This window comes from Callospermophilus lateralis, chromosome 7 (assembly GCF_048772815.1).
Source record: "Callospermophilus lateralis isolate mCalLat2 chromosome 7, mCalLat2.hap1, whole genome shotgun sequence".
Classification (NCBI taxonomy): domain Eukaryota; kingdom Metazoa; phylum Chordata; class Mammalia; order Rodentia; family Sciuridae; genus Callospermophilus; species Callospermophilus lateralis.
In genome coordinates this window covers 3,715,242-3,824,473 of record NC_135311.1, presented here as the reverse complement: position 1 = coordinate 3,824,473, position 109,232 = coordinate 3,715,242, and the positions used below count along the sequence as shown (strand labels likewise).

At 49.5% G+C, this 109,232-nt stretch overlaps 5 protein-coding genes and 1 non-coding gene across 7 annotated transcripts; 5 read left to right on the top strand and 1 right to left on the bottom strand.

Moving 5' to 3' along the window:
• The first annotated feature begins 12,305 nt into the window (after positions 1 to 12,305).
• On the top strand, positions 12,306 to 34,988 carry Them4 (thioesterase superfamily member 4). Its single transcript, XM_076861911.1, has 6 exons — positions 12,306 to 12,439; positions 15,164 to 15,350; positions 21,711 to 21,864; positions 22,688 to 22,798; positions 29,865 to 29,989; positions 34,399 to 34,988. Exons 1-6 carry the CDS (start codon positions 12,371 to 12,373, stop codon positions 34,446 to 34,448), a joined length of 696 nt encoding a protein of 231 aa, XP_076718026.1. The 5' UTR covers positions 12,306 to 12,370; the 3' UTR covers positions 34,449 to 34,988.
• Positions 34,989 to 45,286: 10,298 nt separating this feature from the next.
• Trnaa-ugc (transfer RNA alanine (anticodon UGC)) lies at positions 45,287 to 45,359 on the bottom strand. Its single transcript has one exon. It is a non-coding gene; the product is annotated as a tRNA-Ala (tRNA).
• Positions 45,360 to 48,627: 3,268 nt separating this feature from the next.
• Them5 (thioesterase superfamily member 5) lies at positions 48,628 to 55,786 on the top strand. The gene is made up of 6 exons (XM_076861540.1): positions 48,628 to 48,750; positions 49,997 to 50,198; positions 51,558 to 51,696; positions 54,552 to 54,662; positions 55,284 to 55,408; positions 55,743 to 55,786. The coding sequence occupies exons 1-6, from the start codon at positions 48,628 to 48,630 to the stop codon at positions 55,784 to 55,786; spliced, it is 744 nt and encodes a 247-aa protein (XP_076717655.1).
• A 9,375-nt stretch (positions 55,787 to 65,161) lies between these two features.
• Positions 65,162 to 66,187, top strand: C2cd4d (C2 calcium dependent domain containing 4D). Its single transcript, XM_076863150.1, has one exon. The coding sequence runs from the start codon at positions 65,162 to 65,164 to the stop codon at positions 66,185 to 66,187; it is 1,026 nt and encodes a 341-aa protein (XP_076719265.1).
• A 5,122-nt stretch (positions 66,188 to 71,309) lies between these two features.
• On the top strand, positions 71,310 to 94,446 carry Rorc (RAR related orphan receptor C). 2 transcript variants are annotated; one of them, XM_076861910.1, is made up of 11 exons: positions 71,310 to 71,405; positions 73,182 to 73,211; positions 84,376 to 84,461; positions 84,755 to 84,896; positions 86,000 to 86,518; positions 86,699 to 86,820; positions 88,105 to 88,237; positions 88,386 to 88,457; positions 88,673 to 88,783; positions 89,896 to 90,005; positions 93,765 to 94,446. In XM_076861910.1, exons 1-11 carry the CDS (start codon positions 71,366 to 71,368, stop codon positions 93,924 to 93,926), a joined length of 1,527 nt encoding a protein of 508 aa, XP_076718025.1. In that variant the 5' UTR covers positions 71,310 to 71,365; the 3' UTR covers positions 93,927 to 94,446. The 2 variants fall into 2 exon arrangements, with proteins under 2 accessions (XP_076718025.1, XP_076718024.1); XM_076861909.1 differs by having other exon boundaries at positions 88,386 to 88,493.
• Positions 94,447 to 96,345: 1,899 nt separating this feature from the next.
• Lingo4 (leucine rich repeat and Ig domain containing 4) lies at positions 96,346 to 100,873 on the top strand. Its single transcript, XM_076863195.1, has 2 exons — positions 96,346 to 96,426; positions 98,953 to 100,873. The coding sequence occupies exons 1-2, from the start codon at positions 96,359 to 96,361 to the stop codon at positions 100,745 to 100,747; spliced, it is 1,863 nt and encodes a 620-aa protein (XP_076719310.1). The 5' UTR covers positions 96,346 to 96,358; the 3' UTR covers positions 100,748 to 100,873.
• The last annotated feature ends 8,359 nt before the right edge of the window (positions 100,874 to 109,232 follow it).

Below are 109,232 nucleotides of genomic sequence, written 5' to 3'. Positions count from 1 at the left end.
AATTAAGACAAATCAGGAACTGACACAAAAGTTAGAAAAACAGCACAAAGAACATTAAAATACTTACTATAATGGAATGTCATAAGTCCAAAAGGTTAAGGAAAGATATAGCAAATATAAAAAGACCCAAATAAAACTTTTAGATAAAAGTTACAACGACTTAGGTTAAAAAAAAAACTGGATAGGATTAACAGCAGATTAAATATTTCAGATTAGTTAACTTGAAGGCATCGTGATATAACTCTTCACAATGAAAGACAGTAAAGAGGATTTTTAAAAATTAAATTTTAAAAAAGAAATCATCACAGACTTCTTCTTTATTTTGAGATGGGGCCTCACTTGTTGCCCAGACTGATCTCCAACTCCTCCAGTAAGGCTCCTGCCTCAGCCTCCTAAGTAGCTCCTAAGTAGTTGGGACTACAGGCATATGTGATCACGCCAAGCTCTATGTTTTGTTGTTGTTTTGTGGGGAGTACCAGGGATTGCACCCAGGGGCACTAGACCACTAAGCCAATATCCCCCAGCCCTATTTCGTACTGTATTTAGAGACAGGGTCTCATTGAGTTGCTTAGCACCTCACTGTTGCTGAGGTTGAGCCGCTGGGATTACAGGTATGCCCTGCCATGCCCAGCTAAACTCCCTCTAAGTTTAAGTGGTCTAATTAAAATGCAAGTATTTGGAGTCCTCAAAAGAAAGGAGATAGAAGAGATAACTAAAAATATAATTAAAGGGGCTGGGATTGTGGCTCAGTGGCTCTACAGCACTCACCTAGCATGTGTGAGGCACTGGGTTCCATTCTCAGCATCACATATAAATAAATAAAAGTCCATCAAGAACTAATAAAATATTTTTAAACAATATAATTAAATGAATTTCAGCTAAAAAAAAAAATTAAAAAAAGAAAAGAAAAGAAAGTTCAGCTAGCTAGGGGTAGCAGCACACACTTATAATCCCAGCAACTCCAGAGGCTGAGGCAGGAAGATTGCAAGTTCAAAGCCAGCCTCAGCAATTTAGGGAGGCCCTACCAACTTAACAAAACCCTATCTCAAAAATTTAAAAATAGGCTGGGGTTGGGGCTCCGTGGTAGAATGCTTGCCTAGCATGTGTGAGGCACTGGGTTCTGCAGGGCATGATGGAACGTGGGGCTTGCTGCATCAGAAAAGAGGAAACTTAACTTGCTGGCTGCTACCTGCTTCCCAGTCCTGGGGCCACCTGTGGCTAAGAGAGCACCTAGAGATTAGCCAGAAGGCATTGCTGTGGGTTGTGGTGAAGAATCGGATCACCTCTAGGATAGGCTCAGAACCCTTCTGCCCTCACGGACAGCTCATGACTCCCATTACTGCCTGTAGGATGGTGTAGATGTAAACTCTCCCCACCCTGCTCACCTTTACCCTGATTGGTTCCTGCACATTATAGTAGCAGTGTGTGTTTTCTCATTAAACCTGCTTTGACTGTTCTCCCTGGCTCCTCTGATTGTCCTGGGGAGGGAGGGCTGGGTGTGGGCGGCCAGTGGACATTTACCTTTCTTGGCCTGTCCTGGTCGGGCGTGCTCCCCCAATCTCTCCCACAGGTCAGGAGGGAATGGGGGGCTAAAAACCCCAACAGGTTAAACTTTAGGACCAGATATAAATAAATTAAATAAAGGTCTTATGTCCATCTACAACTAAAAGTATTTTTTTAAAAAAATTAAAAATAAATAAATAATTTAAAAAAGAAATATCAGCCAAGAATTTTCCAAATTTGGTCAGTTATATATCCATAGTTCCAAGTTTTCCAAAGAACTCCAAACACAAAGAAATATGAAAACTGGTATCAAAGCTGGGATAAGTGATAAAAGCTGGAACTACTGAGTTACTCTGGCAGCTGGCACCATTGTCCTGTGCAAACACCCTGGTCTGATGGCTCAGTCTGGGCCTTACGATAGGTGTTAAGGACTTTAGGCACTAGGCTGTAAAAGCTGCCGCACACAAGAGTACAAAGGTGGGGTAGAAAGAAACTCATATCAGCTCAGTGGGCAACCACCTGTCTACACAGAGAGCCAAGCAGAATCCAACCCAAAAGTTAAGGCTGCAAAGGAGACAAACATAAAGTCAGAGATTAAAAGATTTTTCATCCTATTCTAGTCATCCATGGGACGTTTGCAAACCCAAGAAAAGAGTCAGTGTTTTCAGCAAAAGCTATCAGTGCCTGAAGAGCAGCTTAGACTACTATTATCAACTTAACCCACAGTCAGAGGTGGGAGACGGAGTCTGCTGGTGGGAAACTAGCTGTTCTATCCAGCTCTGTGGGATCTCCAGAATGAGAGATGTTTAAGTCAACTCACAGAAAGTGAAGCTAGAGGGTTAATTTAGGTTTTTCACCCAGTAATAATTTCATCTTGTGCAAACATTCTGCTCTTGTGGTATAATCGGGATCACCTGATAGTTTTTCTGAAGGAACATAAGGACAGGAAGAGAAAAACATGCCATGCCACAAAGGGTAATGGTCACTGCACTGAGGGTTTGACTTGATTGTCCCAACCTTTGTCCCACTGTGGCAACCTCTGAATGTCTCGTTGTATCCACATAGCTTACCTCAATTTCTCCCTTATTGACAACTTTAAAGAGGGCTGGGGATGTGGCTCAAGTGGTAGCGCACTCGCCTGGCATGCGTGCGGCCCGGGTTCGATCCTCAGCACCACATACAAAACAAAGATGTTGTGTCCGCCGAAAACTAAAAAATAAATATTAAAATATTCCCTCTCTCTCTCTCTCTCTTAAAAAAAAAGAAGAAGAAGAAAGAACCAACAGAATGTTAGTTAACGCAATACAACATTACATCTTGTTAGACCAGGACACAAGAAAAGACCACTGACTCCAATTAAAATCAAATTAAAGCAAGCTTATTATTTCGACCGGCCGGGCTGCCTCTCCCACCCAAAACCGAGGGAACAAGACAGCAGCAGCAGCTTTCCTGCAGCCCAGCTTTACAGCCCAGAAAGTTACACAAAGGGGGGTTACAGTGTTATGCTCGAATTCAGGACCCCCAAAGACCACCAGAGACCCAAGATCGATGTAAGCAGCAAAGAGGTGTTTATTGCGAGCTGGCTCGGTCCTCCGCGTGCACACACCAACAGGTGACGCTGAGAGGCCCCGAGCCCAGGGTTTGCAGCATTTTTATACATTCTTTGGAGAGGGCAGGGACTTCACATACATCATAGCCTCTTTTAGCAAATCATCACACACCACGGGAAAATCAAATAACAACTCTAAAACATGATTAGCACATTCACTGGCGGGAACAAGTTGTCTAGGGGTGATTGGTCAGTACAAAGGGGGTATTCGTTTGAACTGATTGGTTTAAGCCAAGAGGGGTGTACATGCTGAACTACATGGTTTCCCAACACCATAAACTACTGGGAGGGTCATCTGGCATCCCAGGTATTTCCCCGTCTCATGCTGATTGTGTAAAGGTAAAATTTCTAAGCTGATTCTAAACTGCAAAGCCTGAGTTAAAGTGTAAAAGACCAGGCATTGTAAAGCTTCGAGGCTTGGGTTAAAGAGTAAAAGACCAAGTATTGTTAAGTTCCCCCTGCTACCCCCAAGACCTATAATCCCTGTAGCTGTTAAGATAATACCCGAACTGCCCAGTAAATATTTCCATTGACTCCCTGGTTGTGTAGTAACTTGGGACTCTGTGTAGTATGGCACATAGGCATTTAGGCCCTAAAACCAATCAGTTTGAATGTGTACCCCGCTTAGAAGTGACCAATCACCCCCATCTAATCTGTTCCCACCAATGGATGTACTAATCATGTCTCAGAGTTGTTGTTCAATTCTCCCGCGCCTCATGATGATTTGTTCCGATGTATGCAAAGCACCCAAAAGGTGTACTTAAACACTGCTTGACCTCTGCTCAGGGCTCTCGGCTGCTCTCCCTTTGTGAGCGAGCCTGCCTGGAGCCTCAGCGCGCTGAAATCGGATCCTCAATAAACTCCCTCCTGCTTATTGCATAAGGTCAGTCTCTTGGTGGTCTCTTCCTCCGAAGCTTCGCTGGACCCTTACAATTGGTGGCTGCTAGGGGGTTGCTATGGGTCCCCACCTAGCCTGACTGAGTCAGGGACACCTGGGCAGCAGATCTCTCCTGTAGATAAACAACTTAGCAGGGTGGGAATGTGCCTAGGAGTGCTCTGTGGGCTTTTCCAAGGACAAAGGTCATGTCCCTTCCTTGGACAGGCTTTGCTCTGAGGTAGAGGCTGGTTTTTCAACAGATAACAGAACTCTGACCAGCATCACACTAATGCTAGTTTACATTTTTTGCTGGCCCCAACTTCAGAATTTATGAAGGTCCTTAGAGCCTCAGAGAGGGGCGTTGTCTGGCCAGGGAAGGCCAATATTTATGAGGTGTCACTAAAGTTTGAGAGAGGGCTGCTCTCTGGTCAGAGAGCCAGGCATGGGTGAGTTCAAGGCACGGCAGGCATTCCAAGCAGGTTCAGAATTTGCAGTAATTTATAGTAAAGCCGAAATTAGCTTTTCATGGCTTTGTGGCGAGATGGCTCCCAATTTTAAGAAAAGATCAGGTTGGGTCTATCAATCTGAAACATGGATCTAACAAAAGCTGAGAGCTTTCAAACCCTTTTTGTGGGAAAGTGGCAAAATGTTTTCCTGTTTCACAATATTAACCTTTAAACAGATCAAAATACATGTAAATTTCCATTCCAGTGTAAAAATACATCTTATGGATAATAGGTCCAGTTACAGAATATTAAATAATATAAATAGATCTCCAATTAAATTTATTTCTATAAGTTTAAAATTATCATTTCAGACAACATTAGTTTGAAGAGCGCCGGCTTGGTAAAGGTGATCTCCTAAGCTTTATATCTTAAAACTTGTATATTAGAATAATATATTTAATATACAAAGAATAACTAATAGTGTCACAATTACACAGATGTCCTTTATATTAATTAGGTTTAACTTTCACGGTAAAATTCAGGATCCGTAATTAATTACAGGTCTGCAGAGTTTAGCAGTACTTTCATAAAAAATCAAAGATAGCCTTAAATTTCTTATACATTTAGGAATAGTGTTAATAATCAGAAGTAGACTTAGTCAAAGAAGATAGATATAAGCCAGTTTTTCCAATGGCAGTGAGGCCCTTTTATGCCAGATGCAATGTAAAAAAGACAGCACTTATCGGTTAAACCTATATGAACTTTTATTTTTACAAACTTTTATAGAACATTTAGATAAGGCTCAGACAAACGTATTTTGTTTCAGATGTATACATATCTCTAGTCACAAATAATTAGGTTATTCATGAAAATCAAGCCTGGTCTGCCGCAGTCTGGCTGGGCACAAAATCACGAGCCACTCACAGCTTTGTAGATTCAAACAGCAATTCTTTATTCCCGATCTCACACCGGCACTCTACACACGTTCTGGGGAAATCCACGTTCTGGGCCAAGTTCCACGTTCTGGATCCCAAAAACTCTCTGAATCCCGGGAGAACTCAAGGGGAACTTCAGGAGCGGGCACACCTGAGGCAGCAGGATACGCCCTATTCCCAGCAGGGTACACCTTAAACCTGGAACCGCCCTAAACCCAAGGAGAGCCCTAAACCCTGATCCGCCCTAAACCCGGATCTGCCCTGGTCCTTGAGCAAGGTCACCTTACATGCAATGTCACTGCAAAATGTCCAAGGCAAGTCCATTTCCACGAGTCCTTCCTCTAAGCAACATGGGGTACGCTGGCAAGGAAATTGTCATACCTACTTGGCTAATGGCTCTCAGCACTGGTCAAGATGTTATGTCATCTGTTTCTCTAACAAAAAAAAAAAAAAAAAACCTAAAAGCACTTTAATATCTCATAGCTCTCCAGTCTTGCACAAATTGGTACTTAAGCTGTGAGGTTTTTTAACAGGCAGAATAGGCAGAGTAGGATCTCTGGCAAAGATGACTCTATTTACATTTTAAACACTGTCCAGAAGAGAATGAATGCTGCCTCCTTCTTAAGGGGTTATTCCGCCCCGCCCCCCAGGGCAAGTTATTTCCTCCTAACCCAAATCTGGTTAAGGTAACACTGATCACCCTTCTCGCCTGTCCCTTTGGCCTAAAAGGCATTCCTTGTGACTAGCAAAGTTCATCTTCCACCCCCGTTAAGATAGGCGAGTTAATCATCAGATAATGAGTCCAATGGGTTCCAAATAAGGTTTTTTCAAATGTACAGACAACCCTGTGAGCAAAAGCATCCCAGTCCATGACTTTGTCCCAAAGTGGCAGGAAAATGGAAACTGGGGTGGACCCAAATGGAGGTTCCAGAAAAACTCAGACTTAAGGACTAAATGCACACAGCCAAATAGAAAGTCACGGGCCAAGCCAACAACCTTAGTACCTTCCCAACATCTGTACAGAATAGATTCCAACAATTAGCCCCAAGACTTTATTTTTTTAACATTTTTTTTAGTTGTTGATGGACCTTTATTTTATTTATTCATATGTGGTGCTGGGAATTGAACCCAGTGCCTCACACATACGAGGCAAGTGCTCTACCACTGAGCCCCAGCCCCAGCCCTAGCCCCAGTCCTTTTTTAATGTCTATTCAGCATGGACTCTGATCAATGTCTTTATCCAGAAGCCTTAAGTCCCCAGACTAGTATGCTCAGGGGAAAACACTGATAATGCCAGTTACCTCCCTGCGGTGTTGAAGTGGGCCATTAGGGTAGCAGACCGAGGCAAGCATATAAAGCAGGGTTTATTTTAAAAGGGGTAACACAGACTTCTCCTGGGAGGGAGAAGGGGGCCATGGCTGGTATCCTGGTATCCCGAGGTAAGGGGCTTATCTTTTTTATATGTCCTAGGCTTCCTTTGTTCTTCCGCTCTCTCCCCCTTCTCTCTCTCCTTCCTGCATAGTGACTAGGCCCAGCAAATGCTTGGTGGGATGGCCAAAAGGTGATGAACAGCTGGGCTAAAGGGGCAGGGGAGGAGTGATAGGGCAGGAAGGGGGTGAAATTAACAACCCCCTGATAGGGAGAGACAATCCCTGGGACAGGTTACCTTAGCAACAGGTTGGAGCAGGGTCAAGTTATCTTTGATTTGTTTTGTTTTGTTTTGGTACTAGGGATTGAACTCAGGGGCACTCAACCACTGAGCCACATCCCCAGCCCTATTTTGTATTTAGAGACAGGGTCTCACTGAGTTGCTTAGCGCCTTTTCATTGTTGGGGCTGGCTTTGAACTTGAGATCCACCTGACTCAGCCTCCAGAGACACTGGGATCACAGGCCTGTGCCACCTACCTCGAAGTTTATCTTGATAGGGTGGAGGAAGGGCCCTGAAAGCATTTCAGTCTCTCGGGGCAGTCTCCAACTTCCCAGAGTCACTCAAAGTGGCCTCCTAGATCAACCTGACTTGATTTACCAGGCTTCAGCATCTGAGGGGAGTTCCATCTTTTTTCCTCTCATTCAAGGCTAATTTTATTTCTTTTATTTTTGTCCTCTGTCATCATCCTTAGATTACATTCTTTGAATCCATAAGACAAGAAAAACCCAGAAAGAAAATCAATGAGGCCTAGAGCCATATAGATTTCATTTTTCTCAAACTCCAGTTTTATTCCCATGAGCAAAGGGTGGCTGGAAAGCAGAGTAGAGGCCAGGTCCTCTTTGCCCATTTCACTATAGACCAGGCAGATTTCCTGAGGTTTTTTTTTTCCTCCTCATCCCAGGACTGGAGTCCCTGACCCACAGCAGGATGATTTGCAGCTGCGTGGAGCCAGGCTGAGAATAGCACTCAGGCTGTAAGCAATGGGTTGAAAGTGTTAGATATGGAAAATGAAAACAAAACAAAACAAGATGGTGTGGCCTGGGGAGAGGGAGTGAAAAAGAAAGCCCTACATTGATAGCTTTTATGTCTTTCAAGATAAATCCTTTTCAGATGCTGGCCACAGGTGGGGTGATAGTGTTCCATCATCAAACCTAGAACGAGAGTCTCTGGGAAGCTTTAATCTCTATCAAGGTAAATCCTCTCCAGGTGCTGGCCACAGACCCCCAACCACAAACCCAAACTCCTGAGTGCCAAACTGACACGCTCACTAAATCACCTCTCAGTATAACCTGTATACGCCCAAACTCCACCTCTGGCCAGTGGCTCACTGTTCACCAGGAAAGTGGGTCCATCAGGGTGAGTCACCCAGTTCCCACATGAAACTTTGTTCCTGAAGAAAAAGCTGAGATGATCCGTGAAGTTAGAGTCTGGCCCAGTCCTTTTGTGCTAACAGAAAAGATTTTTTTTAATTTTATTTTTAAATCCTCTTTTCATGTCCTCCTATGCTCACACATTAGAAGCAGCACCTTTTCGGATCCAACTTAGTTTCTGACTGTTTGGACTCCTTATTGCATAATTGCATATATGCCTGCACATACAGAATCTTTCACTAGTTTTATCTCTGACAGACCAACTCTCAACTGCAAGATTGTGCAATAATTCAGAAAATTATTCAAAGACCAGATTGTTACAGTAAAACATTAGCTTTTTCTTAGATAGGTTTACAACTATAGGTAGCTCATTCAGCCAAGATCTTCCCCCCCCGCAAAAAAAAAAAAAAACAATCTATAGGATCAACACAGTATTGCCCATGTCTAAAGGGCCAGAAACAAACAAAAACGCAGAGACAGACAAACAGAGAGGATCCCCAACCCATGGCTAACAGATGGAAACGTTTTTTGTTTGTTTGTTTGTTTTAAAGAGAGAGTGGGGGGGAGAGAGAGAGAGAGAGAGAGAGAGAGAGAGAATTTTTTAATATTTATTATTTTTTAGTTCTCAGTGGACACAACATCTTTGTTTGTATGTGGTGCTGAGGATCAAACCCGGGTCGCACGCATGCCAGGCGAGCACGCTACCGCTTGAGCCACATCCCCAGCCCAGGAACGTTTAAAATAGAGTAGATAGGGGGAAATCCAACAAGTTCCCAACTCCCACTCAACCAGCAGCACCACAGATGTCCCCACCAAGAGAGACCAGATGTTCCCACAAGGGAGAACCAGATGTGTAGAATCAGGGTCTTGGTGTGTACACCATAGGATCTCACCAAATGGCCAAAATGTCCCAACTTTTTTTTTTTTTTTTGATGGACACAATATCTTTGTTTTATAAATTTATTTTTTATTGGTGCTGAGGATCGAACCCAGTGCTCTACCACTGAGGCCCAGCCGCAGCCCCAGTCCCAGTGCTTTTCCTACATAGTTTCCTTTTTTCTTAAAGCAGAACAAGATGGAGCAATCCATGCAGTTCAGGGAAGGAAGGTGGGAATTCACGAAGCAAAAGGAGTAGCTGCTGGGACAACCCCTCAGTCCCTCCCTTGACTCACAGGAATAGCTCCTCTGGTTCAATCCCAGGCACACTGGCCAGTGTCCTGACTTGTCGTCAGCTCTCAAAAAGTTCGCCTTCCGTCCTCAGCATGGAAGTGTGGTTGGTTGGAGTGCCAGGCCTGCCCAAGAAAGCCAGAGTGAAGGCTGTTCTAGAGTCCCGCCTGGGGTACAAATTTTGCTACCAAAATTTTGGTCCTTGTCTTTGATGCCAATTTATGCCAATTTAATACTGAGGACATGGTTTTGAGAAAAAGGAAAAAAAGGTTTATTGCTTTGATGACAAAAGAGAAACACAGGGGACTTCTGTCCCAGAGGCTGTGATTCTGCCCATCAGGAGGAACAGAGGGATTTTAAGGAAACTTCAAGGGTTGCTTTCCAGGTGCACTCTGGTAGGGGATCTTGGATCCTCAGGCAGATAGCTGCGTCCTGTGGTGGGTTTGTTCAAGGGGAAGAAAAGAGAACCTGTCTCCCTAATCTTGTTAGGGAGGGGGAGAGGGGTAAAGAGAGAGAGAAAAAAACACTTGTCCTTTTACTATCTATAGGTGGCCCATTCAGTCAAAAAAAGACTCCTTCAGCCTTTTAAAAATAAGCCTCGAGCAACAAGGGCTATATTCAAAAAGTGAAGTGGACCACTGCTACAGGACTACATGTGTACCTGGCTACTTGTGTCCTGCACTAGGCTACATAACTGAGATGTTACCAACAGCAGTGTGGCTAGCCAAAATCTTGTAACCTTACTAATCGGATAAGATTCCATGAGGGTGTAGGAGCTCATTCTATTGCACTACTGGCCTGGCAACAGTTTCCTTGAAAGAGAATTATATTGCACTAACACAACCTGGTGCCAGCTCTGCGATGTGTTCTCTGTGCAACCTCACTTTCCATTTCTTCATTAATAGTAGTAAGTGGCACCCTTTCTTTGCTGACAGTCAAGAATACTGTACTCTTTCAAAACTGAGTTTTTTAAAAATTTCATTTCTTTTTAAAAAATTTTTTAGTTGTCAATGAACCTTCATTTTATTTATGACGTTGAGAATCAAACCAGTGCCACACATATGCTAGGCAAGGGCTCTACCACTGAGCCACCGCCGCCCCACCCCATTTCTTCATGGTTTGATGGAAGGACAGAAGTGTTCTGGAGCCCCGGTTACTACTGCTGCAGTTGGGGGCTGGTGCCAGCTTTTATTCTGAGTTTGTCTGGCTGAGATAATAGTACTCATCCTTTTTGAGAGAGAGAGAGAGAGACAGACAGACAGACAGACAGACAGACAGAAGAGGGGAGGGGAGGGGAGGGGAGAGGAGAGAATTTTTTAAATATTTATTTTTCGGTTTTCGGTGGACACAACATCTTTATTTTTATGTGGTGCTGAGGATCAAACCCAGTGCCCCGCGTATGCCAGGCGAGCGCATTATGCTTGAGCCACCTCCCCAGCCCCAGTACTCATCCTTTTTATAGTCAGAACAAACAAGAGTTAATAGAGGCCAGGAGCATGGAAGAGTTTGTATGAGCTGTCATTAGTGGTAGCAGGGGTTGTTCAAAATCAGAGAAGACCGAAAAGCCAATGAGTCTTTGGAAGTCAGTCAACCCACGCATCCTGCAAATCTCCCTGCGATTTCTATTTGAAAAAGTCCGAGTTGGGGACTGGTGTCTCCATCGGTTGCTTAATAGGGTGAGCAAGTGATAGGGCACGGGCAGGGAAGGCCACAGCCCTCCACCGGCCGGTGCCGGGCCTGAACCTGGAATTCCATTCGGTTCCAATCTACCTTCGACCCCAGGGGCGCTCCATTGCTGAGCCCCTCCCCAGGCTTCGTGCGTATTTCATTTACGGGAAGGGTCTCCCTGAGTCGCCAGGGCCTCTGGACTCCCGCCCGAGCCGCCCGAGCCGCTGGGGTCCCGGGCCCGCGTCACCAGCCACAGCGGGAAGCCGCTCTCCAGTCCCCTCAGGCTTCGCACCCAGCAGGCTCCCTGTGAACCCGCTGGCCGGCGTCCTCCGTGCCACCCCTGGTCCGCGCGCCCGACCTTCGGAGGGGCAGTCTGTCGCAGGCTGGAGGACTGACTGCTGGGATTACAGGGACCGCTGCAATCCGACGGCCGGGAGGTCGGCAGCTAAACTGCGAGCGCCGGGGCCAGGCGCGGGGGACGGTCCCGGCCGCCTCCGGGCTTCCGAGGGGCCCCGGCCCCGCTAGGCGGCGGGTCTCAGGGAGCGGTCTCGAGGGGTGGCCCCGGCACCCGCTAGGCGGCGGGTCTCAGGGAGCGGGTCTCGAGGGGTGGCCCCGGCACCCGCTAGGCCGTGGGTCTCAGGGAGCGGGTCTCGAGGGGTGGCCCCGGCACCCGCTAGGCGGCGGGTCTCAGGGAGCGGGTCTCAGGGAGCGGGTCTCGGAGCGGCGCTGAGGGCCGCCCGGGCCCCGCTAGGCGGCGGGTCTTGGGGAGCCAGGTGGGGATTGGCGCGGGGGGCGGCGCCGAAGGCGACGGGTCCCGGGGGGCGGGGCAGGGGAATGGCGAGGGGGATGGCGCGGAGAGCGGCGCTAATGGCTGCAGGGTCCCCGCTGGGCGCCGGGTCTCGGGGGCGGGGCTGGGGGCGGGGCTGAGGACGGTGGGCCTCGGGGGCCGGGCTGGGGGCGGGGCTGAGGGAGGTGGGTCTCGGGGGCCGGGCTGGGGGCGGGGCTGAGGGCGGTGGGCCTCGGGGGCCGGGCTGGGGGCGGGCCTGAGGGAGGTGGGCCTCGGGGGCCGGGCTGGGGGCGGGGCTGAGGGAGGTGGGTCTCGGGGGCCGGGCTGGGGGCGGGCCTGAGGGAGGTGGGTCTCGGGGGCCGGGCTGGGGGCGGGGCTGAGGGAGGTGGGTCTCGGGGGGCGGCGCTGAGGGCGGCCCGGTCCCTGCTAGGCGCCATGTCTCGGGAGGCGGGGCGAGGGCCTCGGGGGGCGGGACGAGGGCCTCGGGGAGGCCCCGCCTTTCCGCCCCCGCGGGGTAGACCCGGGATCCGGCGGGGGAGCGCGCTGTCCTCGTCGGCGGCCCGCGGCTGCTCGGAGCCATGCTGAGGAGCTGCGCTGCGCTCCTGCGCACGCCTGGGGCCCCGCGCGGCTGGCCGGGAGTCCTGCGGGTGAGTCGGCCGGGCGGGGCGGGGCCGGGCAGGGCAGGACGGCGCTGCCTGCCCACTCCGCGCCGGCGCCGAGGCGGCAGCAGCAGGGACGCGGCCTCGGGACGCTCACGGCCTGAGGTTCCCACCATTGAGAAAGCCGAGGGAGGGTGACTCGCTTTTGACGCGGCGCGCGGTGGGCTCGGCTCTGGTACCGACCTAGGAAGGTGGCGCGAGGGGACAGGGGCACGCGGGAGAGCTGGCCTCGGAGAGCGGCTGGCGCCGGCGGCCCGACCCGGACCTGCCGAGCTCGGGGAGCCTAGGCGGGCGCCGCGGTCGGGCTGAGGTCACCCTCCGGGTCAGAGCCTCCGAATGGTCTCCGCGCCCTGGAAGACCGTTGGGTGATTACGTGAGGTTCTGCCGGGACTCGGTGCCCGAACCTGGTGTCCGAGCTGTGTTCACGTTGGTCTGGCCTGGCCAGTTGCTGTCTGTCCGGCTCCGACGAGGCTCCAGGCGCTGTGGGCCCTGGACGGTATCGTCAGATAACCAAGAAAAGGTCCTTTCTCTTAAGGAGCTTGCAGCCTAGTTTGGGAGAATGGGGTCAGATTGCAAAGTTAAAATATCTGCGTGTGGCATCTTCATTAAGTTGTTGAGCTTTCTGCTAAAGAATAATGCATGCACATTGGTCGTTAGTCGTGAACTATCTTGCCCATTGGAAAAGAAAATGTGCTCATCTTACAACAAAGATGAATTGATTCCCTTAATTGTGTGTGAGTGCTTTATAATCTGTGTTGGGAATATTTAAGTCTTAGTATTTACAGGCTTTAAGTTGTGATTCTTCCTACTCAGTAACTTAAAAGGTCATTAAAAAAAATACCTTCTTCTGAGTACCACTTTTATAAATGTGGAACCAAAGATCAAGTAGTCTTTCCTCTACTTAGTACAACAGAAGATAATGATTATCCCTGGCATTTATCCCTCCAAGTCTATGCTATGAAATTTACAAGTGCATTTACCTCTTAAACTGACACTTAACATATTTTTATTTCCCACATTATAGTGTCCATCAAGGGTAACAAACTCAACTGGATTTGGATTGGAAATAATCCAAAAGAGAAAAGACTATATTCATAATGTTCTCTTGAACATTTTCATTTAGAACAGTAAAAGATTGGAAACAATTTAAATGTTCAACTTAAATCGTTGACTTTATAGTAGTACATCAATTTAAAGTACTAAAAGCAGTTATAGTACATCAGGTTAAAGAACTATTTCTCTACTGTTAAAAATGTTGATATGTAGCTGGACACAATGGCATACACCTGTAATCCCAGTGGCTCAGGAGGCTGAGGCAGGAGGATTGCTAGTTCAAAGCCAGCCTCAGCAATAGCAAGGTGCTTAGCAACTCAGTGAGACCCTGTCTCTAAATAAAATATAAAATAGGGTTGGGGATGTGGCTTAGTGGTCAAGCGCTCCTGAGTTCAATCCCCTATACCACCCAAAAAAATGTTTTTCTAAGATTAAGAACATGAGAAAGTGAATGCTAAATAATTTAAACCAATAAAAACACAAAATTATATTTCTTACTGAGATTAAAGCATATTAAAAAAAATACATTTAAAAACTTGGAGGACGCCCAGAAAGACAAATACCTCACTCATATGTGGAAGTCAATTTTATAGAAGTAGAAGGTAGAATAGAGGGTCACTAAAGACTAGAACGAGGAGGAGAAATACAAGCTGGATAACCAGTTCCAAAATACAATTAGGTAGGAGGAATAAGTACTACTGCTTTATAGCACAGTTGGAAGCCTACTTTAGGCTTTAAAGTAAAGTAGGGTGGTAATTAGTGCCTACTTCATACAGTTGTGATAAGTCTCTTCAAAGCTTTCATGCCTCCTGGCTTTTTCACACAGTGTTCCTTTGCCTTCAGTACTCTTTCCAGCTGACTCATTTCTGTTTGACTAATCAATATTCAAGTTAGAGACCCAACCTGAGACAAAGACCATTCCCTTGTGCTTTAGTTTCCTGTGCATACCACACTGGTATACTCCCCCCATCTCCACCCACATTCTGATATACTTTTTATGTGGAAGACAATGTCTGTCCTTCATTTCTGTCACCAGTGCCTGGCTCATCTGGGCTTAATGCTGGCTTTGCCAGTAGCTAGCTGGGTGATGTTAGGGAAATTATTTATCTTCTCAATCTCCTGTTTTCTTTCAAGGAGGTTAGACCAAGTGATATCTGGAACATCCCTTCCATTTTGAAATGACAATCCTCTGGAGGAAGAAAAGCACTAAGATGGTCTTAGAAAGTTGGAGCATAGCCTGGCACAGTGGCGCACACCTGTGATCCCAGTGACTCAGGAGACTGAGGCAGGAGGATTGTGAGTTCAAAGACAGCCTCAGCGCTTAGCAAGGCCCTGTTTCTAAATAAAAAAGGGCTGGGGATATGGCTCAGTGGTCAAGTGTTCCTGGGTTCAATCCCTTGTACAAAAAAAGAAAGCTTGAGAATAGGCCCAGTTCAGTGTCACACACCTATAATCCCAGCAATTCGGGAGGCTGAAGCAGGAAATTCATAAATTCAAGGCTAGACGGCAACTTTGTGAGACCCTGTCTCAAAAAGGAAAAAAAAAAAAAAAACACCCTTGGGTTCAATCCCAAGTATCAAAAACAAAGAAAAAAGTGAAAGAATGTGTTATGAAATAGGATGCACCTTCCATTAATCTTCTTTTTCTTCTGTGTTTTAGAGGTCATTTTCTTCTGAGGAGGTCGTTCAGAAGGACTGTGCTCTCCCTAACCCCAGCTGGAGCAAGGACCTAAGACTCCTCTTTGACCAGTTCATGAAGAAATGTGAAGATGGCTCCTGGAAACGTTTGCCTTCATACAAACACATTTTTTCTAAAAATTTTCAAGAATTCCAAACCCTTTATCTCGGTAGGAGCAACCACTTTCCTATCAATAATATTGGAATATCAAGTATAAAACTAAGAACACTTATTACTTGAAAAGAGGAGTATAGTCCAGGGGTTTCTGTACACCTGTTTTATAGGCCAGAAATCCCAACAGTTATTTTGCAGACTATAGGAGAATCTAAAGCCGATTGTTAAGAATAAGATTATCTCAATCCTGGCATCCTCAGCAGCAGGAGTGAAAGGCCGCCCACACACTCATCAGCCCTCTGTCTTGAGGCTGTCATTACTGGTCTCAGTTTGCCCTTTATCCTGGTATCTGGCTTCATCGCCCTCAGGAGTTCAGAATACTTGGGTAACCCCTTTATCTCCCAGATTCTAAACCCCAAAAGCAACCCACCCTATACCAACACACACACACACAGTACTTCCTATCATTCTGTTTGATTTTTTAATATACATTTTAAGCAATTTTAGGTTTATTTTAAAAAATGAGCAGAAAGTATAGTGTTCCCATATATCCCTTACCTGCTTCTCACCCAATTTCCCCTATTACTAACATCTTGCATTACTGTGGTAAACTTATTATAATTCATGAACTAATGTTAATACATTACTATTAACCAAAGTCTATAGTTTATATTAGGGTTCACTCTTTGTGTAGTATTTGCTATAAGTTTTGGCAAATACATAATGACATATATATGTCATTATAATGTCATACTGAATTGTTTCTCTGCCCTAAAAATCCCATTCTCTACCTGTTCATGTCTCCCTTCTAAACTGGCAACCACAGATCACTGAATTTTGTCTTTTCCAGCATGTCATATAGTTGGAATCATTCAGAGCCTTTTCAGATTGTCTTTTTTCACTTAGTTATATGTGTATAGGGTATATTTATTCTTTCCATTGCACACCATCTGACATGCTTAGTGTTTTATTAATGTAATGGTTTGTATCTCAACATGAGTGCATAAATTTCAGAGAAGCAGAGATTTTTGTATGTTTTATTCCCTACTGTATCTCCAGTGAGAAGAATACCTGGTACATAGTAAGTGTTCATAAATATTTGTAGGAAGAAGGAAGGAGGGGTTGTGGCTCAGTGGTAGAGCACTTGCCTCACATGTGTAAGGCACTGGGTTCAATTCTCAACACCACATAAAAATAAAGAAACAAAAGGTGCTGTGTCCATCTACAACTAAAAAATATGTATTTTTTTAAAAAAAGAAGGAAATATTCCAGGGAATGTATTCAAGTATTCTACTTGATTTTTATCTCTCCCTTCCCTTTTTAGGCTCTGAAATGTGGTGCCAGATCCCTTGTTTAGGAATTAGAATACTGAACCTCTTTGCTTCATACCTCCTTTCTTGGGTCTGGTAGGAGTAAAACCACAGTCAGGACAGCTATTGTGATTTGAAAGGGACATATGAAAACTTCTCTTCATGAGTCTGCTTGGCATATAGGTTTTACAATCACTGAAGATTTAAACTGCTATTGTATTTCTGATACCTGACTTGATCTGAATCCCCTGGACCTTTAGTTGATGCAGAGCCTGAGAATCTATGTTTAACAAACTTGCAGATGATGTTGATTCATTTGACTCAGAACTTGAGAACCAGCTGATTACTGATTATAGCACAGAATGTGGATTCATTGTCTCACAAATTCAAATAATGAAATCCATAGATACAAGGGTAAGAGCAAAGTAACTGAAGTTCTTAGTGTAAGAAAGCAGAGGAGGGATCCATAGAGAGGGATACTAGAAAGTGGCTACTGTCTAGGGTTTATATAGATGTACAAGGTGAAGGGAGCTAGCCCAATCCTGGGAAAGGCATTCATTGAGCTCTTCATGTGCCCTGTGATCCAATCAGGTTACCATACCTTTTTTGTAGATGTCTCACTATCATTCGCCCCCACCGCAACTTACATTGGAGTTGGCCTGACCTTGATGAGGCCTGGCTTGTGTCTGTAGTTTCTCTGCCCTGCTACACAGAGACCTGACCTCAAAGGATCCCAGGTTCCCTGCTTGTCCATTTAACCCCTTCTCCTGCCTCATGATAATGTTAATAACTGACTAGAAACAAAGTTTTTTAAACTGGTTTTATCTTCACACCTGAGAAGCTAGTCTTATTGAATTCGTCTTTGATTTTTATCTCTGTTTAAATGGACATAATAATGCTAACCTTTCCATTTTAGAAGATGCTATAGTACCTAATTAGAATCTTAAATTAGGCTTTTGCACTTAAAAACAAAGCCTTGCAGCACCTCCCCTTATGAGAAAGGAAATTGTTTACCTTTCAGACAAATATTAAAAAATCAGTAATTTGCCCTCCCACAAGGGATATTCATTTTTAAATGGTTAATAATTTTCATAAAATTCTCAAAGGAGTTCATTACCCAAAAATGTTAGGAACCACTGGTTTCAAGAGTTTTATAAGTGTGAGTAGTTATTGAAACAGACTGAGTAGATAAATCAGGATAAATAAACAGCATCTGAGAGTTGGAACCTTGAAAATCATCCACTTAGTCTGGGGCACCAACTTAACAGGGACTGTTAGGATACTTCTTCCTCTTCCCTCTTGAGAGTCACTAGCCTTCTTACTTTTACAAATATCAATTGAGTATCGACTGTGGCAAGCATTGTGCTGGGCACAGGGATATGTCAATGAAGAAAACAGGAGGTGTCCACCCTCATGGAGCTCAGCATCTGGCCCTCTCCTTATCAAGCCACTGCTACCGAAGGGAAGAAAGACAGTAGGCTCCCTCAATTAAAAGAAAAGTTGGAAACTACTTTTTTTTTTTTTTCCTGTCTTTTCTTGCTTTCTGCACCCTCACAACCAGTCATCTGGATTTAACTTGAATCCCTGCAGTCATGGGGTACTTGGAACAAAGGGCTTCTTCCATTTTGGACAACGGTATGAATCAGTGAGTTCTAGTCTCTCCTGTAACTTTGATTCCTCCATTGAGTTCTGCCATGTATGAGGACACAGTATGAGAATTCCTTCACTTGCATCCTTTGGTGTGTAGGACTTAGATACTTCATCCTACTCCGGTTCACCTGCCAGTCCAGTCTTTGTTGTTTTCAGGCGTTTCTCCCAGAAGGTATTTCTCTCTGCTCATATTCCTGGCTGCTTTACCTAGGACATATTGCAGTCTGTCAGAATCCTTAGTGTTTGCTTAGAATAAGAGCCATGTCGCACAGTTCATTTACCATCAGACAGCACCCCGTGTCTTTCATGTGAGCTATTTGTTCCCTTCTGCCTTACTGAATCCAATTGAAGAACCTTATATATAAATATATACCTAATACATTATTATTATTCCTCTTCATCCTCCTCTTCCTCCCCTTCTGCCTCTCACTCCTTTTCCTCCTCCTCCTTTGGGGATTGAACCCAGGGGTACTTTACCTTTGAGCTACATCCCTTCCTATATTTGATTTTGAGGCAGGGTCCAACTAAGTTGCTGAGGCTGGCCTCAAACTTTTTATCCACCTTCCTCAGTTGGGATACAGGCATGTGCCACAGTACCCAGCTACATTCTTCATTTTAAAACCATTGTGAAGACGTTTTTGGTTTCTTATTTGCAGTACACAGCATCTGTTCACTCACCTAATAATTGTTGAGCAACTCAGGAGACTGAGGCAGGAGGGTCCCTGCTCTCTTGGAGCTTTAACAGATATTTCTGAATGACCTTGTATCATCTGATCATCTAAACAGATCTTTCGGTAGTAGTTTTGGGGATTGTGATTTTTTTTTAATGACTTAATGTTTTTTAATGAGCTTAATGTTGCCTAATGACCATATGTGCAAATCTAGTCTGTTCACTCTCCTGGCTCTCCTACCTTACTATTTCCTACCGTTTTCTTTCTTCTCATGCCTCTGATTTTTTCTTTCCCATTCTCACTGTCAGCTGATCTTACTTCCTGTTTCACTAAGAGAAAATAAAAGCCATCAGAAGAGAATCTCCAAGCTCTCGCTGCCTCCTTCCTCCTCCCACCTGCCCTGGTCCCAGTTCTCTGCTTCTCTCTGCATGCATGAACTGTCTGTGCTCTACAGGGCCATTTCTGCACTGCATCACCTCCCCTTTGGCCTGTGGAGGACATATCTCTCTGCTAGATCTTTCTCAACTTGAGACACACCACAATTGCATTTATCTTCCTGGTATCTCTGGAACCCACTCCATTCAAACCCTCACCCCCATCACTCCATCAAACTGCTCTGTCAAGGACGCGAGTGATATTCCTGCTGCTAAATCCAGTGACCTCTCTGCTTTTAGCACTCCTTGTGTCTCCTTTCTCCTTGAACTCGGCTTCCAGGTCACCTCATTCTCCCACTGCACTCACCCCCTTTTTTAGTTTTTTGTGTTAGTTTCTCCCCCTTCCCCATCCTCAAACTTTGAATGTTTGGTTGCCCCCATGTCTCAGTGCTTAGTACCCCCTTCTCAGCTCTCTGATAATCTCATTGTCTCGTGGCTTTACAAGCCATCCAAAATCTGACAGTTTCCTAATTCAGTGATTGAAATTTAGTCCCACAAATTTCTGGGTTGAAATTCTGGTTCCACAATTTAAAGCTATGTGATCTTGGGCAAAGTACTTTACCTTTTGGTGCTTGCATAAATGTTTCAGTGTTTGCTGAAAGAATAAATGAAACAAAAGTAAAACTACTTCAACCAAGAAAGAAACTTAAACTTCTTTTTAGATTCTGCAATACAGAGATAAGAATTATTCTTTTTTATGAATGAAGGTAAATTTTAGCTATTTTTAGGGCTGTGCAGTGGGAGTATGCTGGCCTAGCATGCTGAAGGTATTTGCTTCACCCTGTAGCACCAAAGTTTTTCTTAATTAAGATTAAAAATTTTTCAAATAAGTTAAAATGTAGTTGATTTGTATTACTGATTCCATTCTGGGTATCATTACATCACACAATTAGTTGACTGACCTAGTGCCTTCTGGCTCCTACCTGATGAACTCCACCAAAATGCCTTCACAAAAACCCCTGCTGACTGAGTCCCAAATTCAGTAGGATTGTTGGTTTCCTGGTGTCCTCTAAGCTCTCCTGCCTGCTCAAAGCCCCTCCTGCCCCCCTGTGGTCAGAGTGGTTCAGAGTGCAGAGCTGATCCTGGTAGTCCTCTGCTGCCTTCAGTGCCACCCGCTCTCAGATTCCAACACAGATAGGAAACACCTGGAAACCTTGTTAAAGCAGGTTCCACTTCAGAAGGTCAGAGTCTGATTCTGTGTTTCTTACAACTTGTTCTACCATTCTTATTTTCCTCATTTATCCATAAACTATGGAGAAAAAGGGATAGTTCTAGGCCAGAGCTAGCCCAAGAATGTTAATTTTCCCAATTCCTAGGCCAAGATTCTTTCTGTTGTGCCATAATACTGATCCTTAATTTTAAGTTTGTGTCTGGTCCTCTGAGTACATGTAGTGTGTGCCAATACGTATCTGTGCCAATTGATGGGCATACAAAGTCGAAAGTACAGGGTGACTGTCCAGTAGATGACCTAAGAAAACGGCATCTTCCCCTGTCCTCCTCGCTTCTCCCAGGTTTTCTTATATCTTTTTCCAAGTTTATAAGTATGAATTCAATAGAAATGAAAGAAACTTAGAGAGTTTTATGCATGACAAATCAGATGACCTATAAAGAAAGCTAAGAATAAAAAGATTAAATTTTAAAATAATTATAAAAGGACACCCTTCTCATAAAGCAATAGCTTTCCGTCTTTATTTTTAGTAACCTACATTTTGACTTAACCTAGAACACTTCTTCCACGCAGTTGTGTAAGTGGAAAAAACTAAACAAGCATAGCAGTGTTTGCCCAGAATATATCTGACATATTGTGCTTCTTTTTAAAGGATGTTTATAACCCATTGATTTGATTTCATAAACCCTAATGGTTCTACCCCTAGTTTGGGGGCTGACATAAGAATCTCACTGTGTATTGCTCTGAACTTGCCCTGTTTCTGATCTAGTATAATTAACAGGTTTAACTTATATGTGCCAGGAAAACCTTCTCCTTACTGTTAGATTATTCATTTTAAGTCTCATTTAAAGCCTGTCTACTCCAAGAAGAATTTCTGTCTGTACCTTACCATTTTATTCAGTAGTTAGCATCTGTGTTTCCTGATTACATTTATAGTTAAGTGCTGAGTTTTCTTGAATATTTACTGCATCCCCGTTTAGACTAATAAGTCCACAGTGGCAAAGATCCTATATATTTTTTTCCCTTGGGACCCTCCCATCCCTTTCAATTCTGAACCCAATTGACATTTAAATCAATCATCACATATGATTTTAAGCACCATGAAAGGTGCTTAGCTGGGTCGTAGCCTTCTCTTATACCTGTTTCTCATCCACCTATGACCTCTACCTCGTTTCCCTGTAGACCCAAGTCTCGTAAAAGGAGAAGAACGTGCCCAGCTCTTCACAAGAAGCTTTGAGAATGGCCTGGGCTTTGAATATGTGATGTTCTATAATGATGCTGAGAAAAGGGTACTTTGCTTTCTTCAAGTAGGTCCTCACCTGCAGGGACCACCTGGGTAAGTGGGATAGCCCAGCAAAGTAAACTGAAAGATTTCTATCTGCTAGCACCCTCAAGTGTCCAGGGACTACAAAGAAGACATTACAATGGTAGTGTAGATGTAATTTATTGACAGAAAGATGTTTATAATATATTATAAAAGAAGTGTTACCTATATTGTTAATATTAATTAAAATTTTAATATAATATCAAAGGACTTAGAGAACATATTATTGTAGAGCATAGGGCAATAGAGTATAATTTGGGGGAGTATCATTAACATGTTAGTAATAGCCTGACACTGACTAGATGATAGTATCGTAGGCCTTATGTTTTTCTTTTTTACAGTAATGGGAATTGAACCCAGTGGGGCTCTACCACTGAGCTACATCCCCAGGTTTGTTGTTGTTGTTGTTGTTGTTTTCTTCTTTTCATTTTGATATAGGGTCTTACTATGTTGTCAGGCTCAGCCTCCTTCCTGAGTTGCTGGGTTTACGGGTGTGTACCACTGCACCTGGCAAATTGTTTTTTCTTCTTACTGCAGTTTCTAAAATTTTAAACATTGAATATGTATAGTTTGTTTAATAGAAGCATGATATAAATTTTTAAAGTATATTTTAGTTTTTTGTATGTTTTTGCTATTAAGTTCCTGTTTTATGTAAGTGCTCAAGACTCTACAGTATTATGCTTTGAATTTGGGGGATATTATTTGACATTCAAAACATTGAATATGGACTAAGTGAACCTCTCCAAAGTAATTGTGTGAAGATGCTTAGATAATTTCTCCCTCTCTGATGCCCAAACTTCGGAGACCATTTTTCTCTCTCTGCCATTGTAACTAGATTTGTTCATGGAGGTGCTATTGCAACCATGATGGACTCCACCACCGGTACGTGTGCATGTAGAGCTGGGGGGATTGTCATGACTGCCAATCTCAACATCAATTTTAAAAGGTAAACTCATAATAATTCTTCTCCTTAGGTGTCAGAGTCAGATGCCCCCACTGCAGATCCTGAGGCAAAGACTCATGTGCCAGTGGCTGTTAAGGAAGTGCCCCCAGAGGACACTAGCAAGGGAGAGGCAGAATCGGGACACTGGAGGCAAGGGAGCCAACCAAGGCTCATGTAGCTTCAGCTGATCATACAAAGGAGCTCCACTATGAAGTGTATGCCCCAGAATCAACCCCCCGCCCCAGGCAAGGGCACATCAGTCACAGGATGAGGTCTGCTCTGAGACTATAAACTCCCAGGTCTAAGGCTGTTTTAGGAAAGCAGGTACACAGGTGCATACACACTCCCCCCATATACATTCACACACACACACACACACACACACACACACACACACACACATTTCTTTTTTTTCCCCCAAACACAGGATCTCATGTGGTACCCATGGGAAAACACTTTTTGGCAAAATGAAAAAAAAGGAATCCAAGGGGGTCTGGGTGGAACGCTAACATCCACTACATAATAAAACAGGGGTTTTACATAAATATCACAGATAAATAAAAGGGAAATGACGTTGGTATTTATTTTTTTAAAGAGAGAGAGAGAGAGTTTTAATATTTTATTTTTTAGTTTTCGGCGGACACAACATCTTTGTTTGTATGTGGTGCTGAGGATCGAACCCGGGCCGCACGCATGCCAGGCGAGCGCGCTACCGCTTGAGCCACATCCCCAGCCCTGACTTTGGAATTTATGAAAAACAAACCTGAGCATGATCTTCCATCATGCTGATGTACCCCTACAGTAAATAAACTAGTAATATTGGCATAGAAACAGAAGGCAATAGAGCAGAACAGAATTTAAGAACAGGGAGTTCAATGTACAAGGTCTTCAAGTGAGGTTTTATTACCTCACGTAGCAGGAAACATTTAAGGTACAAAACATCTCCCTTTTATGTATCCCAGAGAGCTGTGTGGCTCGTGTGGCTCACGTGGCAGTCTTTTGGGAGCCATGCTTCACAGATTAATGGTTTACTTCCTATAGATAATTCTTAGTTCTCTAGGTAATCCTTCTCACAGGCATGTCCTACTAAGGGCATTCTACAAAAAAGGGCACTTTCTTTTAGAAAATATCATTAGTTTATTTCAGGGGTCAGCAGACTCTCTGTAAATGTTTTATGCTTTGTGGGCTATACAGTCTCTGGCATAACTACCCAACTCTGCAATTGTAGCACAAAAGCAGCTATAGACAATTACTAAATAATTATAGTTGTGTTCCAACAGAACTTTACTCATAAAAACAGACCAACTAGCCAGTGGTCTATGGTGCCAACCTGGGCCTATTTACCTGAAGGTCCAGTGGGAAAAGATTAGACAGGGCTGTTTGTTTTCCCTGGAAGTGTATTTCCCGTGTGTGTGTGTGTGGGGGGGGGTGTCTCTTTCTCTTTCTCTCTCTCACACTCTCTCACAACACACACACACACACACACACACACACAGAATCACGGGCCAGCTATTTCAACTTCTTTCTCCCCAGCTGCCAATAATAGTAACTTCAAATTAAAATTAATTAGGGGCTGGGGTTGTGGCTCAGCGGTAGAGTGTTCACCTAGCATGTGTGAGGCCCTGGGTTCGATCCTCAGCACCACATAAAAATAAATAAAATAAAGGTGTTGTGTCCAACTGCAACTAAAAAATAAATATTTTTTAAAAATTAAAATTACTGAAGTAAGATTGAAAATTATCATGCAAAATAAGTCTAGAAAACAGCGTCCTGAGTTGGTGTGACAGCTCTGTGGTGTCCAGTGATGCAAGCCCCTTCCATCTAACTTTGTGGTCCAGAATAGCAGCAAGAGCCATCACGTGTCCTGGACAGCAGGATTGAAGAAGAGGAGAAGAAACGTCTTCCCTTTTTAAATTTAACTTTATTTTACTGTGGTAAAAACACTTAATATGAGATCTGCCCTCTTAACAAATTTTTAAGTGCACAACACAATATTGTTAACAGTAGGTTCAGTGTTGTTTAGTAGACCTCTAGAACTTATTCATCTTGCATAATGGAAACTTTATGCTTGTTGATTAGCGATTTTGCATTTCTCCTCGGGGCCCCAGCCACTAGTATCCACAATTCTAGTCTTTGATTCTATGAGTTTGACTTTTTTTTTAGGGGAGAGTGCACTGGGGATTGAACCAGAGCCTCTCAGATGCTAAGCGCATGCTCCACCACTAACAACCACAGCCCAACCCTGAGTCTGGCAATTTTAGATGAACTATTGCAGCATTTTGTCCTTCTGTGACTGGGTTATTTCACTTAGCATAATGTCTTCAAGATTCATCAAGGATGTCTTATATTGTAGGATTTCCTTCTTTAAGGCCAAATAACATACCATTATAGGTATATGACATATTTTCTTTATTCATCTGTAAATAGACATTGTGGTTGTTTCTACATTTTGGCTGTTGTGAATAGTGCTATAGTGAACATTGGGGTGCAAATACTTGTCAATATCTGGATTTCAATTGTTTTGTGTAAATACCAGAAATGGGATGCTGGATCATATGGTAGTTCTAATTTTTTAAAAATATTTTTTTTAGGGCTGGGGATGTGGCTCAAGCGGTAGCACGCTCGCCTGGCATGCGTGCGGCCCGGGTTCGATCCTCAGCACCCCATACAAACAAAGATGTTGTGTCCGCCGAAAACTAAAAAATAAATATTAAAATTCTCTTAAAATATATATTTTTTTAGTTGTAGATGGACACAATATCTTTATTTATTTATATTTATATGGTACTAAGGATCGAACCCAGTGCCTCACACCTGCTAGGCAGGCGCTCTACCACTGAGCTACAGCCCTGGCCCTCTATTTCTAATTTTTATAGGAACCTATACTGATTTTTATAATGGCTGTAACATTTCACGTTCTTACCAATGATATTGGTCTCCACCTTCTCACCAACACTTACTGTTTGTTTATGTGAGATGGTGGGTGCTAAGGGTGGGACTCAGGGCCTCTCACGTGGTATCATTATATGTATATGGCATATTTTCTGACATATTTCACTGCTTTACCTCAGCCCTGTCTTATTTTGGTTTTTCACTTTTTGCCTTTTTGATAATAGCCATCCTAACAAGTGTGAGGTGTTATTTTATTGTAGTTTTGATTGCATTTATTTCCCTGATGATTAGCAGCATTAAGCATCTTTTCATAAATTGTTGGCCATGTGTATGTCTTCTTTGGGAGAAATATCTCTTTTAAGTCTTTAGCGTATTTTAAAAATTGGATTATTTAATGTAGTCCAACTTTCTATTTTTGCTTTTGTTGCCTGTGCTTTTTTTTCAGGGGGTGAGGGGGTACCAGAGATTGAACTCAGAGGCACTTGGCCACTGAGCCACATCCCCAGCCCTATTTTATATTTTATTTAGAGACAGGATCTCACTGAGTTGCTTAGCAGACAATCTGGTGAACAGTCTACCATAATCACTGACTCTGTCTACATTCTAGGTTCTAACAAAAGGATGGCTCAAATACCCGGCCACAGCAGCAAGTAGCTTGGGAAGGGGTGAACAGAGTTGATACTCAAACATCCTGATATTTTTCAGTGGGGAGCATGATTAAAATAAAAGAAAATGAATATAAACCAGTAACCAAAATAGTAGAAGAGTACTAATCAAATTAGGAAAAACTCAAATTTTTAAACAGCAAGTGGGAAAAAAAAAAGATGAGTCAAGTGCTGGGTATGGTGGCAGACATCTCTAATCCCAGTGACTCAGGAGGCTGAGGCAGGAGCATCCCAAATTCAAGGCCAGCCTCAGCAACTTAGCAAGGGCCTGTCTCAATAAAAAGGGCAATAATTACATTGTATATAAATGAACCAAATCATCATTTCAGAGACATTATAAAATTTAATTTGAAAATAAAAACTAGAAGCTGTCTATGTGAGACATTTAAAACATGACACAGAAAGTTCAAAAGGAAGGAAAGTACGCTATGAAAAAGCCAGAAGAAAGCTAATGTAGCAAGAAAAATCATAAATTGCCAAGAAAGTAATACTAGGTTTGGTCTCATATATGTGTGGGTATTTGTGTATATATTTGTGTATTATGCACACACAAATGTATGCATAAAATTATACTAATTAAAATAACAGGAAAATAATAGAGGGGAGATCTGTACAGTAGAGCAAGCAGATCAGGGGAGGGAAGAAGGAAGGGAAAGGAGAGAGGTAGGAGGGATTGAGTTTGATCAAATTATGTACATGCTGATTATGGCATAATGAATTGGGCACCAGTTTTTAGAAATGTTTGTAATAAGTTGTCTGCTTACTTATGTGAAAGGATGAGATTTCTCTCTGACTTTACCTTTTTTCTTTTTTTTAGCAGATTGATTGTTATGCACATCACATTCTGGTTTGATGCTTAGGCAATAATAAAACTTTTTTTTTGAAGTAATCTTAGTGATATAGAAAGCTACTTCAAAATTGTAATGGCTTTAACTTAATAGAGAACAGTAACAATTCTAAATCAGAATATACCTAAGAAAATAACTTAAAACATAAAGCGAAATTGATGGAGACAAATTGACTATTCCACATTCATAGTGGGAGCTCCCAACATGCCCTTCCCAATTATTAGTAGGTCAAGCAGACAAAAATATCAGAAAAAAATGCTTTGCCAGGCACAGTGGCAAATGCCTGTAATCCCAGCAATTCAGGAGGCTGAGGGAGGAGAATCATAAGTTCAAGGCCAGTCTCAGCAATTTAGAGAGACCTAAGCAACTTAGAGGCCCTCTCTATATATAAAAAGAACTGCAGAGCATCCCTGGGTTCAACTCACAGCACAAAAAAAAAAAAACCAAGATTTGAACACTATGAGAAACCAGGCACAGAGGTAGGCCACCTGGAGTCTAGCTACTTGGGGGGAGGATCCACATCTGAAGATGCCAAGGATATTTTATTAGACAGATGTAGAATCCTATATCCATCAATTAGAAAAAACACACTTTCTTCCCCAGCACACATTTGAACAGTTGGTCATGGATTGGTTCATAAATCAAATCTCAATATTAATGTTAAATCAGAATTTTACAGAACAGTTTCTCTGGCCACAATAAAGAAGTCCAAAGCAAGAAAATATTTTAAAAATCTGTAGTAAATTAGGGTTACACAGCGACTATAACATCCCCACATTTTATTACATTAAACTATTAGGCTTTTTTGTTTACGTAATAGTCCTGTGTGGTTCTCCTGGCTCCTGCCCAGTGTGGCTCCTCTGTCCTCTTCGGGCCTCACCGTCTTCCCTATTCAACTATTCAGTCTTTCTAATCCCTTATTGTTTATTTTTATGTTATTATAACCTTATACTTAATGTTAGTCCAGTTTTAAAAATGTACAATTCAACTTATTCACACTATTTATTCCTTTATAAAAGGCAAGATTTCAAGTGAGCTTCATGCATAACGTAGAGGCTAATATTTTCTGCAGTCCTTGGTTCCTGAAGTAAGACTCACCAGACACGTTTTCGCTGTCCAAGTGGGCACGAAGGATAGAATCTTTCTGCAAGATGAGGTCACCACTTAGGGGTAGGCATTCATCCTCATAAGGCAGTGTGACTCCACTGTCGGAGCTCACCTGAGGCTGTGTGCCTCCTGAAGTGCCACAGAGTTTTTGGGTTAGTGAATATATGCCGGATATTTACTGTTGATTTTAATAACATGTTTTGAATTCTTTTCCATTTCATCGAAGTTTTTAACCATTTTGACATATATTGACATAATATTCATCTGAACGAAATCTGTAGTTTTGTCCTTTTTGGCCACAGTCATCCTTCATCTTAAACCTTTCTGTTATTTTTTTATAATTTATTTTTAAATTTTGATTTCATCTTTATTATCACTTTTCTGTTTCTCATACAAATCTTATTAAGTTGTCTTGCAAAACTGGATTAAGGAAAATTATATAAAGCCTGTTTTCTGTGCCAACCAAAGGAATCTGTACCTTACTTACAGTTAGAAAATTATATTCTACAAACATAGTTGCTCTATTGTTGGACATTTCCTGATTTTCTTGCCTCTCTGCTAGTCAAGGACTTTCTGTCGAAGGGGTAGACTTCCTAACTCTTACACGGAAAAGGGAGTGTGTGGAATATGCTGGCTCAGGTGGCTGGGGAGTCGAGCATGGAGAGTGCAGACGTGCAGGATGCAGTCTGGAATCTCAGCCGTGCTTTCCTCTGGGTCGGCTTCATCCTCAGGCAGCTTCCCCCTGTGTAGTGGCACGATGGCCACCATCCAGTCTTCTACCTTGTAAGCCTAGCAGCCCCAGCAGAAAAAGTATCCAGTCCCAAAGAATCTAGGGCAAGTCCCAGAATTGGCTGTTTCAGCCTATGGTCAGCCCCATGACCATTCACTATGGCAGGTAGGGGGCAGCACTGTCCACTCCAGTCCTACCTTGGGCCGGAATGAGGGAGAGCTGGGTCCCCACTGAGAGGGGTATTTGAGTATGTGAAAGAGAGAATGAGGTAAGGGGTAGGGCACAGGTAAATGCTGGGATTAATTTAATAGAAAAGAGATGCTGGACAGGCAAGAACACCTAGTGCCCCAGGGTGTCGGTAAATCTTGAATTGGTTCCATAAGAGAGCAAAGCCTGGTGGTTCCATCAGGAGGTTAGGAAAGTGAATGGTAATGGAAGTATCGAAAGGTCACAGGAGGGAATACTGGGCAGGGGCATAGTGAAAATTTCCTTTCCACCTGAAGTAGTTTCTTGACCCACAGGGTGGTGAGTATAAATCATCTCCATGCTCTACCTTCGCTAAAGATCTTGACCTCCTTCAGACTTTGCTCAGGGTCTGCAGGTGGGACAGCCGCTGCCACCACAGCGGGGAGCCCTGGTTGTCCTTTTGGACCCAGCCCTGAAGGGCAGGCTGGGATGTGACCAGGGAACACCTAAGGGCATGGCTCTAGAGCAGGGTGCCATGCCCTGAGAGGAGGCTGGTGGCAGTCAGTGCTCGCCCCCGTCTCTCAGTGCTGCATGACATTCACAAAGCTGATGTTTTTTCCTGTTTTTTCCCCCTTCGATAGACCTATTCCCCTGTGTTCCGTGGTTGTGATAGATAGCCAACTTGACAGAGTGGAAGGAAGGAAGCTGTTTGTTTCCTGTGATGTTCGAAGTGTTGATGAGAAGACCTTGCACTCTGAGGCAACAGGTAAGGGGGCGGTCGGGCTCTGTTTTGGCTTTGTTGGATTTGATTGATTCTCTCATTCACAGAACAAATTAAGGGTTTTTTTTTGTTGTTTTTTGTTTTTGGTTTATTTTTTGGTACTAGGGATTGAACCTAGGAGTGCTTAACCACTGAGCCACATCCCCAACCCTTTTAAAAATATTTAGGGGCTGGGGCTGTAGCTCAGTGGTAAAGCCCTTGCCTCGTATGTGTAAGGCACTGGGTTCGACCCTCAGCACCATATTAAAAAAAAAAAAAAAAAAGATACTATGTGCTCATCTACAACTCAATAAATATTTTAAAAATATATATTTTATTTAGAGACAGGATCTCACTGAGTTGCTTGGAGCCTTTCTAAGTTGCTGAGGCTGGCTTTGAACTTGTGATCCTCCTGCCTCAGCTTCCCAGGCACTGGGATTACAGGCATGAGCCACCACACCTGGCTTGAAGGTGTTCTTATACATTGCTGATAAGAGGCTATTTGCCAATATCCATCAAAATTACAAAGTTATGTGCCCTTTGGCCCACTTCCAGTATTTTATCTCACAACTATGCTAACATGTGAGCAAAATTATAATGTCTTAGGCTGCCCTCTAGTTCCAGTATTTTTACATTCCAACATTACTTGCAAATAGCAAAAAGTTGGCAAAACATTAGGTATCCCTCAACAGGGGACTGGCTGAAGAACTACATTTCATCCCTAAACTATATTGAGTCTGTACCATAAGAAATATTGTGAGGAACACTGTGGTAAGAATAAGGAAACTCTAGGGCACCTGCCTGTAACCCCAGCTACTCAGGAGGCTGACGCAGGAGGATCACAACTGCTGTCAGCCTCAGCAGTTTAGAGCAATCTTCAGCAGCTTAGTGAGGCTTGGTCTCAAAATACAAAATTAAAAGGACTGGGAATGTAGCTCAGTGGTAGAGCACTCCTGGGTTCAATCTCTAGTACCACAAAAAATAATAATAGTAGGGAAATTCTTTGATATGGAGCTATCATACATTAAATGAAAAACAGTAAACACAGTATCTTATCACTAATATAGAAAAAAAGTAGAGAAGTTCTTCTCATTGCTTCCCCTTTTCTTTTACTTTCCCTTCTTCCTGATTAATTTATTCCAAGAACCCTTAGGTAGAGTTGGGCATGAGCGCCTCAGGGTCCAGAGCAGTTCAGGGAGGTGTTCCTCGGAGAGTGGCGGGGGTGTCCGAGCCCATGAGCAGTGCAGACGGCATCTGTATGAGAGCCAGTTCCTACTCTCAAGGAAGAGTCCAGGCATGGGAAAAGAGAACAGGGTGAATCTTGTGGTTACTTGAGACTGGAGGCCCTGGACATGTATTTTCCATATTTTTGCTCTTGAAAATAGTATTGTAACAAATAACTTTATATATTTGTCATTTTATACACATTTTGCCAGATTACTCTCCAGTGTTTGAGGGCAAATACATGTTTGTACTATTCTCACAATTTTTCTGTAATCTTGAAATTCTTTCAAAATAGGAAGTAATAAATGGAAAGGAGGGGAAGTATGCATATCCTGCCTTTGCAAGGACTATCTCACCAAGGCTAAACACATGACTTGTTCTTACTTGAAGGGGACAGTAGCTTGGGAAGAAGATTCCTCTGTCTGCCCTTTTGTGCCTTTTCCCCCCAGGACCTCAAGCATGCCAGGCAGGCATTCTGTCATTGAGCTATATCCCCTGATCTTTTTTTTATTTTCAGACAGGGTCTCTAAGAAGCCTAGGCTAGCCTCAGACTTGCCATCCTCCTGCCTCAGTCTCCAAACAGCTGGGATTACATCTTTTTTTTTTTTTTTTTGGCCCTATGAAAGAAGTTATGTGCATGGATTTCCAAAAAGAGGAGCTATGTTTTACAAGGTTCAAAGCTCATGCAACTTAAGGAAAAAGAATTCAAAATTAGGTATAAAAGTAAAATTTTACTTACAAGGAGAAATAAATAAATCCCAGAGTATTACTTTCATCTTAGAGGTGCAGGACCCTTCCTGCTGAGATATCTGTAGGCATTTTGTTAGAAATCTCATGGAGAAATGTTTCCTGATGGCATCCTTAAAGCACTGCACAACTTCCAGCTCAACCAGGGCCTTTTGCAAGTGAGGGGCGATGAAGCTTTACCTTCCTTAGCATCAGACTTGGACAGGCTAGATATCCAGTGGTTTTCATTTGTTTTTACTCTTCCTTTATTTTAGTGTACCTCAAATATACATCTTTAGATTAGTCATAATCCATGAGTTAGTACACGGAGTTGTCACTGGTTCATGAGTGGTCATCTTTTATTTATTCATTTCCTAATATATTTCTGTGTTAAATTTAATAAAAAATGAAACTCCTTGGGACCATCAAACAGGAGCAAGCTGGGCACGGTGGTGCACGCCTATGATCCCAACAGCTTGGGGGACTGAGACGGGGGGATTGTCAGTTCAAAGCCAGCCTCAGCAAAGGCAAGGCACTAAGCAACTCAATGAGACCCTGTCTCTAAAAAAATAAAAATAGGGCTGGGGGTGTAGCTTAATGGTTGAGTGCCCCTGAGTTTAATCCTTGGTCCCCCAACCTCAAAAAAAAAAAAAAGAAAGAAAGAAAGAAACAAAACAGGAATAGACTCTTAAATAATATTTTGTCCCTACCTAATTTCTGTTTCCTTCTCCTCCTCTTACTTCAACGTAACTCTGATCTAGAATTTTGAGTTTTTTATTCTCTTGTACCGTTTTGTTTTTATTTTTAAAAATTTTATCCAAGAACTTGTTTATGTGCTTTTAAAAATTTTTATCAAGAATGTCTAAGGAGGCCAGTCACTGCGGTGCATGCCTGTGATACCAGCAGGTCTAGAGGCTGACACAGGAGGATCGAAAGTTCAAAGCCAGCCTCAGCAACTTAGCAAGACTCTAAGCAACTCAGCAAGACCCTGTCTCTAAACAAAATACTTTTTAAACAGGACTTGGGATATGCTCAGTGGTTTAGCAGCCCCTGGGTCCAATCCCTGGTATTTTAAAAAAAAAAAAAAAAAAAAGAATATCTGAGGAATGTACTGTTTCACTGTTTGATTTTGAACTTTGTAGAAGAAATTGTGATGTTTCTGCTTTTCTGAGACTTTTGTTTTTCTCTGAGCTGTATGTCACTGAGGTTCATCCATAGTGTTGGCTATGAAGTTCCTCATTTTTGCAGCTGAATAATTTTCCATATATGACTAGGCCACAGTGAATTTAACTGTGGGCCTCTTAACAATTTGAATGGGCTACTGCAAACACATACTTAGGAGTAGACTCTCTGTTTGTAGGATGTGAATGTTCAGCCTTACAAAAGAATGCCAACTTGTTTTCTAAAACTGTATCAAACTGGACTCCCACAGCAATGTATTCTTGTGATCCCTATCCTCTCTAGCAGATGGAGAAGTAAGACTTCTTGATCTTTGCTAATTAAATGGTTATAACTTATCTCAGTATAATCTTTCTAAGATGTTCCTATAGGGCATTACAGGCATGGATGATAGCTGAGTTCACCTGACGTGATCATACCTGCTTGGGCTCTAGAGGGCTCCACTTCAACCCCCAGCACTTTCTCTTTCCCTCCCTTCGCTCCCTCTCAGCATGATCTGGATTTGCAGTTCCCCGACTACCCAGTAGGGTTGAGTGTCTCCCCATGTTTATTGACCATTTTTGTTTCCCATTCTGTAAATTTGTTTGCTCAGCTTCTTTTTCTATTTTTTCATTTTCCTATTTATAGGAGTCCTCTATATATTTCATATTAGATAATAATTTTGATGAATATATATGTTACTCATAACTCCTTCTGGTATGTAAGGTTGTTTTGCTTTTTTTATTTGCTTTAAGATATCTTTTTACAGACAGGAGTTTTTAATGTTAATGTAGTCTCATTTATTAGATTTTTCCCTTGATGGTTGATGCTTTTTATATCTTCACAAATTCATTTTCTCCCTAAGTATCAGCTGTTTGCAGGAATGATGGATGAAAGGAGCAGGAGGGAGATCGTGAATAATTTGAATCCTCAGTCAATTTATAACTCCGTTCCAGGCTGTAGCTTGTAATCCCTGTCTTGCTAAACCTTTCCATATCATAAAGGTACCAGATGGCTCAGTAGTGATTTTACTTCTTTTCATTTCCCTGGCTATCTCTAATGGAAGTGGTAATGAACCATGAAATAGCCAAGAAGCAGAGGACCTGGCTATCCGGGGGAGCTCATATAGTATTGTGACAGTCAGAGGTTGATTCTGAGCCTGGCTGAGAAGTGAGAGTGGGCAAACAGACTGAAGGGACAAACGGGAATCTGACCGCCTCCCTCCTGTGCGCCTTTCTGTTTAGAGGTAGGCTCATCAAACCGAAGTCAGTTGACTTACGACTGTTTCTGCTGTTTTGTTGGTTTAGCCTTATTTATAAAGCTGGATCCTGATAAAAGTTTAAGGAAAAAGAGCTAATGATGGATTCCACACCTTTCTGCATGAGGGCCTCCCTCCTCCAGAAGCCTTTGTCCCCACTCCTGCTCCGTCACCCATGCTGAATCCCCCACAAAGGAAGCCTGCTGACACTGACCTTTTGGAACAGCCTTCAAAGTGTGACTCCCAGAACTCTCCACCATCTCAACTTTTGAACAAAGAACACTCCCTGTGAGGATATCAGCGATTCTTTGCATTCCTGAGGATAAATGTGGTTCTCCTAAATCTGAACAGGCTCATTAAAGTTGCACAAGCATGACATCTGCCTGCTGGAGACTGGGAGAAAAAAATTGTATTGAAACCGTTGCTGTAAACTTCAGAATACTGCAGCCAAATGAAGGAGTATATGTGTGGGTTTGTGTGGGGTGTGCACATGTGGAACTTGCAAAGCTAACTTTATTGTATCTGAACAAACAAACCTTTTTGGCCAGAGTAGGAAATACAACTAGTTCCTGTAGGAATGGATTCCTCAAATCTGTGGTCTGGGGTTCTGGAGATTAAATCACTGTACCATTTCTAACATAGGCTGTGCTGTTGTGTCATCCCTGGAAGAAGCCTGTATTAGTTCCCTGGGACAATAACAAAATGCTAAAAACTGGACGGCTCAAAGTCCAAGATCCAGGTATTGAGAAGACAGTGCTCCTCTGAAGGGCTAGGGAAGCGGCTCCTTCCTGCCTCTCCTAACTTCTGCTAATCCTACAGTTAGTCCCCTGTGTCTTCACATCCCCTTCCTCTGTGCAGATCTGTGTCCAAATTTCCCCTCTTTATAAGGACTCCAGTCATATTGGTAAGCCCACCTGAGTGACCTCATTTTAAACTTTATTACCTCGGTAAAGATCCTATTTTCAAATAAGGTCACATTATAAAATTCTGAAAATTAGGACTTAAACATTCCTTTCATAGGAGGAGAGACAATTCAACCCCTAAAAGAGCCTCAGACAAGACTAAAAATGAACTGTGAGGTTAAGACTCTGGAAAACACAATCTGCTTCCTGATGCAGGCAGTAAGTTCTTTGGGCTTGTTTCTTGCCTTTGTTTCCACTTATTGAAAGTTTAGGCTGAACCACATGGAATTACCATTTTTAGATGTGGTCAGATGGTCAAATACTGACAGTTTCCTATGGCTCAGTCTAGTGACTTAGGAATATCCTGGTGGTACCCTACTGGTCATTATTCCACAGCCAGAAGATCACCTGAGTCCTGGGATGGCCACACCAGAGGAAGCCCCCAGTCCTGGAAGCTGTCTCTAGTGCCCACCTGTAGCCCCCAGCTGCAGCAAAGGCCCAGCAGATGTGAGTGGGGCAGCTCAGAGGTGAAGCAGGAGCTCCTTCTCCCCGGAAATTCCCGGAGAGCTTAATGCTTAGAGGTGAATAAAATGGTTAATTTAAAGTTCTATATGTATACAAATCTGAAGTTCTATATATACATATAAAATTTTAACTACATATATTACATATTTTTTAACAACAACTTTAAAATTTATCAAGCCAATGAATTGGGCCATATGGGAAGCCAGAGAGGGCAGATGGGGGCCCGTCTAAAACAACTCACTCTCAAGGGAACCAATTCACTGCAAGAGACCAGCATCAATCCCTTCCAAAGGCAGTGCCCCCAGTGACCTAATTATCTCCCACTTCCCCTCTCCCTTAAAGTTTCCACTCCCCTTACACACCACGCTGGGCACCCAGAGGCCAGCTTGTGGGGATACACTCAAATCTGAACCAGAGCAAAAGTTACCGGGTAAATGCTATATGTGTTTAATGTTATTGTCACTATTGTTTTCTTCTACCCACATGGATTTGGAGCCAGGTCAGCATACTTTTAAATCCATGAAGTACATAAAAATGTGTTATATGTTTGGAGCTTAAATATTATAAGCATAGCTATAGTCAAGTAACTTATATCTGGACGCAATGACACACATGTAATCCCAGTAGCTCAGGAGCCTGAGGCAGGAGGATTGCAAGTTCAAGGCCAGCCTCAGCAACTTAGTGAGACCCTTTTTCAAAATTTAAAAAAATTTTTTAAAAGGGCTGGGGATGTGGCTCAGTGGTTAAGCACCGATAGGTTCAATCCCTGGTGCCAAAAAAATAAATAAAGGAACTTATAAACCAACCAAGACCATCATAATCAACAGAAAAATGCCTCATGAATAAATACTTCAAAACATTTTCCAAGAGATTCTACCATTTCTAGTTGACTTATTCCCATTTCTGACTCCACTAGTGAAATCATGCCAGCCAGGCAGAAGAACAGTCATAGTCAAGTCGCTCTTTTTTGGTTCTTCACACACACGGACCCTTAACTATGGTATGTGAGCCTAGAGAGGAAGTGCAGAGGTGAGAGGGTGTTCCCAAAGGCTGCTGTGCTAATGCAGGAGTGTTCAGAGGTGACATGATTAGGAGAGCTGTAACCTAATCGGTCCATCTAGTTTGAGTGGCTGGCTGGGTGGGAATTATGGGCAGGGGCGGGCATAGCTGGATCCCGTGGCCTGCAGCCCCTCTCCTTTCCGTCCTCTGCTGCTTCCCTCTGCCATGCTCTTTTGCTATGAAATACTGCCTCACTTTGGGTCCAAAGCAATGCAGTCAGCCCAACATGAGCTAAATCTCTGAAACCAGGAGCCAAAATAAACTTTCTCCAAATTGTTTATGTCAGGTACTCTGGTCACAGCATCCCAAAGCTGACCAACCCAGAAGAGGATGATGTGCACCAGGATTCTAGGGTCTTTCTAAAAGAAAAAGGACAGAGATCTCAATATTCAAAAAATTGAAACATCTTCAGAAGTACCTAGCTGGCATGGGGGAGGGGGCGGGCAGAAAGAGTGGGCAAGAGTCAGAAGAAGTTTGGGAGTCAGGGCCATGAACTGGCCCTAAACAACTTAGCAAGATCCTGCTCAAAATAAAAAAAAATAAAGGGCTGAGGATGTGTCCCCAGAACACTGTTCTTGAATGGGCCCTAAGCCCTTTGGGGGGTGGCTTTGCAGCTTATATATCAAACCAGGGGTACCTTCTGTTAGGTCGGTATTCAAACCCTGAATGTTTTTTTTGTTTGTTTGTTTTTGTAGTGTTTTTTGTTGCTCAGATTAAACCCAGGGGCACTCTATGCCTGAGCTATATCTTCAGCCCTTTTTATTTTGAGACATGATCTTGCTAAATCGCCCAGGCCAGCCTCAACTTGCAATCCTCCTGCCTCAGCCTCCCAAGTAACTGGGATTATAAACACACATCACTGGTACATGCAAAATTATGAATAACACTAATGAAAATGAGGGTCTCCAAGGGCTCCCTAGAAGACATGCCAGGCCTTGAGCTGTGACAGTTCTCTGGTCTCCTGTAAGCTCTCACCCATCTGCATCCACTCCCTCTATCCAGAACAGGCCGATCTTGCCAAGTGATGGGGGGAAGGGAGAGAAGAGGGACAAAAGCTGAGGCATGTCAACATGGACATTAAAGATATTTTGTTTTGGCAGGGATGGGTACCAGGGATTGAACTTGGGCACTCAACCATTGAGCCACATCACCAGCCCTGTTCTGTATTCTATTTAGAGACAGTGTCTCACTGAGTTGCTGAGCACCTTGCTATTACTGAGGCTGGCTTTGAACTCATGAATCTCCTGCCTCAGCCTCCCGAGCTGCTGGGATTACAGGCATGCGCCATTGCGCCCAGCTTAAAGAAACATTTTTATGAGTAAGTATGAAGCAGAGTTAATGCACAGCCTTTGCTCAGCACAGCTGTTAGTGTCATGAATAGTCATCAGGGGAGAAGCATTGTTAAGATTATGAAGGGGCTATATTCAGAGCCTGTGAATGAAGCAAAGAAGAATTGGCCTGTTTTTTTTTAATATTTATTTTTTAGTTGTAGTTGGACACAATACCTCTATTTCATTTATTTGTTTTTATGTGGTGCTGAGGATCAAACCCAGGGCCCTGCACATAGGAGGCGAGCACTCTACCGCTGAGCCACAACCCCAGCCCCAGAACACTGTTCTTAAGCAGGTCAAGTCGACTTCAGTACAAGTGACTGTGAAACACATGATAACTGTGTTCCTTACAATGACAATTTGTTAGGCATTGTATAAGCACATTATTTGTGTCACCTCCTTTACTTCTTAGGTACTATTAGCCTCAATTTACAGGTGACTAAACTGTGTGAGGTTGAAGTAAATTTCCCAAAGTCACCCAGCTACCTGTGAAGCAGCTGCTCATTATTGCTGTTTTGCAGAAGCGGAAGCTGAAGCAAACCTGGGATTTGCATCCAGGTCCTTCTAACTCCAGGTTTCAAGTTTCGAACTCTGAGACTTACTATCCCTCTGTGATCATGCACTTGGACACAAAAGTGTGTAATGGTGCCAGGCATGTGGCACACACCTGTAAGCAGGAGGATTGCAAGTTCAAAGCCAGCTTCAGCAACTTAGTGAGGCCGTAAACAATTTAGCAAGATCCTGTCTCAAAATAAAAAATAAAAATAAAGGGCTGAGGATGTGGCTCAGTGGTTAAGCACCTCTGGATTCAATTCCTGATACCAAAACAAAAAAAAAAAAAGGTATAAAATGGTATAATGGAGTAAGAAGAGAGAGATCTTGGAGAACAAATGTTTCCTTTAATTTATTTATTATTTATTCATTTATTTTGAGATAGGATTTCACTCTGTTGCCCAGGCTAGCCTCAAACACTTAGACCCAAGTGATACTCATGCCTCAGCTTCCAGAGTAGCTAGAACTACATATGGGCGCACCTCTGTGCCTAGCCTGGACATTTCCTTTATCACTGTACTCATGGCCAGAGTTTGCAAGCTTGAATTTTGAAAAAAATTGTTTTATTAAAAAAGATACCCAATTCAGAAATTGATAAAGTTTTGATAATAAAGTAAATTTTAATAGTGGTATATCATTAGTGTTCATTTTATGATCAGAAAAAAAACCTCTGAAATAATACCAGTTACAGAGCCAGGCATGATAGGCACACCTGTAATCCCAGCTATTTGGGAGGCTGAGGCAGGAGGATCATTAACTTGAGGTCAGCCTGCACAACTCAGCAAGACCCTGTCTCAAAAATAATAATAGCCAGGTACAGATGCACATATACAGCGACTTGGGAGGCTGGAAGCAGAAGGATTGCAAGTTCAAGCCAGCCTCAGCAACTTAGTGAGGCCCTAAGCAACTCAGTGAGACCATGAAATACTTTTAAAAGCACTAGGGATTCGAGTGAGTAGTTAAGTGCCCCTGGTTTCAATCCCTGGTACAAAAATAATAATACCAGTCAGACAAATAAAAGTGTAAAGGACTGACGGTGGGTGTCATAGAGCTGTAGCTAATTGTCTTTAGTTATAAATTACAGGATACAAGTGAAATAAAGGTTCTGAGTAAGGACACAGCACAGGAGCTGTTGATTCCCTCTGAACTCCCTTACTGCTCTTCAGAAAAAATAAGTCCACCACTGCAAGGAAAGATGAATGTGATAAGTAGTGGGAACGCAACTCAGAAGTAATATCCACCCCACTCAGATCTAGGCTATGGAGGAAAAAAGGTCTCCCTGAAGTCGCCCACCTCCTCCCCTTTAGCAGCTTTCTGAAGAATTCAGGGTAGCACTGCAAAATGAGCACCACATTCATGCCTTTCTCCTCAGCTTCTCTCTACTTCACCCCTAACTCCCAAAACACCGTCTTAGACTCAAGATTGTCCCCTTCGCCATATTCCTCCCATTCCTGATCAAAATCTACTAATTTAAACTGAGAATAACTAAAAGCTGCTTCATTGAGACCCTTCGCAGGACGACATAGTTTAAAAGAGAAGTGCTGGGGGTGTAGCTCAGTGATAAGAGTGTTTGCCTAGCATGCACAAAATCCTGGGTTGGCTTCCCAGCACCATCAAACCAAAAATAAAAGGAGAGAGTGAGAGAAACAAAATTTGAAACTGTGAAGAACATGTTGCAATGGTTGCTATGATGAGCGTGGTGTGATAATTGTCCCTAAACTCAGCCCAGGTTTCCCCCACATGTAAATTGTGCACCATCCTCCTTGGAAGGTATGGCTGTGTACCGTGGTATTATGTGAGTCAGTGTGTAGGGTCTGTTTTGTTTTTGTATCAGGGATTGAACCCAGGGGCACCTAACCACTGAGAAACACTACCTGCTTTATTTATTTATTTATTTACTTACTTACTTATTTATGACAGGGCCTTGCTAAGTTGCTGAAGCTGTCTTTCAATTTGCAATCCTCCTGCCTCAGCCTCTCCAGCTGCTGGGATTACAGTGTGCACTACCACGCCCAGTTATAGGTATTAATATAGGTGAATGTGTGTGCTTATGCTGATATGTAAGTGTAAAAAATTATTTGTTTCACGTATGTGTATATGTATATGTGCATGTATTTGTGGTTGAGACTGCATGCATGCACTGATGTGTGCATTGTAGATATATATGTGTACGCATGCACGTCTGCATACCTATTTATGTGCCACATGCATTGTGTATTTCTGAGTGTGTGTTCCATGTCTGTGTATGTGTGAGTCTGTCTCAGTGGTACCTGGTGAGGACATGTGCATGGCGGGCGTGGTGTGTGCATAAGTGTGTGCCTCTGGTAACTCTGGAGCCCCCATTGCTGAAGGTGGGCAGGGAATAGAGACCACAGCAAAGAGTCAGGCCACTCCGACTGGCAGGGTGCTGCAGAAGAAGCCAGGTGCCCTGGAACCAAGGAACTGCACCAGAGAAGAAGCCACAGCATCATTCTTTGCTGAAGGGGCACCAAGACCCAGTGGCACTGCTGTGTGTTCAGTACTCAGCCATGGAAAAACTGTTCTCCTCACCCCCCGACACACTGTGGGAGTTGTCGTCGCAGCTTTCTGAGCCTCAAGGGCTGCCTCTCTGCCTCTTGGCGTTCCACTGATGGGAATTCAGTTTCAGCTGTGCAGGGGAAGGGCCTTAGGTCCCTCTGTCCCTACACAGTTCCCTGCCTGTTCTCTGCTGAGAGTCCCTTCCTCTGCCCTGTAACCACACCAGCCTCTTGGAACCAGCACCTGCTTCTCAGCCACCCACTAGCACCCTAGGCACAAGCTTCCTCTACCACAGCCCTGGGTTACTCTTTACCCAGCCCTGCCACCCATGGTGACCATTTCTGGCTCCTACCCTGTGCCCCACGTGTGGTCAAAACAATCTTTTCCCTGATCTTGACTGGTCTCCAGCCAGCTGGACTGTCTGAGGTTGGGCTTCTGCCCTTCCCTAAGCTTCCCATTATCACTTCCCACCCACAACAAAGACCAAAAATCTCAGAAACAAGATGGAGCAAAACCCAGAGGTAATTAAAGCCAACTCATTCATTCATTTATTTCAAAACATGAAAACTATTTTCCTTTCCAAATTGTCTACTGTGGGCATCCAGGTGTAAAACGAGTCTTGGGAAGGTCCCTCCTAAAGGGAACCAGGAAAAGATAATTAATCTGGGAGTGTCAGCTGAGATCTGGTACAGACAGCAGCAGATTCTGTACCTTAGGAGAGTGTTGGAAGGGAAAGGGCCCAGGAATGAATTTAGTAGCAAGTGGCATGACCATCAGCCAACACAGGACAAGACCCAATCAGAGACTTGCAATGTTTTTATAAATTAGTTGCAACATCTAAAGGTTACAAGGTTTCACATAAAAGTCTGGATTTATGCTGCCTTTTCTTGAAATGTCAGAAGAGCTGGCAACTGGGCCTGCATTCCATCATGGAGACTCCTGAGGGGTGTGGAGCCAGGGTGGCCTGTTCTCAGTGCCCACCTCCTCTTTTATGCAGAGCTACTCCTGCCCAACTGGCTCAGACAGGCCAACTAACTAAGCTCCCCAAGAGCTGGGCACAGAGGTGCATGCCGGGAATCCCAGCTACTTGGGAGGCTGAGCAAGGAGGATGGCGGGGGCGGGTGCACAGCCAAACTCCCCTGAGGGAGAGGCAGGCCTTGGAAGAAGTCTGGGTATCAGCCATGGACTGACAGGGTCATGCACCATCCAGGAGACCTCCGGAAATGACTCAGAGTGAGCCTACGGAGTCACATGTTCATCAGGAGGGGATCTGAGTCCAGCAATGGCATCTGGGAAGTTCATTCTTCATCCAGAAAGGCCATTTAGGGGTTAGCCTGGGGAAACCACTCCAAAGTCTGAAAACTTCAAGTCACAGCAGGGAGTCAGCCAGCCTACAGGAGGGGCCACTGCCATCTGCCAGATCTGAGAGGGGCTTCCAGGGCCACCCAAGATGAGGAGGACTTTCTCAGATATCTGGAAATCTAATGATTTTCCTTAGTGATTAATATCTTTAGACCAAAAAAAAAAAGGTCCCGTGAATTTGTTTGAGGGGCAGCAAGGAGGACAGATTAGGGACTCTAGTTACTACTCCACAGTCAGCCCCGTGTGGGAATAGAACCCCAAAACATACTGAACCGAGAGTGAGTGAGATCTGGGATGAGGGACTGCTGTGCCGAAACCCCTGAGTCCTCCATTGATCCTGTTGCTTCACTCCAAGCCACAGAAGTCTCTCCTGCAGCGGCCGGCTGGAGCCAGACCCCTCGACCACGGACAAGAGCTGATTGTGCACATGGCTTCCCAACCTCACAGCCAAGGTTCCTGACTGCATACTGGGAATTTGAAATCGGCCATGGTGGCAAATGCTACATCCGGGCCCACCGCCACCACCACCAGCACCTTATCCCCGACCCTGAAGCAGACTGTCAAACATGTCCCAGAACACCACTGCTGCATCTCCTATGAACCACCAGTCAGGCTAGGCCCAGGATGAGCGGGGTACAAGTCCTGTCTCATCAAGAGAGGCCCCCAAGTCAGGTACGCTGGTCACGCTTATAATCCCAGCGGCTCAGGAGGCTGAAGCAGGAGGAATATGAGTTCAAAGACAGCCTCAGCAATTTGGTGAGGCCCTAAGCAACTCAACAAGACCTTGTCTAAATAAAATATAAAAGGCTGGGGATGTGGTTCAGTGGTTAAAGACCCCTGGGTTCAATTCCTGGTGCCAAAAAGAGAGAAGAGAAAGAAGCCCCCAAACTTAACACTTACCCAAGGGCTGCCCGCTAGAAATGCACCAGGCAGAGCAACAGACTCAACCAGAATCTGGCACTGCCACATCACTATTTGTAATTGCTTCTCCAAGGAGCCCAGGCTTTTCTGTGAGGGGAGTTTTCTTTGCTTTCCCTGAGTTAAATTCTTACAGATGGAAAAGGCCTGGGCCAAAGCTTCTGCTGCTGTCACAGCAGTCAGGAACCCCCATGAAAAGCAGGACCCTTTAGGATTAAGGGAATAAGGACCCTGCCAGCTCTCAGTCCTCGGGGGTAAAGAGCCACACCAGAAAACTAGGAGTTAAAAGTGCACCCGTCCTCAAGGCTATGGGTGTGAGATAAACAGTAGGAGACAGGAGGCTGGGAGGGTCAGTGCAGCTCCTGAGACTATGTGGTCAGCTCAGGCCAGACAGAGCGAGGTCTGCACTATGTGAAACTAGGACGTCAGACACTTTCCCAGGTGACAGAGTGAATTCCTAGTGGTGAAGGGGAATGACTGGGCAGAATGGTCACTGAAATCATGCACAGTTACACGTCCCTTATTATCACAGCAAAACGCACACCTTCAGGTTGAGGTTTAAGATGGTAATGAGACATGTGACCTGTGAAGAAACATGATGGAGAACACAGGTACACCTGAGGTCCCACCTCTCCATGGGTGACATCGAGAGGCCAGGTTCCTGCCTACACACAGATGCCATCAAGGCTATTCCTCCGTGTACTTTTCGGGACTCAGCCTGGAATTTCTGTTCCCTGTTTGCTGCCTCTTCTCGCTCTAACAGAAGCCCTTAATAAAAACCTTGTCTGTGCTTAAATTCTTTCCAGGAGCATTGATAGTTTCTACAACCTGGATCTTGGAACCCAAGTTCTATAGCATAATAAGACTCATTGAAACATTAGCTGAGTGTCCCTCCACCTCTGTGGATAGCTGACCTCTCAGTCCACATCTAGGAAGGGCTTCGTTTTACAAAAAGAATCCATAAGACGTGTGGAAGAGTGAAGAATAAGAAGGAAAAAAAAAAAAAAAGAGTTGGAAAGGGGGGAAGGAGCCGTTTCTCCATGACCCTAGTCTTTCTCATCCTGGATTACTTCAGACAGAGTAACCGCTCCATTCTCTTCCAGCCTCCTCATTCAGAGCCACTTCTCCCAGCGCGCTCTCTAATTCCCTCCAATCTGTCATGCCCTCGCTGCCACTGAATCTGCTGTCCCACGTCACAGACATCAGTAGAGCCTCGCTTGTTTCCTCCCTCCGGATGCTCTCCCCCATCAGCTGGGAAGGGAGGATTGGCTGCCTCAACTCTCGTCAGCCCCGCAGTTTCCCTGCACTCCCCTGGACCCGTCGCTGGCCCAAACAAGGTGACCTTCAACTCAAGGAAGATAAAAGTGAAACAAGAAAGGGAATGTAACTGTACTGTGTAGCAAGACCAAGAACAAAATTTACATAATGACGCAAATACCTGAAAGTCGATTTAACCAAAAACTCTGAAACTGAAGTGGGAAACTGTTACACCCCTACTTCAGCAAAAGGAGATTCGGATTCCCCTGGAGTGTACACCCTGCAGGGAAAACCTGCCAGCCTGGTGACAGCCAGCTCCTGGGTGGCTCTTGAGCCATGAGATGTTGACTTCCACAGTATCTAAGGAGCCCCAGCTTCTTCCCCTTGCCTCCAAGTCCTCTTCAGCCCATCCACTTTTGTTGTTTTTTTTTTTTTTAAACTAGGGATTGAACTCAGGGACACTTTACCATGGAGTGACTTTCTTTCTTTCTTTCTTTCTTTTTTTTTTTTTTTTTTGTGGTGCTGGGGATTGAACCCAGGGCCTTGTGCATGCAGGGCAAGCACTCTACCAACTGAGCTACACCCCAGCCCCCACTCCATCCCCCCTTTCTAAGATGCTTCTTTTCTCTCCTGTGTCCCCCTCAAGCCCAAATCAAGGACCAAACAAAGAGGCCAGCCAAGGGAACAAGGGATACCCAGTACCAGGGGAGGCTGGGGCAAGGCCAAGACCCAGGGACCATCTCCAGCCAACTGCTGCAGAAGACACATGGTTGCCAGATCTTTCCACTTGTCTGGAGAGAGCCTTGACCTTCTGCTTTGTATGAAACTGCCTGTTTTCAAATGTAAGCAACTGATTCAAATATCTTTGCTTAGACCCAGAGCCTGAATCAGCCAAAAAAAACAAAACTGGTTCCTCCAGTCCTTGAGGAATTCAAACCTTTGTAGCAGATAAAGGAAAATGTTCATATTCAGCCGAATACAGAGGAGAGGGCCACACTAAAATCCAGCCATTTACTGTGCCTTTACCAAAAGAAGGTACAAAAGAGGATACAATTGCAAATATGTATCTTTTGTGGCTCAGAAGCATCTCTCAAGGACTTGAGAGCCACTCTCAGGAATGTAGCCATCAAAAGAATAAGACCTCAGAGAACACAGACTCCTAACCTTGATGATGACCGGCCAAGGAGCGCAGCTGGCCTAGCCTCCCTTACAGGACAACACTTGGTACTGTCTTTCTTCTCCCTGAGCCCAGCCCCCCTCAGTTGGCTGGAGGTCACAGAGCTGAGATATGCTGTCAGTCTCCCACTAGCTTCACCGTAGACACTGCCTCAGACGGGTGAGACATGATGATGATAATGGTTGCCCAGGCTCCTTTTCAGGGACTTGAAGGCCATTTTTGTCAAAAGCACCGACTCTTCACTTGGGCCTGTCTGATGAGTGATCTTTTGACCTCAGGAGGCAGACAACCCCACCTCCGACCATGCTGACACCACCATTCTCTGAAGGTGATTTCATGAAGAACGAGGAACAGGCCACCGATGACTCCAGTCACTTCCCCATGCCTTAAATCACCCTGCTTCTTTATCACATCAGTTTCCCCAAACGCCAGCCTCTGGGAGTTGGATTGAGACTTGGATCTCCCCCTCCCAGCTCAGCTCCCTTGCCAATAAAACTCTTTCTCTTTGCAAAACTGAGTTGTCTTGGTGATTGGCAAACTTAGGTGTAGCAGGCATCATGGGCCTGGTTCACTAACAAGACAACTCCTTTAATTTTCCACATTGAGTCCATTTGATCTTTGAGAGGCGGCCAAAATATCATAATAATTCTGTCATCATCATATCAGCAGCATCAGCAGCATTCTGTTACCTGGAAATCCTCAGCTCTTACTTTCTCATGAGAGATTTCAAGCAAGATTTCAAGCAAAAGGACAGCAAACTTTATTGAATAACAGAGGAATATGGTCTCATAAAAGAGGTCAACAGTTCATTTCTTTCTTTTCTTTTTTGGTACCGGGGATTGAACCCAGGGGTGCCTAACCACTGAGTCACATTTCTAGCCCTTTTGTTCATGTTTCATCTTAGGACACGGTGTCCATAAGTCCTTAGGGCCTGGCTAAACTGCTGACTCACTGGGGTCACAGGTGTGCACCACTGTGCGTGGCTCAACAATACTTTCTTTATTTCCTAGTTTTCTGGGAGCTAAGGGAAACTTCTTTTGGAGGACTTTGTCCAAGCACCACCTCCTAGCTCTAGATTGACAGTTGGAGTGCATCAGACTTCTAAATCCCACTCCTCACATTTTTACCTAAAAGTACACAAGAGAAACCCACGGTGGCAGGGGTAAATCTGCAATTACAATAAGATCAAAACGACATGCTGAGGACCTAAAGGCAACTTTTGATCTTGGCCCATGTCAACTGTTTTTAAACTGGAAACTGTTTTTATAGATTTTATGGCTATTGGACTCTGGTCAGTCTCTGATCAGGGCATCAGTCTTCCTTTATTTATTTTTTTTTTTTTTCTTTTTGGTTCCAGGGATGAACCCTGGGGCACTCAACCACTGAGCCATATCCCCAGCCCTTTGAGAAAGGGCTTTGCTAAATTGCTCAGGCCAGTCCTCCTGCCCATTCCTACTCCCTGTGATCCTCCTGCCTCAGCCTCCCACGCCGCTGGGATTACAGGAGGGGCCACTGGGCCAGGATGTCTTCTTCTTGTCTGGAGACGTTATTCCCTGAGAATTCCGTGCTGTTTGGCACATGCTTTCCCTGCCTGGCCCTTGTGTCTCACATCTACCCAACAGTTCCACCTCTGCACAGTTCTGATCTTTAGAACCCACTTTACTTCAGTAAATTAAAAACTGGGACTTTTAATGGAAAATTGGCCTAAAACGGTTTCTTCAATAGAAGGAACAGCGCCACAGGAAAATGCTCACGACTTTGCCGACATAGGCTGAGCTCTTCTCTCCACTCACACAAAGCTTCCAGATTTTTCTCTAAAAAAGCCACCATGGGCTGGGCTTGTGGCTCAGAGGTAGAGCGCTCGCCTGGCACGCGTGAGGCACTGGGTTTGATCCTCAGCACCACATAATAAAATGAAGATATTGGGTCCACCTGAAAAACTAAAAATTAAAAAATAAGCCACCGCTCCCTGCCCCCGCCCCTCACACCCGGCACTGTGTTCTCCCCCTCCCTGGGGTTCCCAAAGTATGGGCCTTCTCTTGATAAACTGCTTCCTTCCAAATTATTTTCTGTCTCCCTCTTATATACATACTCCCAACTCCTGACCTCTGCCAGGGACTAGCAAGTGGACCCTTCCCTGTCAGCCTTGTCTGGACTATAAGAAGGGAATGTCTGCGGGCTGTGATTTGGGTTTTGAGTCCCCCCATCATTCCAGGTCATCCTGTCTTTTGTGGGACACATGCTACAAACACTCCATAAAGGGACAGGCCTCCCTCTTCTGCCTGGAGATTTTCTTAGATTTTTCCTCCACAGACGCAGGGCAGCTCTCCAAGGCTCCTTGTGCTCCAGACTGCTTGCTTATGTACATTTTACTCCTTTAACAGTTTTTCCTTTTGATCTCGGGCCAGTCCTCCTGCCCATTCATGCTCTTCCCCTCCCCAAGCGTTGGGCGGGACTCTGAGACCAGCTAGAAGCCCCAAGCCCCAGCATGTTGCTGCAACAGCCCGGCCCAGCCTGGCCCACTCATTTTTTTCCTGCTCCCTGCTGAAAGAAGCCTGCGACAGAAAGGAGAAGCCGTGGGAGGTGGCCCAAGTGTGCAGCCCAGACGCAACAGGGCAGGGCCCACTTCCCTTGTTGCCCACTTGAAGTCAGCCGCACGCCTGGTCGGGCTCTCAGCCATGATGAGGAGAAGCTTCCAGGTGGCAGCTAGCCTGGGACACCGCAGAGCCCTTCTCAGGACCCCCTGTATCCTGCCCGGACTCCACCCTGCCGCAGCATTTGGATCCTCCACTGACTCCCTGGTGAGTCCCAGCTCTGTTACGCGGTGTCCTTTCCCCCCAGAGCCCCGGGCTGGAGGAACACACCCAGTCTCCTTTTTCTGGCTTGCAGTCAGGGTGGTGGGCAGTGTTGGGGGGAGCTCTTTGTTCTGGCAGCGGGAAGATGTTTGGGGATGCCATGTAGCCCATATCCCAAACTGAACCCACCAGGACACTCGCACCTGGTCTGAATCTTGTGTGGTCACCGGCTGGTCATTGTTCTTCCGTGGGGCTCAGATGGTTGCAGCTAAGTTGGGGTATCCCCAGAGAGGGGGCCCGGACGGAGGTCTTGGCAAGAAACTGCCCATATTTGTAATTGGCACATGAGCAAGCGACATTATAGAGGACACCCCCTGTCCCACAGATGGACATACTGTCCCTGCCCCAGCCACGGTACCACACGTCTTTGGGTGCCAGTACATGTTTCAAAGGAGCCGTTCTGCCTAGGCACACCTGTGGACAGAGCTGGAGCAGCCCCGGAGGGAAAGGGGCTATAAAAGTGTCCCCTCGCCAACAGTGGTCTCACTCCCCAAGGAAGACAGTGTATATCAGCTCTTGCTCTCATAAGCAATCCGAATCATATTTTCTCGACTTCCCCATTAATACTGTCGGGCAAATACTAGCAGTTCTCAGCTGCAAAGAACTACTCGTGGCTTCTAGAAAAAGTGTACTGTATTGACATTGAGCCCATGGCTGTAATTTTTATTTTTACTTTATCTATTCATTTGTTTTCTATTTACTTATTTATGTATTTTGGTGCCAGGAATTGAACCCAGGGATGCTTTACAACTGAGCCACATCCTCAGCCCTTTTTATTTTTTGAGACAGAGACTCACTAAGTTGCTTTGAGCTTCACTAAGTTGCTGAGGCTGGCCTTGAACCTGAGATCCTCCTGCCTCAACCTCCCAAATCGCTGGGATTGGGGATGGGGATGTAGCTCAGTGGCAGAGCACTTGCCTGGCATGTGCAAGGTCCTGGGTTCAAAAACAGAAACAAACAAAAATACCCAAGTAGCTGGGTTTGTGGGTGTCTGCCACTGCGCCCATTCCTTTCCCCCCCTTGTTTTCCTCTGTAGTGTCCCTTGCCCAGTCACTCATTGAAGTGCCCAAGCCTCTGCCGGAAAGGTGGGCCCTTGTCCACACTCCAGCTTGAAAAGCCCCCAGACCAGGATGAGACTTCCTGGAGGCCACCCTCCAGGACATCATCTCCTTCTCTGATTGGTCCTGCCCAGGTCTCAAGGTTTTGTCCAGTGAAGACAGACTTGAAGGACTATGCCCTCCCCAATGCCAGCTGGTGTCCAGACATGCTGAGCCTGTACCAGGAATTTCTGGAAAAGACCAAGTCCGACGGCTGGGTCAAACTGCCCTCCTTCAAGTCCAACAGAGACCACATTCAAGGGCTCAAGCTCCCGTCCGGGTTGGTAGCTGCCTCAGGTAAGGCCAGGCCTGGGAGAGTCTGTGAGTGCACCCCCACCCCAACCCACGTCGACTGGCCCTGCCTGGGACCCTCAGTGAGGGCCACCCAGCTCCCTTGCCTGTGTACGAAGACTCCCTTCCACCTGCTGTCTAACCACACCCTCTGCTGCAGCCTAGCGGCAGATGAGAAGGGTACTCTTTCAGGTCTCTGGCTCCCTCCCTCCCATCTGAAGAGAACAGTCTCCTGTGGGGTCCCCACTGGAGAACTGCCAGCTCAGCGCTCGCCCTTCCCAGCTTCTCCCTGGTGTTCCTCCCTCACAGTCAAGCCTTATCCCAAGCCCTCCTCCCCGAACCCAGAAAGTCCAGTGGACCCCACTTCCGCATCCGCAGGCCTCAGTGCACCATCCCCACCAGCGAGCCAGCTCTGATCCATGGAGTGCCACCTTCACCCTTCCTTCTGTGTGTCTGTCTGTCTGTCTGTTTTTCTTATGCGTCTCATTTGTATACACGGTCCCTGCCCAGTGAGCGACACAGCTGGCAGATGGCTCCTGGGCTTATGGCCCAAAGCAGGGGCTGTGGGCGGGATTGTAGCTCCGGGGTCCGGCTCTTGCCTAGCATGCTGGGTTCAACCCCCACACCACAAAAACCAATAAAAAAGCAGGGGCACTAAAATAATTTCTTTTCAAGAACTTGGTATTTCCAAGAAAGGATGTAGTTGTTGTCTTGGGAGGAGGATGTGAACTTTGGTGGACTTTTTTGTACTTATTTTACTGTTTAGTATAGCTGTGCTTTTTTTTTATTATTATTTTTTTAGTATGACTATTTTTAATGAATTATAGGTGAATTATATGAGTAATTACATCCTAAACTTCCGACACTTAGTCTTTTCAAGTCTTGACCTGAAAAGCCCCAGGTCCTGTCTTTCCACTCAGCCGGGAGACTTCTTGAGTGCTTTTCCTCCCAGACATAGGCTTTCTGAAGACAGGGATTATCTCTGCTCCAGACCGAAGACTCCCTGAAGGTGGAGCCTGGGTCTCCTCCGATTCTCTGTCCTTCTTCATTTATTTTCAGCTCTGGGGATTGAATCCAGGGGCTCTTTTCCTCCGAGCTACATCTCCAGCCCTTTTCATTTTATAGTTTGAGACAGGGTCTCGCTGAGTTGCCCAGGTCAGCCTTGGACTTGCCTTGTGCCTCAGTCCCTGGAGCAGTCAGGATGATGGATGTGCAGCACCACACCCAGCAAGGTTCTCTGTCCTTGACCCTGAACCAGAGGCATGGCTCAACCCAGGGTCCTACATCCTGGCAGGCAGGCCCCACGCCCCCAGACCCTCACATGCCCTTCACTTTCCAGCAGTGACATTGCCCATCTCTCCCCAGACAAAAGTGACTGGCGCATCTTCACCAGATGCATCCAAGTCGAAGGACAAGGCTACGAGTATGTCATCTTCTTCCACCCACTCGAGAAGAAGTCGGTCTGTCTTTTCCAACCAGGCCCCTACCTGGAGGGGCCTCCCGGGTAAGGCCATAGGAAGGGCCAGGTTGGGAGCCTCCTCCTTGGCTCACAGGTAGACCTAGTAGGCCCTGGGATCTACACCTCTGTGGGGAGCTGGGGTGGCATCCTCCAAGGCCAGGAAGGACATGCTTGGCTATCTGGTCCAGTCCCCATGAAGGTAAGGGAGAGCCCCCTTATCAAGTTCTCAGAATTTTCTGGCAAGAAAAGACCTGAGAGGCCACTTGGAGAGGACATGATGCACTTGGAGGAGGGCAAGATCTGGAATCAGTAGCCTGACTTCTGGTCCTGATCGACGGCAGCAAGTAAGCAATCTGACCTCTGGGGTCTTAGTCTTACCCAAAACCCAAGACAATAACATCTACCTGCCAGTGTGACTAAGAGACATGATGCCCGGGCCTCTGTGAGTGCTCATAAAGCACAATGTAGCTATCAGACATTGTTTATTGAACCCCATGTCTTGTTCATGGGGAAACTGAGGCACACAGAGGTAAAGGAACTTGCAGCAAAGTTAGATCCAGGACTCTAATCCAAGAGTTGGGACTCCAGCTCTCTCCGCTGTGCCTTGCTGCCACCAAACTTGTAATAGGCCCAGGGAGAAATTCACCTGGACAAGGATCAGGCTGGCCCTGGGCCTCATGCTTGTGGTTGTCTGCCTTCTGCATCCCTAATCCTGCTCCAGGCAACCAACAAAGGCAGTTGGTGGTGCTGGAATTCCTGCAGAGAGACAGGAGTGGGTGAGATCTGCTTTGAGGTTCTGAGGCCTGAGGTGGGATCGGTGGTAGGGCAGAATTCACAGCGCTAAATAGGTATCAGCACCTCTTCAGGCCATGGATACAGACACAGCCCTTGGTCCCCGTGGCCAATCCAAAGGTCTCCTCCATGGGGACACTGTTCTCCACACTAGTGCATGCAGACCCTGGGGAATAGTTTAGAATCCTACCTGGGACCTGGATCCCCTCCCTTCTGAAGAAGAAAATCCTCAGGAGGCAGGAGAGAGGTTGATGCATGGCTGACTTTTATTTAGGGGCTTGTGGAGGTGACAAAGGCACAGAGGAGGCCAGCCTCTCTCTCTTTCTCCCTGAGGCCAGTCAGTGGAGTAAGGGGAGTTCATGGAGGAGATTGGTGTCCACCGGGTCCCTGTCCAACAGAAGTGGGCGGCAGTTATCATTGGCCAAGAACTGCCCACAGAACCAGTACTAGCCAATGGGTCCTTCTTCTGGTCAGTGAGGACCAGAAGAGAAGAACGGATCTGGAGTTCTTTGACACCAAGTCTTTTTGCCCCTGTTAAGCAATTTGTAAGGTGGAGAGGGGGTCCCTAGAAGTGTGCATGAGGTTTTGCAAACATTTACTCATTTAATCCAATGAAATAGAAATTATTTTCATTCAGAATTCATAGTGGGCACACTAAGGCGCAGAGAGATTTAGTAACTTCCTCAAAATCAAACAGGTAACAAAGCCAGGTGAGAGGTGCACGCCTGTAGTATCAGTGGGTACTGAGGTAGGAGGATTATAATTCAAGGCCAGCCTCAGCAACTTAGCAAGGCCCTAAGAAACTTAACTGGACCCAGTCTCAAAATAAAAAATGAAATAAAATAAAGGGCTGGGAATGTGGCTCAGTGGAATTAAAAAAAAAAAACACTTCTGGGTTCCAATCCCTGGTACAAAAAAAAAAAAAAAAAAAATGCGTGTTGGAGCAAGAAGCCCACCAGGTGGTATGATGCCACGGCCCTGGCAGAGGGAGGGGGATCAAGGGCCTTGGAAGCCAAGGTGGTAGGAGCAGGAGAGTGACCATGGTCACACAATGTGGACAGCTGGTCTGGGTCCATGGAGAACTGCAACTGAGCTTTCAAAAATCAGTAACTCAAATCTGTCTTTTGTTTTTGCATTCTAAAGTTGGATGCCTCTCAATTTTACCCAGTTTAACCAAAAATGAAGTAACTTAAGGGTGGAGATCAGCTTGCATAAAGGAGAATGAGAACTTTACACACTTGAGATCAGTGAATGTTTACGACACCCTCTGAAGCGGCTCTCCCTTTTCCATGGGCAGCACAGCTCAGAAGTCCATCTTGGTGGCACTTTATAAGTCATAAGTCACATTGAAAACGTGGGCCCAAGCCAGGCACAGTGGCACATGCCTGTAATCTCAGCAACTTGAGAGGCTGAGGCAGGGGATCACAAGTTCCAGGCCAGCCTCAGGAAGTTGGGGCGACCTTGTCTCAAAATAAAAAATAAAATGGGCTTGGGATGTAGGACCCCTCGGTTTGTATGAAGACAGAAAGAGAGACACAGAGACACAGGAGGAGGAGGAGTAGAAAAGGAAGAGGAGGAGGAGGAGGAGGAGGAAGGGAAGGAAGGAAGGAAGAGAGAGCGCGCGCCCAGCCTGACTGTGATGACGGTAAGGCTAGACATGGCCCGAGACCATGCTTCAAAGACTAAGTCAAAAAGCAAAAAGTTTAGGGGTTTTCCCATTCCTCATTCCTCGTATGTGTGTACCCTTCCAAGTTATGGCAATTGCTGCCAGCAGTTAGGTAATGAATCAGAAAAAAATGTTTTCCATTAACTATATGAGAAAAAAACAGTTTTTTCCTGGTAAATTAAAATAATTGTGTGAGTGGTTACCAGCATATGCTGAAGCAAAGCAAGAGAAAAACAGTTAATTTTTGCTGATTTAATCACATGGGGTGCAGCTCTGTGTCTTCTCCTGGGTAGCTGCCTGAGGCTAAAGATCCATGCTTGGGGGCCCAGGGAAAGGGAGACACATCAGGGGGTGTTCATGTCGGGTGGAGGGGAGGCCCCATGGGGCAGTCTGCCCAGCAGCCTCAGTCCTAGCCTTGCTCCCCATACCCCCCCCCACCCAGGTTTGCTCACGGAGGGTCCCTGGCAGCCATGATGGATGAGACCTTTTCTAAAACTGCCTACCTGGCTGGAGAGGGGCTGTTCACACTAAATCTCAACATCAGATTCAAAAAGTAAGTATGAGGGGCTGGGGCTGGGGCTGGGGCTCAGCGGTAGAGCGCTGCCTCATACATGAGAGGCCTTGTGTTCCATTCTCAGCACCACATAAAAATGAATAAACAAAGATTTTAAAAAAAACATAGTAATAATGTTTGGATGCTAATATTAAACAACAAAAAAGTAAAAAAGTAAGTATGAATCCCTGGGACATTAGCTGAAGGCACGGCCCATTTTGTCTCTGGGGTAGCTATCCTTGGCTACTAGGGTTGGGAGCCCTGCCAGCCACCGTCCTTCCCCAACCCACTCACCAGCATTCCTCTACCTCCTGGCCACACGGCATCCTTGAGCCCAGAGCTACTTATGAGCCCTTGAGGAAGGATGGGGTGAAGAGAAGGGGGTAAAAAGGGTGATGAGCTGTAATCCCAGTGGCTCAGGAGGCTGAGACAGGAGGATCACAAGTTCAAAGCCAGCCTCGGCAATGGCAAGGTACTAAGACCTGTCTCTAAATAAAATACAAAATCGGGCTGGGGATGGGACTCAGTGGTCGAGTCCTGAGTTCAATCTCCAGTACCAAAAAAAAAAAAAAAAAGAGGGAGTGATGAGATGGGTGTGAGCTACATTGCCTCTTCTCCCAGCTTGATCCCTGTGGGCTCTCTGGCTGTACTGAATGTCCAAGTGGAAAAGATTGAAGACCAGAAGCTTTATATGTCCTGCATCACCCAGAGCAGAGACCAAGAGACGGTCTATGCCAAGTCTTCAGGTAAAGAAGACCTTAGCCTCAGCCTGTCTCCAGTCTTCCCCCCGACCCCCCGCACCCACACACACACACACACACACACACACACACACACACGCAGCCTGGAGCAAATGGGAGGCAGGAAGAATGCTAAAGGCCCTGCCCAAGCTGGGATCTGACTTTCTGGGGGAAGGAACTGCTAGGGATGTGGATGAAGGGAGGAACCCCCAGATCAGATGTTCCCCAACCTGAACTGCAGGACTGTCCCCGCTCATTCCTGACCTGCAGCAAAACGCTCAGAGCAGCTCAGTGAAGCCCCCGCTGCCCGCCCTCGGATGAGCTCCCCTTTCTCTTGCAGGTGTTTTCCTTCAGTGGCAGCTGGAAGAAGAATCATCCCCTTAGTGGTCACTATGCCGACCCTGATGACCCTGCCTGCTGGGGACCCTCATCAGAGCAGAAACGGTCCCCAGGAGACGAGGAGAGGGCACTTCCTCTGAGTAAATAAACTCCCACTGCCCCATGCTCGGCCCAAGACCCTTCTGTACAGAAATAAACGTCCTTCCAGGGCCTCCTTCTGCCACCCTCCCACCTGGCACCAAGAGGAGACCTTACAGAGCACCCACCAGGTGCCAGGCACTGGGAAAGGCACCCGGTACAAGACGTACCCCTGAAAGCCAGGATCCCGGCCCCAGCATGCACACGGAGGAGCACCGAGCGCCCCACCAAGCTCCTCCCTTCCCTGTTCTGGCTACACCAGGAAAGCAGTGTGAACCCAAAGCGGGTGGCTCCATCTTACTCTCTGAGCATGTTCAGTCAGTTTCTTCACCATGTGACCAAAAGACCCGACGGGAACAACTTTAGAGGAGAAAGTTTATTTGGTACCCCAGGTTTCAGAGGTCTCAGTCCAGTCAGCCAACTCCATCGCCCCGGGCCTGAGGTCAGGCAGAACACCTGGTGGAAAGCGTAAAAGACGAAAGCCCCTCAGGATAGCATGACAGGAGGGGGGCTCTGCTCACCAGGGACAAAATAGGTAGCCCAAAGGCCTGCCCACAGTGACCCGTCTCCTCAAGCCACACCCTACCTGCCTACCTACAGTTACCATCTGGTTCACCCACTCGGGGGTCAATGCACTCAGCAGGTGAAGGCTCTCATGACCCCATCATTTCACCTCTAAATTTTACTGCATTATCTCACGTGAGCTTTTGAGGGGACACCTCATATCCAAACCAAAACAGAACCCAGTCAGAAAAGGCTTTGTAAAGGAAGCTGGGCCTGTACCAGGCAGGAGAGAAGGGGAAGAACTTCCAGGCAGAGAGAACTGTCGGGACAAAGATACAGTGGCATTAAAGGACACAGGGACTTTGGAGAGTTGCCAGGCGTTTAGTAAGGCAAGAGTCCAAGGAAAGAGAAAAGTCAGGGCAGGAGCGGGCCGTGGGAGGCTTCACAGTCCCTGCTATGGAGCCTGAACTTCATCTTGTGGCCCAAGGAAGCCTCAAAGGGTTTGGGCTGGGAAGCAACATGAAGTTCTGCTTTGATAAAGAGGACTCTGGTGGCAGGAAGGGATTAGCAAGACTGAAGGCCAGAGCACTGGTTAGGGGGCCCTGCAGGGCTCTGCTGGGAACCGTAAGGGCTGCCTGGGTTAGAACCACAGAGATGAGAACAGTGACACGTGTAAGAAGTGCAGGGCTTTCCCACTGACTCCATGTGGCAGGTCGGTGAAGAGAGCTGTCTAGGATGACTTCAAGTCTCGGACTCCGGGCAGGGGCTCCAGGTGGCACCCTTAGAACACAGAAAGAGCAGGCTTGAAGGAGAGGTGAAGAGTGAGCTTGGTTTGATGGGCATTGAGTTTAAAGTACCCGTGGACCCTCTGCCAGGTAGGAAGTGCCAGCAGGATTCTGGATATTGTGACCTGGGAGCTCCAGAGATGAGCCACGGATTCAATTTATGAGTCAACATAAAAACTGTCGTTGGAGCCCTGGGGAATGGCTAATGCAGAGTGACGGTGGAGGGCGGTGAAGGGGGGACAGAGATGGAAGACAGGGAGCAAAGACAGAGCCTCAGGCCAGGCTAAGGTTTAAAGTTGGGACACGAGATCGAGGACCCACCAAGGAGCGTGAGAACAGAATAGCAGTGACCGTCCCTAAGAAGACGAGGTTCACCGCATCAACGGCTGAAGAGAAGGCGAGAAACGGGAGCTGTCCAATGTGGTCTCCGGATGAATCAGTAAAGGGGTCCTTCCTTTTATTGTCTGGCTAGAATTCAAAGGAAGACATTTCAGTGGTTTTCCTTTCTTCCTAAAATTTTGATATCTTTTTCCCTGAAAAACAGATGCCTCCAGAAATAAAATGTCATTCTTAAAACAAAGAACAAAATTAAAAAAAAAAAATCCTGGTGGGTTTTGGAATTTTGTTACCACTCATTTGTTGAACATAATGAATCGAACCTGGTTCTTGTCTCAACTTCTAAAAATCTTTTATTTTTTTTCTCCTAATGTTAAAATAATCCAGGAAATTTGGAAAGTTCTCTATTGATGTATTTTCCTTTAATTTTATGTAAACACATTGTTTTTTAATATATTTGTGTTTCAGTTAAAATAAACAGGTAAAAAAAAATGAAATAAATAAAATGAGGCCTTCAGATTTGGCAATAAAGATGGAGGTCAGAGCAAAATCCACAGGATAGTGGGTGGAAAAATGAATGGGGAATGAGAACATTTTTCTTTCTGGGAATTTTGTTGTTATTCATGGAAAGAGATTTGATTGTATCCATAATTTGCTTTGGAAGTAGCTAGTAGAGAGAGACTGGAACTTTTAAGGGATCGAGAGGTGCCATCCAGCAGGACAGCTCTCTTGTCTTAGACAGGGATGGAGAGAGCACGGGTGGAGATGGGAGTCACAGGAGAAGAGCTTCCCATGACAGTGGGGACAAAAGACAGGAGGTGGGGACACAGAGAAGGATGGGGACTGAAGGGGTTCATGCCAGAGCACCTCAGCTTTCTCAGTGAAGTAGGAGGCCAGGCCTCCGATAACGCCCCCCGGGGATCAGGAAAACAAGTTGGTCAAGTACACATGTGACCAAGGTGTGCTGAGAGTCTGCTGAGGGTAGCGAACAGGTGACAAGAATAACAACACAAACTGGTTAAGAGGAAGGTGGGAACAGCAGGGAAACCCAGGGGCAATAGTGGACGTGCCAGGTAAGAGCACTGTTGAAAGAGGGCGGAGAGCAACGAGGTGGTGCCATTCCTAAGGAGGAAGGTCTGCAGTGGGGAGAGTTAAGGAGTGGAGGAGGCAGTGGCTACCTGCACCTGCCCAGGCCCTGGGGAGCCCAGGGGCAGGATTGCACCAGGTGAGCCCTGTCTTACGACAGCTAGAACTGCACTAAGGCCAGTGCGTGGACATGTTCAGAAGAGGTCCAGATAAGGAGAGTTCTACCAAAGAAAGAGAGCTCCCGGGGCATATCATGAAGGGTTTTATTACTAGGTCTGATAAAGCCAAATGCTGAAACAGATAAGCCTTTAAATCTCCACAACTTAATCCATATCTTTCACAGATGTTTTTTTCTCCCAATGGAATCCAGGAGTGCTCTTCCACTGAGCTACATCCCCAGCCCTTTTCATTTATCTATTTTTTCTTTTTGAGGCAGGGTCTTGCTAAGTTGCCCAGGCTGGCCTTGAACTTGCGGTCCTCCTGCCTCAGCTTCCCAATTCTCAGAATGCGTTTCTCACCCACATGAGATCTAGTGGGTGGCATCTAGGATTCATTCAGACTGACAAAATCTCTGCCATCTTCAAAGTACATGACTTAAAAAGTCCTATTGGGTGTTGGCATCCAGCTGCCGGATAAATGGAGAGAATCCACTTAGGAGGGGTTGGGGGACCAGGCCCAGAAGTGGTTCCATTGGCCCTAACGCAGTCACAAGCCCCCGTAAAACTGCAAGGGAGCTTGGCTGGAAAACATGGTCTAACTATATGTTGAAGAAGAAAGGGAAATGGGTTTAATGAGTGGCTAGCAGCCCCTTCCTCAGTTTGAGAGAAGGGACAGTAGAAAAAGGAAGAGCCCGTGTCCAAACCCTTGTCCTGGTAAATGAGGAATCTGTCTTCAAGCCAGAGTTGGAATTCCGGTATTCAGGGCTGGGACTCGGGACTGAGGAGATCAGAGCAAATTAACCCCTTTGTGGCATGGAAAGTTGTGTACAAACTCGGCAGCCCTGGTGAGAGAGATCTTTCCAGAAATTGGGACACAAGCTTCTAGGCAATCGATTAATCCCAAATGATGGAGGACAGACAGATAGACATAGATTACAGGGGCCTTGACCCAGGGCCTCCCAAAAGCTGGAAATGTACTGAAGGCCATGGACAGAAATCTTAGACCAACTCACTATCCTCTCCTCTGTGTACTCACATAAAAAGCCTCACTCCTTTGTACCTTCACAGTGGCCCTTGGGAATCTATTAAAACCAGAATCCAAATCGTTGTATACTGAAAACCTGGTTGCCTTTATTCATGGTCACGGAGAACCTAATCCTTTCCTTCAATAGTGCCAGTATACGAAGGGAAATACAGTTCATCCTATGCAGTCAAAGAAAAGAAAGAATAATACAATAGCTGTGTCTGGGGTTCCATATACATAGGTCGAATGTGTCCTGGCCCCTCTCTGCTGGGGCCAGTTTCTAACAGCAATAGGCCCAGGTGGAAATCTGCAGAGTGTCAGCCTCAACCACTCGGCCAGCTGGGTAGCCAGGGTCCTGAAAAGAAATAAGGCCGTCAGCTGCTAGGACACTTCTGTAGTGTCCAGGGCTTTAACAGGTGGCTTTCCTTCCCAGGAGGCCAAGTATCGTAGCCACCTTGCCTCCACATTTACAAACTCATGCCCACGGACAGTGCAGCTCCTGCAGAGGTGGGTGGGGTCGGATCTAGTAGGCCATGCAGGAAAACGCGGCGGCTTATCCTGCTTAAGGCAGAAGATACGTGTCCTTCACGTGCTTGAGTCGAGTGCCAAGAGAAACCAAAGAGTAAGGTGTTGTAAGATCAGCCAGTTCAAGAAGACAGTGGACATCAGTAGCCCATAGTCCTGAGGCCCTCCTGGAACAGAGACCAGACCTAGGTCATTCGTCACAGGTCCTGGGCAGGGAGCCAGAGCTGCAAGACACAGTTTGTCACCAACCCTATCACCCACCAGGGCTTGCAGTGGGCATTTGTGGCCAAGTCATGCTGCCCGAAGCCACCACTCAAGGTCTCCGCGCCTGCCTACCTGGAAGAAAGGCCTGAACTTCTCTGCGTCTTCCATTTCACCTGGACCCTGAAAAGTTCTCTGTGCTGCCCAATCTTCTTTTCCTTCCTCTTCCCCTCCCACTCCTTCCCTTCCCCTCTTGCTCTCCCCCCCCCCTTTCCTCTTCCTCCCGCTCTTCCTCCTCCTTCTTCCTCTTCCTCATGTCTCTCTCCATACTAGGGATTAAACCCAGGGGGACTTGACCACTGAGCTACATCCTCAGTCCTTTTTATTTTTATTTTGAGACAGGGTCTCAAAATAATTGCCCAGGCTGGCCTCAAACTTGCAATCCTCCTGCCTCGGCCTCCCAAGTAGCTGGAATTAGAGTTGAGCCCCACTGCACCTGGATTGTGCTGCTCAGCCACCTAAGTGTTCTTCTATAATGGTACCAGCAAGAGCAAGGAAATAAGGACCCTTGGGTCACCTGTAAAGTTGCTATGGTCTGAATGTGTTCTGTCCCCTCTGAAGCTCATGTTGACAGTTGATTGTCATTGCAGTGGGGTTTGGAAGAGGGGTCTTTAAGAGACGATTAGGTCATTAAAAGGATGACCGCATTCCTTTCTGGAGTGGGTTTGTTCTCATGAGAGTGAATTATTGTCAAGTGAGGTCATTCCTGTGTTCTCTCTCTTCTCGGTGTGCCCACTTGTCCTTTTCTGCCGTGCCAGGACTCGGCCCTAGGCCATCACAGTTGCCAGCACCATCTCTTAGATTTCCCAGCCTCCCAGAATCATCTCAGGTATTGTTACATCAACACAAAACGGACTAAAACGTTCTCAGGGGGTGGGAGCGATGGCACTTGGAGAAGTGAGGGGGCGATACTCTAAGGGAACAGCCCTGCCCTGAGCTGAAGGATTCGTAGGGTACAAGGAAGAACATTGCTCTCAAGACAGAAAACGTGGTTCTAGTCTCAGCTCTGCTGCGCTTTGGCCCATCATTTCTTATTGGGTCAGAATCCTGATCTACAGAAATGAAGATGAGTGACATCAGATTCATTCAGGGCCTCTTCTGTGCGTTCCAGATTTATATATCCAACTGCCTACTCCACGTTTCCCTCAGATGCCTAACAAATAGCTCAAATTCAACAGATTGCCCAATATTTCCTCCTCTCGGTAAAATGCCAACTCCATTCTTCCAGCTGGGCAGGCCAAAGATCTTGGCTCATTGTTTCCCTTTGGATGGGGATGGAACCAGCAGGAAACCCTTTATGATCCTCTTCAGAATATGTCCAGAAACTGACCACTGTACCCCGCCCCCATCCGCACCCCAACCATCTCAGGCCAAGGTCACTTCCGCCGTCCCTTACCTGGTCTCCCTTGCCCTTGCCCTTTCATCCTAATCCCAGCACAGGTGCCAGGCAGATCTTTTTAACATGGAAGGCTACCCACATCCCTCCTTAACTCACCACAAATAAAAGCAAAGTTTTTACAGTGGCTACAACCCTAACCTTACGACCCTGTTTGGGCTCTGACTTAATTTCCCCCTCGTCTGTTCTGTTCTGGCCGCACTGACCCCTTGGTCTCCTTGACCACTCCAGGTAAGCCCCGTGGCCCCAGCCCTTGTGTTTGGGATCCCCCCTGCCTGGAATGCTTTTCCCTTTCTCCTTCACCCACATCATGACTGAGCTGCTGCCTTCCCCAGGCGGCCACCCCTCACCCTTCTATTTTAACACACACTCTCCTGGCACCCTCTACCATTCTAATTTTCTCAACACTTTTTTTTCCATCTACCAAACTCTCTTCTTTGCTACCTTATTTCTCATTGCTGCATTCCCCCCCAAAAAAAAAATGTTTAAACTACACTTGGCCAGGTGATTTATTTGTTGTTCATTGCTATATACCCAACAGTGCCTGGCACATAGGAGATACTCAGTAACTACAGCTGAGAATGGATGAAGCCACAAAATCAAATATTCCTGAATCCTGCCCAATTTCTGGACTTATTCTGGAAGTCAAAAATGGATTCATTATGAAGTTAGATCAAGCTGGGTTTCTCTTTTCTCACACTCTTAGCAGAAGCAAGTGTAACGAATACCCATGAGTTATCCTGTTTAACCCTCACACCAACTCTGTTAGGTAGAGCCTCTCTATTTACCAGATGGGAAAATTGACTTCCAAAGAGATTAAGAAGTCAAAAAGCTAGAAAGCCCCAATCTCCAGACCATCGGACTTTCCCCCAAAGCAGGAGTTCTTGGTGGCAGCATGTAGAGCCAGATGACCTCCCTAGAAACACCAGGACTGAGCTGAGTTAGGAATGAAAGGTCTGGGATCACTAAAGATCTCCAAAAACCAAACAAGTCAACCAACCTAAAAACACTTGCTCTGTCAAAACCTTCAAGTATCAGATTACAAAATAATGGGCGTTAGCTGGTTTGTCTCGTCTTGTTTGTTTCCTGCGTTTCACAATCTGTCTTATGATGGTGGTCAGTGTTTACTGTCTATTTCCCCCCAGCAGCTACCGACTCTGGGTACCCGCAGTACCTAGCACAGTGTGTGGCATGTTCTAGGAACTCAATGAATGGATGTACAAACAAATTCAAGTATGGTTCTGCTCATGCGTCAAATCCTGATCAAGCATCTGGCTTGTGCTAAGCATTGTCTGGGATGTTTATAATCTAATAATGGAGGCAGACATCTTTTAAAAAATCACATAAGTAGAAAAAAAAAAAAAAACGTGACCAATGGCATAAAGGAAAGGTGTGGGGCGCTGTGTAAGTGTACATAGGTGCCCCTAATTTAGATGGGAGGGAGTCAGTAATACTGTCTCCAGATCTGGAAGATGAAGGGAAGGAAGAGGGGAAATAGCTTATGCTAAGGTCCTAACAGGGAAGGAACTGGCCTCCTTGACAGACTGATGGTCGGGGTGCCTGGAGCAGAACTGTGAGTCCCATCCTATCAGACATAGCCTGTGCTTCCTGGAATCTGTCAAAGGTGGAGGGCAAAGGCCAGCCTGATTCTGACCCTGGGGGATCCAGCTTTGTCCTCAGTGTCTCTGGCTCTAGTATCCTAACCTGGCCACTTTTCCTTGGGATGTGGGAGCGGTATCTGGGAGCTACTGAGAGGATGGCTCTAGAACCTGCATTGGATGACAAGGCAGGATTCCAGCAAGGAGGGTTTTCAAGAAGATGGGCTTTGTGTGGCCATGGCTGTGGGTTTCCCCATGGCTATGGCTGGAGTGGGGCCGATGCACAGAAAAGAATGGCAGCCACTGGCCACTGCTGGCAATCGCACTCTTCTCTGTAACTCTCCCCCCCCCACCCCCACGCAGCCCAGGTCCAGGACTAGCAGGTTGCTGCTAGAAACCTGGCTCTGGTTGGAGGAAGAAGGCCCGGTTGATGGCCGCGGAGACAGAGGTGTGTTTATTCAGGAAAAGAAGTCAGACGTGGACAGCAGTGGCCCCTGCCAGCTCCTCCCAGAAGGACTGGGTTGGGGGAGCAGGTTTCAGAGGAAGCTGCTCCCCAGCGGCTCTGCACGCCTCCAGGCCAGAGCCAGAGGCCAGGACGCAGCGGCCGCCCACAGGTAAGGCCTGCGCTCCGGGCGCACCACCGAGCGGGTCCTAGGCTTGGATTCCCCGGCAAGCAGTCGGAGATCGCGCTCCGGTGACACGGTGCAGGGTTCGGTGAGCGGGCAGCTGAAGGTCCTTCCCGAGCCCGCTCAATGGTCTCTTTGTGCTTGGCGGTCACCTAGGGAGAGAGTGGAGAGTGGGAGGGGCTACCCAAGGGCCCCGGCCTGCCCTGCGGACACGGGGTGCGGTAGGACTTGGATCCTGGGGAGCAGGTCGTCAGAGATAAGGGGTGGGGTGCGGTTCCGTGGACCGGCCCCGGAGTCCTCAGGCCAGCAGACAGGTGTGTGCCCGGCTGCCAGGAGCAGAAGCGATTCCCCTGGTGGCCAGCAGCCACCGGAGAAGGGGAGCGCTACTTGAGGGAGGAGCCAAAGGAGGCAGGTGGGGCTGAGGGCAGAAGGACAGCACGGTCCCGAGCCGCTCGCCCCGCGACACCAGGGCCGGGAGGCTCCAGGGGAGCCGGATCAGAACTAGGCGAAGAGCCCAGATCTTAAGAAAGGCGGGAAGAGGGCAGTGGGCCCACCCAGAGCCGGGCTTTCTTTTACCGGGACCGCGTGTCTGAGCGGATTCGGGATCTGGACGGGTTGTGACCACAGATCTGCCCCCCACAGTACCTCTGGGTCCTAGTGGGTGTGTGGAGAGGGGGTGGCCACCTCTAGCAATGGCGAGTCTGCACCTACAGACCGCCCGGCCCTGTGCTCCAGTCCTCCCCGGCGTCCCCAGACGTCGCTAGCTCGTCTCCCCTCCCTGCTCAAACAGGGACCGTGCACCCCAGGAGTCTGGGGACCAGGGCGCCGCAGCGACGCCCGGGCGGTTCACTCTCAGCATCCCCCACCCCCGGTCCTCTGCTCTCTCGGCCCAGCTTCGCCGTCCGTCCGTCCCTCCCAACTGCGACGCTGGATTCGCGCCCCTGGGTCCTGCGGAACCGGAGCCTCCTGCCCCCGACCCGCTCATGTGGCTCCTGGAGAAAGCCGGCTGCCGGCCGGGGGCCGCCGAGCCCGCCGCGCGGAGGGCGCCCTCCAGCCGGCTCCCCGCGCGCCGGGCCCCGGGCCCAGCCCCGCGCGCCTTCCCCAACGTCCTCACCCCCGACCGCATCCCGCAGTTCTTCATCCCGCCGCGGCTCCGGGACCCGGGCGGCGCGCGGCCCCGGGCCGGGCCCCGCGTGGGCGCCCGCAGCCTGCCCGCGGCCTGCTCGCTGCCGCACCTGGCCGGCCGCGAGGGCTGGGCCTTCCTGCCCGAGAGCCCGCACACGCGCCGGCGCGAGTCCCTCTTCCTCTCGCCGCCCGGCCTGGCCGCGGGGCTGTCCCCGGCGCAGTCCCGCCTGTACGTCTCGGCCCCGGACCTGCGCCTCTGCCGGGCCCCCGACGGCGACACGGCCCCGTCGCCCGACTCCTCGCCCTGGGGCTCCCCGCGGCCGGGGCCCGGCCGCCGCCGGCCGCACTCGCTGCCCCGGGAGGAGGCCGCCCCGTCGGACCGCAGCCCGCCCGCGCCGCCGCTCTTCCACCTGGACGTCCTCTGCTGCCAGCTGCGGCCCACCCGGGACAGCGTGCTGCGCCTCGGGCCCCGCGGCGGGCAGCTCCGGCTCTCGGCCGAGTACCAGGCCGGGCCCGGGCGGCTGCGGCTGCGCCTCGTGAGCGCGGAGGCCCTCCCCCGGCCCCGGGCCGGCCCGGGCAGCGGCGGCGGCGGCTGCTGCGTGGTGCTCCGGCTGCAGCCCCGCGTGCGGCCGCGCGCCCAGCGCAGCCGCGTGGTCAAATGCAGCGCCAACCCCATCTTCAACGAGGACTTCTTCTTCGACGGGCTCGGCCCCCCAGACCTGGCCGCCCGCAGCCTGAGGGCCAAAGTGCTGGACCGCGGCGCCGGGCTGCGCAGGGACGTGCTGCTGGGCGAGTGCGAGACGCCCCTGATGGCCCTGCTGCCGCCCCTGGGTGGGGGGCTCGGCCCTGGGTCTTCTCTGGTGCCCGCCCACCTCAGCCTGTAGACTCTCGGGTTTCCCGCGGGGCCCGCCGTCTCCTTTCTTTCCAGATACTTCGCATGTATTTATTTTTACTAATAAAATGCCAGGTTGTCTCTGTTCCTCCCCTCATGGGCATCCTGCGCTCGGGGGTCGCGAGCTACCCTCTTCCCCGGACCAGACCACACACAGGACCAGAAGCTCATCCAGTTTCCCTGGTTCTCCAACTCAGAGGACATCAGGCAGCATTCTCCAGCAGAGCTGCTTCCGGAAGCCTGGTCTGGGAGGCCCGTGAGACACCCAACCTTCCAGGAACCCTTTAGTCACAGTCACTCTGCAAGAGCTCTGTGACAGAAGCCAACACAAACCACCTCCCCCTCAAGCTTCCTCGGGGCTGCACGGGGGAAATCAGCCCTTCCCGCCCTACCCCTCCTTTCTGTACCCGGCACTGAACCCAGGGGTGCTTAACCACTGGGCCACATCCTCAGCCTTTATATTTTATTTTGAGGCAGAGTCTGAGTTGGTCAGGGCCCCGCTAAGTTGCTGAGGCTGGCTTTGAACCCGCAATCCTCCTGCCTCAGCCTCCTGAGCTGCTGGGATCACAGGTGTGAGCCACCGCACCTGGTCCTACCGATTCCTTAAACTCACATGTGTCCTGAAGACAAATGAAATTTGGGAGTGTGTCAGGGGATGTCAGACTAACACACAGAACCCCTCAACCTTCCTGCCTCCCTCCTGCCTACCCCTTCTGTACCTGTGCTGCTCTGGTGGGGGCCGGGTGGGCCAGGCTAGAGTCAAGAAACAGGGCAGCACCTGGATACCCAGTGACTGAGAAAGAAGGCCCCTGGGTGGAGATCTGGGGAGGAGGGTGTGGCCAGAGTGTGAGCGCTGTTCTCAGGGGTGCCAGAACAGGCTGCCCCAGCCAGAAGGAGGAGGGATGGAAAGTGCATTAATAAATGTAGGTCAGATTGTGTTTACCTCCCACCTGAATGTCCCTGACGTCAACAGTGACCTTCTTCTCCCCACCTCCACCTTCCCAGGAACTGGTTCCTCTTGGCTCAGGTCAAGCTTGGAGGAGGGAGAAGGAAAGAAAGGAGGCCCTAGGTCATTCCAGCTCTGGCTCCCTCCCACTTGGGCCCTTTCCCACTTCCCAAGGTGCCAGCTGTGCCCTGCATCAGGGTTACGCCTGCTGGGTCCAGACAGCACCTCGGCACTCAGCAAATGCAGTCAACAAACATACCTCTCCCTTCCAAAGGCTCCCAGTCCCTTCGCCTCCCCTGATTAGGTTCCCACCACATCGCCCTGGGCCCAGGAAATCTTGCTCCAGGTATGTCCACCAGGGGGCAGCATTGACCAAGCAATCAGGAGGCTAACAGCTACAGCCCTCTCACACCAACTTGTCCCAGTCGTGTGTCCCTCCCAGCAACTCCATGAGGATGCAAGCACTACTGTCATCCAATGTGACCTTGGGCCTGACTGAGCTAGTCAACAGGAAATCTAGCCCTTGAACCTAGAGAGTCTGCTCCAGAATCTGGGCTGTCAATTACCTCACCTCAATATCCTCAACCGTCTGTTTCCACTCCCCACCAGGTCGCTCCTTCCCCAGGATGGGAGCTCTCCAATCCTTGCACATCCTGGCAGCTTGAATTCACACATGTGACCTCCGAGAAGCCCACCTGCTGGTCTAGTTCTATCCCTACTGCTGTATTGTGTCCATTCTTCAGACCCTTCCATTACAACCCTTCCGGAGTATCCGGAAAGAACCGGAAGTGATGATGCACACTTATGATCCCAAGGACGTGGGAGGCTGAGGCAGGAGGATCCCAAGTTTAAGGCCAGTCCTGGCAACTTAGTGAGACCCTGTCCCAAAATAAAACGAAAAGTTCTGGGAATTGTAGCTCAGTGAAAGAGTGCTCCTGGCTTAGTCCTCAGTACTGGGGGGAAAGAGAGAATGAGATGAAGGAACGCAAGCAGAAACTCAGAGGTCCCATAAAACCTTCATTCAGGCATCTCTTCAACAAATACTTAGGGAGGGTCTATGGGGATCCAGGCAGTGGATCTAGTAGTGATCCAAACAGACAGAGATCAGACATGTCACACCACGAGCCAGTAAAATGGAAAGGATGTTACTTGGTGATATAGAGTAAAACAAAGCAGGAAAGGGAATAGAAAAGCGAGGGTCAGGTAAAGAGAGGGAAAGAAGATTGTAGAGACAAGGAGCGAGAAAACACAATACCCTTCTTTTCTTTTAACCTCAACACTTTGTGCCAGGCCCTGAACTTTACCTGGCACTGGTGCATGTTCTCGTACCAGTCACCACCACCGCTCAGGAAGGTAGGTATTATTACTTCCACTTTACAAAGTAGGAAATAGATGAGACAGTGTAGTGTACTCGCCTGGGGTCAGCCTCCGCTGAAGTTTTCTGACTGTGACTCTAACCAACCCCCCACCCCCAACCCCACCCTGGAGGCTAGGGGAGCGCTCCTATGACGGGGGCCACAAAGTCCCCGGAGGAGCATCCAGGTAGCAAGACTTCCGGATGAAGAAACCTGCTCTGGGGGCAAATACACTCTAAGAGCCTGTGTGCAGACACCCACGCTCGGAAGCCCTGGCACCAACATGGGTCAGGACGGTTGTCATTGCCCCTTTTACTGAGGACATGGTTTGCCTCGGGGCTCGCAGCAAATACAGGGCAGACCACATTCTTCCTAGCCTTTCTGCTCCAAAAATCAGAGCTCCGGCTTCAGACCCTCCAAGCCCTGTGACTCTCCGTGTTAAAGACTGGACGAGAGGTACAGCAGGGTCACCAGGAGGAGTTCAAGGCCAGGAGCTAGGGTCAAACTCCCACTGTTCCCTCCACCCACAGTGGCCTTTGTGACAGGATGGGGGAGGGCTGGAGGCCAGAGATCTGGAGACACAGATGTTTATAGAGCCTGCCAGAGTCTTTTTTTTTAATGATGGACACACAGCCCCCCTTCCTAGCTCACTTGGGTGGTGGAGGTCTTCCCAGGCATGGAGCTCCTGGCACCCAGGAGGTGTGGTCCCTGATTCCTGAAGAGGGCCCTTCCCGGAGTGGGGAGTGGGCCGGGGCTGTGTGTGGCACCTTTACCCCCCAGGCCCTGCCTGCAAGGGCAGGCTGGGGCTGAGCTTTAAGTGGTTTCTGTGGTTAAGGGGGTGGAGAGGAAGGGAAGGAGAGGCTGGTGACTGCTCCCCAGGTCCAAGCCACCACCCCACCTCCACCCCTGCAGGCTGTTTGCCCCCTGCTTTGAGATTCCCGGGTTTGATAAGGGGTCTGGGCACGTGGGGGGTGAAGTGATTCTCTGATCCCTATCAGTCTTTTCCTAGGGTAGGAATGTGAGCCTGCCTGGGAGGAGGAGGTCCACTGCCCTGCTCTGAAGGGACCGATTCCTCCCAAGGAAACCAGAAGGGACTTCCCAAAAGAACCTCCCCAAAGAGCCCAGCCCTTCTAACGCCATTTGTCCTCAGGGCAAGGGGGGGCAGGTCAGGAGGAGGCTTAGGACGTGTGTGACTCTGGAGGCCTACAGGCCAGGACCCTGCCTTTCCCAACCCCCAGTCACTTCCTCCCCACCCCACATGACAGGGGAAATGGCAGGACCACACCTGCAGTAACTGGGCCGTTACCTGGGGATGCCCATCTGCAGGCGTTCTGCAGAACCTCCACTCCGGGCCTCCGATGTGGGGGACAGTGTAGCCAGGAAGGGGCCTGGGAGACCCAGAGTCACAGAGGAAGATAGACCGCAGGAGGGGAAGAGATGGGGGGGAGGGAGGAGGCCCTTGGAGCTCGAGGGAAGGGGCTCCTCTGTATCCATTCCCCTGCCTCTTGCCAGCCCAGCTTGTCAGTCAGGGGGTGCTGGGTGGGGTTGCCCTTGGCCTCTTATTCCCCAGCTGCCCAGGGAGTAGAGGCCCCAAAGCAACCGACGGACCTCATGCTGTTTGCAGAGAAATGTATGTGGGCCCGAGTTTCACCAAAAAGACCTGGGGAAAATCGGAGCCTGACATACCTTCAGACTCCCTGTACAAGAAGGGCCTCAAAAGCTTCCTCCATCTCTACCCCCTTGTCAATCACCCTAGGAGCTGGAAAGTCCTTCTCCTCTTCTAACCTTTGTCCCTCAAGCTGCAGCCTAGGGGAGACTCTGGGAGCTACCCAGGACAGAGGTGCCGATGGTGGCAGAGTGTGAAGCTCCAGGGTGGGGCAGGAGTGAGAGATGGTGAGGTGGGAGGACAGAAGAGGGAAGGGACAGCTGCCTGCCCTCTCCATGCCAGGTGCCACGTGCACAGGTTGGGGGGAGTGGGCGAGTCACGAGGCGGTGGCGTGCCTGGCTCCTGCTCCGCTGTTTACCAGCTGGGAGAGAGAGCAAGAGGAGGTGCCAGGGAGCCTCCTGCTGCAGCCTGGCCCCCGGCCAGCCGCCTCTTGGGTAACCAGGAGAGCCAGGCCCAGCTAATCAAACTCTGGGCCGAGGCAGGGCAGGAGAACCCACAGAGGCCTGGTGCCTTGACCATCCCTGGACTCCAGGGCGGCCTCGGTGTGCGCAGGCTCTGCTGGGGGTGACGTCTCTGCTCTCCTCTGCTCCCCTATTGCGCCCCTGCTCCACGCTCCCCCACCCCTTCCCCTGCCCACGCCCTGCCCAGACCTGGGGCCTGTGGAGCCTTGCAGACCAGGAGGTCCAGGGAAAGACAGCCGGCAAAGAAGGCCTTGTCTTCAAGGAACCAAGAGCCCTGGAGGGAACGGACCCCAACACGCCCCTCCTCGCTATCCTCTCCTCCCTCTCTCCCCTGCTCTGGTGGAAACCACAGATTCTCAAGTCTCAAGGACCTGGGTTCAGATCCTGGCTCCACCATTCATTGTGTCTGTGCAGGTCGTTCAGGGAGCATCCCTGGGTTCAATAGCGAATCTGGAATGATCACTCACACAAGGATCTGGCAGGGGGCCTAGTACACAGCAGGTGACAAATAAACACTCCTTCCTCTCCTTTGGCTAATGCTGTTTCCCCTCAAGGCTCCTCACTCGGGCCCACTCATCTCTCCCATGTCCCCTCCTGGTGCCAGGACGCTCTGCCAGCCACTCCTCTCCCCTGCCTGCTGACGGCCAGGTGTCCCTCCCTCCTCCTCCTCCCTCCCCTGGGCCCTGCTCCCTGCCCTCCTGGGCAGCCAGGGCAGCCAGGACGGCACCCAGGGAGCTGCCCCATGGACAGGGCCCCACAGAGACCCCACCGAGCCTCACGGGGTAAGAGGCCCGTGGCCGTGCAGGCAGGTGGAAGGGCCTGCCAGGAGGCTCAGAGGAAGGCAGAGGTGGGAAGGGAGGGGGAGGGACGAGGGGGCAGGTGGGCTGGCAGGGAGAGCAGGGGCCAGGCAGGCCAAGTCGACACGGAAGGCTGCGGGGATAAGAGAGGAGACACAGGAACAGGGGAGCCCCCACCAAGGGGGGAGAAAGGGAGAGTGGAGAAGGGACAGGTCGGGTGGGGGAGGAGGGAGAGCAGGTCAGGAAGCTGGCCCACGCGAAGGGTCCTCCCCGCAGGTGGAGGGGACGCGGCTTCGCTGGTTCCAGCCAGCCAGGCCCCTGGGCAGCAAGCGGGAGGCAGGCCACTCCACCTCCTTCCCTGGGCAGTGGAGGACCTGTCCTGCCTTTGAGGAGTGGCGGGGGAGGGGAGGGTGGCCGCCACACCCTGTCAGCTGCCTGTGCCCAGGAGCCTGGCACTTTCCTCCCTGCCGGCCTAGGAGTGTGAGGTTTCATTTCTGCACAGAACGTGCGGCCCAGGGCCAGGGGAAGGGGACAGAGAGCCCGGTAGGCCTCCGCCCGCCAGAGGACTAGGTCAGGCACCCCTGGGAGCAGGACTCCCTGGACGCAGCTTGGCTGGCTGTGAGGACCCAGGGGAAGCTGAGGGCCAGAGCTGCCCAGCTCCAAGGCCACCTGGTGGAGGAAGACCAGCTGGCTGCCCGGGCAAGCAGGGGAGCACCCACACCGGGGTGAGGCTGGAGGAGGACGGGGTGCCACGTCAGTGAGGGAATTGGGTGGAGCCCAGCAGCACTGGGGGCGTGGCCGCTGGAGCAGGTCTTCCCTCCATCCCCGCAGAGCCCTGGCCACCAGGTGCAGGAGACCTACCTGTGGACGGCCTCTCCTGGGCAGAGGGACAGTGGGAGGGGTGGGCAAGATACTGGGGAGGGGTATTGTGTCCGGCTTGGACAGCAGAGTGACCCCCACCAACCACACTCCAGCCAAGACTCCACTCAGCAGCTCCCCAGGGATCTGGGGGTCCCTGCATCCTTGCAAACCCCCACCACCCACCTTGCCCCCTTCTGCCTGGTCTCTACTCAGATCCAGAGCAGCAGCAGCAGCAGCAGCAGCAGCAGCACAAGGATTCCTCCCCCTGCAGGCCAGTGGGCCAGGGAAGCCAGGGAAGGGTCTGCATTTACAGATGGCCCCAACATCCCCTCTGCCCCGCCCCCAGCCCCACGTCTCTGGGACTCCCTGGCACTTTCAGGCCTGGATAACCCACCGAGGGATTTCCTTCCCACAGAGATTCACCGTGGTTGGGCTATTTCCTGTGCCCCTCCAACGTGCCAGGTGCTACGGAGGGTCCTGGAACGGCTGGGACTTCGTAGCACAGGTCATGGCACATTTATGGCAGTTAGGTGATGCAGCGGGGGCCGGGCAACCAGAGGCAAGATGCTGAGTGCGGGGGGGGGGGGGGGGACCAGGGCAGGGGGATGTCATGGCAGCTTCTTACATAACCTGAGACCCAAGGGATGAGGAAGGTTGGCTGGGCTGGGGGAAGGACAGTCCAGGCAGGAGGTGCAGCCCGGGAAGTCCTGGAGGCTCTCTGAGGAACCAGAGAGGGCTACTGTGACAAAAGGACAGAGAAGGAAGCCGAGAGGGCGCTGCGGCGCTGGACGCCGCTGCTCAGTGCCAGGCTCTGCTGGGCAGGCGGAGGTGGGACCCTCTGAGTGGGGGGGTCCCGGGACCCTTCGGTCTCTGACGCAGATCCCTGTCTTCTCTTCACAGAGCTACTGGCTGCAAAGAAGACCCATACTTGTGAGTAGGGACTTGGGGACAAGATCTGGTGCTGGGGTGTGGCCTGACAGGACTCAGCCAGGGTCCTAGGAGGTTTGCGTCGGAGGTGGGCACAGCGGTTGGATGGAGGTGGAGGAGCCGGGCAAAGATGGCTCGGGCCTAGAGAGAAGTGGAGCCTGGGGAGGCGGGAGGGGAGGGGAGGGGAGAGAACCAGGGGCCAGGGCAACGGGAGGAGGTAAGGAAGAAGCCGAGTAGCACAAGGGAAAGGGACCATCAGCAGAGCAGAGCAGAGATGCCAGACAGAGCAGGGGACAGGCTCCAGTGCTGGCCCAGGAAAGGGCTGAAATGGAGAGGTGGGGGGCAGGGGTGGCCTCAGAAACTGCCACAGTGGAGGCCCCAGGGCCTGCGCCGGGCTTTGCGGCAGCAGGCCGGGTTTGGTGTTCACGTCTGTGGTTAACACATCCTGGGGTGTGAACAAGCCTGGAGCCAGGCTGTGCAGGACTGAGAGCCCGAGAGCCTGCGTCTCCGTAGGAAATAGAATGGACAGGGACACTCTGTCCCCCCCCCCCCCCCCCCGCCCAGGGCCTGAAAGACTGAGAATACATCATGTGAGGAGGAGGCTAGTGCTCAGGAAGGACTTCCCAGTGGACATTAGCGAGTGAGCATCCTCTCTGGGGACCTCTCAGCACATCGGATCTACTCTCCTTGTTTGTGCAAGAGGCTAGTCCCCCAGCAAGTGTACCCACGCCACCTCTGTCCCAAAGCAGATGCCCAGCATGCCCTCAACAGGCTGAGGGTACTCTGGAAAAACATTCTGTAGGCATGAGCCTTGAGCCGAGGAGTTTGTCTCTGGAGGTAGAAGAGGCCACTTCCGCTTCTGCCCGGCCCTCACTCGATTGCCTGCTGCCCCTGAGTGCTCCCGGCCATCCCCAGAGCCTCTCAGTGCTGAGCAGAAACCTCTCAGACGGCAAAGCGTCAGCCTTCTCTCTGAGGCTGGGGGACCAGGGCTGGGGACCCTCCAGGATGCGACATCCTCCCAAGGGGGGGCAGTTTGCTTTCTCAGCACAATCCTGATCGGTGCCTTGCCTGCCGCTAGCCACAGGGCCCCACGGAAATGCTGAGCAGGGCCCTGGGAGAAAAGCGGGTCAGAGAGTGACGCGGGCGAGCTGGGGGAAGGGGGTGGGGGGGAGTAGGGGGACTTTTTGGAACAGCAGGAACTGGGAGACCCAAACCCCATTCCTATCCTTAATCCCCTCCCTCAGAACCCTCAGCGGGGTGCATACCTCCTAGCCTGTCCCTAGTCCCCTGGCCTTTCACAGCTATCCAGAACCCCACCCGTGAGAGTCCTCAGGACTCCAGGCTGACAGTCCTTCCCCCAGCCGACTGCCCAGCTCCTGAACCCCCAGGAAGGCCAGCAGAGAAAGACTTGTACCTGGCTGAGATCAAAGCTATCCCAGGAGTTTGGCCCAGTGAATTCAGGAGATGTGAAGGTCGCCCCAGGTCAAGGAGCCGGAAACGACCCTCTAAATTGAAACAATCTCAAGAAGGGGACCCAAGATGAGGAACCCATGGGGGACCCCAGACCAAGAGGGACCCTGAGGAAGGACCTTCCAAGGCTAAGGTACCCCACAAAGCAGATAGGAGGCTAAGAGGGTCACTGAAATTGTCTGGCCAGTTAGTAGGGCCCCCAGACAAAGCAAATCTACAGAGAAGCTCACATGGTAAGAGACCTCCCAGGCTCGGAACACCCTCCAACGCAAACCTTCCCTCCAGTGTGATCTGGAGCCGATCTGCCTGGGCTTGGATTCTATCTTTACCTCTTATTTGCTGTGCGACCTTGAGCAAGTTACTTAAATCCTCTGTGTCTCACTTTCCTCATCTTTGAAATGGAGATAATGGTAGCTACCTCATAACGCGTTTTGTGAGGGGCCTGGGGTAGTGGCTCAGTGGTAGAGCGCTTGCCTAGCACGTGTGAGGCACTGGGTTCCATCCTCAGCACCACATAAAATAATTAAATAAATTATAAAGGTTAAAAAATCTATTATTTTTTTTAAATAAGTATTTTGTGAGGATTAGATAATCCACGTAAAACATTTAAGGCCATTTCTGGCACGCAGTAAGCACTATTACTGAGAGGTGGATGATGATGATGATGATGATGGTGGTGGTGGTGGTGGTGGTGATGACTGCATTTCAATTTTAGTAATTAAGCTCTTCAGGAAATTTCTGGTGGACCAACCCCTCCTTGCAGACCTGGGCATTTGCCTGATGCTCCGGTTAGTTCCGAGGTTCCCCAGCCCAGGGTGTACATCACACCTGCAGGAGGGGTGTGGGTGTGGCAGGGAGTTGGGGAGACAGTCTCCCCGACCACACGACACTGGGCGCAGCCGTTGGCAGTCTACAGGGTCTCAGGTGGCACATGCCACCAACGGGGGCACACATCCTGTGACTTACCTCTGGAACATCCCTGTCCCTGGTGTCCCCTGGCAAAAAGGGTCAGGCTCGGGGTCCTCAGGGAGAGGGGAGTGGGAGTCTGGCCCCGCGTTCTCGCCAGCTCCGCCCTGGCTCCCCAGCCAGAGCTACCCTGGCGAGTGGAAACAGCTCTGACCACGTGTGGCTGTCGCATGTGGTTTTGGAATTTTCCAACGCCCCTGTGATTGGCTGCCCCGCCCCTCACACCCTGCCCCAAGCCCAGATTGGCCACGTGGGGCGCCTGTCATCCTACCCACTGCACCCCTTGGGGGGAGCCGGGTGGGGGGTTGTCACTTGGCCACCTGTGTGGCGCAGAGTTTAAACCCCCTGCCCAGAAGCCCAGAGCTAGGTGCAGAGCCGCAGCCTGAGGCGCTGAAGGCCCCACCCCCTCCGCTGCCAGCTGCGCCCCAGCCTGGACCAGCCCTGCCCAGGACAGGGTGCCGAGGCGGCAAGGCCAAGGCTCAGTCATGAGAAGTAAGTGGACGGACGGGGCTGGGAGCCTCTGGGCAGGAGGAGGTTTGGGGGACAAGCTGAGGATGCCTCCCTGGCTGGGTGTGTCCTGGTCAAGGCCAAGAGCCAGGGAGGTGGGTGGAGTAGGCAGGGAGTCCCACTCCCCAGGCAGCTCCCTCACCCAAGGTCGCTAAAGGACCGGTGAGGAGCTCCCCATCATCATGAGGTTTGGAAAGAGGCTGAGCCCCCGCAAGGGGCGGTGCTGAACCTCAGAGCACACAGCTGGGAGCCCATGGAGGCTGGTGACTTCCAGGGCCTCTGAAGGAACTCGCGGGTGACCCAGCGGGTGCACACCTGGCCCCTATCTGTTTCCCCCTGTGCCTCTGAGCTTTTGGGGAGTGGGGCCTACAAGGAGGCCGGAGGAGCGTCTGTGGCCTGAAACAGGACAGCAAGGCTGCAGGAGTGGGGTCAGAGTCCCAGCGTCTAGGCCTCAGGGTCATCACACTTCCTGCCCCCCAGGGACATGAGGACCGAGTGTGATCCAGGCAGTGTGTGTGTGTGAGTGTGAGTTCCTGCAGGTCCAGCTGCCCATTTGATGGGGATGAGGGTAGTGGAGATGGGAGCAGAGAGCCCTCGGCTTCACTCCCTTCCTGGCTTGGAGCCCTGAGCCCACAGCTGGTGGGCAGACGTCCAGAGGCCCTGTGTCTGCCAGCTGAGCCAGGGTGGCAAATCACGTCAGGGAAGCCAGAGAACCTCTCAGAGCCCTGGGTGAAGGAGGAACAGGCAAACCTGTGTTCCTGTGGCCTGAGGCCTGAGGCAGCCCCAGCTTTGACCCTGGACCTTCCCACAAGCCACACAAGGAAGGCCACATTGGGCCCCGGAAAGACCCACGGACTGAGCGTCTAATGACCAGGGTCTGGTGCCACCTCTATTACTACCTAGCCGTGTGACCTTGGGCAAGTTACTGGGCCCTGGTCTCTTGCTACAAAACAAGGTAGCCAAATTTAAAAGCAAAATAAAAACCAACTATGGATAGTCTTCCAGTGTTTTTATTTTTTTATTTTTTGGGTACTAAGGATTGAACTCAGGGGCACTCGGCCCCTGAGCCACATCCCCAGCCCTGTTTTGTAGTTTATTTAGAGACAGGGTCTCACTGAGTTGCTCAGTGCCTCACTTTTGCTGAGGCTGGCTTTGAACTCACGATCCTCCTGCCTCAGCCTCCCTAGCCACTGGGATTACAGGAATGCGCACTTTTAAGAGCCCAGGATCAAGGACAGAGCCCTGGTCCCCAAGTTAGGCATCTCCAGGGGCAACGAGAGAGTCTCAGCTCGCAGAGGGCAGAAGCCAAGGAGGCCACGCCAAGACAGGGTCTCTACTCTGGTGATCAGGCGGGAGCTGCAGTGCAGGTAGATGAGCTGAGGTGAATGAGAAGATCCGAAACCTTCCAAACCCTTCTGTTTCCCTTCTAGCTCCTCCCCATGGGCAGCAAAGGTTGGAAGCTCGTCTTCCCAGAAATGGCCCCAAATCAGCACATCAACCCTCGGTAGGGTGCCATGATTGGGTGTGTTTCAAGCCCGCAGGAGGTCCGGAGTCCCTGCAGTGGCTGAGGGAGACACTCTGCATGGCATCCACTCCCCGCCACACACAGACAGCCCCACTCAGGGGTGTAGGGAGGTTCTGGGATTAAACTCCAGGGCACTCGACCACTGAGCCACATCCCAGCCCTATTTTCTATTTTATTTAAAGACAGGGTCTCGCTGAGTTGCTTAGGGCCTCACTTTTGCTGAGGCTGACTTTGAACTCGCTATTCTCCTGACCCAGCCTCTCGATCCACTAGGATGACAGGCCGGTGCCACCGCGCCTGGCTTACAGCTCCACTCAGGCTGCTGGTAGGAGCGGGTCTCCAATTTGGAGGTTGTGCCACTGGTCCTTCTCACCTAGGCATCTCTGGGTATCCCAGAGCCCCATGTTCTGACCCTAGTGAGTGCCTGTGACCACCAGCTGGGGCGAGTCAGGGGCACAGGCTGGGGACTGGAACACACCGAAAGACCAAAAGCCAGACACACGGGAGCAGAAACAGCCCATGAGATAGAGACGCAGAGGCTGAGCTCCCAGGACAGAGACCCTGAAACACACAACACAGGCCTGACGTCAGGGTGGAGGTGTGGGAAGGAAACACAGGTCGCGGAGACGGGAAGCCCAGAGAGAGCTGGAGTGTGAAGCTCAAGGCACAGCACAGAGGATGGAGGGAGTCTGCCAGCCACAGGGAGGGCAGCCCGCACCTCACCTCAAGGGGCACAGCAAAAGGAAGGAGGCCTTAAGACCCTGGGCCTGGACCTGGGCTGGAGAAGAGCGGCCAAGGGGTGTGAGGTTACGTCCAGCCTCGGCTCTGCGCTCAGCTTCAGTGTGGTCATGATAACGAGGAGCCATGGGCCGGAAAGAACTCCCAGTCCCAGGGTCACAGATCTCACCCTGAGGGTCCAGGCCACCCAGGGACTCTATGAAAGGCTTCCTCCTTCCTTCCATCACTCCTGCACCGTCCTCTGTTGTTCCTCCCACTCCAGCCCAAGGTGCAGGATGCGCAGGCCTGGCCCTCCCGGTCACAGCGAGGACCCCTGTGCAGGTCCTGCTGCTCCCACGGAGCCACCCCTGCTGCTGAGTCACACCAACAGGGAGCAGGGACTTTCCCATGCTGAGAGCTCGCCAAGGAAGACAGCCTGGGGTCTCGCTGCGTCCCCAGTGGCTAGTCCTTTCTGAGACCCGGCCTCCGCCGTGCAGCCCCTTCCCCGGAATCCCAAGGCTCCAAAGGGCTGGGGATGCCCCCGGGGAGGACGGACAGTCGCAGGGCAGGGCCTCAGGGCCAGCCTCTCTGGATCCATGACTTCCTGGAGCCGCAGAGGGCGCCCTGGGGAGGCAGGCGAGGGTCCTGGAGGCCGAGGAGGCCCCTGGCAGTGAGTGGGGGGCTCCTCAGCTTCCTCCGGTGATTCGTCCCCTCCCCCATCCACTGGTTGTTTTCACTTGATTCTTCTGTTTCCCCTCCTTCCTCCTGTCCCAGACTGCGGGGGTGGCGGGGGCAGCAGGAGAGGGTTTCAGGTGGCTGCCTGTCTTTCATGGCTTCTCAAAACCCCAGACTCTCCCTCGCCCACCTGAGTTTTAGCTTCACTGTTTTCTCAGCGCTAGGATCGGGCATATTAGCAGAAAATTCTCCTCAGGGGTGGGGGGAGGGCCGCGCCTGGGTGGGGTGGTGTCAGCCAGGTACCGCGGTGGCACTGGCCCTACCTGGGCCTCCCTCTCCCCCTCCACTGCGGTGGCGCCCACCACCTTGGTTTCCAGCTTTGCAGAAGCTGGGGGAACTGAGAGCTGAGAAGGAGGGAGGCTGGTGACAGGTGAGGGCCACAGGGGACCCTGGCTGGAGCTGTGGTCTCAGTGGGAAGAGAAGGGGCCCGGGCTAAGAAAGGGGCTGCAGTCCTATTTCTTACGCATTCATGCAGTCATCTCTGCAAAGAGAAGCCTCCCAAGAGGGAAGCCCAGTCCACAGCCTCCGGGAGCAGTGATGGTCCAGGGTGCCCTAGTCAGGAGCTCTGTGGCCGTGGACAACTGGTCTGATGTGGGTCCGAGAAAATTGAATCAGGGCAGGAGGGGCTGTGACCATGCAGGGAAAGCCGGGACAGAGGGACTGTCTCTCTGGGTCTTTGTACCGGACATGAGCTTCGGTTCTGGGGGTCTCCTCCCTCAATTCCTGACCTAGCTCCCCAGTCTCGCTCACAGGTGTCTCCTGAAGCCAATGGCCTCTCCCACCGTGTTCTTGGTGCATCCGGGTTTGGTGCATGGGGTTTATAGCGTAAAGGTTGAGGGCCCTGGCTCCAGCGTGACAGAGACCTAAGTTCAAATGCCACATCTGCCCCTTCTGGCTGTAGAACCTTAATCGAGCCACCTTTTCTCGGTAGGCCTGGGTTTTTCTCATCTGTGAAAAAGGGTTGGTGCGAGTTGTACCTATGTCATGGACTGTCGTGATCATTACAAATATATGCAAAGTCTGGCATAGAGTAAGACTGCAACCCAGGAGGAACAGGCCGAGCCTCAGACCCGCAGGACTCCGAGGAGAGATGAGGACCCCAGGGTTCCTCCGTCTGAACTGTTCTCCACCTGCCTAGGGCTGTTCCGGAGTTTGAGGGGCGAGATCCCCCCGGGTTGTAGCCCCTCCTCTGCTCCTACCACTTCCTCTCTGTGGCACAGGGCACCTGGACAGGGCCCAGAGCCAAGCTCTGGATACATTCAAAGAGCACTATCAATGAATCTCGCAGCTGCAAGAGGGTGAGGTTAGAGGAGTTTGGGGGCAGAGGGGGTCTTCCTCTACCATATTTCTCCTTGTAAGAGCTTCTCTAGGAGGATGCTCCCCGGAGAGCCTCCCATCCCTGAAGCAATGCAGAGGAGAGTCGTACCCTTTTACACTGTGTTTTGCTTTGGATTTTTTGTGCCCCTGGGTATCAAACCCAGCACCTCACACAGGCTCGGCAAGTGCCCGTCCACTGAGCCACAGCCTCAGCCCTTCGTTTTCTTTTCCTAGGACTGCATCAGAATGACGTTCTAAGGGTATCCTGGGTGTCAGGAAGACACAAGAACGAGCTCAGTGAACTGGAGGGTAGCTCAGAGGTAGGGCTCGGACTTAGCATAGCTGAGGCCATGAGTTTAGTCCCGGGCACCAGAAAGAAGAAAAAAAAAAAAAAAAAGAAGGAAAAGAAAGAGCTTAGGAAGAGATTATCAGCCCTGCTGGTCCCTCTGGGAGGAGCAGCCTGCCGTAAAAGCAGGCAGAGGGACTAAGTTTTTGCTACTCAGACCAGCAAACTTGGGGACCCATTGGGAGCTTATTAAAATGAAGAATCTCGAGCCCCACATCAGCTCTCCTGAGCAGGAACCTACTTTTTTGTTTTGTTGTACGGTTCCGGGGATCAAACCCAGGACCTCGTGCATTTCAGGCAAGTGCAGTGCCACCAAGCTACAAACATCCCAGTCCCCAGGACATACTTCTAACCAAGTCCCCAGGTGCCCTGGTTTGAGAGGTAAAAGGCTAGATCATCCAGTCGCCACCATCATGTGTCCCTGGGCTCTTGTCTCTCCTCTTGGAAACGTGGAACTGGAGGGATTTCTTCTGGGAAGCCTTAGGAGAGAGTTGCGGGGAAGAGACAGAGATCTTCCCAAGGAAGCAGTGAGGGAGGGGGCAGAGATGGGGCTGCTGTGGGAGCCGGGGAGGCAGGGGCTGGCCTCACGGTTCCTGACCTCTGCTGGGCTCCAGTTCCTGGCACTGTTGGGCCGTAAGATGGTAAGTTCCTGGCAGGCCAGGCTCCCAGGCAACAGTTTGAGTAATCGTGTGATTACTCAGCTCCCCCTCCCCAATCTGGGTTCCCACCACTTGCTGCCTTGGGGGCTGGCTGCAGGGGTGGGTCTTGAGGTGCTTCTCGGCTCCTCTCATCACCCCCCGCCCCTGCCAGGCCCCTTCCCATGCCCCCTCCTCCCCTCCTCCACAAGTCACAGTCACTCAGCACCCGGTACTTTCTCTTTGAGGTTTAGGGTGGATGGCACTGAAGGGGGTGCAGGTGGCAGGGGAAGGGGAGGAGGACGGAGGCCTGACAGTGCTGAGGGTTGGGCGCCGGGCCAGGACAAGGCATGAGTTTTCCTGTGACACCTCAGCTGTGTGGCCCCTCCGTCACTAGGTCTATCTCTGTTTTTGTTTTGTTATTTTCCCAGTCCCCAAACTCAGAGAGGCCGGAGGGTATGACCCTTGGAGCCAGACTCAAGGCGCACTTCTGCCTTGGGCTGTGGTTGGGGAAGATGGAGGAGAATCTGGCCTGGTAGCTGGGGCCGAAGGCTCTTGTGTCCCCCAAATGTCAGTATTTGTCCTTGGGTGGCCACACTTTCCATGAGAAGGACAAGGTCTTGGTGACACCGTGGTGAGGTTTCTAGGGCCAGGACCAGCAGTGGGTCAGGTGTGGTATGGACGGAGGTATGTCTGGGGTCACCCATGTGGTCAGCTCACACACGCATGCGGATGTGGCTCTTGGAGAAGGGAAGAGACAGGGAGGCCTGTGGTTGGCTGCTGGGCCAGAGCCCGAGTTCCCACCGTGGCTTGGCCTAATCTCCTTCCCGCTTGCTTTTTTTGGGTGACCCACGTTGGTTTCCCCCCCTCTGGCCTTTAGGTCACTGAAGAGAGAGATACCACAGTGTTGGAGGGGAAGGTGTTGGGCAAGAGCAGAGTCTGTGGGGCCCAAGAGCCTCTCACGGTCCCCAAATGTCCACGGGTTGCTTTGCTTCACTTTGGTCACCTGGCAAACACGGCTTTGCCCCTCCGTGGGTCTCTCTGGTGACGTCATTTGTCATGCTGCACTACCTGGGGTCACCCCAGAGACTGGCATTTTTTTTTTTTTATCTTGATCTCATTGCCGGGTGGAGAGAGAATGCGACTGGAAGCTCGAGCCCCACGTTGTGCCCTCTTCTTTTCTCTTTTCTCCTCTGTCATTGAAATCTGCTGGTAATTTCCTGGAAAGAATCTGAAATCCTCCTTTGCCCTCTGGTCCTGGGGTGACCACAGCTCACTGAGCCGGTGCTGGGCGGCGAGTGCCGCTTAGAGGGGGGTAAAGGACTGAGATCCAATGGGAGGATTTCAGACCCCCATTGCCCTGTCCCCAAGAGGAGGCCCCTGCACACTCTGACTCAGCTCAAGGCTGGCCTGCAAGGACGGTGGCTTAAGGGGAGTAGAAACAACATTTCAGGAGAGAGGAGGGCAAGCCACGGTCTCCCTCTCCATCTCACGTCAGCAGGCCCTATGTGTGACCAGGGCCAGCCTGAGACTGGACAAAAGCTCACAGGAATGTAGATTTCTCCTGCCAAGGGACACTTCCTCTGCCCTTTAGGATGTGAGATGTGTCACAGATGAGGAGCTTTGACCCTAGACCATTCTTCCAGCTCCACCCCTGGCCTCCCCACTCGGAGGGGAAGCCAGCAGTTCATTTATGGTGAAAAAGAGACCCCTATGTCCTCAGAAGTGCTCCTCGGCACCTGAAATAACCAGGGATCCCAAGCTTTGTCCAGGTACCTTTCAAGGATGGGCTAGGAGGAGGCCTCTGGCCAGTAGCTGGACACTCAACAGAAAGTCCTGGGCATTACAGAGGACAGGAACCTGGAGCCAACAGCAGACCACAGGGGAGGGCCAGCAGGCAGAGCTTACGCTGAGCTCAGTGGAGGACAGAAGACGGGTCCTAGTGCCCAGTGAGCAGGCTCTAACACACAGATAGACACATGTGAACACTGCTATAAGCAAACATGCCACACATACACACACACACCTTCAAACATGCCCACTGGTAAGTGTGTCCCGGAAGCCACATACACAGAAGAGTATAACGGACAGCTTAAGGGCACAGAGATGGAGCCTGGCTCTCAGGCAAACCGGCTGTGTGACGGGCCCTAGTCCTTCATCCACCAAGTGAATGGGTGAGTGAGATGGTCTCTAGTCTCGGCCAGTTCAACAGGCATGATCTGTTGGACACAGATGCCTTTATACACGCTCTTATACGCTGAGACATGGTCACCTCTTTCGGCTGGAGGGCCAATGGCCGATGAGCCCTATTGGGTTCTCGCCCTGGGCTCCGAGGCATCCAGCAGAGCTGGGTTGTTGAGCCCCACTTTCCTGGGCTCCATCTCTAGCTCCTTCCTAGCCTCTCCCTATCCACTCTGTGAACCCCACTAGGGGCTCCTGGGCTCTGTGCAGCCCCTCCCCAGCCTTCACGTCTGGCTGAGGATGGCCGGCACCTGCTGGGTGCACACATCTTCCTGCCATGCCCCACACTCTGTCATGGGGGCCAAGCCCCGTGGGGGAGGGAAGCACAAAGGAAGCCCCTCACGCGCGGGAAGCAGGTGCTGCGAGGCAGTGAGTCTCCTGTGGCCCACGGCAAGAGGAGCAACCCAAGCTACTCGACTTTACGGGCTGAGCAGGTGGCTTCCCTGCAGCTGCTCTTTCGGCCTCTATACTGCTGATCCAACTCCCCCAGCCGCCCCCTCCAAGCCTCTCCTCTGTGAAACAAAAGAAGCCTCTTCAGGCCCTTTGCTGAGAAGCATCTGCCTCTTGGCTTCTCCTTCCACTTTGCGAGGAGTGAGCAGGAGCTGGCTGGAGAAGTCGGGGGCCACAGAGCCTGCGCCCGCAGCCCAGCTCCGTGGCGGAGGAGCGCAGCAAGACTCCTGCGCTGACCTCCTTCTTTCTCTCTTCCAGCACAAATTGAAGTAATCCCTTGCAAAATCTGTGGGGACAAGTCGTCGGGGATCCACTACGGGGTCATCACCTGCGAGGGGTGCAAGGTGAGTCGTAGGCGTACGTATCAACACACGCACACAGACTCTCTTCGGGGATGGAGGGCGAGGGGCTTAAGGGTGTCCTTAGTGGTGCTTCCCTGGAGGCCCTGAGCCCTGGAGGGCAGCCTCTTAAGCTGGGGAAGTGATTGCAGCACAAATAACAATCACACCATGAAATGGAGGTGAGAAAGGCGGGTATGTCTGGGGGTGGAGAAAAACAGGAGCCAGTGTTTGCGGCTGGAAGCCCCTAGGACAGAGCTGGCCAGGATAAGAAGTCGAGGCCTCCCCTCCTTCCCCAGGGCTTCTTCCGCCGGAGCCAGCAGTGCAACGTGGCCTACTCCTGCTCCCGGCAGCAGAACTGCCCCATTGACCGCGCCAGCCGCAACCGATGCCAGCACTGCCGCCTGCAGAAGTGCCTGGCGCTGGGCATGTCCCGAGACGGTGAGGTCCCCTGGAGCCCGGGCTGGCCTGCACGGCGCCCTCCACAGTCCCTCTCCATTCCCCTCACACCCCTCTCTTCTCTCTGAGCTTCTCCCTTCTGAGCTCTTCCGAAACTCCAACTTGAGGTTCTACTCTGCAAGCTTCTCCCAGATCCTGGCCTCCGCACGCTGTTCCCTCTGGTCCAGCGCCCATCCTGTTCCCTCCTGCCCCGTCACCTTAGTTTAGAGCTCCAGCTCCCTCCCTGGACCCCATTCCTATCCTAGGACACAGGACTGTGGCTGGAACAGGACCAGAGCCTGAGAATGACCCAGAAGCAGGGGCATGGTGGGCGGTACTGGTGATCCGAGGGCTTGATCCACCCCCCTCACCACAGCAGCTTGCAGGTCCCCCTCGTGCCCCCACTCGGAGAAAGCCCAGGGTGGGGCCAGGGGGTGCATGAGACGATGGGGAGCCAGAAGGAGCCTGTCAGCACTTTTCAGTGCTCAAAATAACAAAGTGAAAGAAAGGAAACATGCAGGGGTGCAAGGGGCAGGCGGGGCAAGGGGCTGTGCCCCCACACCTGGGAGGGGTGGGGGGGAGTGAAAAGGCAGGAAAGAGAGAGCAGAAGAGGATGTTCAGAAGCCAGCCACGGAGCCGGGTTGGGCTGTGGTGAGTATCTAGGTCACCAGGGAGCCTGCAGCCTGACCACAGGGAGACCTGTGTTCTCAGCCCTCTTCTTCCTCTGGCCCTCACAGATAGCGAGCTGACCCCGATTACAACCTGAGGCCGTCTCTTCTTGATCCCCCCCAGCCCCAATCTCAGGAGGCCAGAATCCCCAGCCAAGCCCACGGCTTACATTCTGCCATTATATGAAACTGGTTTACAACTTAGAAGATGTAGTTTGGGGGATGGAATTGGCAGCCAGGACAGAGTCTGAAAGGGACAGGAGTCAGGGGGTGGGAGGAGCCTTGAGCCTCAGTTCCCAAAAGGGGAGTGCAAGGCTGGAGAGCTGAGCCTGGGATCAGGAAGCGCCAGGTCCATCCTATGATAACCCGGTGCCTGTTGACTCCTCCGTGAACCGCGTCTTCTGCCTCCTAAACTCCTGGTCCCTGTACTTCCTCCAGCCGTCAAGTTCGGCCGCATGTCCAAGAAACAGAGGGACAGCCTCCACGCAGAAGTGCAGAAGCAACTGCAGCAGCAGCAGCAGCAGCAGCAACAACGGGAACAAGTGGCCAAGACCCCTCCAGCAGGGGGTCGTGGAGCGGATGCCCTCACCTACACCTCGGGGATCCCAGACGGGCAGCTGCCTCTTGGCGCTTCACCTGACCTGCCCGAGGCCTCCGCCTGTCCCCCCGGCCTCCTGAGAGCCTCTGGCTCTGGGCCATCGTATTCCAACCACTTGGCCAAGGCAGAGCTCAGTGGGGCCTCCTTCCACCTTGAGTACAGCCCAGAGCAGGGCAAGGCGGAGGGCGGAGAGGGCATCTACAGCACGGGCAGCCAGCTGGCCCCTGGCAGAGGCGGACTTCATTTTGAGGGACCCAGGCATCCTGGGCTGGGGGAACCTGGACAGGGTCCAGATGGCTACTACAGCCCCAGTTTCCACAGCATCCCAGAGGCACCGTATGCCTCCCTGACGGAGATAGGTGAGCAGCTGCGGAGACCGTGGGGTGGTGAGGAGGAGGAGGAGCTTCTGCCAGGAGCCCTGTCGACCAGACATGAGTGCCAGGGAGTGGGGGTTCAAGGCAGGAGGCAGAGAGGGAAGGGTCCTTGTGTGGGCCGGGGAAGGACTGGCTGACATCAAGTGTGCCTCCTTCTTGCCCCAGAGCACTTGGCACAGAACGTCTGTAAGTCCTATCGAGAGACCTGCCAGCTACGGCTGGAGGACCTGCTGCGGCAACGCACCAGCCTCTTCTCCAGGGAGGAGGTGACCAGCTACCAGAGGAAGGTGAGGCCGGGAGACCGAGCATGAAGGGAGGACATGTCACCATCCCTGAGGGTCCAGAGATGGCTACCAGCGCACCCAGGGGCGGGGTAGGCAGGGAATTGCAGAGAGACACAGGCTGCCCAGCAAGTGTGCGTGCCGCTTTTAACTATGGGTTTGCGTCTACATGTCCATCTAAAACTTGGCGGATGATGACTGAGAGCTTTTCCCTGGCCCCTGCCTATCAAAATTTCATGCAGTTTCAACTGAACCTCCTCCACCACCCACCTTCACACGCTCCTTCTTGCCCCTCTGTTGGTACCAACAATAATCAGAACCCCGAGGACTGATGGTTCAACACCCCTTTTCTGCCAAGCATTGTGCTAAATGCCTCACACAGATTGTCTTCAACCCTTCCAACTGTCAGACTTTGAGGGTGGCCTTTATTCCTTTGTACCCCGACTCCCTTCGCACTGGGAATCGAACCCAGCAGTGTTTAACCCCTGAGCCACATCCCCAACCCTTTTTATTTTGAGGCAGGGTCTCACTAAGTTGCTGGGGCTGGCCTCAACTTGGAATTCTCCTGCCTCAGCCTCCTGAGTTGCTGGAGGAGTGAATCACTGCACCTGCAACGTTTATTAATATTTTTAACAAACTAGGACACTGAGTTCAGAGAGGTTAGTAGACTTATTCAAGATCACAAGCGGTAAAGCCAAAGTCAAGTTCAGATTCATCAGGCATCAAAGTTGATGCTATCTTTTCTGTTACACTCTGACAATACCGCCTGCTCTAAAAGCACTCATTTGGCACTTCACATTTGCTTCTCTAGGTTATCAAGACCTTGATGATGTCCTTTTTTGGATTGGGGGAGGGGAACTCGACAAAATGCAAATTGTCTGAGGGTAGAGCTCTATCTCATACATTTTTTATTTCCCCACAATCGCAGCACCAGGAGCTGGTGGGTGCTTAGTAAGTGCGACTGGCTGACAGGAATTGACCCCTAAGTGCATTTTTGCTAAGAATAGGCTTTTTAAAATGCCAGTGTTAGCTGGGTGCGGTGGCGCACACCTGTGATCCCAGGGACTCAGGAGGCTGAGGCCGGAGAATCACAAGTTCAAGGCCAGCCTGGCAATTTAGTGAGACCCTATGTCAAAATAAAACAGGCTAGGGGTACAGCTCAGTGGTAGGATGCCCCCGGGTGGTGCAATCCTTAGGGGGTTCAGAACCCTTGGCAGGGAGGGCGGAGGCTCGGGAGGGTCAGTCGCCATGTTCCGCCGAGGGCTCCAGCCAGACCTTCCTCCCCTGCAGTCCATGTGGGAGATGTGGGAGCGCTGTGCCCACCGTCTCACTGAGGCCATTCAGTACGTGGTGGAGTTCGCCAAGAGGCTCTCAGGCTTTATGGAGCTCTGTCAGAATGACCAGATCGTCCTGCTGAAAGCAGGTGTGCAGGAGGGGTGGGCAAGCCCAGGGGAGGGGCGACGGGGCCCACGCAGAGGGAGGTGGCCTAAGGAGATCAGGGCCCTGAGGGTGTCAGAGGTGGGTTCCTAGCTTTGCTTGGTGCTGCCTGTCCACTGTCCTCCCCCCTCCAGGAGCAATGGAAGTCGTACTGGTCAGGATGTGCCGAGCCTACAATGCTGAGAACCACACAGTCTTTTTTGAAGGCAAATACGGTGGCGTGGAGCTGTTCCGAGCCTTGGGTGAGGGGCAGGGGGAAATGAGAGAGAGGATTCTCATGCCAACCCCATTCAGAGTTTTGTGACTCGGGCACCCTCTTGGCAGGGTCGACTGCCGCGTGCCCCCCAAACACCCAGAGGGCGTTGTCCTGGGCACCACGGTCTCCCCCACCCCTCTCACCCTCTCGTTTTCATTCCATCAGGCTGCAGCGAGCTCATCAGCTCCATCTTTGACTTCTCCCACTCCCTCAGTGCCTTGCGCTTTTCTGAGGACGAGATCGCCCTCTACACAGCCCTTGTTCTCATCAACGCCAGTGAGTGCCACCAGGCTTGGGGAAGGGACTCTTAGGTGGTCTAGGCTCCGCAGACACGGAGGAGCCCGGGCCTTCTGATGTGGTGAAGTCTGGGAGATTGCTTGAAATCGCAGAACGAGCCTGCTCAATAGTGCTATCAAATAAAATGAGTTAAACTGAAGATTGAGTGGTGCCTCCGAGGAGCACGGGAGCAGCACAGGGTGGGGCTGCAGAAATGGGGAGCAGTGAAGCTGGGAGGAGAGGAGCCCCTTCCACGTAGAAATCAATCTGGCTGTTGGTGTAGGTCAGAGGTTCCGCGGTAGCACGCGTTGGAACCACCTGGGGAACTTGAAAAGTCTATTGGTGCCTGGATTCCACTTGCAGACACTCCAGTGTAATTGATCCGGGGTGCACCCAAATTTTTAACAGCCCACCCCAGGCCGCCAGGTTGAGAATCACTGTTCTGTGTGAATTCATTTGCGGGACTCTGGATATCTTCTCCACCGGGCTGGAGAGGGCTGGGCTGAGCCAACTGAATGCTAAGTGTTCCAAGAACCCGGGGAAGTGGGGCTGGCTGCTAACCTGAGTGTGCAGGTCAACAATATCAGTCTTCTGGCTCTGCCAGTAAGTAGGGACCTAAACATGCTCCTGGAACTAGAGATAAAACTTTAAAGGTGACTTCTGGATATTTTAGGGAAGTGGGGCAAAACACGTGGTTTGGGTGTTGAAGTTAGCCACAGATGGCCGCAGAGGCCCTGGGTGGGCCGAGTGGCTTCAGAAAGGCTATCTCCTATCTGGAACCATTCTTGTCCGGGGGCAGGGAGCCCTCTTCCAACCCTTCCTTAGCCCCCAGGTCGAATCCTGGTGCCTAGCATTGAATGGGCCATGGGAAATGCCAGGTAACCCAAGAGAAGGTAGCTGGGAATTAGGAGGTGAGAAGTTCCCATTGCTTTCCTCTCTCCCCAGTTTCTCTTGGAGACAACTAGCCAAGCCCAAGGTCCCAACACACACACACACACACACACACACACACACACACACACAAGATGGCCTCTCTCTACTAGATATCCTTTTGCTGGGAGTGAATGTCCATGTTCTCTCTGTTCTCGCTCCGGTCCCACCCCCTCCTTCAGATCGGCCAGGGCTCCAAGACAAAAGGAAAGTGGAACAGCTGCAGTACAATCTGGAGCTGGCCTTTCATCACCATCTCTGCAAGACTCATCGCCAAGGCATCCTGGCAAAGGTAGGCGCAGTCCCCGGGGTAGAAGAGGCCAGGCCCAGGGCCAGATCTGTGACATCAGAGCTGGTGACATCAGGGCCAGGGTCTGCGGGTGCAGAGGAGAGTGTGCTAGAGTGCCATGTTGTGTCAGAGAGCTCGCAACAGCCGTGGGAACTGAGGGGCCGAGCAGCGACTTGTGTGTGCACAGAGATGGAAAGTTAGGGAGCCTGGAACTGGGAGGCACTTCCAGGGAGCAATTCAGTTTAATATAGCCAACACTTACCGCACCTGCTTTACCAGGCACCGTGGAAAGATACAGAGATGCTGTTCTTGCTCCTGCCAAGACAGCCTGATCTGGTACGAAGAGGCTCGTGGACCTTCTGATATGACTCTAGTATAGAACAGAACGTGATATGTGATGAACAAAGTGCTTTCCTGGTAGATTCTGTCATCCTCTCAGCAACCCAGTCAATAGGACAGGTGTTAAAGACACCCTGCAGCAATAAGGAGACTTCAGTGACCTGTTTATATCATTCATTAAGCCATAAATGCAAGATTTAACCCTAGTGCTCTTTCCACGACGTCCCTATGCCCCCAGTAAATTACTATAAATGATTTTGAGGAAAATATGAGTGCCTAGAATAGAGAATAAAAACAATTTGAGGGTCAAAGGAGGAGGGGATCATAATGCTTCCAGAGAAGGTTTTAACAGAGGTCTGAGAGGACGGGGCAGGCGACCCAGGGCTAGGGAACAACATGAGCAAACTGACGATGCGGCCGGGCACGGTGGCATGTGCCTGCGAGCCGACCCACCTGGGAGACTGAGGCAAGAGGATGGCAAGCTCAAGGCCAGCCTCGGCAATTCAGTGAGACCCTGCCGCAAAAATTCGAAAGTAATTTTAAAAGGGGCTGGGAATGTAGCCCAGTGGTAGAATGCCCCTGGGATCGATCCCCAGTGTTGGAAAAATAAATAAATAAATGAAACAAAGGAGAATAACTCAAGACACTCCTTTTACTAATGTGTGAGATCAGGATTGGACGATGAGGCAAAAGACTCACAGAAGGTAAGTCTAAAGTTTAAGTCAGAAGAAAACCAGAGGACTTTTTAGGGCCGTCTGAAAGAGTTAGGGCTTGGTTTCTATGCAGTGGGAGCCCCAAAGGATAGAGGGATGATGTGATCAGCCGTTATTTAGAGAATTCACTTTGGAACCAGTGGAAGGAACCATTTATGTCATCCTTCAAGTGGGCCTCTGTTACGCATCAGGCTCAGTGCTAGGTGCTAAGGACACAGAAACGGCTTCTGTGTCACTTGGACTGTTAGAGAGGTCACCTAACTGGACCGCTGTGCCACCCTCACCTGCCCTGTAATGCCACACAGAACCCACTCAGCATCCACGGTGGCCTTTTTAAGGATGAAATCCCATCCCATCCCACTCCTGTTCCCAACCCTCCTGGGGCTGGGATTCAGATGGCGCGTCTGTGTCATGGCCCACTGGCTTCGTGACGTAACACTGTCTTCTTTGCTCACTCGACCCCCCACTGCCCCTCACCCCTGTCCAACCACCTGGCCTCCCTGCTGTTCCGAGAGCGTGTCAAGATCAGCTGTGTCTCAGGGCGTTGGTGCCTGCCGTTGCCAGAGCCAGGAGGTTCTCCCCCCACCCCCCCACCCCCCCACCCCCCCCCCCCCGTTACCCAATGACTGACCCCCTCCCTTCACTCCAGGGAGGTTTCCCCAACCAAGTTCTCCTCTAAAGAAGCCCTCTGCTCTTCACCCCGCCTTGATTCAGTTTAGCTTGGGTCATTGTGGTTGGTTTGTTTTGTGGTACTGGGCCTTGTGCGTGTAGGCAAGTGCTCTTCCACCCAGCTACAACCCCGGCCCTGCTTAGTTGTCTTTAAAGGACTTAGCAACACAGGACATACACTCCCGGGTTGCTTCACAGCAGGAGTGTGCCCACCGCATCCTTCCCTGGTTTCTCTGTTGAGTGTACTTACTGGTAGAGCCACTAACCCTTACGGTCCTGTGGGACCACAGTAGTACCCGTGGTCCGCTGTTTTTCCCAAAATGTCGTTGTGTGGCCGACATCACTGATCTTTTCTCTGGTTCCCTCACTTATGTGGAAATGTAATAAAAGTAGAGATTTTATATCAGACTCATGAGTCACCTGAGCCCATCGTAGCACCTAGCACAGATTCAGAGTTTTTCAAAAAAATATTCGTTGAGTGAACGAAGCTATTATAATAGCCAAACTCAGAGCACAGCAGTCAACCCCCAAGACAGCGAATTCCCAAGTCAGGGGGATTCCAGGCTGCCTCTTCCCCGTCACCTTCCCAGGCAGAAAGGTCAGCTAGCAGGGGCAGGTGATGGCCGGAGAGGTTTGGGTTTTTGTTTGTTTGTGTGTGTTTTTTTGGTTTTGTTTTGTTTTGTTTTGGTACTGGGGATTGGACCCAAGGGTGCTTTACCACTGAGCTAAATCTCCAGTCCCCCTTTTTTAAATTTATATATAACAGCAGAATGCATTACAATTCTTATTACACATCTAGAGCACATATTTTCATATCTCTGGTTGTATACACAGTATATTCACAGCAATTTGTGTCTCCATACATGTACTTTGATAATGATGACCAGCACATCCCACCATCATTAATTACCCCACGCCCCCTCCCTTCCCCTCCCACCCCTCTGCCCTATCTAGAGTTCATCTGTTCCTCCCCTGCTCCCTCTCCCTGTCCCACTGTGAATCAGCCTCTTTATATCACAGAAAACATTCATCCAGCCCCTTTTTGTTTTTTACTTTGAGTCAGGGTCTCACTAAGTTGCTCAGGGCCTTGCTAAGCTGCTGAGGCTGGCTTTGAACTTGCAATCCTCCTGCCTCAGCCTCCTGAGTTGTTAAAATCACAGGTGTGCACTGCACCCCTGCACCCAGGAGCCTGCAGGAGACCTTTTTTCGAAGGTCTCCCTGCCTCTGTCTTCTTGTGGGCTTCTGTGCCTTCTTCATCATCCCTTGGCTGAGGGGTGCAGGGGTTGCTCTACTACCTGCAGCATCGGGCACCTGCTTAGAAGTCTTTTTATTTCAAACAAAGAACTATTGACATTTGCCATGAGCCATGAGAGGTACAGAGTATGCAGAGAGACGATATAGGAAGGCAGACAGATCGGATCCTTTTCCTACAAAGAGGTAAGTACCTGAGGAAAGCCCAGAGGAAGGGCATTTAACCCAGACAGAGGAGAATCGGGGAACTACTGAGGCGGGCAGGGAGGGCTGAAGGGGTGATACTTGAAAGTAAGAATTAGTTAAGCAAAAGAGTTAGAAAGGCGTTGCAGATGACTGGAACAACAAGAACCCAAGTCGATTTTATGAGTAGCAGGAACACAATTTGGGGACTGCACCCAGAAAACATTCAGTGGTCTCTCATCAGCTCTCACTTGCCTTGTATTTTCCGAAGCTTTTTTTTTTTTTTTTCCCTAGTACTAGGAATTGAACCCACTGAGCCCCAGCCCCAGCCCTTTTTACTTTTCCATTCTGAGATAGGGTCTCACTAAACTGCTGAGGCCGACAGAGAACTCATGACCCTTTAACCTCAGCCTCCCGAGGGGCTGGGATCAGAGGCCTGGGCCTCGTGCCCCACTCATACTTTGTCACTTCTATCAAAGAGATTCTGACGGATCCAAAAGCGCCAACGCGTAAGAGGAAACTGAGGAGTGACACCTTGTCCTGGGAAGGGTGAGGTCCGCTCTGGGGACCCGGGAGCACTGACCTCCTTCCCTCTTTCCCCCTCCAGCTACCACCCAAGGGGAAGCTCCGGAGCCTGTGCAGCCAGCACGTGGAGAAGCTGCAGGTCTTCCAGCACCTCCACCCCATCGTGGTCCAAGCTGCTTTCCCCCCGCTCTACAAGGAGCTCTTCAGCACTGAAACCGAGTCCCCTGAAGGGCTGTCCAAGTGACCTGAACAAGGATGCCTTCCTCCCCCTTCAGCCTGCTAGCCCCCCCCCACGGACCTGGGTTCACTCTCAGCCTTTCTCTCCCCGTGTCTCTGGAGGGCGGGCCCCAGCAATTCTCTGGGAATGAGCAAATACTGAGACTGATTTCCTACCCCCAGATTTACCTGCCAGTGGGTCACCAGCCGGCGGGGGGGGGGGTGGAAGAACCCCATCTCCAGCCTTGGCCCTGTTCTGTCCCATTTCCCACACCCTCCACCAGTCTTCTGGGAGTATGGGGTGGACGGGATGTAAGGACCTCTAGGAGGACCAAGGTGTCCTCGAGAAAACAGGGCATCCAGGGCGCCCTGGATGAGAAGAACCCGACTCTGGGCTCAGAAGCTGGGAACAGGCCTGTGAAATACCTCATTGCATTTCCCCCTGAGCTTCGGCTGGGGGAGATGGATCAAGCTCAGAGACGAGTGGCAAGAGCCCAGGGGCAAGAGCCCAGAAGGACCTGTATATAACATGAATCTGGATCCTTAAATTTTCTGCCTTCTTTCTTCCTCTCAGTTCAGCAAAGAAGTTGTTGGGCACCCTGCCCTTTTCCTGGGATCTAAATAACCTGAATATAATGCTGGGCACAGTGGCACACGCCTGTAATCCTAGAGGCTCGGGAGGATGAGGCAGGAGGATCACGAGTTCAAAGCCAGCCTCAGCAATGGCGAGACGCTAAACAACTTAGTGAGACCCTGTCTCTTAATAAACTACAAAATAGGGCTGGGGATGTGGCTCAGTAGAGTTCAATCCCTGGAACAACAACAAAAAACACACACACACAAAAAAAAATAATAATAATAAGAATGGGAAGGGGGTGGAGGAAGGGGGATAATTGTCAGGGGATTTGGGTGTGAAGGGAGGGTAACACAGTGGGGGCCAATAGCCACAGGTCAAGAGATACAGAGGTCAAGAAGAACCCTTTTATGCGCTCTTTAAATATAAACTGTAAGAGTCTGATCAGAGACGCACATTCACACACAAGCAAAATACATGTGAACTAAACTTGCAGTCATGCAGTTCTATTGGCACCTTTGGTCTGACACACTCTCATCCTGAGGTCACAGCTCAGAGAAACCTAGGGACCTCAGAAAGAGTCTCAGTCTGGTAGGATCCCAGGACATTTCCAAGGTGATCCAGCCCACCAATCTTACACCTGGAGGGGTCCAAATTCCCACCTAGCTCCAACTATCTTCTATCACAAGAGCTGCCAGGAGGCCAGGCGTGGTAGAGAATGCCCACAATCCCAGCTACGCAGGAGGCCGAGGCATAAGAATCCCAAGTTCAAGGCCAGTCTCAGCAACTTAGTGAGACCCTGTTTCAACAATATAAAAAGGCTGGGGATGAAAAAAGACAGACACTGGGGCGAGGAGGACTCCCGTGGCCAGGGACTACTTTCCCCATGAAAAAAAGAAGGTGATGCCATCCCAAGGCTCTGTGACTGGCTGCCACTGAATCTACCATGAAGAACCAGGGACCTGGTTCTCTGTGTGACCTTGTCCCAGAATTTCCTTTGCTTCAGAAATAGCGGTGGACCCTCCTGGGAGAACTAAATAACAGGTGATGGGAGGATTTATTTTTCCTCTCAGGGGAGGGACTTGGCTGGGTAGATAGAAACCCCAACCTGTACAGTTCTCTATAAAATGATTTAAAAGGCAAGAAGCGTGTGTGTGTCAGGATGGAGGGAGTCTTCAATATGACTACCTAGGTGCCTGCTCGCTGGTCTCATTCGGTGTCCAGTCAGCACATTGTCATTAGGAGAATTCTAGCCCCCATCACCCCCAGGCTGAGCAGTACCCCCTGCGGAGGCTCCTGAGCCAATCCTCAGGTACTTCCACCCAAGGTGCCTCAAACTAAGCTCCACAGGGAAGTAGTGGGATGAGAACTTTTCCATACATGATGCCCACGGGGGCTGTTTAGATTTAGAGGTTGCACAGAATTGCTCTGCATCTGGGAGACCAAAAGGCGATTCTCTGGAAGCTGGTTAGCGGTGGAGCTCCCCAGCTCCCTGGAGAGGAATGGGGATGTCAGAGAGACCCTTTGTGCCATCCGGCTGCCTCTCTTGCAGACCCGTCCCTGGCACAGAGCCTCCCCCTGGCTCCTTTCCTCCACTGACATCCTGTAGTGGCCGCTTGCTGCAGACCTCCCTGGTGGCTTTATTTATTTATTTTGCACCAACAGGGTTGCTGCAGACTCATTCTCGCCTGATTTAAAAAAAGAGAGAGAGAGAGGAAAAAAAAAGGAGAAATGCTTCCTGGCTCTTTTCTCTCCCTGTGTCTTGGCAGCAAGGACCACAGCGGTAGCAGCAGCGGTGGCAACAGCAGCAGCGGCTGTGGCGGTGGCAGGCGGGCTGGCGGGCGGCGGGAGTGGGGAGCGAGGCAGTGGCCCCAGGTGCAGCTCAAATGGGACGGGGCCCCCCAGCCCTGAGCAGATGCAGTGTCCAACTTGATGCCACCCTCCAGCGTCTCCGGTAAGTGCCCCTGCCCTCTGTCCCCAACGGCAGCTGCCCTTTTCCGTAACATTCTCAGAGACAAAGCCAAACCGGGGAGCCTGTCAATGGACGAGGACTGTACCCCACCCCCGCCCACCCTCGATCCTGCCACCACAGGACTTTCACGGGCAAACTAAAATTTTCGGGTGCCCCGAGGTGGAAGGACTCCCTGGAGACCTCCTCCATTTTCTCCCCAGAGATCCCTCTACCCCTGGGCAGAATTTTCCCCATGGTCAGTGTGGATATTCCAGAAATCTTTCCCCCAGGAGTTCCCTCCCCACACAGGACCCTATGCCTCAGTCAGGTGAGCTTAAAGAGGACACTCATGTTCACATGTGTCTCTGAACCCACATGGGGCCAGGAGGACGCTCTCTATCCTTGGCATGCCCCCCACCCCATTGAAGGAGAGAAAGAAATGGCCCGACACCTATCTCCTCCGGCAAAGTGGCTGGAAGCCAGTCCCGTACCCATGGAGCTGGGCAAGTTTGTGATTAAATTAGCCTCCTTACAAATAAGAGAGTCTGGCTCCAGGTCCCCCAGCCCCTGGCCCAGCAGGTTGGGGGACTAAGAGGAAACCCACAAGAACGGGAAGGAGGGAGGCTGGGTTCCATGCTCCATTGCACTTTTGCTGAATGCAGAGCAAAAAGGATGAGCAGGAGCTGCAGCGACGGTGATGAAGAGCTAGCTGTCAGGTGGACTTCCCAGAACAGGCACAGGAAGAAGGGGGGAGGCTGGGCATCCCTGTCCCTGGAGAACTCTCAGCATGCCGGATACCTGTTAGGTTAGAGTAAGGGCAGAGGAGGCCGCTGGCAGCCTTTGCCCCTTGCCATTCTTTTCCATCCTCCAAGCCTCCGAATAGTTCCCTGCATCCCTCTGCTGTTTTTGCACCCCATCAAGTCTAATGCTGGGGTCCTCTGAGGTGGATAAAGGATAGCCTCTGGAATGACCCTGCTGGCAGAGGGTGGAGAATGGAAAGGAGAGGGAAGAAGTCACACTGTATACTATGTTCCACTTGGGAGAAAATAGGGCACAAAGCAGAGAGCTGACCCCACAGGACCCAGAAAGCCTGAAGCTCGAAGCCCAGAGGTGATCGGGACCTGCAGCCAGGGTGCTGCCTCCAGGAGAATCCATGGCTCTTGCCACTATCACATCAGCCGCCCCTTCCCAACTCCAACACTTTCCCTCCCTCAGGGTCCCTGTTGTATCAAACAGAGCAAATTGAGACAGCCACTGAAGACCTCTTTTTCTCTATCACCTCAGACAGCCTCGGGTGATCGTTACAGTCACCATCTTCCTGACATTGTCCAGGCTCCTGATACCCAGAACCCCAGATGTCTGCTGGGCCAGCCAAGGGCTCCTCTTCTCCCCGCCCCACAGCATCAGGTCAGATGCTCTCTCCCCTCCCTGATCTATGCCTCCCAGAAGCACAGTCCATCTTAGCGCAGGCCAGAGGGGACAAGTGGCTGTCTCTTAGGTTCACACACAGACTAGAATCAAAACACTATTAAGAAGTGTTATAAGAGCTGGGCCCAGTGGCACATGCCTGTCATCCCAACAGCTCAGGAGGCTGAGGCAGGAGGACCACAAATTCAAAGCCAGACTCAGCAATTTAGCAAGGCCTTAAGCAGCATAGTGAGACCCTGTCTCAAAATAAAAAATAAGAAGGGGCTGGGTATGTGTTTAGTGGTTAAGTGTCTCTGGATTCAGTCCCTGGTATTAAAAAAAAGAAGAAGGAGGGTTATAAGAGAAAAGTGAGGACCAAACCACTCACACCCTGGGCAGCCTTTGCAGGAGAGGAAGGGTTGGTAAGAGATTCCCAGCTCCCCCATAGAGTGCCCCCTGCACCCTGGGTCACGGATAATGTACAGCTGGCTGTCATCCACACAGGCATCCTGGGGAGACTGGATCTCCTGGTCCAGACTTCGGGCCCTGGGCCAGGCTGGATGGGTACAGAGACGAGGGGCAGAGCCTGGGGTGACAGCTGAGGAAGGGCCTTTCTCCAGTCAGATCTGGCCAAGGATGTGTTTTCCTTGAGCCCTAGGCAAAGCCATACATGACAAGGGACAGCAAGGGTAGGCTGAGAGGGAGAGCAGCACTTGGGGAGCAGATATCAGGGAGAGGGGATCTAAGTTATTCCTGGACCTTACAGACACAGGGAGAAATCATTACAGAAAGACTCAGAGTTACTTCCCTTCTCTGCCTGTCCCATTCCAATACCCCCCCCCCCCCCGCCAGAAATCAGGTTGACTAGGGTTTCACGAGGTAGTTACAGGAGCACAGAGATGGTTAGCCAGGCCTGGGATCGGGGGGAAGGAAAGATTCCCCAAAGAGGAGTCCCAGGAAGCCCCAGGAGGTGGTGTACCAGACAGAATTCTCCCTAGTTCTCTACCCTGCTTACTGGCAACGCTAAGACAGACCAATTTCAATACGGAGGGCTTGAAAAAGTCCAGGTCACCATCGTCTGAAGCCACTTTCCGAAAAGGACCATGTCATCATCTCTTCTAGGACTCAAGAGGCGATGAATGCGGCCACAGCTCCACAGCAAGCCTGGCCCCCGTGGCACCCCCTCCTTTTCCTGCTCCTCCTGCCTGGAGGTAGCAGTGGTAGCTGCCCTGCCGTTTGTGACTGCACCTCCCAGCCCCGAGCCGTGCTCTGTGCCCACAGGAGACTAGAGGCTGTCCCTGGGGGACTCCCGCTGGACACTGAGCTCCTGGACCTAAGCGGGAACCGCCTGTGGGGGCTTCAGCGGGGCATGCTTTCCCGACTGGGCCTGCTCCAGGAACTGGACCTCAGCCACAACCAGCTCTCTGCCCTTGAGCCTGGGGCCTTCCATGGCCTACAGAGCCTACTCACCCTGAGGCTACAGGGCAACCGGCTCCGAATTGTGGGGCCGGGGGTCTTCTCGGGTCTGTCTGCCCTCACACTGCTTGACCTCCGCCTCAACCAGATTGTTCTCTTCCTGGATGGAGCTTTTGGTGAGTTAGGCAACCTCCAGCAGCTGGAGGTTGGGGACAATCACCTGGTGTTTGTGGCTCCAGGGGCGTTTGCAGGCCTGGCCAAGTTAAGCACCCTCACCCTGGAACGCTGCAACCTCAGCATGGTGCCAGGCCTGGCCCTTGCCCGGCTCCCAGCACTAGTGGTCCTTAGGCTTCGGGAACTGGATATTGAGAGGCTGCCGGCTGGGGCGCTGCGGGGGCTGGGGCAGCTAAAGGAGCTGGAGATCCACCACTGGCCATCTCTGGAGGCCCTGGACCCTGGGAGTCTGACGGGGCTCAATCTGAGCAGCCTGGCTATCACTCACTGCAACCTGAGCTCTGTGCCCTTCCAAGCTCTGCACCACCTGAGCTTCCTCAGGGTCCTGGATCTATCTCAGAACCCTATCTCTGCCATCCCAGCCCGGAGGCTCAGCCCCCTGGTTCGGCTCCAGGAGCTGCGACTCTCAGGGGCCTGCCTCACTTCCATCGAGGCTCACGCCTTCCACGGCTTGTCAGCCTTCCACCTGCTGGATGTGGCAGATAACGCCCTTCAGACCCTGGAGGAAACGGCTTTCCCTTCTCCAGACAAACTGGTCACTCTGAGGCTGTCTGGCAACCCCCTAACCTGTGACTGTCGCCTCCTCTGGCTGCTCAGGCTCCGTAGCCGCCTGGACTTTGGCACGTCCCCCCCTGCCTGTGCAGGCCCCCAGCATGTCCGGGGGAAGAGCCTGAGGGAGTTTTCAGACATCCTGCCTCCAGGACATTTTACCTGCAAACCAGCCCTGATCCGAAAGTCTGGGCCCCGGTGGGTCATTGCTGAGGAGGGAGGACACGCCGTTTTTTCCTGCTCAGGAGATGGAGACCCAGCCCCCACTGTCTCCTGGATGAGGCCTCATGGGGCTTGGCTGGGAAGGGCAGGGAGAGTCAGGGTCCTAGAGGATGGGACACTGGAGATCCGCTCAGTACAGCTACAGGACAGAGGGGCCTATATCTGTGTGGTCAGCAACGTGGCTGGGAATGACTCCCTAAGAACCTGGCTGGAAGTAGTTCAAGTTGAACCACCAAACGGCACTCTCTCTGACCCCAACATCACTGTGCCGGGGATCCCAGGGCCTTTCTTTCTGGACAGCAGGGGTGTGGCTATGGTGCTGGCAGTTGGCTTCCTCCCCTTCCTCACCTCAGTGACCCTTTGCTTCGGCCTGATTGCCCTCTGGAGCAAGGGCAAGGGCCGGGTCAAACACCATGTGACCTTCGACTTTGTGGCACCTCGGCCCTCTGGGGACAAGAACTCTGGGGGAAATCGGGTCACTGCCAAGCTCTTCTGACTTTTCCTTCCACCCAGGGAACCCAGACAAGTCCAATTCAGACACCAAAGGGAAAGACAGAACCAAGGCCACTTGGACCAGAACCTCATCCCAAGCAGCCCAGATCTCCCCCACCCGCCACCTGCCTCCTGCCAGCAATTAGTGACGCCTCCTGAGAAAGGGGCTGCTGTCCGTGCCTTTCCAGACTGAGGACAGCACTGTCACCTCTTCTCCGGGGGTGCAAGGATTTGTAGATAGATATAGACCCTGTAGTCCACCCAGCCCTCCCTTCATCCCCACCCCATGTGGAGCAGAAAACAACCAAGGTTCCGGTCTGCCATTCTAACCACTAGGCTTTCTTCGCACAGTTACATTTTCTAATAATCAATACCAATTGCAATCATAGCCAAGATTGTTTTAGAGGTGAGACTCAGAAGTGCCACTTGCTTCTTGGGGTCTTTGCTCCTTACCCAGGAAGTTTCCCTTTCTTTTCTACTCCCCATCACACCCCAGCCCCAGGCTGTAAGTGTAAGGAACTAGAGGCCAGGATCCTCAAGCTAGGAGAAGAGGATGCATGCATGATATGGGGGAAGATGGACCACACACTGGGCTGTGTCTGCATGAGCCAACACCTTCCTCTGTCTGACCATTAAACCTGCTGCCAAAAGGTCACTACACTCGCAGCCAAAACAAAACACCATCTCTGGAACTTTCTTTACTTCAGTCTATTTCCTCCCATCTTCCCCTTTCTGCCTACTGACCATGTGACCCAATGGCCTCACCTCCACCTAACCCAGTTTGACATACGGGGTAAGGGGGCCTACCAGCCTGGAAAGATCAGCGCTCCCAGCTCCTTTCGGTCTCAATTCTTTCCCTTTTACTCCCCTTCTCTGGAGCTGGGGCAACTTCCAGGGGATCCCTTGCAAAAATCCCAGCCTAGGATACCCAGCTCCTCCCCTCCTTTCTAGTCTTTCTGGTGTCAGATTCCCTACTGCACTGTGGGGATAAAGCTAGAGGAAGCTCCTAGAAAATGACTAACAAAGGCAAAGCTGTCAAAGGAGAGAGACCCAGAATGCAGAAGGTGCTAGGCTGAGGGACAAGGGAGGGCAGCCCAGGGAGTGGGAAGTGGAGGGGGAAGGAGCAGCAGGATCTGCCTGCCTGCTTACTTTCCACTTCCCTTCTGTAGCAGTCCTGGTCCGTGTTTGGCACAACCCTAGTGGGAAGCCGTCTCTGGACAGACGTCACCCAGACATGGAAGTGGAGGGAAGGTTTGGAATTGCTGACTACCACAAAGTGTTTCAAACAGAGGACAAAGCAAAGTCCCAAAAAGTAGAGATGCTGAGCGCTCAAGAGATCAGGCGACAGTCTCAGCATCACCAGGAGGGGAGGAGCAAAAAGGAGCCGAGCGGAGCAGGAGGAGGGACTGACAAGGGGAGAATCACGCGGCCCCAGGGAGCCTTGCTTGCTTTGCAGCAGCATCTGCCCAGCGTCCTTGGTTCCCCTCCTCCTCTGGAGTCCCCTCCCACCCCACACCAAACCACAGGCGAACATCATGAGCTTCCTAGCCGCTGCTGTTTGTCCTTGGTCTGAGGAGACTCCACTCTTACAACAGTCCCAGCTCAAACTGTCCCCGACAAGTGAGGGCAGCCAGTGCTATGGAGAAGGCAGAGCTGGACTTGAGGCCAGGCAACTCCTCAGTGGGGCACAAGTGAATGTGAGAAGACACCAGTTCTGGGTGTAACTGAAGAAATCAACATCAATGAGAAATAGGTATCCCCGAGTCCTCCTGCCAAACTCCCCCACTGTGCACAACTCAGTCAGCATTCCAGGGACCTCCCCCACAACGTCCCCCAGCTTATGAAATTAGGACTTGGGAGTCTGGCGCCAGTGGCTCTCAGTCTACTGGCCCTCTCTGCAATGCAGATGGGGCAGAAGCAGCCCTGATGTTGGAGAAATCTCCGTGTGGCCCCTGGGGCCGGCAAGGAACAGATGAATGCCTGGCACAGGGAGAAGCTGCTCACCAAAGTCTCAAGAGCAGAGATGCCGAACAGAAAAAGAAGTTGAGTCACATGTGTAAATTCAAATTTTCTAGGGGCCCATTGAAAAAGTCAAAATGATGCAGTATGATTAATTTCAAAACTAGATTTTATTTAACCCAATGTAACCAAACTATTTTTATTTCAACATGTTATCAATATAAAAATCAGGGTTGGGGCTGTAGCTCAGTGACAAAGTGCTTGCCTAGCATTCGTGAGGCACTGGGTTCAAACCTCAGCACCACATAAAAATTAACAAATAAAATAAAGGCATTTGATCCAACTGCAAATTAAAATATATATAATATATATATATATATATATCAGTGAGGAAACACTTAACATTATTTTTTTATACTTGATCTTTGAAATCCAGTATATATTTTATATTCATAGCACATTTCAATTAAATCACTAATTGGTTTTTTTTTTTTTTTTTACCAAAAATATTTGTATATAAATTTCATTAAATTCACTGCTGGAAAAGTAGATTCACACATCCAAGTTGTTCCAAACATAACTGTTTTCCAATAAATGAACCAAGTATCTGTTTTAAACTTTAAACTGGTTATAATTAAGCAAATATAAAATCCCTTCTTCAGTTGCACTACCACCTTTAAAAGTGCTCAATAACCACATGTGGCCAGCAGCTACTATACAGCTAGAATGCAGCTCCAGAAATGATGGCACTAAGCATAGAGAAGGGTCTCCCTAGTAGACAAAATATCACCCAAGAAACAGTATTCCTCCCTACCACTCGCCGCTCCTGTTCTCCTTTCCCAGTTTTTCCAGGAAAGCTTCAAGGGTTAAAGTCTGCTAATGAGACTAGGTTAATGTAATGAGCATTTCTACAGCTTGTCAAATCACCAACAAGCCAGTGCCCCCTCTTTAAAAAAAAATACACACACCTTTCGGTTATGGATAAACCTTTATTTTTATTTATTTTTATGTGGTGCTGAGATCAAACCCAGTGCCTCCCACATGCTGGCAAGCGCTCTACAGCTGAGCCCCAGCCCCAGTGTGCAGTCCCTCCTCTTACCCGACTGGAAAGGCCGCTCTTAGGCGGGGTATGTCTGCCAATGAGGATGCAACTGGGGACACAAGTGGGTATACCACAGGGTTTTGTGGGGCATGACCACATGCAAGGATATGATAGAGGCAGTTCAATGGCAGCTCTGTCCAGGGTGGGAGAGAAGAAAATCGCCCAGAGAGAAGAAAACATTCATTTAGGGCCTCCTCCATTTAAATGGCCTTATATGTTTTCTTACTGAACCCTCCCATCAACCCCGTCTGGTAGGTAGGCATCTTAGCTCATCAACTCCAGGTAAAATAGATTAAGTCACTCGGGTTGCTCGTGCACAGAGCTAGTTACCAGGGAACCTCATCTGAACTCAGGCTGGTCTTATTCATCACATTGCCACATTCACTGTTCTTGCCTCTTCTCCCAGGACCTCTCACTTGCAGGACATAAACTGTGACAAAGGTAACATCTTCCACCCAACTCATTCTAAACTTGTAAGGGCAACAGATCTGTTGTTAATCCCCACCTTCCTTCCATAACTATTTCAGGGAGTCGTTTTTACCATTTCGGTTCAGCCCTTCTCCCAGTGCTAGGCTTCTGTCTCCAGGACAGGCAGAGAGGACCAGAAACTCCAAGAATCAGGCAGACTGATGTGAAATGCCGGTCTCGCAGCAAAGGACTCTCTTGTAATTAAATCTGAAGGCTCTGAACTTCCTAGTTCCTTTTCTGGGTTCTAACCTCAGCAAGCTCTTAGGTTAGAGAAAGGCTGTTTAGAAATGTGCCGTATGGTGGAACAATCAGGGAGCTGTCTGAATCCATTCACTCTGCCCACCTTCTGCTGCCCGTGCTTGGCATGTCCTCACCAAGTCATCTCATCACACCCATCTTCCATCCCTACTAGCCTCCATCTCAGTCATGGTCTCACCTAGGCTGAGGGAACTTAAACCCAAAGTACTCTGGCACCATTACAGCAGGTCCCATTTGGGCCCTGGATATACTCTCTAACTTCTGACTTCCATTTCCTTAGCCAGGCTAGATCCTGATTCAGAGAATGAGAGTACTGCAAGGCAATGATCCTCAACCTTGAATCATGGGCCCTTGAAAATAACTAGTGCACTTTAGGAACAAAAATGTTTATCCATTATCCAGTCATGTGGAAGCCACCAAAGATCCTATGGAATGCAGGTTAGGAACCTCTACTGTGGGCCAGGTACAATGGTACACACCTATAACCCCAGAACTGCAGAAGCTAAGGCAAGAGAATTGCAAGTTTGAGGCCAGACACAGCAACTCAGCAAAATCCTGACTCAACATAAAAAATAAAGCTGGGTGCAGTGGTGCATGCCTATAATCCCAGTGACTTGGGAGGCTGAGGCAGGGGGCACTGCAAGTTCAAAACCAGCCTCAGCAACTTAGCAAGGCACTTAGCAACTCAGAAGACCTGTCTCTTAAATAAATATAAAAAAGGGCTGGGGATGTGGCTCAGTGGTTAAGCTCCCCTGGGTTCAATTCTCAGTACCTAAATAAGTAAGTAAATACATAAAAATTTAAAAAGGCTTGGGATGTAGTAAAGCTTAGGTTGCCTTTGTTCCCTGGGGCCCAGTGGAGGCAAGGAGAAAGGCTGGGGAGGACCACAGAGTGAAGGAGGTGTTTAGCACAGATGATGGAAGAGGCCCTGTCCCCTTCTCCCACAGTGCTCATTCCTCAGGGGCAGGCAGTGTGAGGATCGCTCTTACTGGAGAAGGTCTAAGACTGGAGACTCTCAAGCCATGTTTTGTAAGGGAAACGAAGCAGGACTTAAGAGATGGGAAGCTGAAGCCAGAGAGGCTGGGGAGAATCTCTTCCAGGATACCTGCCACAGTTCATCAGTCTGATCTAAAGATGCAATAGCACCAGCATGAATTACGAGAATAAGACTCTTGCTTCTAGTTGCTGGTTTCTTTCTTTCTTTTTCTTTTCTTTTTTTTTTTTTTTCTTTTTGAAGTTGTATGTGGACAGCATGCCTTTATTTTCTTTGTCTTGTTTTTATGTGGTGCTGAGGATAGAACACCAGTGCCTCACCCATGCTAGGCAGACGCTCTACCACTGAGCCACAGCCCCAGCCCTTGTCGCTGGCTTCTGATAAAGAGGCTGGATAAATGAAAGAGAAAGGGCTGGCTCCTATGGTTGGCCAAAGGAGAGGTGAGTGCTGTTTCTCAAAGACTCGGGCAACTGAATGTTCCTTGAGTGGCTCATCCACATGTTTTATGGGAAGGGAACTTTGTGAGCCACAGCTCTGGAGTCAGGCTACCAGAGTCTGGGCAGCCCTCACTGCCCAGACACTAGTTAAAAATCTACTCTTCTGTTTCAGGCTTAACAGCTGCTCACCAAATTCTCTGGGAAATCCAGGCCTTCTGTTAACTTATTTTACCTACTACCTCCTGCAGCTTATTCAGAACACCCATCAAGGAAAGAGAAGGGACTCTAAGGAACTGGAGATGAAAATACAGAAATTACTATTCACCCAATCCTGCATCTCACACTCAATCTCTCAAATTCTGATTTGGGTTCTTAGTAGGAAAATGATATAAAAATTCCAAATGCACGGTGACTTGAGAGTGAGTTTGGAATCCTCTATTAGAATCACTTCAACTAAAGTTATTTCCTCTATTCCCCAACCTCACCAGCCAGTTAGAAGTTAACCCTCTTTTAAAAAATTTCCAGGAATAGTGATTCCACCTGGCTTTTCACTGCCCTGATTAAGAAATCCCTTCTGTCGTGTGATTTTAACTTTTAATCCCCATTTTGTACTTCCATTTCATTTCCTCTTTTTTTGCCCACCCCACGCTCATTGGATCTGGATGATGATGATCTATAAAGTAATGCCGCACCTTTTAGAGCAACACTGGGCATTCCTTGGATTTAAACTACTCTGTAACCTTTCTAAAGTAAAAGTAGCTATAGTAATCAAGACACTCAAAAATCTAAACAAGAGGGGGCTGGGGATATGGCCCAGTGGGTAGAGTGCCCAGCCACACATAGGCCCTGGGTTCAATCCCCAGCACAAACGCAAAAAAAAAAAAAAAAAAAAAAATCTAAACAAGAAACATGTAAATGACGAAAACTTTAAAACACTACTGACAGGACATCAATGACTTCAACTTATAGGAAGATTCTATATCATAAATACAATTCTCCTTTAAGGGGCTGGGGATGTGGCTCAAGCGGTAGCGCGCTGGCCTGGCATGCGTGCGGGCCCGGGTTCGATCCTCAGCACCACATACAAACAAAGATGTTGTGTCCGCTGAAAACTAAAAAAATGAATATTTAAAAAAAGCAAAAAAAAAAAAAAAAAAAAAATTCTCCTTTAAGTAATCTAAAAACATGTGATTCCATTCAAAATAACATTAGTCACATTGAAGTAAATTATGGCACAATATAAATATACTACACAAGTAATACAAACAAATGACTTAAAATTATATACTGTATGATTGAATCTCACAAATATTTAAACAAAGGAAGCCAGACTCAAAGAAGTATATACTCTGTGTGTGTGTGTGTGTGTGTGTCAGGTAAAACTAGTTTATAGTACTAGAAATCATTATCCTTGTGGGGAATACTGACTGGAAGGGGACACAGGGGGCTCTGATAATGTTCTGGTGTTTGAACTGGTGCTGGTTACAAAAATGTATTCCATTTTTGAAAATTCATCAAAATGTGTACTTTCTTTTTTGAATTTTTCTGCAGGTACACTGTACATTAATTTTTAAATTGTGTTAAAAACCCAAAGTATAGCAATTAAAAAAATTATAAAATAAACAGAACAACATAGATATCAATGGAACAAAATGAAAAATCCAGAAACGAACTCAGATACTTGTAGAAATTTGGATACTATATAGTATAGTATCCAAATTTCAAAAACAATGAAGAAAATAAGAGTTATTCAATAAGAGAGGCTGGATAAAACAAAATAAAATTGGACCTCTATTCCACATCTTTATACAAAAATAAATTTCAGATGAATCAAATATCTACATTATGTGGGATGGGGATGTAGTTCAGTGGTAAAGCACTTACCTTCCATGTACAAGGCCATGGGTTCAATACCCAGTACTGCAAAAACAACAGACAAAAACTCAAAAATTCACATACAAAATGGTAGTTCAAAAATATGAAGTAGTTTTTTTAAAAAAAATAACTTTGGTGGGAAACTTTTCTAAATATGATATGAAATCCAAAAGTTATCAGTTGATACGTTCAACTATGTATAAATTTTTTAAATTTCACTTAAAAATCACCATAAACAAAGTTAAAACAGAACCAGCTGGGCCTGGTAGTGCATGCCAGTAATCCCAAAGACTTGGCAGAGGCAGGAGTATTGAAAGCCTGAGGCCAGCCTGAGCAACTTAGCAAGACCCTTTCTCAAAATAAAAAATAAAAAGGGCTGGGAATACAGTTCAGTGGTAGGGCACCCCGGGGTTCAATCCTGGTACCACCTCCACTACCAAAAAAAAAAAAAAGGACTTAAACCCAACTGGGAAAAGAGGAAAATATTTTTAACTTAAATACAAAGAATAAATATTAAGGAAACATTCAATAAGCAATAAAAATATTAACAAAGCATATAAATATATAATTAACAAAAAATGCAATTGCCAGTTAAAAGACACTCAACCTATAAAGAAATAAAAATTGCAATGAGATACCATTCATACTGTCAAAATCAAGATGTGATAACACACTGTGTCAGTGTGCTATGAAACAGCTTTTCCACACATTGCTGATGGAGAGAAACCTTGAACTTCTGAGGAAGGCAATATGGCAATGCTATACTTACCAAAATCCTTTTCAAACATTGATAGTGGAATGAAAATCAGAAAAAAAAAAAAAATTGGGAGGAAATGAATTTGCAAAATTTTTTCTATCCAAATGATAAAAAAACCAACAACAACAATGCATACACTTCTCTGACCTAGTCATTGCATTCCTAAGTATGTAACCTATAGATACAGAAGAGCAAAATGAAGTATGCTTGCATATCAACATAACTATGCTAAAGGACTTATTTAATACATCCTAATATATGCTGCTATGAAAAGACTTCCAGATTATATAAAAAGGAAATTGCAAAATGGTACGTAAGTTATTGACTGGACATATATATATGTGTGCCTATGCACATATATAATATCTGTACATATATATGCTGACATATATATGAATGTTAACGTATGAAATATCTTGCCTCTGAAGAAAAGAGGAAATCGTCTGTAATAACTTCGGTTTCTTCTGACTCTTCCAGAATGTACACGCATTACTTATTCCAAACACACACATATTTTTAAAATTGATAGAAGTTGGGCACGACTGTAGTCCCAGCCACCAGAGGAGAGGCTGAGGCAGGAGGATCGCTCGAGTCCAGGAGTTCAAGGGCAGCCTGGGCAACATAGCGAGACCCCTCTAA

Coding starts and splice junctions, on each gene's coding strand:
- Rorc (XM_076861909.1), top strand. CDS start 71,366: ATGGACAGGGCCCCACAGAGACCCCACCGAGCCTCACGGG. Junction 86,519..86,698: donor TGCCTCCCTGACGGAGATAG/GTGAGCAGCTGC, acceptor TTCTTGCCCCAG/AGCACTTGGCACAGAACGTC. Junction 88,238..88,385: donor GATCGTCCTGCTGAAAGCAG/GTGTGCAGGAGG, acceptor TCCCCCCTCCAG/GAGCAATGGAAGTCGTACTG.
- C2cd4d (XM_076863150.1), top strand. CDS start 65,162: ATGTGGCTCCTGGAGAAAGCCGGCTGCCGGCCGGGGGCCGCCGAGCCC.
- Them4 (XM_076861911.1), top strand. CDS start 12,371: ATGCTGAGGAGCTGCGCTGCGCTCCTGCGCACGCCTGGGGCCCCGCGC. Junction 15,351..21,710: donor ATTCCAAACCCTTTATCTCG/GTAGGAGCAACC, acceptor GTTTCCCTGTAG/ACCCAAGTCTCGTAAAAGGA. Junction 29,990..34,398: donor CTTGCACTCTGAGGCAACAG/GTAAGGGGGCGG, acceptor TTGTTGGTTTAG/CCTTATTTATAAAGCTGGAT.
- Them5 (XM_076861540.1), top strand. CDS start 48,628: ATGATGAGGAGAAGCTTCCAGGTGGCAGCTAGCCTGGGACACCGCAGA. Junction 51,697..54,551: donor TACCTGGAGGGGCCTCCCGG/GTAAGGCCATAG, acceptor CCCCCCACCCAG/GTTTGCTCACGGAGGGTCCC. Junction 54,663..55,283: donor CTCAACATCAGATTCAAAAA/GTAAGTATGAGG, acceptor CTCTTCTCCCAG/CTTGATCCCTGTGGGCTCTC.
- Lingo4 (XM_076863195.1), top strand. CDS start 96,359: ATGGGACGGGGCCCCCCAGCCCTGAGCAGATGCAGTGTCCAACTTGAT. Junction 96,427..98,952: donor GCCACCCTCCAGCGTCTCCG/GTAAGTGCCCCT, acceptor CATCTCTTCTAG/GACTCAAGAGGCGATGAATG.